The 143,615-nt window shown below is 46.4% G+C and overlaps 2 protein-coding genes and 2 long non-coding RNA genes across 16 annotated transcripts; 2 read left to right on the top strand and 2 right to left on the bottom strand.

Moving 5' to 3' along the window:
- Nucleotides 1-15,404: 15,404 nt before the first annotated feature.
- On the bottom strand, nt 15,405-20,798 carry PIM1 (Pim-1 proto-oncogene, serine/threonine kinase). Its single transcript, XM_086371474.1, has 6 exons — nt 20,317-20,798; nt 20,097-20,203; nt 19,936-19,986; nt 19,471-19,837; nt 17,726-17,902; nt 15,405-16,968 (listed from the first exon to the last, which is right to left on the bottom strand). The coding sequence occupies exons 1-6, from the start codon at nt 20,396-20,398 to the stop codon at nt 16,811-16,813; spliced, it is 942 nt and encodes a 313-aa protein (XP_086227600.1). The 5' UTR covers nt 20,399-20,798; the 3' UTR covers nt 15,405-16,810.
- A 28,278-nt stretch (nt 20,799-49,076) lies between these two features.
- LOC147346708 (uncharacterized) lies at nt 49,077-50,295 on the top strand. Its single transcript, XR_015153138.1, has 2 exons — nt 49,077-49,279; nt 50,186-50,295. It is a non-coding gene; the product is annotated as an uncharacterized LOC147346708 (long non-coding RNA).
- Nucleotides 50,296-64,840: 14,545 nt separating this feature from the next.
- Nucleotides 64,841-66,609, bottom strand: LOC147346707 (uncharacterized). The gene is made up of 2 exons (XR_015153137.1): nt 66,335-66,609; nt 64,841-65,166 (listed from the first exon to the last, which is right to left on the bottom strand). It is a non-coding gene; the product is annotated as an uncharacterized LOC147346707 (long non-coding RNA).
- Nucleotides 66,610-75,703: 9,094 nt separating this feature from the next.
- On the top strand, nt 75,704-143,350 carry LOC147346706 (uncharacterized). 13 transcript variants are annotated; one of them, XM_086371471.1, is made up of 6 exons: nt 75,704-75,795; nt 75,891-75,981; nt 76,251-76,308; nt 122,285-122,393; nt 125,325-125,409; nt 126,431-126,787. In XM_086371471.1, exons 4-6 carry the CDS (start codon nt 122,357-122,359, stop codon nt 126,642-126,644), a joined length of 336 nt encoding a protein of 111 aa, XP_086227597.1. In that variant the 5' UTR covers nt 75,704-75,795; nt 75,891-75,981; nt 76,251-76,308; nt 122,285-122,356; the 3' UTR covers nt 126,645-126,787. The 13 variants fall into 13 exon arrangements, 2 of the variants coding, with proteins under 2 accessions (XP_086227597.1, XP_086227598.1); XR_015153126.1 differs by lacking the exons at nt 75,704-75,795; nt 75,891-75,981; nt 76,251-76,308; nt 126,431-126,787 and adding exons at nt 132,351-132,448; nt 134,625-134,748; nt 136,495-136,687; nt 137,490-138,240 and having other exon boundaries at nt 121,310-122,393; XR_015153131.1 differs by lacking the exons at nt 75,704-75,795; nt 75,891-75,981; nt 126,431-126,787 and adding exons at nt 136,495-136,687; nt 137,490-138,240 and having other exon boundaries at nt 76,203-76,308.
- Nucleotides 143,351-143,615: the final 265 nt, after the last annotated feature.

The following is a 143,615-nucleotide window of genomic DNA, read 5'->3' as shown; positions in this document are numbered from 1 at the left end:
TGCCATTTACCTAATATCATAATAAAAATCCTCCCTCCCCTCTCCCCCCAAAACCATTAATTACAATATGAGATAATAAGGAATTCAGAGATAGTACCAAGGTGGCAATCAGCTCTGCAGGTAACTCATGGATAAGAAAACACTTCTTCAGGGTTTGCTGGTGGTCCAGTGGTTAAGACTCCACACTTCCACTGAAGGGAGCAGGGGTTCAATCCCTGGTCAGGGAATTAAGATCCTGCATGCTTTGTGGTGTAGTCAAAACAAGAGAAAGAAAGGAAAGACTCCCTAGGGGAAGGGACTCACAAGTTAGGCTTTGAACAATGAAGATAGTTTGCTGAGCCAATAGTTTGGGGGGTTGTGGAAGGTGAGGATGGAAGAGGGGCAGAAGGCATCCCAGAAAGAGGGACCAGCAAGTGCAAAGACGAGGAGGTGGGGGACACATGCAGTGGCGTGTCTGAGGAGGTGGGAACTCAGTTGTGTTGCCATGGCACAGGTGGGCACCCACTAAGGGAAGCTGCAGAGTGAGCAGCCACCATACTGTGGCAAGGAGTTTGCACTTTGCTCTGTGGATGTGTTTTTTGAAATAATTTTATTTTGTTTTATTTGGCTGCACTGGGTCTTAGTTGTGGCATGTGAACCTCGAGTTTCGGCTTGTGGGATCTAGTCCCCCGATCAGGGATTGAACCTGAGCCCCCTGCACTGGGAGCAAGGAGTCTTAGCCCCTAGACCACCAGGGAAGTCCCCTGGGGATGTGTTTTTCAAACTGAGGGTTATAACTCATTCAACTATGGTGTCAATGGAAGTCAATTTAGTAGGTCAAGACCACTGTTTTTAAAAATAAAAAAAGAAATAAAATGGAATAGAGTAGAATAAAATGTCCTTTTTGTAATAAGTGAAATAACATTTCACTTTGTGAAAATGTTGCTTGAGTTTTGTATGTTGTGGCAGATACTACAAATTTTCCATCAATCCATTCTCCTCTTTTTCATGGAAATATTCAGATCCCCAAGTGCTGGCATGTGGCCACCAGCAGAAGACTCCATTCTCCAGCCTCTTTTGCAGACAGGCGTGGCCATGTGCCTAAGTTCTGGCCATTTCAGTGTGAGCAGTGGTGGTGTGCCACTTCTGGGTCCTGCTCCTGAAGAAATGGTATACACTCTTTTGTGTCTTTTCCCACTGGCTGGGATACAGACTTGATGGTAGGAACTACAACAGTCACCTTGGGCCCAGAGTTTGAAGCTGTGGTCTGAGTGTTAAAGCCTTGAAAAGCATACCCCCAGACTATAAAAGAGAAGTCAAGTTATACAAAAGATTAATTTCTAACTTAGTTAAGGCATACTCACATTTCTGTTACATTATGTCAAACAGATCCCTAATATACAGGCATGTGTGTATGTATGTATCAATATGTACATATGTATGTGCTCATATATGAACATGTGTTTACACATACACACCCCTCAGGCCACATATAAATTATATAAGGATTGTGATTTAAAAAAACAGAGAAACTGGGGACTTCCCTGATGGTCCAAGAATTAAGAACCCACCTCCCAGTGCAGGGGACATGGGTTTGATCCCACATGCCACAGAGGGTACCACATACCACTGAGCAACTCAGCCCACCAACTAAGTGCCGAAACTACCAAAGCCCACACGCCCTAGAGGCCATGCTCTGCAACAGGAGAAGCCTGCGCACAGCAACCAGAGAGCAGGTCACCCTCACTGCAGCTAGAGAAAGCCGGTAAATAAACAAAACAGAGAAACTGCCTGCTCTTAAAATATGCTTTAAGTAAGTGAGCAAGGTGATCAAATTTGTGTTCCCAAGCTGAAAGGAATCTTATGGCTCACTAAGATCATTCAGTCTTTCTTATAGATGGGAAACTGAGGTCCATAGAGGTTAGGTAACTGATTCAAAGTCCTAAGTAGCAAGAGCTGGCCCTTGACCCTTGACCTCTGATACAGACTGGGCGCCTGCCACGTCACCAGTTGACAAAGATTTGTTTATCTTGCTCTCCTCTTCTAATCTTCAAATGTTCTTCTGCATCACGTTGTTTCCCTAATTTTCTAATTAATTTGATTCAATTCAGCAAACATCGATTGTAAGTAAACCTACTACATGCTAAGTTGTAAAGACATAGGAAAGAGCTTCACAGAAAATTCTGGGAAGGAGGTTCAAAAGGAAGGGGACATACATATATCTATGGCTGATTCGTGTTGATGTATGGCAGAAACCAACACAATATTGCAAAGCAATTATCCTCCAATTAAAAATAAATTTTAACAATTTAAATTAAAAAAAATTTCCTTAGCCCACATGCTCTAGAGCATGTGTGTTGCAATAAGAGAAACCCATGTGCCACAACAGACACTCAGTGCAGCCAAAATAAATAAAAATTAAAAATTAATTAACTTTTTTATTAAAAAGTTTCTTAACTGGTATCATAAATAGATACATAAATAGATCTGTATTTAGGCATGGATGGGTATCTATACATACATACTCTGACCTTAGAGAGGGTAAGAAGCATGACACCCGAGGAGCAATTGTGTACATCTAGAACCCAGATTTGGTCTTTAAGTATAATTCTTAGGGTTCCTTACAGAAGTGGTTGATTCCGGGCGGGGGAGGCAAAACGGAACATGAGCCTGCAGCATCTTGCAGTGACAGGAAGTAAAAAAGTGCTCAGGGAAGGGTGGGAGGGGCGTCCCTCTTGGTCTAGTAAGACCAAGGTGGTTAAGACCAGGTGGTTAAGAATCCACCTGCCAATGCAGGGGACACGGGTTTGATCCCTGGTCCAGGAAGTTCCCACTTGCCACGGAGCAATTAAGCCCTGGAGCCACAACTACTGCGCCCACATGCCCTGGAGTCTGTGGTCCACAAAATGAGAAGCCCGTGCACCGCAGCTAGAGAAAGCCCTTGAGCAGCAACGAAGACCCAGCACAGCAAAAAAGTAATTCATTAAAGCAAAACAAAACAAATTTGTCACCCATGATGCATGACTTGCCTAAGTTGCCAGCTGAGGTGGGGCAAGGTGACACTGCCTTCTTTTTTCAGCAGTCATACTGTAAACAAGTGTCCTTCTGTGGTAAATTTAGGGCCATGTTTTTTGCATTTTTGTGCTTATTGTTGGTGACTTTGCTTTTTGAAACTGCATGCTCCCCCCACCGTGTGTTAGATAAGCTTCTCCCAGGCACGAGCTATAGGAATGTTGGCCATGAGTTTAATGTGAATGAGTCAATTATATATATTAAATAAGATGAAGCACACATGAAATGTTTGTGCCCAGAGGCTCATAAGAACCTAACCTTGTATTTCCCCTCAAAGCAGTTGTTCACTATTCACTAATTCAGTGTTTGCAGCAACTTAACAGAACACAGCTATTATGAATGACAAAATTTGACAGCATTCAGTAACACCTTCTATGTACCTGGCCGACCCTATACTTTCTTTGACATAATCTTAAATATTCCTGACAACATCTAGAAAAAAGTTTTTGTCTTAGGCTTCTACCGGTCATCTAAATGCTGAAGTTGGCTGGCTCCTCTGTCATTTTCTAACCCCTGACAGATGTCTGATTAACTGGGTACTTTGTACTCACATTTTTTTTTTCCAAGTAGATCAATAATATTTCTTTTTTAATTTATTTTTTAAATATTTATTTTTATTTGTTAATTTGGCTGTACCAGGTCTTAGTTGTAGCATGCGGGATCTAGTTCCCTGACCAGGGATCAAACCCAGGCACCCTGCATTGGGAACATGGGATCTTAGCCACTGGACCACCAGAGAAATCCCCCAATAATTTTTCTTGATTACTATATTCAGTTCTTACCAATGTCAGAGAGAAAATATTTACTGAGGTGAGATCCACGAACTTTTTTCTCAAGAATTTCCTGTGACTTATTGGAATAAACTTAAAAAGTTGAAAAAATAGTAAAATGAACATCCATAAACCCTTTGAAGACTTGTCCCGTGGGAGGGTGATCAGTTTCATACAGAGTCAGAGAGTGGAGCTTGGAGTAAGGAAGGAAAGATAGCAGAAGACAAACTTAAAAGCTTGAAACAGGGAAGAATCTTCTCTCTTTGGAGAAAGTATGGACTCAGCTAAGGCAGAATGCCTGCAGACAGGGATGTGGGGGAGTTGATCCCGGCTCTGGGTAGGAAGGAGGTCTAGACAACAGGTCAAGTTGTCCACGGGTCCACAATCCACTGTTTTGTCTGAGCTGTAGAACTGCCACAGAATGGTTTTCACAGCAGTCGTATATTGTTTCAGCCACTTCATGTATTAACTCAGCATTTGCGTGCAAACCTGAGAGCCCAACCTCCATCTGTAATGCGGATTCCCTGGAAAGGTGTGTCGAATTCCAAACCAGTGATACACAAACAAACCTTTGAATCATGACCCTACAGAAGCTGGAGAACTGTCTGTTCTTTTGACTTGTCCTTGAGCTCTTTGAGGCATCCCAACTGCCCTCCTAGTGCTACTCTTCTGGGATTGTGGGACTCTCTGTTTGCCTTATGATGGTTTTCTAAACTTCAGATTCCAACAGGGATTTGATCAGACAGGAACAAAGAGGACCTGAGATCTGGTCCCTCTGAGTTATATTCTCCCAGCTCAGTTCCATGATTTTGTCTGAAGTAAATGCCCAAGGTAGCAGATAATCCTGCTCTACTAGGAACCTGCCAGTGATGTCTTCAGCCAACATTCTCTTCGTAGGCCTCCAGTGGCTATTTGTATCTGCATAAGAAGACTCCTGAAAGTCCCTTGGACAGCAAGGAGATCAAACCAGTCAGTTTTAAGGGAGATCAACCCTGTATATTCACTGGAAGAACTGATGCTGAAGCTGAAGCTCCAGTACTTTGGTCATCTGACGAGAACAGACGACTCATTGGAAAAATCCCAGATGCTGGGAAAGACTGAGGGCAGAAGGAGAAGAGGGTGTCAGAGGATGAGATGGCTGGATGGGATTACCAATGGAATTAACATGAACTTGGGTAATATATGGGAGATGGTGAGGGATAGGGAGGCCTGGCATGCTATATTCCATGGGGTCACAAAGAGTTGGACATGACTGAGAGACTGAACAACAACAAGTAGATGACTTATTTTTGGTGCTTGGTTACAATATATTTTAACAGTTTATTATGTATTTTCTTGTCAGTTCTCCAGCTATTCCATGTGACTCTCACCTTTTCATAAGATTGTAAACCTCAACCTTACATCTGCCCCTAATATATTCATCATTTAGGGCCTCTGTAAAGCCAAGGGCAGTGGCAATGTGGTGTGTAAGAAGGACCATGAACTTGGAGACAGATAAACTTAGGGTTCTACTCATTTACAATTGACCCTCCGAATCCACACCTGCAGATGGAAACCAACCAACTGCAGGTTGAAAATATTCAGAAGGGACTTCCCTGCTAGTCCAGTGGCTAAGATTCCATGCTTCCAAAGCAGGGTTTGATCCCTGGTCAGGGAACTAAGATCCCACATGCCACAACTAAAACCCGGCACAGCCAAATAAATAAATATTAAAAAAAGAAGAAGAAGAAAATATTCCGAAAAAAAGAAATTACATAGATTTCCAAAAAGCAAATCTTGAATCGCCCACACTGGCAACTATTCATATAGCATTCACACTGTATTTGGGCTTCCCAGGTAGCATTAGTGGTAAAAAACCTGCCTGCCAATGCAGGAGCCATAATGAGATGCAGGTTCGATCCCTGCAGGGTCAGGAAGATTCCCTAGAGAAGGGAATGGCAACCCATTCCAGTGTTCTTGTCTGGAGAATTTCATAGACAGAGAAGCCTGGTGGGCTGCAATCCATGGGGTTGCAAAGAGTTGGACACAACTGAGCAACTAACACACGCACACTGTATTTACAACTATTTACACAGAATTTGCATCATATTAAATATTATAAGTACAACAGACTAGTTCCAAATTGGGAACGGAGTATGTCGCCCTGCTTATTTAACTTATATGAAGAGTACATCATGCAAAATGCCAGGCTGGATGAAGGGCAAACTGCAATCAAGATTGCCAGGAGAAATATCAATAACCTCAGATACATAGATGACCACCCTTATGGAAGAAAGTGAAGAGGAACTAAAGAGCCACTTGATGAAAGTCAAAGAGGAGAGTGAAAAAACTGGCTTAAAACTCAACATTCAAAAAACGAAGATCATGGCATCCAGTCCTGTCACCTCATGGCAAATAGATGGGGAAACAATGGAAACAGTGACAGACTTTATTTTCTTGGGCTCCAAAATCACTGCAGATGGTGACTGCAGCCATGAAATTAAAAGACACTTGCTCCTTGGAAGAAAAGTTATGACCAACCTAAACAGCATATTAAAAAGCAGAGACATTACTTTGCTGACAAAGGTCTGTGGAGCCAAAGCTATGGTTTTTCCAGTAGTCATGTATGGATGTGAGAGTTGGACTGTAAAACTGAGTGCCAAAGAATTGATTCTTTTAAACTGTGATGTTAGAGAAGACTCTTGAAAGTCCCTTGGACAGCAAGGAGATCAAACCAGTCAGTCCTAAAAGAAATCAGTCCTGAATATTCTTTGGAAGGACTGATGCTGAAGCTGAAACTCCAATACTGTGGCCACATGATGCGAGGAACTGACTCCTTGGAAGAGACCCTGATGCTGGGAAAGATTGAAGGCAGGAAGAGAAGGGGACAACAGAGGATAAGATAGTAGGACGGCATCACTGACTCGATGGACATGAGTTTGAGCAAGCTTCGGGAGTTGGTGACGGACAGGGAAGCCTGGCGTGCTGCAGTTCATGGGGTCGAAAAGAGTTGGACAGGACTAATCGACTAAACCAACTGACTGAAGTATTATAAGTAATCTAGAGATGATTAAAAGTATATGGGAAAATATGAGTAGGTTAGGTACAAACACTATGCTGTTTTATCTAAGAGACTTGAACATCTGTGAATTTTGGTATCTGAGGGGTGTCCTGGATCTAATCCCCCACCCCCATTCCAAGGGCTAACTATACTAGCCATGGGACCTTATTAAATTATTTAACTTCTAAGTTTTGGTTTTCTTAACTCTAAAAGGGAAATGATTCTATGCTAATAAAATGTCTGTCACATGCTAGGCATCCAATAAATGGTCATTGTCACAAATGATATCTGTATGACACCACTGAAATGAAATTCTAGAACAGGCAAAACTAATCTAGAGTGACAGAAATTAGATCGTGGTTGCCTGGGGCCGGTGAGGGTGGGATGGGTCATCAACTGCAAAAGGCCAAGGAAAGTTTTGGGGGGGTGGAAACATTCTGTCTTGATTGTGGTAGTGGTTACACGGGCATGCACATTTGTCGAAACACATCAAACCATGCACTAAAATAGGTGCTAGTTAGTATATGTAAATGATCCCTCGATACAGTTGGTTTTAAAAATAACATTCATTCCCTTCCTCTCTCCATCAATGAAAATGTGTTAGATTAAGACACACATTTCAGAGCCAAATACGCACTTTACTTTTAATTTTAGACTATTCATATTACCATATAATTTCCCCCATGGATTCATGTAAATAAATGTGACTTGGCTTGGTATCAAATTTCACTTTTCAACTGACTTATAAAAGTGGAGAGATGTGTCATAAGGAGCGTGAGAGGGCAGACTCTCGTCGTGAAAGTACATTTAGAACTTCCCCGGTGGTCCAGTGAGTAAGACTCTGCTCTTCCCATGCAGGGGGCACAGGTGGGGGCACTAAGATTCCACACGCCGCATGGTGTGGCCAAAATACAAACAAACAATAACAAAACTAAACAAACAAAAGCAAGTATACTTAAAGACCAAACAGGTTTTAAACAAATCACTATCTTTGACTTGCCTCGTGGTCCAGTGGCTAAGAATCTGCCTACCAATGCAGGAGACATCTTTTCAGGATGTCCAGGAAGTCCCTGGTCCAGGAAGGTTTTAGATGCCACAAGGCAACTAAGCCTGTGTGCCACAACTACTGAGCCCGTGCTCTGCAACAAGAGAACCCACCGCAGTGAGAAGCCCACACACCACAGCTAGAGACCACTCCCCGCTCGCCGCAACTAGGGAAAGCCTGTGCGCAGCAGTGAAGACCCAGTGTGGCCAAAAATGAATAAATAAACAATTTTTTTCAAATCACTATCTTAAGGAAAATATATTTTTCTGGTGAAATAGTATAAGCTTGCCATAAAATAAATGATAATGAGAGAGCTTGGATGAATGGAGTGACCTGGGGGAGCTTTTTACTTTTACTTACTCAGCATGACCCCACCCCACCACTACCGCCTCTTCTCATAAGGGTACCTCCTTCTTCCTTCCAAAGGGAGAGGGTGCATGCCAGATACCTTTCAAGGAATTTCCTTGGAATCTGCTCCCAGACACTTTTGCTTCCTTTTCACTGGGCATAACTTTGTCATGTGTCCACAGCTAGCTGCAAGAGAACCTGAGAGATTTAGTCTTTATTCTTAAAGACCATCCTGTTGTTGCTAGTTAGTCAGTTAAGTGGTGTCTGACTCTTTTGTGATTCCATGGACTGTAGCCCGCCAGGCTCCTCTGTTCATGGGATTTCCCTTTCCTTCTCCAGGGGATCTTCCCGACCCAGGGATCAAACCCACACCTCCTGCATTGGCAGACAGGTTCTTTACCACTGAGTCACAAGGGAAGCCCCAAAAGAAGGCCAAATGACTAGCTAAAAATCAAAGGTCCTATTACTAAGGAAGAAAAAGTAGATGTTGACATAGGCAACGATTCATCTCTGCCCAAAGCCATATCTAGTAACAGAATATTTCATATATAATGGTGGAAAATTAGAAATTACCAAAATTAATAAAGCACATCCATACTATGGCCATATCAAAATGCTTATGTTTGCCCAGTTCTTGAAATGGAAGCATTTCAATAGTAATTGTTAAGTAGGAGAAAAACAGGTTACCAAAAATATGAGCTCTGTTCTATAAATTTATATATAGATCACATGTGTATATATATAAATATGGATGTGCTAAAAATATTTCTCTCTGGGTGGCAGAATTACATCATAAAACTTTAATTCATTTTATACCATTACTTTTACTAAAAAGAATGCATCATTTTTATAAGCAAAAAAATATCTTTTCACTTCGAAAATACGTGGGCATCTGTGTCTGATGAAGCGAGCAGTGGCAGGGTGGGATTAAGGGCTGGGGAAGCTCTCCATCATTTTCCACACAAGTGGTATTCCGTTGCTGGTTTCCTGGGAGCCCCTGGACAGTGGTGTCCAGGCAGCTATTGATCCCAATGCCTAAACTCAGGAAAAAGGTTTATGCTGAAATGGTGGGTATCACCATGGAGAAGATGGTGTGTAAAGCTGGGTGAGGAGGTACAGTAGAGCAGAAATCACGCTGGGCGTCTTCCCTCGGCCTCCAGAGCCACTCCCTGCCCTTTTCAAGTTTGTTTCATGCCTAGAAAAGTTGACCTATGTGAACTGTATCACATCAGACTCCCTGCCTTCTGGCTTTCAACTGGGTTCAGTCTACGGGAGGCCCTGGTAGGAGATCAGAGGATGGGAAGAGAGAAGCAGGGGTATTTCTTCCTTTGGCTCCCTCCATACAGGGCTAACACAGGCTGACTGTTTCTCCCAAATGGAGGTTCAGCTCTTATCAGGCTGGCTTCTCCTCCAGCCCTCAGGCCCGAGTGAGGAAGTGTGCCCACTGCTGCCAGCCCCAGGGCACAGGACTGCCCTGTGTGGTTTCCCAGCACCTGCCCCACACCTTTGTAAATAGCTCTTTTTTCACACTTGCCCTGCATTACCCAATCTGAGTGTGCCATCTGTTTCCTGCCAGGATCCTGGCCAACACAGAGAGTGCTCCAGGGTGAGGACAGGAAAGAACACCCAAGTTTAAAGGGCAAGGAGAGGGAGAGGACACGGGACCCCAATCGACAGAGGAGTTCAAGGCAAACCAGGGGTTACGAAATCAGGGCAGCGGCCAACAGTTTTACGTAGATTGCAAGGAGGTTAAACAAGGATGAGATCTCAAAGGTATATTGGGATTGGCCATCTGGAGGAGGAGCTGGGAAGAGAATTGGGTGGGTGGTTCTGGGAGGAGGGATCTGAGTTGGAGATGGAGCAGAAGATAAGAGATGAAGAGAGGTGAGAGAAGGGGATGGGAGCAGAGGAGAGAGAGAACCAGGGCAAAGGGAGGAGGAGGAGGCGGCGGCCTGGCCACGGGGTGAAGAAATCTGACTCTGTAGTCCAGATAAGGAAGTAGGTAATAACTCCAAGAACAAGTGTGTAGGTACTGAGGTACAGCACATACCTACAAATACCCAACACCCACACCTCCACACACTATACTGTACACTCACGCCAGCACACACACATGAACATATCTACACCACCATGCTTCACCCCATACACCAAAGACACACACACTAGCACATGCACACACACCTCACCACCTCATTATCCCTACACCACACCACTCCACGAACACAACAGCCACACCAGTAGCTGCCAGATCCATAGATCTCTGGCATCCACGCAACATCAGATCTTTGCTTTGCTGTGACACTTGACTATTAACCGGCATTCACGTTAAACCCTGAGAAAAACCTGCTTCAGTCCACCCATGCATGAAAAAGGAGGAGTTCTCAGTGTTTACAGCACGGTACCAGGGGGACAGTAGGTGCTCTGTGGATAAACCTGGAATGGCCCCATGGTCCCTGGCTCTCCCCTGTGGGAGAACTGGGCAAGGCTATACCTGGCTGTATGTTCTGACCTCCTAAATGATTTAACCCAGGGGGGCCCTAAAGACTGGCCTCCAATGACCACAACCCAAATGCCTGTCCATCTGATGGAATATTCCAGAGTGAAAATGAACCACGCACTACAATATCCATGAATCTTCATAATATTGAGTAAAAAGAGCAAGTGGCAGATCACTACATACATGCCTGATAGTCAACATTCAAGAACAACAGAAACGAAACACTACATAATTTAGGAACATATGCCTATAAAATAAAAACTTTTTTTTAAGGACTTCCCTGGTGGTTCAGTGGTGAAGAATCCACCTGCTGATGCAGGGGACATGAGGTCATTCCCTAGGAAGATTCCACATGCCACGGGGAAACTAAGCCCGTGTGCTCTAGAACCTGTACTTTGCAACAAGAGAAGCCACCACAATGAGAAGCCCACTCACAGCAACTACAGAGTAGCCCCCTGCTCACAGAAACCAGAGAAAGCCCATGCCCCGCAATGACGACCCAGCGCAGCCAAAAATAAAATAAATAAATAAAATGCCTGTTCTTTAAAAAAAAAAAAAAATTTAAGAAATGTAAAAAAATGCTAAACAAAATTCAGGACAGCATGTTACATGTGGCAGAAGAAAGGACGGGACTAAGAAAGGATCATGTAGATAGATGAGTGTCATTGTGAATGTCTGCTTCTTGAACTGCAAGCTGGATTCATCACCCAATATCAGTTCAGATCAGTCGCTCAGTCGTGTCTGACTCTTTGTGACCCCATGGACTGCAGCACTCAATATAATATTAATAACAGGTCATGCTTGGACCAATGATGAGAATATATCATGAACCAAGGATTAAGATTAATCTAATTCTGTACATCGGATGTCCTGTTACAGTAAATAAAAATAAAGACTGTCTTCTCAGCTTGACCCTAGTTCTGCTTATTTTTGTACTTCCTCCCACAGCAATGCTGAGGGGTCACTGCAACCTTGTTCTTGGCAATCGGGGTTACTAGCGCAAGGCTGGGCAGGAAATGAACTGGGGGATGAGGCCATATCTGCTTTAACACTGTTCTCGATGGGTCCTTTGTGGTAAGGGTTTCCAAGAACCAGCAGAGCAGTTGAGGGAGCTGAGTAACATTTACAAGAAATGTGCCCCTGCCCCACCCCCTCACCACCCCGCCCCATCCCCTCTCTCTTCCCTTTACCGCCTCCAACTCTTCCTCCCCACTCAGGCCCAAGTGAAGGGTAACTCACAAGAGCCAATAATGAATATTTCCATAGAACCAGAACTGCTTACCTGACTTTCTGGAGTCTGAGCAAGAACTGCCCTGACCTCCATTCAGATTCTGGGCCCTGAAGGAAACTTGAGAGGACTAATCCACACAAACACTTATTAAGTAGCAGCAGAGTGATAGTGAGCATCAACCACCTGGGTCCAAATTCTAACGTAGCCACTTCTTAGGTATGCAATTTTTGATACTATTCTTAGAAGCCTACACCTCAGTTTTCCCCATCTGCAAAGTGGGGATGAATAATAACATCTCACTCTTGGAAAGTTGTTGTAAGACTAAGACATGCAAAACATGCAAGACAGAGCTGGGGCACTTAGTAGGTACTGAATGAGTGTTAGCTATTGTTGCTAAGTGTTATGAAGGATGCAGATGAATCAATGAGACCATGGTCTAGGGCAGGAGTTTGCAAACTTTCTTCTGTAAAGGGCCAGATAGTAAATATTTTTGGCTTTGCTGGCCATAAGGTCTTTGCCACGACGACTCAGCTTTGCCATGAACGGAGTCATAGACAATTTGTAAATGGATGAGCTTTATTCATTAATGCTAACAATTGAATTTCACATAATCTTTACCTGTTCTGAAGTATTATTCCTCATTCAGTCTTTTTTTAGCCTTTCAGAAATGTAAAACCCAGTCTTAGCTTACAGGCCATATAAAACCAGGTAGTGGGGCAGACTTGCAAGCTGTGGCTCACCACGCCTGGTCTAATGGGGAAAAAACATTAACCCCTCTGGATTTCTTTGTTAACTGTATGTTCTGTGTCTCACTTTACAAGTGAACAAACTGAGGCTCATTCTTCAAAGTCCAGCCAAGGGCAGTAATAATTCCATCTGCTGCCACCTTCGGGGTAAGAACACATTTATTTTATTACTTTTAAAATTTTATTATGAAACATTTAAGGCAAACCAAAAAATTTTAAATATAATGCTGGGACTTCTCTGGTGGCCCAGTGGTCAAGACTCCAAGACTCCTTCAGGGGGCACAGATTAGATTCCTGGTCAGGGAACTAAGATCCTGCAAGCCATGAGGAGTGCAAATACTTTTTCATCATCTGGTTTATGAAATAAAGCATTGCCCAAACAGTTGAAGACCCCCATGCAGATACCCCTCCCCAAGTTACAATCACCCTATCTCTACCCCAGAGAAAAGAACCACCATCTTGACTGGGAATTTATTACCATGTACTTCTTAGTGGGCTTCCCTGGTGGCTCAAACAGTAAAGAATCTGCCTGCAATGTGGGAGACCCGGGTTCGATCCTTGGGTCGGGAAGATCCCCTGGAGAAGGAAATGGTTACCCACTCCAGCATTCTTGCCTGGAGAATTCCATGGACAGTGGAACCTGGTGGGCTCCAGTCCTTGGGGGTCACAAAGAGTCAGACTAGGTGACTAATATTTTCACACTTCCTTAGTACTTTAAATATAGAAGCATTCTTAATCAGGAGGTAATATTTCTTTGCATGTACATACACCCTTTAATTGGATTTTAATAATCCAATCAAAGAATATCTCTACTGTATTCAGAGATTAGTCTCAGAGGGTGTAAAAAGGCCCTGAGGCATCCAGTAAGAAATGGTGGTAGTATCAACATTCAGGGTTGACTTCCAAGTCAGCTTTAACCATTGCTCCCCTCTATATTCCTGGGGCTACACCCGATCCCCTCTCCACACTACATTTTAAACTTCTCTGAAAAGAGACTGATATTTCATCCTTCCTATACAACCCCTAATATCTTGCACCTACTCTCTTGTACTTTTCTTCAAAGAGACACTATCTCCTATCATCATCCCTGGCAGTCTCCATAGAGGATGGGGAAACTGCCAGAAACTTCAAGGGAAAAAAGGGTGGGGCTTTGATTTCGTTAGAAGTTTGGAGTAACTTTTAGGCCAAGTGTCAGCTTTACTGGAAAAGATGAGGTATGCAACCCCCATGCTCCAAGAGATTGGAGTTTCTGCGTGTGTTTGGTGTGGATGGGGGCAGGGGGGGAGCAGGGGGCATAGAGAAAAGGGGACCTGACAAAATTAGCCCCCTAGAACCAAGAAATCCTTCCTTCCTCTCTGATGGCCACATGGGGGCTGAGCCAGGATTTGGGATCCAGTCCAAGCTTAAGGGTAGACATGAGTAGCGGTATTTGCAGCCTGGACCCTCAGCCTGACAAGACAGCATCTGGGCCAGTGGTCAGAGGGTGTGTGTATGCACCGGCGGTAGGGAGCAGGATGACCCAAGGGGAAGTCTGCTACTGATGGCTTCTAAAGAAACGAGAAACCAGTATTTTACAAATACTTGATACGTACACGGACAGTGGTACTGCAGTGTACTTTCAGCGCATCAGATGGGAGTCAGGCCCCGTGCACCAAGTGCATTCGTGGATTCTACCATTTAAACTCTCACATAATGAACACGGGGCTTAAACAGATCCCTGCAAACAAGCCTTGGACTGAAAATGCTAATTATCCCAGCATAAGCAGTAAGAAAATGGCAGAGCTAACATTTCAGCCACTCCCATTATAAGCATTTTTTTTTTTTGGCTGTGCTGGGTCTTCGTTGCAGCACAGGGGTTTTAGAGCACGCAAGCTTAGGTTCCCAGCCCAGGGATCAAACCATCTCATTACAAAACTTTTTGTGAAGCACATTGGAAAGGAATGGGCTTCCCTGGTGGCTCAGATGCTAATCTGCCTGCCAATGCGGGAGACATGAAATATGGGTTTGATCCCTGGGTCAGGAAGATTCCCTGAAGGGAATAGCTACCCACTCCAATATCCCTGCCTGGAGAATTCCATAGGCATTGGAGCCTGGCAGGCTACAGTCCTTGGGGTTGCAGAGTTGGGACACGACTGAGCAACTACTGGAGGAAAACTCTTGTTTACTGATTGTTGTCAATGACTAAACCCCACACCAAAGGTGAAGGGAACTTGAATCAAACTTAGAAATAGCACAAGTATATAGTATTCCAGTAAACTCAACATGTATCAAGGGCACATGCTCAAAATGTTTTACTAGTGGGAGAGATAATCGCAAACAGCCTCAACTGGTAGCTTAGCAAGATTTTGGCATCTCTAGGTCTGCCTTGTCCAGTGGAACTTACCAGCAAATGCTCTACTATTCCATGCCCAAGGAACTTCCAGTGGCCTTTCATGAAATCTGACTAGTGCTGGTTTAGCCCAGCCCTAATATAATTCATATTGGGAACAGAGGTTGGGATTTCACTGGGCCCCTCCAGCCAAATCTCGTCCACACAAGAATTGGCCCATCTACTCTTTGGCCATACAAATCAGATTCAGAGAGACCACTCCCCCTTTCCTTCCCAGGGTAGATTTTGGCACTTACCAAGAGCACATTAGCATGCCTCTGTATGGATAACACTTAAGCCACAACTTAAGACAAAAAGTATTTTATTCAAAAAACGCCAAGTATAAAAAAAAAAAAAAATAAGATCTCTTTATTCCCCTGTACAGTATTTCACTCAGATAAAACCAGCAGGCTACATGCTGCTCAGAACACAGCCCCAGAGAGGATCCGGAAGGCACACCATCCAGAACTGCTTTTCATATATCTATCCTATATACACAAGTCAGCAACGCCCCTCCCCCATCACCCCCCGGACCCCACGCCCACTTGGGGAAGCCGGCGAGGGGGCCCCCCCGCAGCAGTCAGGGAGCTGCGGCAGCTATCCCGCCTGAGTCCCGTCACCCTACAAACCAACAGAGCAAGCATCGCAGCCCTCCCCAAAAGGTCCCAAAGTCAGAGGAGGAAAGGAGAGAAAAGAAACTATGGCAGCAGCCGTGGAAGCTTGGAGCAGGAAGGGAACCAAATAAATAAATAAATAAATACATAACATTGACCTCCAGGTTAGAACGCGCATCATCTTTCCAAGAAAAAAAAAAAACCCAAAACAAAATAGGTAAAATAACTTAAAAGGCAAAATTAAAAAAGAATTAGATCAACTACAATCCTTTTGTACACTACCATGCCAACTGTACACACATTTACAGTTTTTCTGTTGATTTGCATTGTTTGTGCATTTGTGTGTGTGTGTGTGTGTGTGTGTGTGTGTGTATGTGTGTGAGGTCTTGGCTTAGAAACAGTTAAGTAAAAACCAAAAAGGAAGACCAGTTCACTTGGGAGTTTTACTAAAGGTGGAAAAAGGGCAGGTGGCTCAGCGTTTGGCCCTGTAGCCTCTTCCATGGCACCTTTCACATGAAGGATGGGGGGAAAGGGGGAAGGGAGAAAGAGAGGGAACCAAACCCAGGCAGATTTTTGGAGAAGCAGCAGGTAAAAGAGGCAAGTTCAAGTATTTCTCCCAGCACAGCCGGAGTCCCCACAGAAGGCACTCAGAAAGTCGGAAGAGGTGACAGGGACTTAAAATGGTGCTAGTCCTAACCCACCCCAACCCGCGCGCCCCCGCCCCCGCCCGACCCGTCACGGCATTCAGCAGAACTCTTGATGAAGGGAACAGTTCCATGGCAGGATCCTGACCTACTCCCACCCCCCACCGCCGCCCACCCCTGGGATTTTGCAGAGTCCAGCAATGCTGGACATCAGTGAGAAGGAGAGCTTCTATGGGAGGAGTGGAGGCCTAGGACGCCTGGAGTGGAGTCTCTTCCTCCTTTTTGGGAGGCAGCCTCCAGGAGCCTGGGGTCTGGAATGAGTTGTATATGTTGTTCCTGTATCAAGCACTGTCCTGCTTGGAGATTAAGTGTCACTGGTACTTGGGAAGCTGGAGACAAGACACTTCCCCTCCTTTGAGCATCTGACAGGGAGGGAAAAACCTGTGGGAGAAGCTATTTGCTGGGCCCTGGCGACAGGCTGTGGAGATGGATCTCAGCAGTTTCCTGGGGCAGGAGGACGTCTTGCATCCACGGATGGTTCTGGATTTCTTCGAAGGTTGGCCGATCTGATGGTCTCAAGGCCAAGCACCATCTAATGAGATGTTGACACTCTGGAGAAAGAAAGGGGTTAGAATGACTCAACTTGCTTTTGCAATGTAAAGGTCTTCCCACCTTGCTTCCCAGGGGCCCACAGGTCAGGGATCCAACCGAGAGACCGGGCCCTTTCTAGAAGGCTGCTTCTTCAATGAGAAGGTATTAACTAACATCTAGATCCTCCAGATTGCTTTCAGCAAAAAAAGAAAAAAAAAAAAAAAAAAAGCTCCCCTCTTAAACCTGTGGTTTTCAAACTTCAAGACCTTTCCCACGACGCCCACTTACCAAAAATAGGAAGGATGATGACAAGGGATTTTGATGAGCCATCACTAAGCATGATGAGGTGATTCAATTCACCTACCAACTTATGAATATGAACACCACCCACGATGAGGTCACTGGAACCGCAGTATTTAGAGGGCCTGGCCTGCCTTAAGGGAGAAGGCTCAAAGAGCCCTCAACTTTTTACTCCCAGGCAAAACAGCCAGGAGTTAAGGGATCAGGATTTTTGGATATTCAAAAACAAACGAAAAAAATCTTTCAGTGATACTAAATGATCTTTTTCTTCCTAATATTCTCACAGGTGCAAAAACACCCACAAATGCACATCATTTGATTCCTGCAGACTGGCTCTCTAGCATGAATCACTGGCCAAGAATCCTGCTAAACCAAGGGTCACAGCCTCTCCTGGGGAGTAAAGCTCTCCAAGCTCGTCGGGGACTATCAGCCTCGTGATTCCAGCCTCTCCTCAATAAGGGGCTTCCCAGAAGTTACCTGAGGAGACCCGCTGCCTGAAGAAAACTTGGCCCCTGACAATCTCCTCATCGTGCTCAAAGGGAATATCTCCGCACACCATGTCATACAGCAGGATCCCCAGAGACCAGACGGCTGCCGACCTGCCATGGTAGCGATGATAGCGGATCCACTCTGGAGGACTATACACTCGGGTCCCTGTGCGTCAGGGGAATAAGAAGGAAAACATGCTTTTAGCAAAAATAAAACTCAAAGCAACTGAGAGGTATGCTGAGTAACTTAAAAAAAAAAAAAAAAAGGCACCACCCTACTTCTGTCAGCAGCTGAGTGAACTCCAATCCCCCCCCTCCCCAGGGCTAACAGGAGTGGTTGAGCAGCTTATGGCAACTCTCCAACCCAAAGCATTACCGACTTCTCTATCAGCCCAGACCATAAACAAACAGCTCCAAGAAACAAACAGGGCCAGCCACAGACCCAAGCACCAGGCTTGGATGTGGGAGGACCACCCACAACTGGAGGAGATGAACACATACATAATCAAGGAAAGTATCTCCACAGACTATCCTTAAATTGCATTAAAGGTCCTTGCCCAGGAGCGGGTTAGAGTGCCACCTCAGATATGATCCAGGCAAGGACACTTGCACAATATCCTAAGTCAGGGTGCCCTTTCAGAGGCCTCTGAATGCAAGGGCAGACACCCACACCCCTTCCTCCATCCACGGAGAGGTAGCGCTGCTGGGCTGGCTTCAGACCACGTGATTCCTGTTTACAAACTTTGAGTTGTAAAAAAAAAAAAAAAAAAAAAATGTGGGGCCATCCCGCTGGCGCTCACCAGGGGGCAGCAAAGACTGGAAGGAAAAAACAAGGGAGGACCCGGCCAGCCATTAACTGTTAAATACAAAAAAAAATACAGCCCAACCCAGCGTCCTCCAAGGGCAAATAAACACAAACCACAAGCCCCAGTCACAAGTTTTGAAAGGCTGTCGTTTGTTAGGTTAAGCCGCTCAGATGATGACCCACCCTCCTCTGCTTTGATCTCCGAGCTCTCCATTCCATCTTTTCTGAAAGAACCCGCTCCAAGCCCCTCCCTAGGATAGGTTTTCATCCTCTCTGTGGAGACACCCAACTAATTTTCAAACCAGCAAGAGATCCTATTTCACAACATTCATTCCCGACTCCCTCACTCCACATCACCACCAAAGTAAAATAATAATAACAAGAACCAACAAAATGAATTATTTAGTGAAACTACTCTTCTCTTCCTTATTCGTCCCTAGATCAAAGGGGAGGGGAAAAACACACACACACACACACTGCAGCTCTAAAAACTACCTCACCGAAAACTCCCTTATAAATCAAAACAAAAATGACAAAACCGGCAATCAATTTTCATCTCTCCCGCTCTCTCCTCCTCCTGTCCCCCTCCCTCCCATCCTTCTACTGGCGGGGAAACTGGGTCAGACTTCAGAAATCTGGGCTACGGCCGGTTGCCCACAACCTCTTATTCATGGAGAAAGCTTGGAACCCACTGAATTTCACTTAAAAAATAAAATCATGCCAGAGACATTACAGGTTCAGCTGGCTCGAAATTCCCAGCTTTCCTACCCTGGGAAGCCCTCCTTCGCCCCACCCCTGTTAGCATCGAGCCAGGCGGCCCGATGACCTTTACAAAGGGCCGGGGAGGGAAGCCTGCCGAGGCCTCCAGGCCAGACCGAGTCACCTGGGCAGTTCCCCTCCCGGGGAGCTCCCCCTCAGGCCTGACTCACCATCGAAGTCCGTGTAGACGGTGTCCTTGAGCAGCGCCCCCGACCCGAAGTCGATGAGCTTGAGCTCGCCGCGATTGAGGTCGATAAGGATGTTCTCGTCCTTGATGTCGCGGTGAAGCACCCCGCAGTCGTGGCAGTGTCGCACCGCCTCCAGCACCTGCCAGAAGAAGCTGCGGGCCAGCTCCTCCTGCAGAGCCCCCCTTTCCGTGATAAAGTCGAAGAGGTCTTGCACCGGCTCCGGCCTCTCCAGGATCAGGACGAAACTGTCGGGCCTCTCGAACCAGTCCAGGAGCCTAATGACGCCGGAGAAGCCCGAGCTCACCTTCTTCAGCAGAACCACTTCCATGGGCACTCGGGTGCCATTAGGCTGCAGAGGGGCGAGGGGGGCTGCAGTTAGGGCGGGGGCGGGTCACAGGGTGCCCCACTCCACCCATCCCGGGGGGTCGCTCCCTCCAGGATACTCACCAGCTCTCCCCAGTCGGAAATCCGGTCCTTCTCCACGTGCTTGATGGCCACCTGGAAAGCCCCCCCATAGAGTCTCTGTTAGAGATTCCCTCGCCGGGGGGCAAAACACACCGGCGTGCCCCGGCCGGCTCGCCCTCCCCGCAAGCCGGGCACCCACTCACCGGCAAGTTGTCGGCGACACGGATGCCTGAGTACACCGAGCCGAAGCCGCCACTGCCCAGGAGCGGGCCCACCTGGTACTGCGACTCCAGGGGCTCCTTCTCCTTGCCTAGGAAAGGAGTCCCAAGAGACTCAGTGTCGGCCCGCGAGCCCCCCAGCTCCCACCTCGAGGTCCAGCCGCCCCCCACCTCCATCCAGGGTTGGGGGGAGAGAGGCACTTACCCGGCGCCAGCTTGGTGGCGTGCAGGTCGCTGCAGGGCGCGGCGCGCAGGTGGGCAAGCGAGTTGATTTTGGACAAGAGCATCCCCACCTCCAGGGTGTCGGCGAAGAGGCTGTGTCTGGAGGAGCTACTGCAGTAGGGGCTGGGGCTGCGCCGGCGGCTGTGCCTAAGGCCGGGGCTGAGGCTGCGGGTGGCGTTGCGGCTGCGGCTGCGGCTGGCGCGGAAGGCCGAGGGCGAGTCGGAGGACGACTGGGGGCGCTGCCGGGGCTGGCGGCTGACGGACACGCCGGCAGGGTCAGGCAGCGCCGCGGGCGGCAGGGTGGGCGGCTCGAGGGGCTGGTGTGGCAGCGCTGCGGCACAGGGAGTGTATAGCTGTAGCTGCTGCTGCTGCTGCTGTTGCCGGTCCCGCCACCGCCGCCGCCGCCAAGTCCTCTCCGGCCTCCTCCGCCACCGCGGCCGCTGCAGCAGACGCCCGGCTCGCCCTGCCGCCAGGAGTAAAAGGGGCGGAGCGCGCCGGCGGGGAGGGGGCGCGCGGGCGGGCGGGGATGGGGCGGGGCCTCTCCGGGAGGCCTAGGCGGGGGAAGCCGGGCGGCCGGGCCGGCAGGGGGAGGAGAGGGGGTGGGGGAGCGGCGGGACAGGGCGACTCCCCTCCGCACCCCCCCGCCTCCCCGCTAGCGCTCCGTCGCCGCGCCCCGGCCCCGCCCCCGCCGGCGCGCCTTCAGCCAACCAGAGGCCGGCTCATCTGCATAACGAGGCGCGCTCCCCGCCCACGCCCCGCCCCGGCTCTCGCGGTCAGAATGGTCTCTACGCCGCCACGACGTGGCGGGAAGGAAAAGGCGCCAAAATGGAGGGGGAGGGGCGCGGGGCGTGCGGGGAGGCGGGAGCCGGGTGTTGAGCCGCGAGGGAGGAAGGATGGGGAGGGGCGTATCGATTCAAACCCAAACAATAACAAAGCCATCAAAGGCCGCCCGAGGCCGGCTCTGCGGCTCTCCATTTCTCGGGGTTTTTGGGTCAAGGGCTAAGAGCTGGAGCATAACAAGTTGCGCAGAGAAGACAGCCGTTGGTGTGTCAGGCCCCGAGGCCCGGCGGCCGGCGCGCCGGGGTGTGAGCGACTGTGGGGGGGGGGGGGGCAGGGGGAGGGTGCCGACGAGGGTGGTCTTTCTGTGTGACTCAGACGCGAGACCTCCAAGTCGGCTTGGGCGGGTTGACCACGCGCTGTGGGCTCGGGCTGGATTCTCTGGGGTTTGGATGTTGGGGGCGCAGGATCTGCAAGATGTGAGTCACAACGGCGGCTTCACGGAGGTGTCACAGGCCTGGAATAAAACCCGGAGAGCTCCGCTCGCTCGGGGGAGGGGTCCAGATCGCGATTGTCACAGCCAGTGAAAAGATCGGCCCCCAGATCCCCTGGCAGATTTTTATGTTTTAAAAAAAGCAGAAAGGTTCCAGTGAATCCTGATGCCGAAGAAGTCTGATGTGTGTCAGAGTGCCCAGTAAAGAGGAAATCACGAAACAAATGTTAGTATTGTGATGCCAGATGCTGTCTCAGCCCCTTCTGTGAGGGCGGGAGAGAGAAGAAAATGCCTTATCTAAAAGCGAGGGTGGGAAGGCGCGCTAGATGTAATCAGAGTTTTCACGTTGTATTCACCTTCTCATCATCCTGTTATTACCAGTCAGGCAATAATAGCAATTATTGGCTGCCCCCAGTCTTGACTCAAAGGAAATTCCCCCCTCACCCCCGCTCCATGCCCCCTTGGAAATAACACGGAAACTGACCAATTCGACTTTCATCCTTTGTCCTTTTAAACTTCTTGTAGAGTTGATAACGACGTGTGAAATGAGTAAATTAAAATTCTTTGTAATCCTTAAATTGAGTTGTCGGGTCCTCGCAAGTAATTGAAAGCTAACTACATCCTCTGTTTATTTTTTTTCAAGTTTCTGCCACTTAAAAAATGAGGTCTGAGGATCTGTATAGCTGCACTCATTAATGAATTTAAATGTTTCATTAAAAGTTTTCTACAATGCTGTTATATAAAGATGCTCAGATATTTCACAACTTTTATTATCTTATGAAATATTACATATTTTCCTTTTGTGTACTGTGGCCTAACATTCATTTTTGATGACTAGGAAAAAGCCCAAGGGAACAAGAATTATTCCTTTTTTACAGATAGGAAAATGAAACATAAATAAAATGACACAGGGTCATACAACAGCTAAGAGAAGAAAAGAAGAGAACACAAATTCGACTCCTGACTATCCAAAATTTTCCTCTTGTTGGGCTCTAAAACTGTCCTTGGTACTGAGTAAGACATCAAGTATCAATCAATGTATGTGACCCCCACCTCTCATAAGCCCTACTGGACTATTCTCACTTGTTCCCACTTGTCTAGCCTTTGTAGAGCTGGACTTTCTGCCTTTGTAGAGGTAGTCAACTTGTTCTGAGAATGCCCCCTCTACACTTTCATTTAAAGTCTTTCCAGACTTCAGGACACAAAATAGTTCCACCCCAGATTGCTAGGCAAACTGTCTATGCCACTTAATCATGTATTTGTTTCTTGTTTTTTTTTTTTTAATCTATTAACTTTTCAGTTATTTATACCTTGTCTTCCTATTCCTTGAATGAATACTTTATCCAATATTCATTGATGAAGGGAAAAACCAAAATGGGTCCCAACAAAAAGGTCATGATTAAAGTCATTTTATACCAAATTTAAGTGAATTAAGTGGGCTTAGGCAAAGTAAAATAAAGGTTAGGAACAATCTTTAAACTGGGTTAGCCTGCTTTCAGATCTGGGATCTGGCACCTACTAGTTAATGTGACATTCATGAAGTTGCTTAACCTTTCATCAATCAGCTTGATCGTTCCTCAAACTGCTTTAGACTCTGAATGGAAATAATGGCACCTCCCTCATAGGACTGTTGTAAGGAGCAAGTGAAATTCTACACATAAAGCTCGTAGACTGGCACGAAGTAAATTTCCAATAAATATTAGCTATGATGGCAATGATGCTGATTATGATTATAACGATGATGAAAAGGAAGAATTTGGGGATGGTCTTGCACCTTGGAAGTTTCAAGGATAAAACGCTAGCTAGTTAGATTTTAATCATCTTGGGAGAGAATATGATTCAAACTAGTTGTATACATTCAGTCAAATTCACTTTCTCTAGATCTTTGTAGGGTTCAATCTTAAATTAGCGTTAGCTAGAGTGATTAACATCTCATATGTCTGCTTCATATGATGGGTACTTCACAGCTGGAAGTTATAAAACATGGACCTTGCTTGGAAAAGAGCTTTTATTTACTTAAAATCGCTTTTAAAGATGATTATTAAACATTCAAGTATATTTTGCATTAAAAGTTACTCTTCAAAGGTAGGGAATTTGATGTTTTGATTCATCAACCTGTAGTTGTAATAATAAAAACAAGCACACCTGTGATGTCTCAAAGATTCTAACAAAGAATCAGAAAATGAAGGCCGTAATTATGCTAACAATTCTCGGGAAAGGGGAGAATTGTTTTATGTTTATTTGAACAATAGCCAAATTAATCGTTAGGTGGTTTCCATATTCTACCTGATTTGGATTTAATCAAGGTATGGTCAAAAGAATGACTACAGCAATTTCTGTAATCACACTTTAGAAGCGGTTTGAAAGGGAGGCCTATTCACTATCTTTTAAAGTACCGCTGGGTCTACTTTGATACACTTATATAACTAGATCTCTTATCAGTTTTTCTCTATAAATTATTTGCAGTTAATTGAATAGAAATAATTTGGGTCTGCATCTCCTATTTCTCTCCTAAAAAGAAGGATTACTGAATTTTTAAAATTTAAAGTTTAATTTTGAAAAAATTTATCATTATTTTTTATTTTACTACTTGTTTGGCAAAATAAAAACAAAGAGGAAAATTTGGGAGAAAGTCAGCTGCAATACACTTCTTTCTATACCTTAAAATGTCTCCAATTATCTCAACAGTTGTAAGATTATTTAGAAAAATTTAAATTTCACATGTGTGGAATATATGTGAAAACTCCCTACAAATCGTAAGACATGAAATAGTCTAAATTTAAAAAGACTGATGCCTCTGGGAATTCCTTGGCTGTCCAGTGGTTAGGACTGCGGTTCCACTACCAGGAGCCCGGCTTTGATACCTGGTCAGGGAACTAAGATCCTGAAAGCTGTACATGGCATGCCTGCGCCACCCCTGCCCCCCAAAAAAAGACTGAAACCTTGATGGCCAACAGGCACATGCAATGTTGCCCATCGTCTCTAATTATTAGAGAAATGCAAATCAAAACTACAACGAGGACTTCCCAGGTGGCCCAGCGGCTAAGATCTGCCTGCCAGTGCAGGGGACACTGGTTTGATCCCTGGTTTGGGAAGATCCCAGTGCCGTGGAGCAACTAAGCCCATATGCCACAACTACTGAGCCGAGCTTTGGAGCCCTCAAGCTGCAACAATTGAAGCCTGAGAGCCTAGAGCCTGTGCGCTACAACAGAAGTCACTGCAAAGAGAAGCCCACACATTGCAACTAGAGAAAGCACTCACAACAACGAAGACCCAGCCCAGCCAAAAAAAAAAAAACAACTACCATGAGGTATGACCTTACACCAGTCAGAATGGCCATCATTAAGAAGTCTAAAAGTAAAAACTGCTGGAGAGGGTGTGGATAAAAGGGAACCCTCCTACACTGTTGCTGGAAATGTAAGTTGGTGCAGCCACTATGGAGAACAGTATGCTGCTGCTGCTGCTGCTAAGTCGCTTCAGTTGTGGCCGACTCTGTGTGACCTCATAGACAGCAGCCCACCAGGCTCCCCCGTCCCTGGGATTCTCCAGGCAAGAACACTGGAGTGAGTTGCCATTTCCTTCTCCAATGCATGAAAGTGAAAAGTGATAGTGAAGTCGCTCAGTCGTGTCCGATTCTTCGCAATCCATGGACTGCAGCCTACCAGGCTCCTCCGTCCATGGGGTTTTCCAGGCAAGAGTACTGGGGTGGGGTGCCATCGCCTTCTCCAACGGAGAACAGTATAGAGGTTCCTCAAAAAACAAAAAATAGAGTTGCTATATGCTCCAGCAATCCCACTTCAGGACATACATAGGGACAAAACTATACTACAAAAAGATACATGCATCCCTATGTTCATAGCAGCACTATATAAAATAGCCAAGACATGGAAATAGCCTAAATGTCCATTGACAGATGAATAGATAAAGAAGATATGCCATAAAAGAGAATATATTGTAATAGTCATAAAATAGAGTGAAATGACGCCATTTGCAGCAGCAGGGATGGACCTAGAGATTCTCATACCAAGTGAAATAAGTCAGAAAGAGAAAGACAAACACCATATGATATCACTTACATGTGGAATCTACAATATGACACAAATGAATCTATGAACAGAAACAGATTCACAGACAGACTTGTGGTTGTGGGGGGAGTGGATAGATTGCGAGTTTGGGATTAGCATACGCAAACTATTACATATAGAATGGATCAACAACAAGATCCTACTGTATAACACAGGGAACTATATTCGATATCCTGTGGTAAACCATGATGGAAAAGAATATGAGAAAGAATGTATATATATATGTATGTATAACTGAACTGCTCTGCTGTACAACGGAAATTAACACAGCATTGTGAATCAACTACACTTCAATAAAATAAATTTTAAAATAAATAAAAAGACTGAAGATCCCTTTTTAAGTTGTAGTGCTTGTGGTAGTGGTGGATAGCTAGGAAATTCAGAATGTCCCAACAGCAGAACAGTCAGGAAATCTATGAAGTCAAGTTAGAACTGGTTCTTGTCATTGATAAGCTGTGACATTTGTTTCAAGTCTGTAAATCTCCCTTAGTCAGCTTCCAATTTTCTCAGCAAGGTTGGAGAAAGAAAGGGTTTTTGTTATTCAGTAAAGTATATGTAAATTCATTACCCAATTCATTTGTTTTTTTTTAAAGAAATGAAAATAACCTAGATTTATTTTTGATTTTTACACATTTAGTTAGTACTGAGAGTTTGAGTAAAATTAATTGAATGTGCTATACACAAAGATTTTATAGTTCCTGGGTATCACTGGATAGGTAAAAATAAAGAAGAGCAGCTTAGAATGTACAAAGGCTACAGGAAGCCTGGAGACTGTTATAGAAATACCTTATTAGAAGATGAGGAAAATGTATGCTTCAGATCAAAAACAGGCAAAGGCACCAAAACTCTGCATGTTTAACTGATAAAGTAGAGGCGCTGTGTGTGTGAGAGAGAGAGAGACAAAATTCACATGTATGAAAGCTGATGAGGGGACTGTCTGTCATTTTCTAAAAGATAGAATAAAATTATTGATGCACGACTTGGAAAAGCCACAAAGTGCACCTAAGTAAAAGAAAAAAAATTCACTCAAAAAGATTTCATGGAACATTGAAACACTAAAAAGATGGTAATGAAACATTTGTTTATTGTATATCTCATTTATCATTTAATAATATACAGCTTTATTTTTTTGCCTTTGTTTAGTCTCTATAACCAGAGAAGGCAATGGCACCCCACTCCAGTACTCTTGCCAGGAGAATCCCATGGATGGAGGAGCCTGGTAGGCTGCAGTCCATGGGGTTGCTAAGAGTCGGACACGACTGAGCGACTTCACTATCACTTTTCACTTTCATGCATTGGAGAAGGAAAGGGCAACCCACTCCAGTGTTCTTGCTTGGAGAATCCCAGGGACGGGGGAGCCTGGTGGGCTGCCGTCTATGGGGTCGCACAGTCGGCCACGACTGAAGTGACTTAGCAGTAGCAGCAGCAGCAGTCTCTATAATTAGATTATAAATATACTGAGGGCAGAAACCATTCTTCCACTGAGCATAAAAGCTAAGGGCTGACAGTGGGTCAAGTGAGAGGGGCAGAAAAGAGACTGTGATAACAACCAAAATTGAGCATCAAAGATGTGCTGGGGGACTTCCCTGGTGGTCCAGTGGTTAAAACTCCATGCTTCCAATGCAGCAGGCATAGGTTTGACCCCCAGTCAGGGAACTAGGATTCCCGCATGCCCTGTGGTGTCAAAAAAAAAAAAAAAAAGCAATTATAATAAATGATCAAGCCTATTAAGAATGCAAATATTTAAAAAACAAAGCAAAATTCATGTAAAGTGAATCCTTTACTTGAATCCTTATATAAATCCTGTGACATAGGCAATTTTACTATCTTCACTGGCTTATAGGTAAGTAAACAGAAAGAGAGAGAAGTAATTTGCCACAGCTAAGTGGCAGAGCCATCCCCTCCCCATCATTTCAAACTGCTTTTTCAAAGAACACAAGATGAGTTTAAGGGATTTAACAAGGTAAGCTATGATTAAGTTCTAACTGAGGGTATATCATCCACAAGGGCAGGGTTCAGAGGAGGCTAAAGAAGTCAAGGAAGGCTCATGGAGGATATAGAACTTGATGTGAAATCTTGAAGGATGAGTAAGATGCAAATAGATAGGAGAGATAGGGGACTTCCCTGGTGGTCCAGTGGGTTTGTGTGTGTGTGTGTGTGTGTGTGTGTGTGTGTGTGTGCGCTCTCAACGCAAGGGGCATGTGTTCAACTCTTGGTTGGGGAACTAAGATCCTGCATGCTGCACGGCGCAGGCAAAAGATGCTTTGTATGATGTTCTCTGTATTCTCCTATACTTGGAAAGTGAATGAGTAAAAGTTTCTTTAAATAAATGAAAAGCAGAAAGCCAGAGAGAAAAATCAGTCGGACCTCATGACGTCAAGAGGCAAAATGTGAAAGAGATGAAAAAGATGACAGATTTTATTTCAGTCTTTATTGAAGAAGAAACTAGGAAGATTCTCTATTCAAATCATCTCTTGAAGCTTATGGTTTGGGAATAGTAGCTTACACTGTGGTTAACACATAGGGTGTTCAAGATTCAAATGACGAAGAAGACATGCATTAACATGATTGGATGAAATCCACTTGATAATTTGGAGAAACTTGCATTTTCAACATACACTTCCTCTTTTCCAACTCTGTTTTAGTTCTCTTTTTAGGTTAGGTTCTGCTAAAACAAATATGGACAGCTCACCACAGCCAGAACTAGAAAACTATACCGTAAACACAGAACCATCTTTTATGGCCTTGGCCTTCAGTGTATGTCAACATTTCTTTGAATGTCTCGGTTTGATCTTAGGCTCAATTTAGAGAGCAAGTGAGTTGTGCTATCCTCTTTACAGAAATAGTGTTACTTTTCCCCGGATAGGTTAAGCTTGTTTCTGTGTTCAGTGATGCTACATTTAGAGGGACACCCACTCACTAGATGAAAATCAAACTTATCATTGGCACTCATCAGAATTTCTCTGAAGTCACTCTTATGAATGGGAGTTATATTGGCAAAGAGCCCATCTCCTTGTGCAGGGCTGTAAAGACAACACAGATTACATACTTTAGCCCAAATGACATATGTACCCCGAGTTCAGTCTGTCTTTACAAACCAATACAATGCCATTTGGGCTTCTTGCAGCTCTCTGACGGAGAAGGCGATGGCACCCCACTCCAGAACTCTTGCCTAGAAAATCCCATGGACGGAGGAGCCTGATAGGCTGCAGTCCATGGGGTTGAGAAGAGTTGGACACGACTGAGTGACTTCACTTTCACTTTTCACTTTCATGCATTGGAGAGGGAAATGGCAACCCACTCCAGTGTTCTTGCCTGGAGGATCCCAGGGACGGGGGAGCCTGGTGGGCTGCCGTCTATGGGGTCACACAGAGTCGGCCACGACTGAAGCAACTTAGCAGCAGCAGCAGCTCTCTGATCATTGCAGCCAATAATTTTTAAACTCACAGCAATTGATGTACTAGTATTTTGCCACAATCATGCTCTTCTGTTATCTAAGTACTCACTGTCTTCATAGCATCATCTTTAAGAGCAGCAAGCATTACCTGAGTGTTGGCCATGAAAGGATTCATATTTCTCCAATGAGACCATAAGCTCTTCAAATGCAGAGTTTATACTGTAAATTTTTTAAGATCATGTAGCTCCCTTTGGTAGGTATTAAACAGATAGTTTTTTTTTTTTAATGGAATTTAATTAAACCCAAAAGAGAATACATTTAAGATCCTGAGTTTCCCTTGCCTTAATCTTTGCTCCTGCTATTTTTATTGTACATATTACAGCGACAAAACAAGTGGCTATTTGCACTTTCAAAAATTAAGACTTCAGAACAATTTTTTGCCTTTCTCAGAAAAGTACTTACATTTTTTTTATTTTTAGCTGCGCTGGGGCTTCATTGCTGCACTCGGGCTTTCTCTAGTTGTGGCGAGTGGAGGCTACTCTAGTTAAAGTGCTCGGGCTTTTCATTGCAGCGGCTTTACTTGTTGCAAAGCACAGGCTCTAGAGCTCATCCGCTTCAGTAATCGCAGCACACAGGCTCAGTAGTTGTGATGCATGAGCTTAGTTGCTCCCTGGCATCTTCCTGGACCAGAGACTGAACCTGTGTCCCCTGCATTGGCAAGTGTATTCTTAACCACTGGACCACCAGGGAAGCCCAGAAAAGCACCTAAGGCTTAGAGAATTAGGTACAGTCTAATTTTTAGGGATAATACTTAATATTAATTGAGCACTAACTATGTGCTAAGCACTAGTCTAGTTAATTTTATGTGCTGTATATACTCACATACACATTAATATATGATAGATATTCGTATGGCATATACATATTTTTTTCCCTTCAATCCTCTTGATTATTATTATAGCCAGGAAGGTAAATAACTTGCCCAAGGCCCACAGGTGAGAGAGGCACAAGCCCTGATACATAGAACATATGCTGATTAAGAGATAGACAACGTATGGGGTAGCTCTTTGTGTGTTAGAGGTCACACTCAGAGCACAGAAGGCCACAAGCCAGATTAAATAAAATCAGGAAGCAAGGTAATGAATGGAAAGACAATAGAGCCAGTGGATAATTTCCTTCAATATTGTGCCCAAGAGAAATGAACGGGGATTGGAACAATGTTGAAAGTTAACGGTGTGAGTGAGTGGTGACAAAGAGGAATGACAGCTGAAAATGAGAGCTTCTGGTAGTCAAGCATGTGGGATAAGGGTTAGCCTTAGGGTGAGAGAAAGCTATAATCTATGGCTATGAGACAGGTATCTCTTGTTTTTTGCAGGGGTATTGACTGATACAGTCAGTTAATCTATAAATACTTGCTGAACAGCTACTATGTCCAAGGTACTGTGCCACAGAGACAGGTAGAAGCAAAAGACACAGTCCTAGTTTCTTCTTATGAATCTTTTTATCCTGATAAGGCAAGACATATGGAATCATGAAGACTGAGCTTGAAGCATAAAGCTTGAAACATAAAGATGAGCTTGAAGGAAACATAAAGATCTTCTCATCTAATCTTTCTAGTTTTACAGATGACCAAAACCAAATCTCAGAGGCAGGAAGTGACTTGCCGAAGTTCCCATAGCCTTTTTAGAGCAAGGGTAGGAGCCAGACTTGATTACCACTCCAGGCTCTTTATATTTTCTTATATAGATGTAATTAGTAATGAATGGTAGTATTTGCCAAGTAGAAAATGAATGGTATAGGCAATGCATTGTTTCTTACCGTAATATGTTTACAATTAAATGCTAAAATTTTTTCTGGGGAATTTTCAGGTGCAGAGGGACTTTCCCAGTTGTCTCCTCAGCTGCTTTAGCATGAAAACAGAAAAAGGCCCTCCGGCGTGCTCTCGGAGCACCTGTGCCACCTCAGTCATATACGTCACACGTGATCTTGACCCATCTAGTCCAGTAGTTCTGAAAGTGTGTGGTCTCCAGATGAGCAGCACCTGGAAACTTGCTAGAAATGCAAATTCTTGAGCCCACTCCAGATCCACTCAATCAGAAACTCCGGGGGTGGGGCTCAGTGATTTATGGTTTAACAAGCCATCAGCTTGCACTGATACACTTTTTTAAAAACTGTATATATAATTTTTCTTTATTTTTGGCTATGTGGTCTTCATTGCTGCATGGACTTTTTCTCTGGTTGTGGCGAATGGGGGCTACTCTCTAGTTGTGGTGCTCCAGCTTCTCATTGTGGTGGCTTCTCTTGTGGCTTCGGGGCTCAAGAGCACAGGCTCAGTAGCTGTGGCTCACAGGCTTAGGTGCTCAGCAGCATGTGGGATCCTCCTGGATCAAGGATTGAATTCATGTCTCCTGCCTTGCCAGGCAGGTTTTATACCACTGAGCCATCAGGGAAGCCCCACTGATGTGCTTTTGAGCTTGAGAAACTCTGGTCTCTCTAAATGGCTCTTCAGAGAGCTTATGAGATCCTTGAAAGCAGAGACCATGTCTTCCATAGTTTATATTTTCCTAGATTAGTACCAAACCTTGAATGCAGTGGTAAAAGTGAAAGTGTTAGTCTCTCAGTCACGTCCGACTCTTTGTGACCCCATGGACTGTAGCCCACCAGGCTCTGCTGTCCATGGGATCTCCCAGGCAAGAATACTGGAGTGGGTTGCCATTCCCTTATCCAGGAGGTCTTCCCAACCCAGGGATTGAACCTAGGTCTCCTGCATTGCAGGCAGTTTCTTTACTAATTGAGCCACCAGTGAAGATGGGCCTGGTGGATGTTCATATGAACACAGTGGATGTTTATAAATATTTCTGAAACAACTATGGGAGTGCACATGATAAGGCAAAACATGCTATTATCCAACTTTCCTCCTGTAATGATTAGCACCTTTCAATTCACTTTATGTTTTCAGCTGATTAGTGTCTGTCCAACCCCCAAATTTGTATGTTGATGACTTAATTGCCCCCCTTCTGTACCTTGGAATGTATATTTGGAGATAGGACCATTAAAGAGGTAACGAGAGAAATCCCCTAGTGGTCCAGCGGTTAAGATTCTTTGCTTCCAAATCAATCATTGTGATACAGTTCAGTTCAGTCGCACGTTACCAAATTGAAGGATAAAGACAATATGATTATCTCAATAGTTGCAGAGAAAGCCTCTGACAAAATTCAACACCCACTTATGATAAAAACTCTCCAGAAAGCAGGCATAGAAGGCACATACGTCAACATAATAAAAGTCATATATACCCCAATGTTCATCGCAGCACTGTTTATAATAGCCAGGACATGGAAGCAACCTAGATGCCCATTAGCAAATGAATGGATAAGAAAGCTATGGTACATATACACAATGGAGTATTACTCAGCCATTAAAAAGAATACATTTGAATCAGTTCTAATGAGATGGATAAAACTGGAACCTATTATAGAGAGTGAAGTAAGCCAGAAAGAAAAACACCAATACAGTATACTAACATATATATATGGAATTTAGAAAGATGGTAACAATAACCCTGTGTACGAGACAGCAAAAGAGACACCGATGTATAGATCAGTCTTATGGACTCTGTGGGAGAGGGAGAGGGTGGGGAGATTTGGGAGAATAGCATTGAAACATGTATAATATCATGTATGAAATGAGTTGCCAGTCCAGGTTCGATGCATGGTACTGGATGCTTGGGGCTGGTGCACTGGGATGACCCAGAGGGAGGGTAGGGGAGGGAGGAGGGAGGAGGGTTCAGGATGGGGAACGTGGGTATACCGGTGGCGGATTCATTTCGATATTTGGCAAAACTAATACAATATTGTAAAGTTTAAAAAAAAAAAAGTCATATATGATAAACCCACAGCAAACATTATCTTCAATGGCAAAAAATTGAAAGCATTGCCCCCAAAGTCAGGAACAAGACAAGAGTGCCCACTCTCACCACTACTTTTTTTTTTTTTTAAACTTTACAATATTGTATTGGTTTTGTCAAATATCGAAATGAATCCGCCACAGGTATACATGTGTTCCCCATCCTGAACCCTCCTCCCCCCTCCCTCCCCATACCAGCCCTCTGGGTCGTCCCAGTGCACCAGCCCCAAGCATCCAGTATCGTGCATCGACTCTCACCACTACTATTCAACATAGTTTTGGAAGTTTTAGCCACAGCAATCAGAGAAGAAAAAAAAGAATAAAAGGAATCCAGATTGGAAAAGAAGAAGTAAAACTCTCACTGTTTCCAGATGACATGATCCTCCACATAGAAAACCCTAAAGACATCACCAGAAAATTACTAGAGCTAATCAATGAATATGGTAAAGTTGCAGGATATAAAATTAATACACAGAAATTCCTTGCATTCCTATACACTAACAATGAGAAAATGGAGAAATTAAGGAAACAATCCCATTCATCACTGTGATGAAAAGAATAAAATATTTAGGAATAAATCTACCTAAAGAAACCAAAGACCTATATATAGAAAACTATAAAACACTGATGAAAGAAAACAAAGATGACACAAATAGATGGAGAAATATACCATATTCATGGATCGGAAGAATCAATATAGTGAAAATGAGTATATCACCCAAAGCAATCTATAGATTCAATGCAATCCCTATCAAGCTACCAACGGTATTTTTCACAGAACTAGAACAAATAATTTCACAATTTGTATGGAACTACAAAAAACCTCAAATAGCCAAAGCATTCTTGAGAAAGAAGAATGGAACTGGAGGAAACAATCTGCCTGACTTCAGACTATACTGCAAAGCTGCAGTCATCAAGACAGTATGGTACTGGCACAATGACAGAAATATAGATCAATGGAAGAAAATAAAAAGCCCAGAGATAAATCCACACACCTATGGACACCTTATCTTTAACAAAGGAGGGAAAAATATAAGTGGAGAAAGACAATCTCTTTAACAAGTGGTTCTGGGAAAACTGGTCAACCACCTGTAAAAGAATGAAACTGGAACACTTTCTAACACCATCAGTAGAGTTCAGTTCAGTTGCTCAGTCCTGTCCAACTCTTTGCAACCCCATGGACTGCAGCACGCCAGGCCTCCCTGTCCATTGCCAACTTGCAGAGTTTACTCAGACTCATGTCCATTGAGTCAGTGATGCCATCCAGCCATCTCATCCTCTGTCGTCCCCTTCTCCTCCTGCCCCCAATCCCTCCCAGCATCAGAGTCTTTTCCAATGAGTCAACTCTTCACATGAGGTAGCCAAAGTACTGGAGTTTCAGCTTTAGTGTCATTCCTTCCAAAGAAATCCCAGGGCTGATCTCCTTCAGAATGGACTGGTTGGATCTCCCTGCAGTCCAAGGGACTCTCAGAGTCTTCTCCAACACCACAGTTCAAAAGCATCAATTCTTTGGCACTCAGCTTTCTTTACAGTCCAACTCTCACATCCATAAATGACTACTGGAAAAACCACAGCTTTGACTAGATGGACATTTGTTGGCAAAGTAAAGTCTCTGCTTTTTAATATGCTGTCTAGGTTGGTCATAATTTTTCTTCCAAGGAGCAAGCATCTTTTAATTTCATGGCTGCAATCACCATCTGCAGTGATTTTGGAGCCCCAAAAATTAAAGTTTGATACTGTTTCCACTGTTTCTCCATCTCTTTGCCATAAAGTGATGGGACCAGATGCTATGATCTTAGTTTTCTGAATGTTGAGTTTTTTTGTTTTTTTTTTTTTGAATGTTGAGTTTTAAGCCAACTTTTTCACTCTCCTCTTTCACTTTCATCAAGAGGCTCTTTAGTTCTTCTTCATTTTCTGCCATAAGGGTGGTGTCATCTGTATATCTGAGGTTATTGATATTTCTCCCAGCAATCTTGATTCCAGCTTGTGCTTCTTCCAGCCCAGCGTTTCTCATGATGTACTCTGCATAGAAGTTAAATAAGCAGGGTGACAATATACAGCCTTGACATACTCCTTTTCCTATTTGGAACCAGTCTGTTGTTCCATGTCCAGTTCTAACTGTTGCTTCCTGACCTGCATACAGATTTCTCAAGAGGCAGGTCAGGTGTCTGGTATTCCCATCTCTTTCAGAATTTTCCAGAGTTTGTTGTGGTCCACACAGTCAAAGGCTTTGGCATAGTCAATAAAACAGAAGTAGAAGTTTTTCTGGAACTTTCTTGCTTTTTTGATAATCCAGTGGATGTTGGCAATTTGATCTCTGGTTCCTCTGCCTTTTCTAAATCCAGCTTGAACATCTGGAAGTTCATGGTTCACATACTGTTGAAGCCTGGCTTGGAGAATTTTGAGCATTACTTTACTAGTGTATGAGATGAGTGCAATTGTGCAGTAATTTGAGCATTCTTTGGCATTGCCTTTCTTTGGGACTGGAATGAAAACTGACCTTTTCCAGTCCTGTGGCCACTGCTGAGTTTTCCAAGTTTGCTGGCATTCGCGTGGAGCACTTTCACAGCATCATCTTTTAGGATTTGAAATAGCTCAACTGGAATTCCATCACCACCACTAGCTTTGTTCTAACACCATACACAAAAATAAACTCAAAACCATACACAAAAATAAACTCAAAATGGATTAAAGATCTAAATTTAAGACCAGAAATTATAAAACTCCTAGAGGAAAACATAGGCAAAATACTCTCTGACATAAATCACAGCAATATCCTCTATGACCCACCTCCCAGAGTAATGGAAATAAAAGCAAAAATAAACAAATGGGACCTAATTAAGCTTAAAAACTTTTGCACAATGAAGGAAAGTATAAGCAAGGTGAAAAAACAGCCTTCAGAGTGGGAGAAAATAATAGCAAACAAAGCAACTGACAAAGAATTAATCTTAAAAATATACAAACAGCTCATGCAGCTCAATACCAGAAAAATAAAAGACCCAATCAAAAAATGGACCAAAGAACTAAACAGACATTTCTCCAAAGAAGACATACAGATGGCTAACAAACACATGAAAAGATGCTCAATATTACTCATTATCAGAGAAATGCAAATAAAAACCACAGTGAGGTACCATCTCACACCAGTCAGAATGGCTGCCATCAAAAAGTCTACAAACAACAAATGCTGGAGAGAGTGTGGAGAAAAGGGAATCCTCTTATACTGTTGGTGGGAATGCAAACTTGTATAGCCACTATGGAGAACAGTGTGGAGATTCCTTAAAAAAACTGATACCAGAACTGCCATAAGACCCAGCAATCTCACTGCTAGGCATACACACTGAGAAAACTATAATTGAAAGAGACACATGTACCCCAATGTTCATTGCAGCACTGTTTACAATAACCAGGACATGGAAGCAACCTAGATGTCCACCAGCAGATGAATGGATAAGAAAGTTGTGGTACATATATACAATAGAATATCACTCAGCTATTAAAAAGAATGCATTTGAATCAGTTCTAGTGAGGTAGATGAAACTGGAGCTTATTATACAGAGTGAAGTAAGTCAGAAAGAAAAACACCAATACAGTATATTAACGCATATATATGGAATTTAGAAAGATGATAACGATGACCCTGTATGCGAGAAAACAGAAGAGACACAGATGTAAAGAATAGACTTTTGGACTCTGTGGGAGAAAGCAAGGGTGGGATGATTTGAGAGAATAGCACTGAAACATGTATATTACCATATGCAAAATAGATGACCACTCCAAGTTCAATGCATGATACAAGGCATTCAAAGCCGGTCTACTGGGACAACCCAAAGGGATGGGATGGGGAGGGAGGTGGGAGACAGGTTCAGGATGGGGGGCACATGTACACCTGTGGTTGATTCATGTCAGTGTATTGCAAAAACCACCACACACCACAATATTATAAAGTAATTAGCTTCCAATTAAAAAAAAAAAAAAGATTCTTTGCTTCCACTACAGGGGGCACAGGTTCAATCCCTGGTTGGGGAACTAAGATCCCACATGCTGCATGGCCAAAAAAAAAAAAAAAGTAATAAAATAAAGAGGTAATGAAGGTAAAATCAGGTCATATGGGTGGCCTCTAATCCAGTATGAGTGTTCTACTTATAAGAAGAGACGATGAGGACACAGAAGGGATGCACAGAGGAGGGAAGACCACTTGAAGACAAAGAAGACAAGAAGAGGGACTTCAGAAGAAACCAACCCTGTCAACATCTTGATCTCAGACTTCTAGTCTCCAGAATTGTGAGAAAAATTGATTTCCATTGTTTAGGCCACCAGACTATGATATTTTATTATGACAGCCCTAGCGCAGTAAATACAATTTGTTAAAAAGCTTCTACAAAAAACACTGGAATCCAGAACTTCCATCCAAGCCTATGACAAGACAATATTATTTATAGATGACTCTATAACCATCTTTAGATGTTAACCATTAAAGTGTTTGTTTAAGAAATTACTCTTTCATGCTCAATATGAGCATGAGTTTTGGAGTCAGACAGAGGTGAGTTTAAATCCTGACTCAGTCACTTGGAAGTTGTGTAATCTTGACCTCTAAAGACTCAGTTTCCTTGTCTGTAATTTGGACCTAATAATAGCTCCCTCCTAGACATAACTCAATAATTGGCAAGTATATCGTAGGCACTCGGTATCTAGTGACTTAAAAATGATAATTAACCAAATTATTCATGCTGGCCTTTTCTGGAAGATGGAATTATGGCAAAATTTTACTGGAATGCTTGAATCAGTTCAATAAACATAGTACTATGGTGACTTCTTAAAAGTCTGGATGAAATGACAGGTTATTTTTCAGCAGAAATGTATTGAGTCAAGGGGAATAAAAGAATAAAAATGTCACGAATGCAACAGAAAGATAAAATCCAAGAATAGTTGAATTGTCTCAAACTGATTAATAATTAGAATGTATGAAGGTAGGAATTGCTGATTTTTGTCTGGTGTTCCCAGAGCCTAATACGACACCTGGCACTTACCATAAGCTCAAAAACTTATGGTTGAATAAAAGAATAAGTGACCTTCTGCAAGGACAGTTGTACAAATTATATAAAGATAATTCAACCCAAGAACATTTACGCTGAACTGGTGGCTCTGTAACATTTTGGTGTCATGGAATCAAAACTTTATTTTTAATCTGGGAATTCCTCTTTGGGGAAACAACCTAAGAATATAAACCCAAAGGGGAAACAAGTGTTATTTTTTTTTTAATGTCTGCAGTTGTAGTAATATGCAAATTCCTGCTTCCCCTAAACCATTCTGACCGTCTTCACAGTCCCTCTCACCTGAGTGGCCCAATGCCTCTCACTTCTGAGGCTTTGGGATCAGTTTCCCTCATTAAAACCTGTTTGTCTTTTGCCTGCTTATCTTTGGGGCTCTACTCAACCAAGGAATCTGATAAATTGATTTATACTGAGGTGCTAGTGAATGATAATGGCTGAGTGTGAGTCCCCTCCTGGATAACAATTGCATTTCAACAGTACCTTACTCTGAAGAATAAGTAATACATTTCAGGCATGTGTCCTGGCCATTGGAGGAAGATATTTTAAGCAGGGGGATTTCCTCAAACCCCTCAAATTACACCATGTAGACAGCTGCCTATCCCACATGATCTGGCCAACTCCTTGGCATCCAGTTATCAGCACTCAGGGGACACTAGAGGAAACAGGTCCATTCCTCTTCTTAACCAAGCTTGGAAACAGTGGCTGGACTATTTCTGTCACTTAAAGGAAAAGGGCATTTACTCTGGAACCTATCCAGAAGGCATACATTCCCTGGGCTTAGGTTTAGACTCTCCTCTGCCTAATCTCTGGGGATGGCTGAGTAGTACCTAGATTAACCAAAATGAGTGAGCTCAGATGTGGAAACACTGAGAAGGGACTGGTAACGTATCATTAAGCTTCATAGGTGAAAAAGTTCCTAGACATTGATAAGAATTTACATGAGCACACCCATGAGAAAACGTTGAACCTGATAATAAAAAGAGCTACCTTTTATCAGGTGTTAACTATATTAACTGCACTAAAGTAGTTATATATTTTGAAAGATTTAACCTTCTGATATTGAGGAAAATTGGGTTGCTATCCCCATTCCAGATAAAGACACTGAAGCAAAGATAGGTTAGGTGGCTATCTCAGAGTAAATCTGGGATTTGAAGCCAAGTCTTTGAACTCCCAAGTTCTTGGTTGCAGTAGAACCTTAACTGTTGTTCAGTCCCTCAGTCGTGTCTGACTCTTTGCGACCCCATGGACTACAGTACGCCAGGCTTCCCTGTCCTTCACTATCTCCCAGAGTTTGCTCCAACTCATGTCCATTGAGTCGGTGATGCCATCCAACCCTCTCATCCTCTGTCATCCCCTTTTCCTCCTGCCCTCAATCTTTCCCAACTTCAGGGTCTTTTCCAGTGAGTCGCCTCTTCACATCAGGTGACCAAAGTTTGGGACCTTCAGCCTCAGCATCCATCCTTCCAATGAGTATTCAGGGTTGATTTTTTTAGAATTGACTGGTTTGATCTCCTTGATGTCCAAGGGACTCTCAAGAGTCTTCTCCAACACCACAGTTCAAAAGCATCAATTTTTTGGTGCTCAGCCTTCTTTATAGTCCAGCTCTCACATTAATACATGACTACTGGAAAAACCATAGCTTTGACTATATGGACCTTTGTCAGCAAAGTGATGTCTCTACTTTTTAATATGCTGTTGAGATTGGTCATAGCTTTTCTTCCAAGGAGCAAGTGTCTTTTAATTTCCTGGCTGCCGTCACCATCCACAGTGATTTTGGAGCCCAAGAAAATAAAGAAGCTTAAAAGCCTTCCATATTTCAGAATCAAGAATCTTAAAGCTGAGATCCTAGATACATCATTCTTGATTATCTAGACCCTGATTACTGCTACTAAAAAGGAGTTTGCTGCCTCAAGAGCCAGCTGGTTCCATACAACTATACTTATTTGGAAGCTTTTAAATGTTAAATTAAAATCTGCTTCTCTGTAACTTTAATTTGCCTTCTTTTGGTCTTAATCTGCACTCTTGGAGAACTCAAAACAAAGCTACTTCTCTGCAAGAAGCCCTTCTGATATGGAGACAGATCCTGCACTACTTCCCCTCCCCTGTCTCTGGGGTAGTCTCAGTCCCAGGAGATCTCACTTCGTACCGCTCATCTGCTCAACTGTTAGACTCATCAGTAACACAGGAAAGCTCCAAAGTGCCACCTATGTCTTTCAGAGACTTGGGGTCTAAATTTGGATAATAGGTTTGATCCCAGTCATTTACTCAGGTGCCTAGGAAACATCACCTTGGTAAGCCAAATGACACCCCTCCCCCCCGCCCCCAGATAAAAGTGTGGAATTAATCTAATAGAGCAAATAATCGCTAGCCTTCACTTTCTATGCGCCAAGACCAGTGCTAAGTGCCTTATAGACACTTTCCCTGGGAACCCTCCATGAGGCAAGTACTGACATTATCCCAGTTTTAGAGATGAGGAAACTAAGGCTCAGCTATTCTGAGGTCTTCTGCTTATAACTGCATGTCTTTCTGTCCACATTAGTGAGGGGTGGATCAGGGCAGGATAGAACTTGTCCCCAGAACGAGACTTGTATTTTCCCATCTCTCTTTGCTTATACATTACTGGCCTCTTTCTTCACAAGCATTTGATGAGCACCTCACACGGTTCAACACTTGCCCAACAGTGACTGCAGTAAGGACAACATATGCAAACAAAGTGAAGACACCTTCTAAATCTGAACTTCAGGGTCAAGGAAGGCTTTCGAGAAGAGGTAGCAACTGATGAGGGTCTTGAAAGATAAACAGGAAGAAAAGAGTCAACCAGTCAAAGGACAGGATAGGGGAAATTCAAATTTCAGCAAGAAGGAACAGCATATGTCAACACTCAGAGGCACGCATTTGCATGGACAGGAAAAACACATCATATGGTAGTAAGCAGGGTCCAGAAATTTTATAAGCATAAAACTGAGGGAAAGTTTGCATTTCTGTGAGGTTAAAGAAAAATCGTTGCTTTTCAGTTTGATCTGTCCTGCCACAAAAAGCACACAAAGTAAGGACAGTGAAACATTATGTATACAACAGACTGCTCACTGAAGTAAAGTCCAACAGATCATAAGGCAGTCACTTTCCAGCTGCCCCTCACAATACTCCCTTCCAGAGAGATCTGTAGTCTGCCCCTGTTTGAGAAAAGGGAAGGGTGCTCTGTAGAGGATTACAGTCAATTACAGTTACATTTGAAATTCACATGATCACAGACAGACTCTTACCTTGTTGCTGAGTGTGGCCCCTGTGGTGAAAAAGGAATGGAAAGAAATCCAACTGGACAGGTAAACACAGGTGATTATAAAGAGCTGTGCAGGGCTTCCGTGGTGGCTCATAGGTAAAGAACCTGCCTGCCAATGCAGCAGATGCGGGTTCGATCCCTGAACCGGGAAGATCCCACACGCCAGAGAGTAATAACCAGTGCTCCACAACTACTGAGCCTGTGCGCTACAGCCCGAAAGCCGCAAGTACTGAAGCCCGTGCATCCTAGACGCTGTGCTCTGCGACAGCAGAAGGTATCGCAATGAGGAGCCTGGGCACAGCAAAGAAAGTAGCCCCCATTCTCTGCAACTAGAGAAAAGCCCATGTAACAGTGAAGACTTAGTGCAACCAAAAACAAAATAAATAAAATTTTATATACATATAAAATAAAGTTTTATATGTTATATATATATATTTAAAGAGCTGTGTATGCCATTCGGTCGAATATTGATTTTATCAGAAGGATGATAGGAAGTCACGAAAGGATTTTTAACAGATCCAACGAAAGTGCCACTTTCTGTAAAAGCATTGCCTGGCCACCACATTTGGTGGGGCGTTCCTTTAAGTGGCTTGTATTTTTTGGTCTCATCTCTCCTTAGATTCAAGGCCCTGTCTTATATTTATGTGTTTGTGTCTGCATACTACTCATGGATTCAGTGTGTACTGCAAATATGTTTGTTGTCTGAAGAAAAGAAACAAAGGGAAAGGTGTCATTTGGGTTTCTCTTATTTCACAGTTTTTCCTGTCAAAATTGAGTTCACGATGTAGAAGAACTAATGAAGTTGGGTAGAGACAACACAAACTTTTTAATGTGTTTATAAATATGAATGTGAATTATACAAGCATATTTATTCAAACAAAACCTTTACTTCCTTTTTATTTTGGCCGAGCCACACCCGGCTTGTGGAATCTTAGTTCCTGACCAAGGATTGAACCCTTGGCATTGAAAGCAAGGAGTCCTATTTAGTACACTGCCAGGGAATTCCCAGAAATGTTTACTTTTTAATTTGGTTAATTCTACTGAACTCAAAAGTACTTGAGACTGTGAGGGATGCAAAACAAGTGTATGCTCTCTTAACTGTAATGTTAACCATGGAATGGAATTGACTTATCCAGTAAATATGTTTTGTGAAATAAGTGACTGTGCTAAGATTCATTTCTAGGGCTAATCCCACCTTCAGAATCCCAGTCATAGCTCTTAAACCTCTAAATCGCCATACCTCATCCCAAGGGAGGATGCTTAAATTCTACAGAAGTCAAACCAAATTGTAGAAAGACCCCACCCTCCAGGACAGTGGTTCTCCAAGGCTGCTCCCTGAACCAACAACAGCAGCATCTGGGCACTTGTTCAAAATGCAGAAACGCACATCACCAGGCCTCACCCCAGCAAGCCTACACAGTGAGAAATTCTGGGGTTGAGACCTAGCAATTTGGGTTTTAACAAGCCCTCCTGACAATTCAGATGCGGGAAGCTTGGGTTTCAGAACCTCGGCTTCCGGTCACTCTGGTTGGCTGCCCTTTGCCAGGGGAGAGTGGAGATGAGGAGTACAGGAACCTATTCCCAATTCTTCAGGGAACTTTATCATCTATTGGTTTCCTTTGCCATTACCCTAATACAGATGGAACGTAAGGCCCATTAGACAAAACATGAACCAGACCTGTTCCACAGAACTGTGAAGTCAGTTTTCCTTGGCTTTGCCCGTGGTCATTAAAAAAAAAAAAAATTGCTTCACGAGCCACTCTTGTCTCTGAACTTTTCCCTTTTCTAGTAAAAGTACAAATTCCAGCTGGAGCGCTTGACCAACAACATCTTTCTACAGAAGTTGCTGCCTTCGATGCTTTGCTGAGTTCCAGAGATAAGATAAATAATTTACCAAATGTAGGTTTCTGATTACTCACTCTATTAGCATTTAGAGCAGAGAGCTCCGGCCTCTAGGGAGTTTCATTCGTTCAGATGCAGCCCATCTGCTTTTGTTTTCTTGTGGGGAGTTTTTTTTGGGGGTGGGGTTGCCTGGAAAAGCCAGGGAGCTCCCAGCATCCCACACATACTTTAAGGATGAACTGCTTAAATCTTATGGGTTTTACTGGAAATTCTGGGGAATGCTATTTTCTTATTATTTAAAAAAATACACAGCTGCTAAGACTCTTTTTCCCCCCTCCCTCTCCCCTCTATTTTTTTCTAAATGCTGAGTAAAAACTAAACTCCACAATTCATTTTCAAATATTATACAAAATACAATAGCTTCATGAAAGGGTATTTTCAATATTGTGCAATTTATTTATCCTAAACCCATACTGCACACTGCAAGAGTAATTTCAGGGAATTTTATCGAAGGGATTAAGGAGAGTTTCTCCTAAATCAAACAAAACTGGAGAACAAAAAGGAACAGCCTGTTACATCAAAGCATCATTCTTCACTTATATAATTCCTGAAGTATAGTACCAATATCAGTAGAGATACATACAATATGGGAAGGTTGCATCTGTAGTTATTTCATGGGCTCTTTACTTTATGGTAAAGACATGTTATTATTATTTTATACAGGTCTTAAGAGTAAACTGAATAACAGAAGAAATCACAGTAAAAATAGCAGTCTGTGGATGGTCCATTACAGATATAGAGGAAAAGCTTGACAGAAACCCAAGAAGTGATGCGTTGGATATGCTAAAAAAAAAAAAAAAATCCCTTATTAATCCTTTTGAGATAACTTGATCAACAAGTTACTTTATCCCTTTTGAAAAGAAATACTGAACCATGTGTCTGGATGGTATTGTGGGTCTTATTTTGGTAATCTCTGTGAGATAGAAATTGCATTTCATTTCCCAGGTAAGATTTTTGTATTTTCACGGATTTTCTTAATGCAAAATTAAGACTGCACATCTTACTTCCTATGGTGCGCACCCTGTGAGTAAGTCAAACAACAACATGATGACATCTGCGAACAAACCTGTTTGCCTGCCGGTGATTTAGTACTAAAGTGATCGGCTCCCAGTACCAAGTTACACTGAAAGTCCCTTGCGTGAAATGAAAGTTGTTGGTTGGTTTGGGGATGGCACCTTGCTGAAACAAGTTAGCTGGGATACAAAAACAATGTCTTAGAACAGGGGATACCTCTTAAAGGTGAGGTGAGGTAAGGACACAGAAGGAATTCCTTGTGCTTCACAGCTCTGGGTTTGAAGCAATTAAAGAGTGAAAGGTGTAAAAATCCAACTTGCTACCTATTTTGTGTTTCTCTGGGAGATTAACCTACTTTCTTGGCTCATTTTCTTCTTCTTCCTACATCAGTTGGTACAAAAGCTATGGTAGCTGGCAGCCTCAGATGACTCCGTCTGCATCTCTTAGCATAGTTATGGGTCTCTCCAGGATGCAGAGAGTAATTTACCTCTATTTCCTTTGCTTTTTCCCCACAGCAGGTAGAAAGGCTGTCCTGTGACAGCCTGATATATTCTCCCCTCGTCCTAAGAACTTGCAAAGCCAGGGGCAGTAGAGTTAACAGTCAGAGTGTATGCTCCTTCTCACTTTTTCCTGTCTTCTGACAGATTCAAGAAGCTGTAGAGGTAAATCTGAGAAAAGTGGCATGTAAGTGCACACACACACACACACACACACACACGCACGCGCGCGTGCACGCACACACACACACACAATGCAAGAACTCACACCCAGCCACTCACTCTCCTCTCCAGCTTGCCGTATGCTGCATTTTAGAAGGTTTCATGTTGCTCCTGCAACATTTTTTTGGTTGGTTGGATGGCTGAATGAAACACAACCTTCTCCGCAGACATCAAAGCCTGTCTCCAGCATAGCAAACTCCTCATCCAGCCTTTGTCTCTCCGGCTACATTCCAATTTAACCCGGGCTGCCTTGCGTGATAATCAGGCCTAATTACCGCTTCATCCCCGGATTGTTGTGCTGAGTTCGGGGAACTGCAGAGTTCTCGCCTCAGTCTGGTCCTGCCATCCCTCAGTCTCCCTCCTGGTCTTCAGCTCACCTCTTTGAGTTCTCAGCTCTAGCCTTTATAACTAGCAAATAGGTGAAAACAAGGACTCTGCCTTTGGATATGGGCGCTCCATCCACTTAGTAAAACGAATTCCTTTCACAACTGTGGGAAGACCTCCCCCTGTCCAGGATCTTCTGAATACCACAGGAGCTTTAAGAGATTTATTACTAGGTTAAAGAGTAAAATAAAGGCCGTGAGACAATCTCCTCATTCCCCAGAGGTATTTCCCTACTTTCTCTCTTAACACACACACACACACAATCTTTTTTAAAGTGTTGAGACCAGAAGGAAAGTGAGGTGAACCAGGACTTGTGGAAACTTTTTCCTGATTCTTGCAGTCGGTAGGATGCATTTGGATGCCGTCATTTCTCTAACTGAAAAAGGAATCACGGGAGAAGAATTGAAAAAATGAGAGATCAGATAATCTCCAGTTTAAACCATCCAGCTTATGCTTTACTTTAAAATTCTTTTTCATGTATTACTGTAAGCATTACTGAGTGCCTGCATGTACCAGGCCCGGTGTTAGGTACTGGAGATTCAAAGACAATATGACACAAGTCTTGCCCTTAAGAAGAATAAACGGAGCCTTAAAAGACTGGAAGCAGCTAAGCAAAGGGAACGGAGAACAGGGGGGTAATTAGATGCCAAAGTTTTTCAAACATAAACTGAATGAAACAAAATCAACCTGGAGTTGATCTTTGTTGAGGCTGGTATTGAAACTTGCTGGGCATTATTACTATTCAGTCTATCATTCACATGTTTAAAAGTTTCCATAATGAAAATTTTAAATATTTAAATATCCAGATCAGATCAGTCGCTCAATCGTGTCCAACTCTTTGCGACCCCATGAATCGCAGCACGCCAGGCCTCCCTGTCCATCACCAACTCCTGGAGTTCACTCAGACTCACGTCCATCGAGTCAGTGATGCCATCCAGCCATCTCATCCTCTGTCGTCCCCTTCTCTTCTTGCCCCCAATCCCTCCCAGCATCAGAGTCTTTTCCAATGAGTCAACTCTTCGCATGAGGTGGCCAAAGTAATGGAGTTTCAGCTTTAGCATCATTCCTTCCAAAGAAATCCCAGGGCTGATCTCCTTCAGAATGGACTGGTTGGATCTCGTTGCAGTCCAAGGGACTCTCAAGAGTCTTCTCCAACACCACAGTTCAAAAGCATCAATTCTTTGGCGCTCAGCCTTCTTCACAGTCCAACTCTCACATCCATACATGACCACAGGAAAAACCATAGCCTTGACCAGAAGAACCTTTGTCGGCAAAGTAATGTCTCTGCTTTTGAATATGCCATCTAGGTTGGTCATAACTTTTCTTCCAAGGAGTAAGCGTCTTTTAATTTCATGGCTTTTAAATATCCGGGGACTATTAACTGTAGAACTACTGGGAGGAAGCTGGCTGAAATACAGAACTTCTGGCTCCACCGCAGTCCTACTCAGAGCATTTCTTGATTTCACGGGGTTCAGGAATCTGCATTTTAAAAAAGCTCCTCAAGCAAATCTCATGAGTTCGAGCAAATTCCAAGAGATAGTGAAGGACAGGGAGGCCTGGCGTGTTGCATCCATGGGGTCTCAAAGATTCAGACACGACTGAGCCGCTGAACAACAACTGAAACTCGAGTTTCTTGGCAGAGGAGGCAGTAAGTGCCTGGAGGGGAGACGTAAACAAGAAGGGAAATAATTTCTCAGAGAAGAAAATCTTCCTTGGGAACCGCTTGATGGGATCAGACAATTTCAGAACTAGAAAGAGGACCTTAGAGATCCTGAGTCTAGGCCAGAGCATCTCAACTTGTAATGTGCGCAGAGATCACCTGGGGATTCTGTTCAAATGCAGCGGGTTTCAAGGACAGGGCCTGAAATCCTACATTTCTAACTAGCTCCAGGTAAGGACCACACTTTGATCAGCAAGTACTCTTCGCTCAGTCGTGTCCGACTCTGCGACCCCACAGACTGTAGCCCACCAGGCTTCTCTGTCCATAGGATTCTCCAGGCAACAATACTGGAGTGGGTTGTTATTCCCTTCTCCAGGGCATCTTCCCAGCCCAGGAATCAAACCCGGGTCTCCTGCATGGCAGGCAGATTCTTTACTATCTGAGCCACTAGGGAAGCCCTTGATCAGCAAGGATTAGTATTTTATAGACAAGGATTAGTATTTTATAGACAAGGAAACTATCATTGCATCTTTTTGTGTTGCTGTTGTCTTGGAAGGCTGAGCCCATGTAGGAGCCTGCTACCAGTTGGATATGGGGAGCAGGCTGCTTTTACATGCAGACTACCAACGTGAGCCAGTCCTGGAGCTGAACTATGGCACAGATTTCTCCTCAGCACCATAGGGATGGTCTGAGGAGCTACCATGTGGCTGTTCTGCCACAGTCTGTTATTTCTTATCGTCCTCACTGTACCTACCAGGTCTTCTTGGGATTCCAGGAGACTTCCTGGGCAAGCATGAGCTCTATTGAATACATGACTCAGTGTACTCACAATGGACCCAGCCATTAGCATAGTTTTGGTCCAGTGTTAGTGCACTGAGCAAGTTAACTCCTGCGAACTGCAAAGACGGTATGGATTAATAAAGTGTTAAAAATACTCCCTGAGATCAGGACTGGTGAGCACTCCTTGATACAGGAAATCATGTTTCACACATTGATTAGTAAATTTAGGGAACTGATTATCCCAGAGCTGGTACAGATTCAAAAGAGCTTTCACACCCTCCCTAAAGGATGGATAAGAAGCTAGTTTACCATCCTTAATGAAAGGGGATGCTTTCGGGGAATTTCCTAACCTTTGAGGTGGAAGTCAAAGAATCTGCCCCTCCCTCTTTTCCCTATCGGTGATAGAACTCTGGAGGAGTCAACTCAATGACTGACCCAGGGGACATGATTTGTAATTGCTAATTTCCAGGTAGTGAGGAGCTACAATAGGATATTTCAACTCAAGAAATTTATTAGCAAAAATATTACCAGAACCACCTTCCTCCACAGACATACCCACCTACCATTCACCCATTCTTTGCCTATCACCTCAAATAAAGCTTTTTTTTTTTTTTTGATCACACTGCTTGGCAAGCAGATCGAATCGGAGCCCCAGTCCTTTGCAGGGGAAGCAGAGTCCTCAAGTCCTAACCAGTGGACTGCCAGGGAATTCCCCAAATAAAGCATCTTTTCTTCTGGCCTCCGAACGGTTTCTGTCAGAAAGGAATGTCTCTGGGTTAGAACGCTCTGGGATCTTTCCCAAAGACACACACTTGTCTCCTTGAAACATCACATGTTACATATTTATCTTTTCCTCCTGATCCAATGACACATTTTGCCTGAGCCCTCTTATCTAGAAATGCCTAAGAGGGCACAGAATAGTGGCAGACAGAATCTCCTGGCCTTCGCAGCCCCCCTCAGAGAGAAGTCTGAAAGCTTTGCTTAGGGGCAGAGTCCAGGGAAAAGTTAATTTTGGGTTCTGGGCCTGTGGACTTGGGTTTTTGCGCCCGCGAGGAGTTGAGGGCGTGGACTGAGTAAACTGGAGGCCGGGAATGGGGAGCGGGGTAGGGCCTCCCTGGAGCCTCCCGGCCATTAGTAATCTGCTTTGTGAATGGAGTTAAAGGGGGAGGGGGATGCACATACTTGGAATTCCTTTATCTGGGTGGGCTCCTTCTCCACAGACTTTCAGGATGTGGGAAATGGAAGATGAAAGAAGCTGAGTTTTCAGCCTATCAGGTTACGGCGTGTAAAATGGAGAGGGAAAGCGGGGGAGGAGGGGAGAGGGAGACCAGAGAAGGCTGCTCGGGAGAGGGACCAGGGAAACCCAGTTTGGGAACTGGCCGGGGAGAGTGAGAAAGAAAGTGCTGGGCGTGCAGATCATATTTCACATCACATCAGAGCTGTGGAATTTCCTCTCTTCTAGGGGGAGGCCTGTGAAGAGAGAAGTTGGTTTAAGGTTAGTCGATGATGAATAATAGCCGAGAGGCGACGGATTGAGGGTGTTACTAAGGGACTGGTGTTTACAAGCAGAGATTTTTGTGGTGGGGAAAGGGAGGTGGGAGTTGAGGCCATCTTCAGTCTGAGCTGTTAACCAGATTGTGTGACCCCAGAATGGAGTCCATGTATGGATTTTATTTGTGTCTGACCCCTGTGGTATGCAGAGCCTTGAGCTGTGGGCTGAGAAGGGGAGCGAAAGGAATGGGATGATAATTAGAAAAAGCAGGTGAGGGAATCTGGGTACCTGTGGGCACCTTGTGAGTTCTACTCGGTCGGGGAGTCCCTGGGGCGGTCCCAGCAGAACTGTTTCTGTTTGTATCAAGCCACGTGCTCCACACCACTCAGCTGTCGTGGCCCTACTCTCTGAGGACCCTACCTCCCAAGAGAGGAGTCTATTTTTAAAAATTCCACCCAGGCGCTGTCCTTTCTTGTCTGTTGTGAGAGAGCACCCACCTCAGAACCTCCACCCTGAGTATGAAAGTTATGCAAGTGAGGGTAAGTGGTTCCTAAGGCCAGAGACACCTTTCATTTTTTTAGGGAAGAGTAAAAATAGTAGATGACCATTGGGTCAAGTCTGGACCGAAAACAAAATCCTGCTGTGGTAGAGACAGGCATAACGGGTAGGGGGTAGGAACATGGAAAGAAAGTGCGTTTAGAGAACGGAATGCTTCTTAAACCCCGATACCATCAACAGGCAATGTATTGTTCTAGTAAGATGATGGGTAGAAAGTTATTAGATGGCATATAAATCACCGCATACATAGATGACAAAAATATTGCTTGTTTTGGAAAAATTAGAATACAATAAAGTATGCTTGTCACAAACCATACCAAGCTTCATTTAATCTTTTTCTTCTTGTTTCAGAAAGCTGTTTGGGATTTTTCAGTCTATCAGGGTCATCATTTTCAGACATCTATTAGTGCCAATACTGTAGTCGCCTGAGAGGCTCAGTTAATAAAGATTTCTGGTTGATAGCTGGCGTGGACTTTTGCACTCCTCTTTGAATGCGGCTTTGGGTTGGGAGAGGGGGAAGGGAGAGGCCACTGACTCCAGTATTCTGGCCTGGAGAATTCCACTGACCGTATATAGTCCATGGGGTCGCAAAGAGTCGGACACGACTGAGCGACTTTCACTTCAACTATAACTACACTGAATGCACTTTAAAAATATCATTTTACAAACCATACACTCACATTTTTCCCTCTCCTTTCCAAACACCTTCCCCTCAGCTATTTTATAAAAAAAAGAAATATAATACTATTTGCTTTTCTTTGGATTATCTGCTCTCAGCAACCTCTCCAGCATAGCTACAGCCGTGACTGAGCTTCCCTCATCCACGCTGTTCCTTTCTGATGTCCACAGTCATTTTCTAAGTCTAACTTTTTTTTTTATTTTTGCAAGGTGTATTAAATTGGGGATGGGTGCTATTACTTGAACTGGTCCTTCTGGATTTCTTAGTGGTTTCCTAAGAACAGGTAAGGGTAGTCACTCAAGAGATATTTGCCTTTGTGCCCAAGTGCAATAAGCCAGCAGCATGTTTTTCTATTGTTAGTTGAAATGAGAATTAATTTTCGAAAGTACTATAGTCAGCTTAGTCCATCGTAACCTGCTGTTGACCTTAGTGGTGGAGGATCTAAGGGCTTGAATGTTAAAATTAGAACTGACTTTGAGTACTGGCCTTATTTACCATCTGGGCACCTTATTTTTATTTAACAAACACTTATACAGCATTTACTATGTGCCAAGCACTCTTGTAAGCTTTTTATAAACATTTGCTCGGCTAATCCTCATAGTAGTGTTATTATTATATAACGCTATTATAAAGTGTTATTATTATCCTTACTTTACAGATGAGGAATCCGACACACGGAGATATGAAGCAGTCTGCCACTTAATGAGCAGGAGCTGACGCTTGCCTCCGGAGCACGTCCCCTATTAGGTGGGAGCTCTTTTTCTACAACCATCAGCTTGCAACCTAGGACAAGTCCTTCGGCAGTGCTGGGGGCATGTGAAAGGTGTGAGACTGGGCAGCAGGGAAGGCAGGGCCTTCCATGCGTGCAAAGTCAAAGAGCAAAGCCAGAAGGAAGGGAGAGTTCAAGGGCTGCCCCACCCCTCCCATCCCCGTGTAGCGCAACGCAGCAGGTCTCCAGCACCTTCTTACAACTTGATTCACAGTTTCAGCACCCCACCGTTTCCGCTTCCTTGAACTGTATCTAGACACGACTCTGGTCCCCACCAGCTTCTGACCTCATTACTCATTCTGTTTACAGCGTGGCCTCACCCTTCAGGCTGCTCTGATTTCCCAGATAGGAATTTGGCTGCCCTCATTGACTATGATTCAGATTTTCGCCCCAGCCACATTGCACCAGCCCTCCTGTGTACACAGCCCCTCTGGTTAGACTGGTACCCTGACGTCACCCTGCTCCTCCGTCCCTCCCTGAAACCCCTGTCGTGGGTAAGGCAGGGCTCTGGGACTCTTTCCACTCCAGAGAGCGGAGGCAGGGTTAGGAAGCCCTGGAATGAAATGTGGGGGGAAATCACTGACGGGTTTGGAGCTGAGGGGGGTTAAGGTGAGGAGGAGGGCTTCTGAGGAAGGTGAGGAGGCCGTGCAGAACAGAGGGGAAGGCCGGAGGCAGGGGCATCCGCGAACAGATGAGGGACAGACGAGGAAGGCCTGAGGTGCGTGCCCGGTGGATACGGGAGACACATGACCTCACAACACTTGGTCATTGCCTGAATGTGAAGGGCAGGAGGCTGGGGAAGCTCAGGCACTGTGATGCTCCCAGGTTTCTCATCGGAAGCTTCTGGAAAGCTGATGCCTCAACCCACAGTAGTGAGGTAGTTGTGAAGCAGAAGAACCCAGAATAGTGCCTGGTGATTTTTCTTTTTTGTGCGTGGGGGAGGGGTGGGTTGTGCTGCATGGCACGCAGGATCTCATTTCCTGGACCGGGGATCGAACCTGTGCCCCCTGCGATGGAAGTATACCAAGTCCTAACCACTGGTCTGCCAGGGAACTCGCAGTGCCTGGTAATCGATTATAGTTTCAAGAAGTGTTTACAAGGACTTCCCTGGAGGTCCAGAGGTTAAGAATCTGCCAGTGCAGGTGTCATGAGTTCCATTCCTGGTGGTCCAGTGGTTTATGAATCCGCCAGTGCAGGGGACATGAGTTCCATCCCTAATCCAAAAATATCCCGCATACTGCTGAGCAACTAAGCCCATGAGCCACAACTGCTGAAGCTCGTGGCAGTGACCTAGAGCCCAGGGTCTGCTCGCTGTAACTAGAGAAAGTTCACAGGCAGCAAAGAAGCCCCAGCAAGTGCAGCCAAAAAATAAATAATTTTTTTAAAAAAAGAAAGGATTAAAGCTTTGCTATAAAATGAAGGGAAAAAAATGTTGACAGAATATATTTATGCTGGATCTCCAGATACTGTCATTTAAATATTAATGTCCCATGGAGAGAGAAAACCAAGAGCCTTGAACACATCTGTCTTAAGGGAAAGAGGAAAAACTGGTGGGAAGAGGCTGAAGAGGGGTAAAAGCGGGGAAGGAGGTGTTTCCTGTTTGAGTGCACCTGTTTGGGACACTGAGAGAGGAACCCAGAAGCAAAGCCCATGTTTACCTTTAGTGCAGTTCATCTAGAACTTCCCTGTGTCAGGAGAGGTGAGGATGGGGGGTACCAAGGCAGAGGGAGAGGCAGGGTCGACAGCCGACTGATCTAGGGGACAGCCTTCAGTCAATCACTGATGCAGGAGTCTGGGGGGCGCTGAGGGTGCCCCAGAGGGAGACCCACAGAGAGCACCGGGTGGGACCAGGGAGGGACAGTGAGCCTCGCTGAGCAGGCCATGGCAGTGGTTGCCATTGTCTTTCCAGATCCGTTCCTTACAGTTGAAGTAGACAGCTAGCCTGTGGTCCCTCCCAACTCTAGAGAAATCCACTGCTATCTGATTACTCAGTTATTTCAGCCTCCTCCTCCTGCGTCACTTCATTTTCCGTCGGCTGTCTCCTTGCCGTCACCCAGTTAATCCCTCTCTCTTACCCATGGTAATTTTTCCTTTTCATCTCTCTCTTCTCCCTAGAAACTTTGGCTGGAATTAAAAACGGTCCTCCAGAGAGGGAAAAACTCATTTTTTAAAAAATGTTTTGTCCATGTTTGATCACATACATGTTTATCATATGTCTCATCTTTTAACCCTGAAGTATCAATTGTTGGGAACCCAAGGACTGTGTCAGGCTCTGAGAAGGTGTTGTATTAATGAGTACACTGAGCCTTACCTATACATCACAGTTTGATTGATGGAGACGATAGTCCCAGCAGTCACCGTTTATTTGTCCCGTGCTAGGTGCTGTGTTAATTGCTTTCTATTCGTTCTCACTGAATCCTCACAGCGACCCTGTCAATCACACATCAGCCTATCCCCACTGGACAAATGAGGAAATTATGTGTCCAGTTAAAGCTGTGAGTGTTGGTTCCAAGCTGACATTTATTGAGCACTCACTACACTCCAGAGTCTGTACCCATGCTTCATACTGAATCCTCAAATACCATGAGGTAATTATTCTTACGATCCTCATCTTCCAGGTCAGGAACCTGGCTCCAGGAGGTTAAATAACTTGCAAATATCACACTGCCAGGAAGCAGTGGAACCAAGGTTGTCACCATGGGACTCCTAGTCTCTGCTCTTTGACCACCGAATTTAGTTGCTGGAATACCAAAAGAACCTCTGTGCAATTTGGTTTTACCCCTGCAGTGATGCTGGGGAAAGATCCTCCAGACAGCCTTGTATTGAGGTTATGAGGTAAACTGTCTACAGAGAACCCTGGTGGCAGGAGAGGGCTGGGAGGACGAAGTGGTTAATGTCTGAGAAAGGAAGTGCAGAAGCAGCGAGTGGAGTCAGCACTGCCTCTGTGTGTGTCCTGGAAATGCAAACAGCCCTCGGCTTGGCTTCCCCAGGGCTGGCCCCGGGTGGCTGGCGGGAAGCCTGCTGGAAGGGAAGCCCCGGCCTGCCGAGGGAGCAGCCGAGGGACCCTGGAGCCGTGGCTTCCCTCTCTCTGACCTTTAGCTTGCACTGATGAATTGGCAGCAACTGTGTGACATCAGGGAGACATTTTCTTCTCCGTGAGCTCAGAGCTTCCATTTAAAAATTCCTCGGTCACAAGACGGAGGTTGCAGAAGCCGGGGCACACTTGTGGGGGCGGCAGGTGATTGTGCACTTGCTCCAAATCTTCCACAAGTCTGCGTAATCCCAGGGATTCCAGGCAGCCTTGGGGACGGCCATGTAAGGTGCGATCGCTGGCCTGATTTATCCTGTCGCGCTGCCAGCTCCTAGGGGCCCTACAGGGACTGGCCACACCAGGCAGGCGCCTGGGAGCTACCGGCCTCCTCTGGCAGTTTCTTCCGTGTGCCCAATCTCTTGTCCTTACCCCTGCCGAAAACGAGCACTGGGTTAAAATTAAGTGAGTTCAAGTGTTCTCCAAGCATGTTTTTGCTTGACTCATGTGTGTGAGATGGGGTATGTACGTGTGGGTGTATTTGGTGGGGGATGGGTGGGGGCAGTGAGTAATCTGACCTCTAAAATTTCAGAGTGATAGAGGGGAATCGTTATTTTAATACAGCAAAGATCGGAGTTGAAGGGAACTTAGAAATCTAAATATGGCAAGCCCCCATTTTACAGAAGAGGAAACTAAGCTCAGAGAGGGAAAGCAACTGGCCCACAGCTTCACATCTCGTTAGTGGCAGGGGCAGGACTAAGAACCGTGTCCTTGGGCAGATTAATCTTTCTCTGGGCCTCAGTGATGAAACGACACAGTGGGATTTGATGATGTTCAAGATTTCCTCCAGATCTGAAAATGCAAAACCATAACTGGGTGACTGTCCCAGGCTCCCTGGGGGATCCTAGCGGAGCAGGGTCCTAAACAAGGCAGGATGCATGCTAGGAAGGTGGGAATGGTTAAATGACTTTGGGCCAGGTGATTTCATCACCTCTAATACCACCTCTCCCTTCAGTCCCTCCCCTTGCCCTTGCCTGGAGACCAGCATTCATCCTCCAACAGCCACGCTCCCTTTTCAACCCACAGACATACATATTCTCTGCTGCTGCTGCTAAGTCACTTCAGTTGTGTCCGACTCTGTGCAACCCCATAGATGGCAGCCCACCAGGCTCCCCCGTCCCTGGGATTCTCCAGGCAAGAACACTGGAGTGGGTTGCCATTTCCTCCTCCAATGCATGAAAGTGAAAAGTGAAAGTGAAATCGCTCAGTCGTGTCCGACTCCTAGAGACCCCATGGACTGCAGCCCACCAGGCTCCTCCGTCCATGGGATTTTCCAGGCAAGAGTACTGGAGTGGGGTGCCATTGCCTTCTCCAACATATTCTCTGATTTCTGCTAATTTACTAGACCACTGTTATTCCAGCTTATGTGTCTGTAGCTTTTCTACTGCCTTTCATTGAGGCATCACTCACTGAGCAAAGGACTCCATACTTCACATTATCACATTTAATCCCCTTCCCTCCATCCTCTGATTTAGGTTATCTCATTATGTTGATGATAAAATCAAGGTTCATAGATTTCGCTACTTGCACATTCTAGTAACTAGTAAGTGGTGAATCTCTAAAGTGACTCAAGTCTGACTAGAGACTTAAGCTTCATTTCTTATATTACCCCTCCTGCGTGGCCCACCCCACACCCCCTAACATTGCCTCTCTGGCTGCCCTGAGGCTCTGACTGTGGCCTCTAAGTTCATCTGGATATGATAGGTGCTAAACTTCAAGATGTTCAAGCTGGTTTTAGAAAAGGCAGAGGAATCAGAGATCAAATTGCCAACATCCGCTGGATCATCGAAAAAGCAAGAGAGTTCCAGAAAAACATCTATTTCTGCTTTATTGACTATGCCAAAGCCTTTGACTGTGTGGATCACAATAAACTGTGGAAAATTCTGAAAGAGATGGGAATACTAGACCACCTGACCTGCCTCCTGAGAAACCTGTATGCAGGTCAGGAAGCAACAGTTAGAACTGGACATGGAACTACAGACTGGTTCCAAAGAGGAAAAAGAGTACATCAAGGTTGTATATTGTCACCCTGCTTATTTAACTTCTATGCAGAGTACATCATGAGAAACGCTGGGCTGGAAGAAGCACAAGCTGGAATCAAGATTGCCGGGAGACATATCAATAACCTCAGATATGCAGATGACACCACCCTTATGGCAGAAAGTGAAGAGGAACTAAAGAGCTTCTTGATGAAAGTGAAAGTGGAGAGTGAAAAAGTTGGCTTAAAGCTCAACATTCAGAAAACAAACATCATGGCATCTGGTCCCATCACTTCATGGGAAATAGATGGGGAAACAGTGTCAGACTTTATTTTCTGGGGCTCCAAAATCACTGCAGATGGTGACTGCAGCCATGAAATTAAAAGATGCTTACTCCTTGGAAGAAAAATTATGACCAACCTAGATAGCATATTGAAAAGCAGAGACATTACTTTGTCGACAAAGGTCTGTCTAGTCAAGGCTGTGGTTTTTTCCAGTGGTCATGTATGGATGTGAGAGTTGGACTGTGAAGAAAGCTGAGCGCCGAAGAATTGATGCTTTTGAACTGTGGTGTTGGAGAAGACTCTTGAGAGTCCCTTGGACTGCAAGGAGATCCAACCAGTCCATTCTGAAGGAGATTAGCCCTGGGATTTCTTTGGAGGGAATGATGCTGAAGCTGAAACTCCAGTACTTTGGCCACCTCATACGAAGAGTTGACTCATTGGAAAAGACTCTGATGCTGGGAGGGATTGGGGGCAGGAGGAGAAGGGGACGACAGAGGATGAGATGGCTGGATGGCATCACTGACTCGATGGACGTGAGTCTGAGTGAACTCCAAGAGTTGGTGATGGACAGGAAGGCCTGGCGTGCTGCGATTCATGGGGTCGTGAAGAGTCGGACACGACTGAGCGACTGAACTGAACAAGACTAAGGTCATTGGTGGGACCTCCCTGGTGGTTCAGTGGCTAAGACTGCTCTCAATGAAGGGGCCAGGGTTTGACTCCTGGTCAGGGAAATAGATCCCACATGCCCCAGCTAAAGATCCTGCTTGCTGAAACTTAAGACCCGGCACAGTCAAATTAATTAATTAAAGAGATTAAAGTTATTGGCTTTATTCTTGTAAAGACCTAATCTTTGTCCTATATCAAAAACACAGACTGTATGTACCCTTGAATTTGACCCGTTGTCTCACAATGAATAGTTGGGATTGGGACTCAGTGTAGAGAAGAGTGAGGATCCTTCATATCTTTTTATTGGACAAAAATGTGAGTAAACAGTTATCATTTTGTTCCTCTGATCTTTCTATGAGCTAAAGAGAATATAAGCCCACCAAGTCATTATCATTGATAAATTACGTCACAAGAGTTGATTTTGTAAAAGTTTCCTAGAGTGGCAGTTGGGGCACTCATATATAACTGAATTCTGTAGTTTGGGTATTAAAACTCTCTTCTGACCTCGATGAGTCATGTTCCTGTGGCATCTCCAGCTGACCAGCAGGTCACATGAGGTGGCGTGGACTCAGCAGCTGAAAATGCAATAATACCCTGTTAGGCTCCAGGGATCCTCCAGGAGTGGTGATTCTTCTCAAACAAGTGTTGGCAAGAGTCTGAGGGTTGAGAAGCTCAATGGGTAGGTTTGGGTGTGAACTATGCTGGTACCCTCAGGGACAAGCCATTCCATTGCACATTCTTTGTTCATTCCTTCCCTAAACACCTACTAAGCACCCTTATGGGCAGGTTAGATCTGGGGCTGCATTGACCACTGAGAATTCCAAAACTGATAATCAAGAAGTTAACATTCTAACTGGAGGCCACCATGTACACAAGCAGTATTATACAATGTGAGAAATGCCATCAAAGCACTGTGGTCTCTTAATGGAGGAATAGTTTTGTTGGGCTGGGGGGTGCGGGGGTGGGAGTGGGGGTGGGGACTGCTCAAGGAAGCTGTCCTCTGAGCCAAATCCTTAGATATGAGGAGAGGACAGTACATTCCAGACCCAGAGAGGAGCTGGAGCAAAGTGCAAAGGCTGGCGTGAGCACACCTGGATCAGGGGCTTGGAGCAGGTTCCACAGAGAGCCACGTAGTCTTTTTATGCAAAGAACAGCTTTTGCAGGTGTCAGCCTATCTCATAACCATCAGCAAAGCTAACATGTATAGAACTGACTGTGTGCCGGGCAGTCTGCGTAGTGCCTTCCTCAATTCTTTTCTTTTTTTTTAAAAAATTAATTTATTTTTAAACTGGAGGCTAATTCTTCTTTTTTAATACAAGAACTCTAAGAAGTAGGGATTATTCACACTATTATTACAGGTCAGGTTTAGAGTTCTCTCTACAAGGGAACTAACCCTGGTTAGGAAGCATCTGTGATCTTAAACACTGCACTCCATTCCCACCTTTTTTTTTTTTTTTTGGAGGGGGACACTTTTTTCTTACCCCTGGTGGCTCAATTGGTAAAGAAACTGCCTGCAATGCAGGAGACCATGATTCAATCCCTGGGTTGGGAAGATCCCCAAGAGAAGGGAATGGCAACCCACTCCAGTATTCTTGCCTGGAGAATTCCGTGGACAGAGGAGCCCGGTGGGCTACAGTCCATGGGGTCGCAAAGAGTCAGACATGACTGAGCAACTAACACTTTTTTCTTAAGTGTACATGCACATCCAGGCCACCACCTGTCCAAGGGGGCATTCTTGGTGTGTGCCCAACACACAGCAAGCCCAAACAAGCCAAAATGGAGTTTGGAGCAGAGAAAGTTTATTGCAGGGAGTATGGCCAAGCCCTACGAAGCTCATAGTTCCCTGAAGGATTTTGGCAAGCATTTTTAAAAGCCAAGTGAGCCGGAAGTGGGTCGAAGGATATGTGATCAGCTTGTGCACAGTTCTCTGATTGGCTGATGATGAAGTAACAGGGTGGTATCACAGGGGTTAACACTAGCAGTCCTTAGGCTCCAGGAGGCCTGGGGCTATGTATATGCTTCTGGTTATCAAGAACTTAACATGTTCCATTTGGTGGGGGGTTTTCACGTCTGTAAAACAACTCAGGGAATGTGCATCAACTACTGTTATCTAGGTACTTCAGAGAGGAGATTGAAGGCAGGAGGAGAAGGGGACAGCAGAGGATGAGATGGTTGGATGACATCACCAACTCAATGGACATGAGTTTGAGCAAGCTTTGGGAGTTGGTGATGGACAAGGAAGCCTGACTTGCTGCAGTCCATGGGGTCCCAAAGAGTGGGACAGGAGAGAGTGACTAAACTGAAAGCAGAGGAGTGGGGTAGGCCTCTCCTGGGAAGGCCGGGTTCAGTCCTCCTCTGTTACACTGGGAGGTCACCCATTTGGCCTAGACCTATCTCTCCACAGTGTTCCAGCAAGTCATTTCTGCATAAACCAAAACAAGCCTGAAGTTTCATTTGTTACTTTTCTCCATGAGAAATTGAAACTTAAAGAAGAACCAAAACATACCCATAAGAGTCTTATTGTGCCCCTGCTACTGCTCTAGGCATATGCCTTGAGACCATGTTAGCAAAGCTGTGGTTATAGGAAAGTGGTCTTTTAAATATGTATGTGGGGGGAGGGTTCAATGCGGGGCGGCGGGGGGCGGGGGGGGGTGCGGAGGGGGGCTACAGATGGATGTTAAGTAGGTTCAGATTTTGGAGAGCTTTAAATGCCATTTAGGTAGTTGGAATTTCATCTTGCGGTGATGTGAAGAAAAAGGGGAGGGAGAGGGTGCCTGCTGTGCCCAGGCACTCAGCTAGCATACACCTCTTCACAGCCCAACTTGGTGAGCAGTGAAAGTTTTTGAGTGGAGCTTGGACACACTCAGTTTAAGAAGATAAACCTGTATTGGATGTCTGATAAATTGGAAGGGAAACGGTTTAGGAGTGGAGATTCCACTGGAGAAGGGATAGTAAAATCTGGGGGTGAGGGATGGGAAATTAGTGCCTGAATTATGGTGATGGTGATAATGAACTGAAACGGGACATTGATTTATAAAGATGCTAACACATGAGAAACAATTTTATAAATAAATTCTGATTCTGAAACATTTAAAAAATAAAATCAATTTTCCAATTTGGTTCTTAGATATTTGTTGTTTTCTTTCTTTTTTTAAAATTTTGCCGTGGGCCCCATTTGCATGGCTACAATATAGTCTCTTGCAAATCTTTTCTTTGAGTGCACTTGTGGCCTGCACCTGAAAGAAACTCACAAGCTTGCATCTGAGTCTAAACTTAGCCCCCTACCGACTTGGAGAAGAATCTAAACTTGGCAAAATGCCTCCATCTCCCTTCCAGCAGCAGTCTTAAAAAGTAGTTCTCTTCCTCCACACCCCCCCCCCCCGCGGCACCCCCCAACTAATGAACTATATCTAATAGCCTCTCTTTAGAGAGTCCTTTGAGAAAGAGATGGCGTTTGTTTTTGACCTCATTATCCATTTCAGCCTGTCCTTGATGAAAATAATCGCCCCTTAGGCAGGTACATTCCTTACATGCCGCTCTCGGCTGGCGGCTGAGACGTTGTTAACCCCGGCGACCATGGGAAAATGCTGCTGTCGGCCTCGGAGAGTCTAAAGGGAGTTGGCACAAGATAACAAGGGGTGAAGAGGTCAGAGTGGAAGCCCCTTTCATCTTTTCAGGCTGTTTCCAACCCAGACAAAGGTTGCCGTCCAGGGGTGCAAGGCCCACGCGGCTTTATTTTACGGTCTGGCTCTGGAAGGGGGTTGGGAGGGCTTTGCGGTATCTGGATATTGTTTTGGAGGCGAATGCCTGGGTCCCGGGAAGTCCTCGACTCCTGGGGGAATGCTAAGTGGAAGGAAGGGCAGGCAGCCCCCGCGTCGGCGGAAGAGACCACCCAGCTCCTCAAAGCAAGAGTGTGAAGGGTTTGAATGGAATGAGCTGTCCTGCAGGATTTATCATTCAGAGACAGTGAGATTAAGGGTGTGAGGTCGCATTGCGGTGGCTCCTGGATTTGCAGCAGGAGAGGAAAGGGCGGGGGGTGGGAGGTGGTGGGGGTGAGGATAGGGAGGTGGGAGATGGGGGGGGGTGAGGAAAGGGGGGTGGGAGGGGCGTGGTGGGAGCAGGGGGCGAAGGGGTTGGATGGAGAGGTGAAGGGAGGATCCAGATTTCCTCCAAGCTTGTTCACTCACTTGCTTTGTGACTTTGAACAAGTCACTTGTCCATTTTGTGAAATGAAGCGACTGGAAGGATACCAGAAGTGCCTCAAGAGACTGCATTGGAATAACAGGGGTTCCGCTGCCCCACCTCCTGCCCCATAGGCTTTTTCAGCTTGCTTCATTGACTGATTGTGTTTTCAGTAATTGAAAGTCAACTACTCTCAGTCCCACCAAAATCCCCCCTCCCCGCTCCCCAAAACCCCATACAATAATGATTGGGGTGGATTTCCCTTTAAACTTATTTCTAATATATATACTGTGTGTGTGTGTGTGTGTGTGTCTGTGTGTGTCTGTGTGTGTCTGTGTGTGTTAGTTGCTCAGCTGTGTCCAACTCTTTGCAACCCGCCAGGCTCCTCTGTCCATGGAATTCTCCATGGCAAGAATACTGGAGTGGGTAGCTGCTGTTCCCTTCTCCAGGGGATCTCCTCAACCCAGGGATCAAATGCAGGTCTCTGTATTCCAAGCAGATTCTTTACCGTCTGAGCCACTGGGGAAGCCCATATATACTATATATAATATATACTTACCTCTCCATAGTACGCCTGCAATTTTGCATCGTGGTTTTCTTCCCCCAGTAAATTCACAGTGCTGGATATCTTTTGTTTGCCCCTGCAGATTTTCTCCCAGTAGCCTGCACCCTGCTCTGTGTCCCTAGAAGGCTGTTGTGTGCTCCTTTGCCCTCCTCTGGCTTTGACTGCGTTGGAGGGATGTTTCCTCTCTGCCTCACTCCCTTCCAGATCCCTGCTGTCTAGCTGAGTCCCTCTATCAAACGCACAGGTCCTGTCTGTGAACGTTCTCCATGTTCCAGTGGGCCCCACTTACCCCTTTAGGTCAAGCCTGGAAGTAGACACAGCTCCCTCTGCTTTTCCAGTGCTGCCCAAACTTTTGTAAATACCCCTTCATTCAACTCTCTTCAAATTTTCCAGTTTTGGGTGTGTCAGTTTTCCTGCTGAGACTGTCAGGGAATATATATTATTTGTACTTTCCAGATTCCTACACATAATCTATGTGGACTAAAGCTGCATAGCAGTATGTTGAATAGATATATATCGCTGTGTTGTTCAGTTGCTAAGTTGTGTCTGACTCTGCGACTTCATCAACAGGAGCACGCCAGGCTCCTCTGTCCTCCAGGAGTCTGCTCAGATTCTTGTCCATGAGTCAGTAATGCTATCTACTCATCTTATCCTCTGCTGCCCCTTTCTTCTTTGGTCTTCAGTCTTTCCCAACATCAGAGTCTTTTCCAAAGAGCTCTTGGCATCAGGTAGCCAAAGTTTTGGAGCTTCAGCTTCAGCAGCAGTCCTTCCAATGAATATTCAGGGTTGATTTCCTTTAGGATAAACCTGTTTGATCTCCTTGCAGTCCAAAGGACTCTCTCAAGAGTCCTCCAGCACTGCAATTTGAAAGCATCAATTCTTTTGAAAGTATCATTCAGCCTTCTTTATGGTCCAACTCACACCCATCTGTAACTACTGGAAAAATCATAGCTTTAGACTATACGAACCTTTGTTGGCAAAGTGATCTCTCTCCTTTTTAATACGCTGTTTAGGTATGTCATAGCTTTCCTTGAAGGAGCAAGTGTCTTTTAATTTCATGGCTGCAGTCACCATCCACAGTGATTTTGGAGCCCATATATGGTATATATACATATACCATAATTCATTTAAACTGTGGTGTTGGAGAAGACTCTTGAGAGTCCCTTGGACTGCAAGGAGATCCAACCAGTCCATTCTGAAGGAGATCAGTCCTGGGTGTTCTTTGGAAGGACTGATGCTAAAGCTGAAACTCCAATACTTTGGCCACCTCATGCAAAGAGTTGACTCATTGGAAAAGACTCTGATGCTGGGAGGGATTGGGGGCAGGAGGAGAAGGGGACGACAGAGGATGAGATGGCTGGATGGCATCACTGACTCGATGGACGTGAGTTTGGGTGAACTCTGGGAGTTGGTGATGGACAGGGAGGCCTGGCGTGCTGCAATTCACGGAGTAACAAAGAGTCAGACACGACTGATCGACTGAACTAAACTGAACTGATTCCCTTATTTAATATGCTTCCTGTTTCTTCAGTATCAAAATCTCAGTGAACTACTCCCCAGACAAGAAACCATTGTTTCTTTTATTTAAAAAAAAAAAATTATTTATTTGTATTTGCTTGCACTGGGTCTTCTCGGGCTTCCTCTAGTTGCAGGGAGCAGGGCTACTCTTCCTTTCGATGCATGGAGAGAGAAGCGCTGCGTTGGCTTCTCTTGTTGCAGCACACAAGCTCTAGGGTGTGCGGGCTTCAGTACTTGTGGTACAGGGGCTTTAGTTGCAAATTACTAAGTAATACAGCTAGAAATTCAAAGATAGAGGAGGGATGGAGATGAGGGATGGTTAGTTCGAAGAGGCCTGCTGGCAGGCAGGTCCCAGGATCAGGCTGTCTAATTGTCACCCTGGTTGATTTATCATCGTCAGAAGTGGGCCTCATCTGATTTTGTTTGATTAGTATATAAAATAAGAATGCCAGTTTAGCTTACAAAGAGAAAAATGCCTATCAGCTACATCTGAACCTTTGCATCAGTATGTCCGGCATGTTATGTCCAAGCAGAAGCCAGGTGGTAAATGGAGTAATATTTGGGGAGCACCAATTTTTCTGCAAGGAATGATCAGATGACTTGCAAGCTTAAGGGGACCAGGCTGGCTATCCAAACTCACTCATCCACAGTAGGGATGACCTTGCCTGTGGGCCTTAATATTCCAAGTCTGTTGGCCAAGACTCCCTTTCTTATGCCCTGATAGAGCTCAGGTGTACACTGTCAACCTAAACCTTTGTTAAGCTGCCTTTCCTTGCCCTTGCCCTTTCCTTTAAGGGATGATTTACAATCAACAACCTGAGCAAAAATCCTGTTAAATTGTTAAATCTTGTTAAATGCAGATTTGGATTTAGTAGGTCTGGGGTGGGGCCTGGGTGTTTGCAGTTTTAATGGATGCCAAAATACCTTCAACCTAGTCCTCTAAGCCACTGAGTCCTTCAAAAGAATGTCTCTCTTATCTCTAATCCCCATTTCTTGGTAATTTATAATTTAATATTCAGATGGGCAATGTTTCAGACCTTGGATGAGGAGCTGGCACTTTGTGGTAACTCCCTAAAGCAGCAGGGGGAGAGCTCTGAGCAGGTGGGACCCCCCACCTGGGGGTGGAAGGACTGAAGGTTGACTGGCTCCAGCTTTGTGGTTTCTTGCTACTTCTCCTCACCCAGAAGCTGCAGACCAGCAACTCACCCTTCACTTTCATTTAAAGCAGGAAAATCTAATTTCCCCTTTTTACAGAGAAAGCAAAACAAAACTTATGTTTTTGTGAAATGACTTATATTGAGCCTTCAAAGTCAATCCCCTCATAATTTTTAATGAAGAGTTGAATCAGTTCAGTTCAGTCGCTCAGTCCAACTCTTTGCGACCCCATGGACTGCAGCACGCCAGGCTTCCCTGTCCATCACCAGCTTCCAGAGCTCGCTCAAACTCATGTCCATCAAGTCCGTGATGCCATCCAACTATCTTATTCTCTGTCGTACCCTTTTCCTCCTGCCTTCAATCTTTCCCAGCATCAGGGTGTTTTCTAAGGAGCCAGTCCTTCACATCAGATGGCCAAAGTATTGGAGCTTCAGCTTCAGCATCAGCCTTTCCAATGAAAAGTTGAATACCATCAAGAAATTAATCACAAGTATATTATTAACACTTCTTCACCTTTTAAAAATATATGCTGCTGCTGCTAAGTTGCTTCAGTTGTGTCTGACTCTGTGCGACCCCAGAGACGGCAGCCCACCAGGCTCCCCCGTCCCTGGGATTCTCCAGGCAAGAACACTGGAGTGGGTTGCCATTTCCTTCTCCAATGCATGAAAGTGAAAAGTGAAAGTGAAGTTGCTCAGTCCGACTCTTAGCGACCCCATGGACTGCAGCCTACCAGGCTCCTCCATCCATGGGATTTTCCAGGCAAGAGTACTAGAGTAGGGTGCCATTGCCTTCTCCAAATTATTTGAATACCCACAAGCTGATCCTTTCAACAACATTGGAAGGTAGAGTAGGCATTAGCATCTCTTTTCCAAAAAAATTAATTTTGATATTTATATATCTTCAGCTGCTTTGGGTCTTAGTCATGGCACATGGGCTTAGTTGCCCTGTGGCCTTTGGGATCTTGGTTCCCAGGCCAGGGATGAAACCCACATTCCCTGCATTGCAATTAACCGCTGGACCACCAGGGAAGTTCCTATTATCTCTTTTTAAGTCTCCAGTTTCTAGATAAAACAGCTTCAGAGAGGTCAAGTGACATATCCAGGTTCAACCAGCTACTCAGTGAGAAAGCCTAGGTTCAGAGCTTTATTTTTCCCCTCTGTACAACATAGTGATTCAATATTTTTATACATTAAAAAATGATCACCACGAAAGGTCTAGATACCATCTGTCGTCATTCAAAGTTATTACAGTATTACTGACTATATTCCCTATGCTGTCCATTACATTCCTGTGACTTACTTATTTTATAACTGGAAGTTTGTACCTCTTAATCTCTTCCACCTATTTAACTCAGCCTTCCATCCACCTCCCCTCTGGCAACCAACTACCAGTTTATTCTCTGTTTCTTAGAGTCTGGATTCAAAGGTTTTAGATGCTCAGCAGGCATTCAACAACTGTTACGTTGTGTACTATCTGCCCCCATCCCTGACATGCATACCACATTTGCCCGCAAAATGGTTAAAAATTACCCGAGGACCCGGAGCTGGGAGCAGACTTGGGACTCAGACCCGTATTGTCCCTCTTCGCCTGGGTCATTTGTCTTCTTGACTTTTACCTTAAAAGAACTGCAGCAGTTGCTGCTTCTCCCTCCAGGTTCAAGTGGTGTGACTCGGCAAATCCTCACTGCCTCTGTGCCCACCTGGACTTTTCCCACCACACATTTGAATTAGCGCCAGAGCATCTCTCCAGGGTCTTCCGACTAGAACGTGATGGAGCCCTACTATGTGCCAGGCCTTGTGCCAAGTTTTGAGGGTAGGGAGGACGTGCCCTCAAGGCCCTTTAGGGTGACAGGAGAGCAGATACAGGCCTCTGCAGCGGTTCGAGGAAACCGCGGTGACGCGCAGGGACTGAGGGGGAGGTGGCAGGCTGCTCCTTCCCATTGGTCTGCTGGCTGTCGATTCTCTCCCTTCACAGGCACTTAGCGTTCTCTGTGTTCCCTGGTCAAGGTCCTTTACTAATTTCAGCTTGGCGATGATTTTTATTTTTTTTATTGAGATATAGTTGATTTACAGTATTGTGTTAGTCTCAGCCTGGCATTTATTGTCCTCTGTTATCCGGCCCCTGCATTTTGCTGTTCCCCAAGACCACCCTCTGTACCCTTGCAGCTTCCTGCTGACTGGCCCAGGCATCTGCCTATGACCTAGTCAAAGAATCATAGCAATGACCTTAGCCCTACTTACTGCTTGACTGCATCACCCCCTTCAAGCACTTTTTCATGATATCTTTTAAAATTTACTTATTTTGTTGATATGTTTTCTTTTTATTTTTATTCAGTATAAGTTTTACTTATTTATTTTTTTGGCCAAGAGGCATGCAGGATCTTAGTTCCCCGACCAGGAATCGAACCTGTGCCCCCTGCAGTGGAAGCCCAGAGTTTTAACCACTGGACTGCCAGGAAGTCCCTCATTTCTTTCATATAATCCTCATAACTCATTGTGGTATGTATCATCGTCCTCATTTTGTAGATAAGAAAACTAAGGTTCAGACAGCCTAAATAACTTGCCCAAGTCACACAGCTAGAGCATGACTAAATAGAATTCACCACCCCCCACTTCAGGTCAAACCCAAAGTCATCCCACTCTCACTGTCTTCTCTACAGAGATAAGGAGTGGGAAAATGGCATATGTAAGCGGTTAGTAATCTTCCCTCACTCTTGCTGCTCCCACATCTGAAATACTCACTTTCTCCTTCAGGGATCTCAGTGTCACACTTCCTCGGAACAGCCCAGAGACCCTCCGTCACCTCGAGTTCCCTCACTTGCTGCTTGCTCCCTGTATACCATGTGATCATAAACGGCTTAATCTTCCATTGCCTCGGAATCGTTCTCTAGTGATTTCATGGAGGTGCGTCTGAGCCTGACTACAAACTACTATGCCGACTTGATAGAGGCCAACATCCATAATGATAATTAACAATGAGTGTGGCTGAGAATGGAGACGATCTTTCGGAACAGCAGCAGAGGCATTCAGAAGGCCTGACAGTGTCATCAGTACAGTCATAACTCTGGGCTACGGTTTCCTCATCTGTCAAGTGCAGGGCCTCCATCTAGATGTTCTTCAGTCGAGAAATAATTATTGGGCTCCCCCCACACACCAGGCAGGCCTCTAGGCACCAGGGGTAATAACAAAATCTTTGCTTTCATTCTAGCAGACGGAGACAACAGACATAAATATGTGAAGGGTATATGATGTCAGATGGTGGTTAAGTGTGGTGGAGAAATAGAAAGCAGGGAAGGGGGAAAGGAAATGCCAAGGAGTGACATTATCTGACTTGCATTTTAAAAGGCTCACTAGCTGTTGGTGGAGAATTGACTGTAATAAGATAAGTGAATGAGCAGGAGACCAATGGGGAGGTAATTGCAGGAATCCAGATTGGGCGGGGGTGGGGAGGCTGCAGCTTGGTGAGGAGCTGTGGTCAGAAGTGGTTAGATTTTGGATATATTTTGAAAGTAAAGCCCGCATCATTCACTGGAGGTTTATATGTGTTGCCCATTCAAGGAGGTCTGCAAGGTCTTTGTCTTGGGAGGAAGGAACACCTGAAGGATGGAGTGGCCGTTAAAGGCAAGGGGGGAGACTATGAGAGAGGCAGGTTTTGAGGAGACCCCCCAAGAGGAAATATGGAGTGAGCAGTGGCTATGTGAGTCTGGAGTTTAAGGAGGAGGCGCTGGCTGGAGATATAAATATGCGGTAGTCATCAAGGTACAGAGGACGTATCGGACACCTCTTAGTGAGCACGTGCTTAGTTGTGTCCGACTCTTTGTGGCCTCATGGACTGTATGTAGCCCGCCAGGCTCCTCTGTCCACGGGGTTTTCCAGGCAAGAATACTGGAGTGGGTTGCCATTTCCTCCTCTGGGTATCTTCCCAACCAGGGATCAAACCCGCGTCTCTTGTGTCTCCTGCATTGGCAGGCAGGCTCTTTACCACTGGTGCCACCTTAGGCATGCCTTTAAATCCTGTTGGTCCCACCTCTCCCTCCAGCCGATGTCGTGCAGCTGATGTTGGCCAGATTTGCAATGGGTATGAACTCTTGCCTGCTCTGTGTACCTCTAGCTTCCTGCCCAAGGCTGGCTGTAGGACAACAGTGGGAATTCACTCAGCACTGCCACATGTCCAACCAGAATTATGGGAAAGGCGATGATCCTCGGGCTACCCTTAACCAGTGGTGCATGGAAGCTGGTGGATAAATGAAGATCCCTCTTCATCCTTGATAGACGGTTCTGAATCTCCTTAAGAGGGTTCTGTAGAGTCATGCATCAGTCTCCCACAGTGACGCTCAGCTCAGTAATGCATCCTTGAATTTGTTTCTGTTTCTCTTACTCTGTCCCTCATTTCTGCTCTCTAGAATTTCATTCCCATATAAACTACATGCATGCAAACCTTTTATTAAGGTTCTGCTCCTAGGAGATCCTGGGATAAGGCAAGCGGCATTTAACACCATGAGACTGAATGAGATCACCAATGGATTAATGAAGACTGGGAACAGATCCAGGGACTGAGCTCCAGGACCCTTCAACATTTCTAGATGAAGGAGATAAGCAGGTCCTAGCAAAGGAGACCCTGAGGAATAATCAAGAGAATGTAGTGTCATGGAAGCCAAAAGAAGAAAAGTGTTTCAAGGAAGAATGAAGGGTCAGCTGATTCTTGCTGAGTGGTAGAGATGAAGGAGTCATGATCATTCAGTTTAACCACAGTGGAGGGAACTGGTGACTTTAACAGACAACAGTTTAGGTGGAGTTGTGGAGTGATCAAAATGGTTTTGAGAGAGGAGCTGGAAGGAAAGTAGGGTCAAGAGAGACTTCTTTTTTTCTTTGGATGGGAGAGACTATAGAATATTAATGTATATGTATATGCTGATGGCAAATGATTCAGCAAAGAGGGAAAAACAGATGATGCAGGAGAGAGGAGGAAGCCTTGCTGGAGAGGGGAGGGGACGGGATCAGCAGCCAATGCAGGTGTTTGCCTTAGATAGGAGCAAACGACAGCTTATCCCCAAACTGCAGGAGAGAAAGCTGGGGTTGTGGGCAAATGCTCACAACCCACAGCTCACCGATTGCTTGAATTGCAAAAGGTCATTAAGACTGTGAGTCTGTACTCCTACCATCCCCTTTCACAGAGGAGACCCAGAAGAGAGACCCGCCACGGACACACCACTGAGTCGAAGCCAAGGCTCCTCTGCCCCACCCAGCCCCTTAGGGCTCTCCCCTCGGGCGGAATCCTGACCATACTCTGTCACTCACCCCGTTAGTCTGGTAGATCCCAGGAAGGATGCTGAGGGGGAAACAGAGAAACAGGCAAGCTTCCAATAGGACCAACAGGCCACAGGGGTGAAATAATCTGAAGATCTATTGAGTTCATGGGACTTCCCTACATGTATGTTGGAGTCAGTGGTAATCACTGCCAGGAAGGAAGCTATAAGCTGGCAAACTGGATTGAGAAAAATCTGCCCAAATGCAGGCAGATATGGGACTTCCCTTGCAGCCCAGTGGCTAAGACTCCGAGCTCCCAGTGCAGGGGGTCTGGGTTCGATCCTTGGTCAGGGAACTAGATCCCACGTGCTGCAACTAAGACTTGGTACAGCCATATATATATATGTGTGTGTGTGTGTGTGTATATATATATTTAAATGCAGGCAAATATCATCAATCCCAGGGCAAACAGAAGGGCATATATCCTTCTGGAATATAGATTTCTGGTTTCAAATAATCCTTCAAGCCTTGTTTCCTAATTTGGGGTTTGGAAATTATGGTCCCTCTCAGCTTAGAGAGCCTGAGGAGGGGGCAGTGAAGTTATGGGCCAGGCAGGGCTGGGGAGGCACAAGACTGCTGGTCACTTGGAAGGGCCACACCAGCCTTGCCTTGACTTCCAGGAAACTTTTTTTTTCCTTGACTTCCAGGAAACTTGTAAAACCACTATATTCTCTTTCCCCTAATTCCATTCATTTCACAAACACTCTCTGTGCTTTTTGAGCTAAGTGCTCCAGGTATGTGGGGGGATGGTGGGGCGGGGATATATAGAACAGATTCATTGAAAGAGAGATCCTACCTACAGATGTTTACAGGCTTATAAAAATAAGCTCTCTACACATTTAGCTGTGACTTGATTCTGGACAGTCTCTGTTTTCCTGTTATTTCCTTCTTGGACAGAAGGGGTGTACAGTATGGGATGACTATGTCTCTAGCCATTAAAAGATAGCTCCCTGGCTGTGGACTCAAAAATATAAATTATGAACTGCTCTCGGGTACAAATTACTCCCATGTGAGCTTGCTGAGCGTGATCCACTTATCTCTAGGGTTGATTGCTAGTTAAATCCTGCCCAAGTAGCTGAAAGCCTGTTTGTTTTACGACAAACAGGAGAAAGGAACCCTGCTGCAATTCGGGCCTAGGGGAGAACCCTAAGCCAACGCTACCCTCTAACGTGTTTGTTCAGGAAATCCTTAAACTGGCACAGTCTGACGCCTCTCATCCCCCTTCCCACCAAAGCCATATCCGAGGAGACACCCCGGCCCCGGCTCAGACTTCTGCCTCTCGGGCGTGGAGGGCAAGCGGAGGGGACAAGGAGGTGGATGTCAGCAGGGCCAGGGCTGCTCTCCGCAGAGACGATCAGGAACTCTTCGTTTCGGGCTCCCTTTGCAGCTGTTTCCAAGCACCTGCAGTATCAGTGACTTCACAGAATCCTCACGTGTTCCCCGTGAGGGAGGTGGGGCAGGCTTTATTATCACTGTGCTGCTGCTGAAGAGACCGAGGCTCCAAGAGGCCACAGGACTCGGCCCAGGTCACACGGTTAATAAGCAGCTGAGCTGAGACTTGAGTCCAGGTCTCCTGATGGTGACTCGGACACCCTTGTGCCAGGGAGTCTCCGCAGTCCCACCCCTCCCCCAGAGGGAGGGGTGGCCTTCCCTCCCAGGACAGGACGACCTCTTTGAGCCCCAGCTTCAGCAGTTGTATGATCTTGGGCAAGTTGTTTGAGAATCTCTGGGTCTCTTTTCTCCATGTGCAAAATGGGCAGAACAATAATACCAGAGTCAAAGGAAGAAATGAGACGTTACAGCAAGAGCAGAACACACTGCCTGCCACAGGGCAAACAGCCAGAAGTGTTAGAGGACTTTCCTGGTGGTGGGGTGGTTAAGAATCCGCCTGCCAATGCAGGGGCTGTGGGTTCAATTCCAGGTCCGGGAAGATTTCACATGCTATGGAGAAACTAAGTGTGTGCGCCACAGCTACTGAGCCAGGGCTCTAGGGCCCTCAAACCTCAACTTCTGAGCCCGCCTGCCCTAGAGCCTGTGCTCAGCAAGAAGAGAAGCCGCCGCGATGAGAAGTCCGCACCCCGCAACAGAGAGTAGCTAGCTCTGGCAAAGCCACGAAGACCCAGCGCAGCCAAAAATAAATAAAATTATTTTTTAATGGAAAAGAGAAGGCTATAGCACCTCTTTTTCCCCTCTCCCCCAAAAGTCTTTTCCCCTAAGGCACAACCTAAAGGCAGTTAAGAACCTTGGAGAAGCCTCTGTGCTTCCCTGCCTCCTCTTCTGTGTGCTCTCTCTTTGATAATGCTCCCTCCCATTTGTACAGCTCTTTTAACTTTTCAAAGTGCTTTCACTACCAGCACCTCTTGAGATCCTCCCTACAACCCTGTAAGATAACAGAACCCGAAATCTTCTTACAGATAAAGGGCAACCAAGGTAGGAGAGGAGGATGGGCTGCCCTGAGACAACAGCTCTGTTAGCTCCGGTATTACTCTGGGTTACTGGGAATCCTTAATCGTGTGGGTTTCCCTTGTTGCATTTGGAAGTGGCAGAAAGGGACCTAATTGAATCTCTGTGAGCTCAGGATTACCCACAGAAGGAAAACAGTGCAGGAGAAAGTGGTTGGAAGCCTGGAATCCCCCCAGGCCACTCAGCCTCCCTGCCCTTCAAGACTTGGGACTGCAGGTTGGAAAGGCAATCCAAGCTAATGAGTAAATTCCAGCTGACTCCCTACCAGTGGGTGAGAGTTGAAAAGGTCAAAGGGCACTGCTCCTGCCTGAGATTCCAGCCTCAGCTCTGCTCCGGGCTATCTGAGAATCTGATATCTGACTGTATCTGACTTGTTCAAGGCGCACCTCAATTTCCTCATATATAACAGAAAGACTAGATTCATTAGACTGGACTTATAATAGGTAATGTCTCAACTACTTTTCTGAGAATCTGAAAGGGACTTGCTTGAGGACAGCAGTGAACAATTTTTTAAAAACTTTTATCATGAAAGTTCCTAAAACAATTTCAACATCAACAGGACAGTATTGTGAACCCACAGGTACCCTTTGCCCCGCTTAGATGATCATCTTTCTTGTTGCCTCTCTACCTTCACGTTCTGCCCACTTGACGATTATTTTGTAGAGTTCTTTTTTCCAGGTGAAACTTATAAACATGGACATGCAGAAATCTTAACTGTGTAACACTGAGAAATCGATCTGCCTGTGCAAGCTACACCTCTATCATGACATAGAACCTTTACACTTTGCGAGAACATTCTCTCGTGTTCATCCCGGGCAAATGTGAGTTTAACACAAAGGGTTAGCAAATGCTCTCTTTTGGGGGCTGGCCTGGTCAGAGTCAGATCTGTTGTCTTAAACTGTTATTCTGCTTCCTGCTTCTGTTCATTCCTGTCAGCTGTGTGTCCCTGGAGGTCATGGGCTTCTCCTGCACGCACTCTGTGTACAGTTCTGTTACGAGGACTCTACTACCCTGGCTTCAAATGCTTGGAAGCAGTTCTCTTTTCTTTTTCCTATATACTTACTCTTCTCTGGGTGTTCCCTTGTGTTCTCCTCCATTTTCATTCCTATGACTGCTTTCTTATACTATTCTTATGCTATTTCTTATGCTATTTCTCTCCTTTGGAATAGTCTCACCTTTCTGTGTTCCGTCCATCGTCTCTGGGCTCACTGTCCTTTGTCCTTTTGGTCAAGTCCTGGACACTTGATACTGAGCCGCAATTTCAGGGTCCAGCTCAAGGCACTTAGTCAACAGTGAGTGAGTGAATATACAAAGGGCCGCATGGACTGAGTCACTAAGGACCCCAACCTGTCAGCCTTGCCATTTTTGGATCACATCTCTCTCTCTATATCAAGCATACCACTATTTATCTGCCCCTTTGGAAGCTCCAGCATCTGAAAGGAAGGAGGCTGACTTCCTGGCAAAATGTGACCCAAAGGACCATTCTCCTCCCACCGCCCCGCCCCCCCCCATTCATTAAAATAAATAAAAAAAAACAACAGAGCAAGCTGGGCTATCAGGGATACTTCCTGTTTTCCTCTCTTGAAAGCATCCTGGATAGATGAAACTGAGGGATCAAAGGGACTGTCTGCCTCTGGGGCTTGGGGACTGGCAGGATGGCTTTTAACCCTCTGCTGTCTCCTACTGTGAGTAGCATAGGCAGTTTATGTCTTCTATTTCCTGGGAAGATTCAACTTCTTGGGGGCAAGGGCCCTGTTAGTCATTCATTCATCAAGCATTACTGTACCTACCAAATGTCAAGCTTTGTTTGAGGATCTGGATATTCAGCGATGAATATGACACAGTCCCTGGTTTCTTTCATCTCATAGCAAGGACGGCGAGTGCTAACATGATTAAGCACTTTCTCCATGTCAGGCACTCACTACATGCTTTTCATACATAAACTCACAAGTTTATAGGGTATTATTATGACCATTTTACAGATAAGGAAAGCAAGGCTTGTGGAGGTTAAATAACTTGGTATGGGCGCATGACTAGCAGATGTCGGGACTCATGTCAGAGTCCGGTGATCTGACAGCTGAACCCATCTTCTTAGCAGCTACACTATGTCTCACCCAGAGAACCTACCTCCTCTCTGAAACCTGGTAGTTAAGCATGGCTAGTAATTTCTGTCAATGCAGTTTATCTCTAGGCTTGGTCAGGTGGCTTCTGATGACCAGGATTCTTTGCATTCCACTTACTGTACTGAACTAGAATGAATGGAAGTCAGCCTACAGCCCCTGAAGCCTGGAAACAAGGCTGAGAAACCAAGAGGCCATGTTTGACTCTGTTTGGGGGGCAAAGAGCATGTCAGGCTCTTGCTTGCTCCCCTTCTCAAGTTTCTGGAACAGATCAATTCCCCTAGGGTTTGTTTGTTTGTTTGTTTTTTGGCATGGTGGGTGGTGATGGTGATGTATTTTCTCCAAAGCCTTGAAAGAAACTAGAGGTGATGTTAGTAATAATAGTGACCAAGCGAACATATACAGAGCAATTATTCTAGGTCTTTTGCATTCTTGCAACAATAGACAGTAGTATTTTACTTATTTATTACCATTTTCTATTTCTGGGGCGGATCAGAGGCTCAGAGTGATTAGTTAACACATCCAAAATCACACAGCTAGGCAGAGCCAGGATTTGATCCTGGGTTTGACTAACTCTAAAACCTACACTTTAATCATTGTGTCCCTGATGCTGAAACTTGGCAGAGGGAGGAAGGAACTCCCTGCTGAGGTCCCTGACAAACCATAAGAGGCAGGTGAGGATACAGAGTAACCTTGAGATCCACTGGGCAGGGATGCCTGGCACAAAAGGATCTTAAAGTGCTTCCGACTCTGCAATTCTATCTCTTTAAGACCCAGAGCTCCCATGCCAAGCCTACACCATGATCCTCAGAGATTTCAGGGGTGGGGAAACTGGATTGAACATGCTGACATACAATAAGCAAAAAAAGACCTCAGCATTTTTGCCTCGCCTGGGTGGCTCCAGCCTTTTTTTTTTTTCCTCCTCTCTCTCTCATTTATTTATTACTATGCTATTCCCTGGCCCCGCTGCTGTGTCAATACTGATAAAAGCAAATCGCCCCACAAACAGGTGCAGCTGAAGCTGCCCCTTGGACAGCTGCCAGGGAATGTGATCGCTCAGCTGGGGTGACCTGCCCCTACCCAACCCCCTTCTCAGGTTCCAGTCCAGGGCATGTGTCCTTGGGCAGTTAATGTCAGTCTGTGTGTTCAGAGCCTGGCATTTCAGTTGGCATCATGGACTCAAGCTGGTGGGTGTGGTGGGGTGGGGTGGGCCTATGCAGGATAGGGCGCCTCCAAGAGTTATCAGCCAATCTATTTATTTCCTCTTTCTGTTTCTTCCAAGAAATTCATCATCTGATAATCCTATGTCACCAAGTCCCTCTTGCAACTATTTGAAAATATTTTCGAAGAATATCACTGCCTGATTGTTCTAGGTAAGAAATATTTTTTTTCAGACCTACCCACTTCCAAATTCACTCATACACTTGGAATTTAATGATCTAAAAGACATCTTCTGAGTACCTCCTAGGGCTGAGCTGAGAGGTCATCTAAACAAATATCTTGTGAGCCAACCTTGTTATCCAGAATGCGTTTTGATGCTTCCAAACCATGTGACTTGGACTCGTTTGAAAAAGATTATATTTCATTCCCCCTCCCCCATTCCCGTGTTTTGTCCCTAAGCATCCTTTCCCCACTTCCCTAGGGCACTCGCCTTTCCGGAAATGCCCTCGCCCAGCGGGCAGCCTCCACATCCCGAGGAGGTAGGACTGGGACAATAAGGCGGTGGCCGGCGGGCCTGGGGCCGGGGGCTGGCTGGGTGCAGGGCAGGGGCTGGAGCCGCCAGGCCGCCGGACAGCCGCAGAGCAGCGCAGCTCCGGCCGGGAGGTGGTTGCCATGCAAATAAGGCGGCGCCGTGGTGGGGGGGTGGGGGTGGGGAGCTCCCCTTACCCAGGGGCCCTCCGGTTGCCAAAACAGACCATTCCCCAGAACAGTCGCCTAGAAACGGGCGCTGTCATAGCAGCCTGTCTAGAGGCCAGCCAGCCGCGCTGCTGGGAGGAGCTGGGTCAGGTTGTTCAGACCTCCGCGGCACCCCCTCCCCACTGAGTCTCTACCTCAGGGAAGGGAGTGGTGGCTTGGGCCTCTCCTTGGAGCTAGGGGAGGGCGCTAATTGGATTGGAACACTCCAGAAACACATCAGCTGCTCCTCCCTGGGGGAAACGGGTGGGGGTTGCGGGGTGGGGGGCGGGGGGAGGCTGCAGGCTGTCTTTGTGATGACAGGTCTCAGCCTCACCCTCCCAGCTGCCACGCCCTGACCTGGTCCTCACCAGCTTCTGCCCACCCAGAGCCTTTCTGGGGCACAATGGCAAGCTCTTCATGGAGTGGAGGATGTAGGCGTGGATCAGAGAATCGCCAAAGTGTGATCCAGCCATGATAAAGAGGTGCCTGATGCTCTCGAAATTGAAGATGGTGATCTGACCTGCTGTGAAGCAGTCAGGGAGGATACAGGTTCGCTGCTGCTGCAAGGCCGGTACCTTAGCTACTTGGTCCTTCAACACACCCTTTCTCAGCAGGCTTCCCTCATCTGACCCGTCCTATGCTGATATGCCATTCTGAACCTGCGAGCCATGACTTTCCTATCTCATTTGTCACTAAGAAACCTTCTTGTCACTTAAGTGTGCTTCTTGCCTCTTATCAATTAAACTATGGTATAAATTTCTAAGGGGGCTTCCCTGGTGGCTCAGATAGGAAAGAATTCACCTGCAGTGTGGGAGACCTGGGATCAATCCCTGGGTTGCGAAGATTCCCTGGAGGAGGGCATCACAACCCACTCCAGTATCCTTGCCTGGAGAATCCCATGGACAGAGGAGTCTGGCGGGTTACAGTCCAGTCCATGGGGTCGCAAAGAGTTGGACAGGACTGAGCGACTAAGCACAGCACTGCACATAAGCTTCTAAAAGGCAGAATCCGTGTAATTCTGCAATGCCGCACCTTGAAGAACAAGATAGATTTTAACAAATCCCTTTAAATTTAAGTGCCAGTGATCTTTATCATCCTGAGAAGCCTCTAAGGTTACCTTTGCAGTAACTGTTTTAGATTGCTCTCAGAGAATACTTGAGATTGTTGATTAATCACTCAGTTCTGTCTGACTCTTTGCAACCCCATGGACTGTGGCCCACCAGGCTCCTCTGTCCATGGGATTTCCTAGGCAGGAATACTGGAGTGGATTGCCATTTCTTTCTCCAGGGGATCTTCCTGACCCAGGGATCAAACCCATGTCTCCTGCAAGTATCCTACATTGCAGGCAGATTTTTTACTGCTGAGCCACCAGGGAAGCCCATTTTTTCTGTTTGTTGGTTTTCCCCAGATCATAAATCCTACTTCTCAAAGTAAAGGCCAGAAATGTGCTTTCTTAGACTCCCTTGCAGCTAAGATATAGGTGTGTGACCTACATTCCACCAATCAGATACAACAATATGAGACTGATTTGGAAGAGAGCAACTGAGGAAGCAGGGACCCAGAAAAGGGGGTGGGGGAGGCACCTCAACTTTAGAATAACAGAGGAGATGCTTGGGGATCCACCCAGTTGAAGGGAGTGAGGTGAGGCAAGTTATAGAATTCATGCTGATTGACAGCTGCTATGGTAGCTTTGCTGGAAGAGTACCTCTGGGGGGTCTGGCTGTCATCTCTGAATACTGGACCTTTGTAGCAATCATCCCTTCTGGATTCTGTAAGCCTCTTAATCTTTTTAAGTAAGTTCCTTTTCTGTTAAAGTGGATTCTGTGGTTTGCAACTAAGATCTCTGATACAGATGGTTGGACTGATGGATGAGTAGGTGGGTGGAAGTGTGGGTGAAGGGTGGGTGGGCACCAAAATATTGAGTGATTTTTCTGGGGGAGAAGAGATTATAGGCTATTTTTTCTCTCTGGTTGTCTTCTTAGTTTCTTCCTCTTCTTCTTTTTTTTAAACAATGGAATGATGTTACTAATATAATAATGAAAAGCTATCAGGAACCCAGACCTAGGAAAGCTCAAAGTCCAGTGCAGTGCAGATCAGCACGGTGAACGTGCAAGCCAAGTCTGAACACTGGGTGTTCCAAGCCAGGATGAACTCTGGAGATGCCATGACTTTGGACTCAGATCCCGCTGTCTCAGCCAGCCTGCCCTACCACCAGCAAAAAGCCTGCTGGCTTTCTTCTCCCCTCTGAACCCCACACCAAAGGCTGTGCCCACCACTCAGAGGCATGCACTTGGCTCATCCTGCCTTGTGACATTGTTCCTGTTGTTACCCAACAATCCCATTTTACCATGAGCAAGGATGACAAGCACATTTGTGACTCATCCCATATTGTTCTGCCCTCTCCCTGCTCTGGACTCCCAGCGGCACTGCCTGTCCCTTGGCTGGCAAGTACCACAACCTTGCTCTGCAGCTCTTTTTCACATGGGCACATCCCGTTGCCCAGCACAGACTCAGCTCCGTGGAGGCTGAGACTGCAATTAATGTGATTTTTGCACAGGTTTGCAGGATGAAGGATTTTATGATATGTCTATAGAAGGTGAGAATCATATGGTTTCTTTTCACTTTGATGACTTCACCATAGCAAAATTATAAGCTTTTGCAGACAGAGGCCTTTTCCTTCCTTCCTTCCTTCCTTCATTTGTTCATTCATTCAGCACATAGTGAGTAACTATGATGTGCCAAGCACTGTGCTGTGTGCTGGAAATTTAATAAGGCATCAATCCTCTTCTTAAGGTGTTCACAATTTAATAGTAAGAAACAGATATATTGGCAAATAAACAGGAAAAAAAGTGATAGAAGAGTTCAGATAGGCAAGTGTGCAAGGTAGAGAAGAGAGTGACTGGTTGAGGACAGAGCTTTTCCATAGGAATAATATCAAGGGCTCTCTCCAGGACAGCTCTGTCCTCAGTACAGTGCTTGACCTATGCTCATTCACTTAATCCTTACAATCCAAGGCAAGTGCTATTATTACCCCCATTTTGCAGGTGAGGAAACTAAAGCCTGCTGCTGCTGCTGCTGCTAAGTCACTTCAGTCGTGTCCAACTCTGTGCGACCCCATAGATGGCAGCCCACCAGGCTCCCCCGTCCCTGGGATTCTCCAGGCAAGAACACTGGAGTGGGTTGCCATTTCCTTCTCCAATGCATGAAAGTGAAAAGTGAAAGTGAAGTCGCTCAGTCATGTCCGACTCTTCGCCACCCCATGGACTGCAGCCCACCAGGCCCTTCCATCCATGGGATTTTGCAGGCAAGAGTACTGGAGTGGGTGCCATTGCCTTCTCCAAACTAAAGCCTAGAGAGGTTTAATGTCTTAGAAGTTTGCGTGCTGGTGAGCTGCAGGGCTGATTTGTGCACATACAGCTCTCTGCTCTAACAGTGAGTGTAACTGTTGTGCCGTACTGCCCTGAATGAATTCTGGAAAGGGGAGTAAGTGATCACTAAGCATGGTGGCCTGCTGCACAGGACGGGGCACAGAGTGGCTCGTGCCTGTTCTGTTCTGCTCAGGTGGGACACAGATGCATAGGAGAATGGTGTAATGCAGGGATGGCCACTCAGCGACAGGTGAGAACTCACTGCCACAGTCTTGGACTTTGGTTGTTTCCTTTGTTCTTGGTGGTTAATTGCAGTGCTGAAGAGTGGCGACCTAAACAGAATTGTGAGGTTGGCAGAATGGGCTTCTCCTCCTCAGGACTGGATCAGGGGTACCCCTGGCTTTGGAGTCACAGGGACTTGGGATCCTGTCCCAGCCCTGCAGCTGACTGGCTGAGTGACTTTGAGTAAGTCACTCACCATCTCTGAACCTCACAATTCTTGACTGTTAACTGATGATAATGACCTCAGTGCTGACGTAAGATTAAATGAGATAATGCATGTAGATCAGTTTAGAACTACTGCCTAGCATGTACTAAGCTGGCCCAAAATGGGATCTAAGTTCCAGTCCCTTGTCTACAGCTCCAAAACCTAAAAAGCTCTGAAAAGGAAACACATTTGGCAACAAAACCTGTCCTGAACCAGTGCAAAGTTAAGTCTTTCTTTAGTTGCACCTAGCACTTTTCACTTTCATGCCTTGGAGAAGGCAATGGCACCCCGTGTCAGTGTTCTTGCCTGGAGAATCCCAGGGACAGGGGAGCCTGGTGGGCTGCCGTCTATGGGGTCACACAGAGTCGGACACGACTGAAGTGACTTAGCAGCAGCAGCAGCAGTATCATTTGCATTTTCAGAAAGGGAAGCGCAGTTCCACCTAGTATAATGACCCATTATCCATACACTTTATTACAGAAATATCAATGCATTTGAATATAAAATGCAGCCCACATCCTACTAGAGGCATTACAAAGTATATACTACAGACACCGTGTTGCTTTTCTAAAATTAAAACCAAAAGCCCTGAATTACAAAGCACACCTGACCCCAAAAACACCAGATAGGGGGTTCGGATTGGCATCAGCTTCCCTCTGGACCACTCTCTCTACTTCTGATCTACTTCTTAATCCCAATTGCTCAAATGGTCCTTGGCATCTGGAACCAACCATTGGTTCCAACAGAAATACATGTCCATCCACACACCCTTTGGGCTTCCCACAGGCTTGCCTCCTGCAACCAAGTTCCTTTGCTCCCAATGACTCCTCCACTCTACTCTCTGCCAAGCCCATACAATTTGGGGGCTCTTTTCCCATACCCTGGTAGAGAAGATGGACTTTGGAAATGTGTCCTCCTCTGACCTGCTGTGGCAGTATGGTCTCAGCAAGTTATTACCTGCCCATGAGCTGCAGGATTATTGCTGGAAGTCCCTATCTGTGCTCCAATATTGTCTGCTGACTGTATAAGCAATGTCTGGGATATAAATGTTGTGCTGCTCCTTTTCAAGTTTGTATTGAAGCTTTGGTCGTTTTCCTTCTATGAGTTTCCCCCAGTTGACTAAAGCCCAAAATAACAACTCCCTTCATGTGCAGGATCACAATAATTTCTGATGGGAAAAAGGAGTCCTTGTGTTGGAGCAAGTTGGAAACCCCTGAGCTGGGCTATCCAGACCGCATGTCATTTCCCCTTTAACAGACTGGGAGTCATGAGACCTGAGGTCAGGTTCCAGCCCCTCCCCTGGCTGGCTGGCTGATCTTGGGGGCAGCCCATGTGACTTGCAGAGCTTTGGTTTCCTCATCCTGGGGCAGAGATCATAGAAATTATTTGGCAGGATTGACAAGAAGATTAAATGAGATAATGAAAGGGCTTCGAAAGCTGATGTGTTGCACAAACACATCTTAAGGACTGTTGTCATCTTCTCACACATACTGTCAGCTTCTTAAGGGCAGGGGCAGTGTCTTCTGTTTTTACCTTCAGTTCCCTCAGTGACACCCCCCCAACCCCCGCCCCAGCCTCTATCTCCTGCCCTCAACACAGTTCTATGGAGATGACCTCGTAAGAACACTGAAGTGACTAGCACTGTGGCTTAGCACTTAGAAGTTGCTGGATACATGGCAACTGATCCCTACGCGTGCACTGTCATACAGACAGGCAGTAGAGGGCAGAGGTTCAGTGCATGGACCCTGGTTCGAGTCCTCTCTCTGCCATGTGCTGAGTTTGGGCAAGGTTGGCACTTACCTGCCCTGCCGTCCTCATCCCTCACAGGTGCCTGATGAGAACAGCAGCTAGTTCTTGAGGTGGTTGTGAGAACTGAAGGAGTTGAGACTATGCCAAGCCAGGCGCAAATCAAGCCCTCATAGGCATCAGCTGTTGTTATTATTTTACTAATTGTATCCCAAGGTGGTGCAAGAAGATCATGAGAAGAAATCTAGCTCTTGGGTTTTGTTTAGAGTTGAAAAGGTCTTCAAAGGTGGTCAGAAGCTCAGGGCAGGCTCTTATGGTCAGCACAAATAGTGTAGCTGTGAATACACTTGAGCATCATTCCCCCCAGGTGTGGGCTAGATCCCTAGACCAGACATTGTTGGGTAAAAAGTGTGCATCTTTAGCTTTTGGATAAATATCACAACTGTGCAACACACACATGTTTCTGTTCGTGATCCTTCCCACCAGAATAAGAGAGCCTGTTTCCTCATACCCCAATGCACCCACATTTTTAAGTGTAAATCTTATTAATTTCTGACTTGTGAATATTTGCAAGATGCACAGAATTCAAAGAGGTACAAAGGGCATACAGGAGCACACAGGGGATTTCCTGTCCAGTGGTTAGGATTTCATGCTTTCACTGTCACGGGTGACGGTTCGATCCCTGGTCTGGAAAGTAAGATCCCTCAAGTCGTGGGTTGAGGCCAACAAACAAACAAACAAACAAAAAACAACCACCTGAGTCCACTCCCCAGAAACACAAACTTTGATCTCAGCCTGTCTGGTAAGTGGAAAGTGGTGTCTCATTAATACATCTCACTATTGTATTTATGTGAAAACAAACTGGAATGTATTGGAGTAGAATGTTGTATTTGAATGAACTTGAAGATAAAACTGGAGACTTCAAAGACATGCTCAAGGGTGGGGCGGGGTGGGGAGCTGCTTCCGGCTGTGCCCCCACCTGTTCTAGGGGAGAAACTTGGTACAAGTCTGAGTTAGCCTATAAGATGAAAGCCTGAGGATGCCCCCTGCTCCCTTTGATTGTACTGGGGCTTTCCGCATCACCCCAGTCACCTGCTTGCAATCCTTCCCCCTCGGCCACCACCTTGCTGTCTGACCCTGAGGCAGTCGCCTCTGCTCTGGGCTTCAGTTTTCCTTGAGGGTGGAATGATTTGAGAGAATAGCATTGAAACAAGTATATTGGTGGTTTAGTCGCTAAGTCGCGTCCAACTCTTGCGACCCCATGGAGTATAGGCTCCTCTGTCCATAGGATTCTCCAGGCAAGAATACTGGAGTCCGTTGCCATTTCCTTCTCCAAACATATATATTATCATATGTAAAAGAGATGACCAGTCCAAGTCTGATGCATGAAGTAGGGCACTCAAAGCCGGTGCACTGGGACAACCCAGAGGGATGTGATGGGAGGGAGGTGGCGGGGGGGGGTTCAGGACGGGGGAGGAAACATGTACGCCCGTGGCTGATTCATGTCGATGTATGGCAAAAACCAGCACAATATTGTAATTAGCCTCCAATTAAAATAAATAATTTTTTTTTTAAAAAGAAGGGTTGGTCTAGGCCCCCATTTCAGGTGTAATATTCCAGGACTGTTCAACTAATTCATACTGAGGTGTAGATGACTGATAACAGCTTAATTTATTACCTCTCCTGTGGGTGGGATCATTTTAAGAGATGTAATTTCTCATCCCCAAAGAATGAATGTGCCTGTTGCAATTTCAGGCACGGTCACAGGTGAGCGGGGGAAGCTGTAGGGGAGGGGCACCTCACCTGGCATTCCTCCAGTGGTCACTGGTTTTGGGCAGGGCCTGCTCCGGCCGGGGTGAGGGTGTCGGCCCTGAAGGGATGGACGTGCCCTTTGGTTTCCCTGCAGAACTCACATCACACTTGTTTCTGTTTGGCACTGGCCAAGAGTAGGGTTTTGTCATACAGAAAAACGCTTCATCAGGGAAACCCTCGTGTGTGGCCTGGAAAGCTACCCTATCCCCTGGGGCAGGGGGTGCAGCGGGCAGCGGGGGGCGGGGATGGGGGGCGTTTAGCAGCTTGACTTCCAGGTTCGCAGGTCAGTTCCCATCCTGGGCAGAGTGGGCCGTCCGCATTCTGCCAGAGCAGGTGGTCCCTCCACACCTGGATCCAAGATGGCTTTTCGCCCAGGGAGAAAGAAGGTGCCAAACGCTGTCTGGTTTCATTTTCTGTAAGGAGGTTTGGTTTGGCTTCTGAATTTTCAGGGAGGGTGTGAGAGAGTGGGTGGCTCGTAGCCACCGCAAGCCCATCAGAAATAAGAGAACCGTTTCTCTGAAGTCAAGGCCAGCTGGTCTCGTACGGCGTACAGTGACGTAGCCCAGCGCATCTGCCTTCCAGTCCGCTCAGGGGGGCCACTTTGTCCCCACCCGCTGTCTGGGGCTCCCTGCAGTGGAAACAGCTGAGGGAGTCAGTCTGTGCTCCAGCCAAGGCTGCGGTAGGTGGGGATGGAAACCAGGGACTCTGGTCAGCAGCTCCACTCTCTTGGCAGTGCTGAGAGGTCTGGGCCAAGTCCCCGGGGAGGACGTCCCTCACTCTCTGTCAGAATCCTCACCTCCACATCCCTTCCTCTTTTCTGAGCGGGGCAGTTTCTCAAGCCCTGTTAATGCTTAACCCATGAGCCTCACCGTGGACAACAGAGCTCCAGGCCCTCCCTACTTAACTTGGGGTCTGTGACTAGCAGTCCTGGCCTCACTTAGGAGCTGGTTGGAAAGGTAGCATTTCAGGACCCGCCCTAGGGTGCTGAATCCAAATGTGGAGTGTTACAAGATACCAAGTTGGCATGTGAGTGTTAGGGATGCTGCGTGTCCTGAGGAGGCAGGAAGGAAAGAAGGAAGTAGTAGAAGGTCCCTGGAGAGATCTCCTCTGAGAGGCAGATACCCCCTCAGATCTGTGCAATGGCGGGGGGCGCGGTGGACACAGGAAAAGGCTAAGGAAGACCCTCTAGGAAAACACACTGAAATAGGTAGTTGCCTTGAATGATTTTGGTTTTAACTTCATTTTTACTAGGCAATTCATTACACAGTTAAAATTCTAAGGTGCAAAAGGGTATGGCAGACACAGTTTCTTTCCCACACTTATGTCCCAGCCACTTCCCCTCAAAGGTAACCTCTGTTACTAGTCTAGAGATATGAGATATTATGCAATAAAAGCACATGTGCACGCTTGTGCGTGTTTATGTGTGTTGTTGTTAATCATCAGATCCTTTTTTTAAAAATTCAAATGGTAGGTGACGATAGTGCCTAGACCTTGCTTTCTAAACTTATCTTTAAAAAATTATGTATTTATTTTTATTTTTTGGCCTCACCACGTAGCGTGAGGGATCTTAGTTCCCCTACCAGGTATCTAGCCCTTGTGCCCTGCCTTGGAAGCATGGAGTCTTAACCAATGGACTGCCAAGGAAGTACCAGTATATCTTAAAAAAATTTTTTTAATCTTTTAAAAGAATTTTGGCCGCTCCATCTGGCTTGCAGGATCTCAGTTCCCCAACCAGGGATTGAATCTGGGCCAAGGCATTGAAAATGCTGAATCCTAACCACTAGACCACCAGTGAATTCCCGTCCTTAATATATTTTGGAGCTCATTCTATATCAATATGTAAAGAACATCCTAGATTATATTTCAGCTGAATATTATTCTACTCTAAGGATACGTGCTAAGTTGCTTCAGTTGTGTCCAACTCTTTGCGACCCTATGAACTGTAAGCCCACCAGCTCCTCTGTCCATGGGGATTCTCCAGGCAAGAATACTGGAATGGGTTGCCATACCCTTCTCCAGGGGATCTTCCCGATCCAGGGATCAAACATGTCTCTTACTTTTCCTATATTGGCAGGCAGGTTCTTTTATCACTTGAACCTTAGTTTATATTGCCATGCCCCACTGATGTACTTTGAACACTTTTGTTTTAATGTAGCTTAATCTTAATCTTAGAACCTGGGAGGTTATTCAGTTCTAGCTTAGAAATTCTTTCATAGAATCCTACTCCACTTCCGAGACTCAGGTCAGTGTTGCCTCCTCTGGGGAGCTCTACCTCCTTCTCCCATCATCCTGACAGGTACCTTTGCCAGAACTCTAATCACGTGATATTATCAAGGGAAAGGCATGATAACATTTCCTTTTGTATTCTCTCACCCTGTGTTCCAACAGAGTAGGTGCTCAATGGATGTGAATGAAATTGAACTGATCATCCCTAATAGGGAAACCCTCCACATTCTGCTGCTTGAATACCTCTAGTGACAGAGATCTCACTTCCTGAAAAGTACATTCTGCCTTTGAGAGACTGTATCAGAAGCAAAGTACATTTCTTCTATTAATAATACAACAGGGGATAATAATACTCCAGGGGATCTTCCTGACCCAGGGATCAAACCCAGTTCTCCTGCATTGCAGGCAGATGCTTTACCCTCTGAGCCACCAGGGAAGCCCCAGTAATACAACACAGAAATTTAATTCTTCTTCCAGATATATTTAAGATATATATATATTTCTCCAAACCACTCACTTTCTCTGTGGGTCCTGCTTCCAGACCCTTCTCCTTCCAGTAATTTCGTCCATACATTTTTTGGCTTATAATGTAACCCTTAAAAAAAATGATGTGTGATCACTACACACTTATTAGAATTTAGAATTTGTTGTTGTTAGTCACTACGTGTGTCTAACTCTTTTGGGACCCCATGGACTATAGCCCTCCAGGCTCCTCTGTCCATGGGATTTCCCAGGCAAGAAGAGTGGAATGGGTAGCCATTTCCTTCTTCAGGAGATCTTCCGACCCAGGGATCAAACCTGAGTCTCTTGCTTTGGCAGGCAGATTCTTTACCACTGAGCCACCAGGGAAGCCTATGATGGAGTGTGTGCTTAGTTGCCTAGTGGTGTCTAACTTTTTGTGAGCCTTGGGCTGCCATCTATGGGGTCGCACAGAGTCGGACACAACTGAAGCGACTTAGCAGCAGCAGCAGCATCAGGACTGTAGCCCACCAGGCTCCTCTGTCTATGGGATAGAATACTACTCAGCAAAAAGACTAAATTAAAAAGCAAACAGATTGACATACTTAACAACATTGATGAATCTCAGAATAATTATACTGAGTAAAATAAGCTGGATGAAAAATAACAAGAATTAGTGCTAGGTGATTTCATTTATTTAGAATTCTAAAAAATGCAAACTGATAGTGACAGAAAGCACCTTAGTGGTTGCTCAGGGATGTGGAGGTGGGGAGGAGCGAGAGGAGGGATTATGAAGGGCACAAGGAAACTCTGTGTAGTGATGGTTATGTTTACTTGATTCTAGTGATGGCTTATACACCCGTCAAAATGATCAGATTGTATATTTTAAACGTGCAGTTTATTGTAATTCAATGATACCTCGAGAACGCTGTTTTTTAAAAAAAAAAAAAGCCTAAGGAATCCCCCGGTGGTCCAGTGGTTTGGACTTGATGCTTTCACTGCAGTGACCTGGTTCAGTCCCTGGCTGAGAAACTAAGATCCCATGAGCCTTGTAGTGCAACCAAAAATCAATGTCTGGAATTGGCTACATCCCCTCTTGACACTGATTGATGTGGTGCACAGTAGGGCAGCTAGCTCCTTTGATTTTGTTACTATATTCTGTTGATGAAACCCAAGTTTATGTGAGGTTTTTTTTTCTCTCCCAAATTTTATTTATTTATGGCTGCATTAGGTCTTCATTGCTGGGTGTGGGCTCTGGTTTTGGCGCTTAGTTTTTTCATTGCAGAGGGCTTCTCGTTGCAGAGCATGGGCTCTGGGCTCGCAGGCTTCAGCAGTTGCAGCACTCGGCTCAGTGGCTGTGGCTCTCGGGCTGTAGAGCACGGGCTCAGTAGCTGTGCTCCACAGCCTTTGTTGTCCCTCGGCATGCGGAATCTTCCGGGACCAGGGATCGAACCTGTGTTCCCTGCATTGACGGGCGGATTAACCACTCGTTATTCCATTAACCCGTGGTCCAGTTAATCCAGTGGTCCACTAACCACTGGACCACCAGGGAAGTCCATATGTGAGTTTTAGGAGTGCTACCACTGTCCTTTAAGTTCAGCAAAACTTATAGGACATTGACATCATCAATGCTCACCTGCCAACCCGCCTCCAATTTTTTTTTAATTAATTTATTTTTTACTGAAGGACAATTGCTTTACAGAATTTTGCTGTTTCTGTCAAACCTCAACATGAATCAGCCATATATATATCCCCTCCCTTTGGAAACTCCCTCCCATCTCTCTCCCCATCCCACCCCTCTAGGTTGATACAGAGCCCCTGTTTGAGTTTCCTGAGCCATACAGCAAATTCCCATTGGCTGTCTATTTTATATATGGTCTCCTCCAATTTTAATGTGAATTGTGTCAATTACCCCATTCGATGTTCATTTCATTTTTTTTCCTAATGGAACAAGGGATGGCATGGAACAGTGGAAAGTATAATATGAACTTTAGGGGTCAGATTCCTTTGACTAGATACTCAGGGTGGATATGTTACTGAGCTTCTCTGAGACTTAGTGTCCTTATTTGTAAAGTGAGTCAGTATTTGTGATCTCATAGAGGTGTGACAATCAAATGACACCTCTAAAGGAAATGAACTTAGTACTTGGCCCATTAGGGCACTCAGTGAAGAGAAGCTAATTTTATAGCTTTGAGATAGAAGGGAAGGGGGCAGAGCACAACCTTTAAAAGAATGAAAACAGTCATTGAGGATAGGGCAAAAACTGGCTAGAACAGACTAGGTTCAAGATGGCAGAAGATTCGACTTTCAGTAGACCTTGAGCATCGTACACCCATTGTAATACGTTAGCTAAGTCACACACCCCCAGGTGCCAGGACAGTTCCCAGGTGGGCCATAGAAGACCAGAAAATGAGCAGTGGTCCATTCCTAGAAATACCTGCCCCTCCCCCAAAATAGTTGGAATAACCCTTCTACTCATTATCCTATATTACCCAGCCCATAAAAATGAACCGCCCCATATTTCAGGGCTTCTCACCTTCTGAGATGGCTCACGCTCTCTCTGTAGAGTGTGCATCTCCAAGAGCCACCCTCGCCTTTTGAGACAGACTGTGTTCTGGCTGTGGAATGTGTAGCTCTCTAAATAAATCTACTTCTTATGTATCACTTTGACTTTCACTGAATTCCTTCTGCACTGAGACATAAAGAACCTGAGCTTCATTAAGTCCTGAGGCCAGGTGAACAGTTTTAGCTGGCAGACTGTGGGTTCGAGGCCCAGCTGGGGTGTTCAGTTATAGCTCCATCACCCTGCCCATCGCAGTATTTTAAAATCTTCATCCTGTGTATGTCCGACATCTCACCTTTGTAACATCTCTGTATCTAATTAGCTGACCTACACACCTGTAAGGGTTTTCCAGGAGGCACGAGTGATAAAGAACCCACCTGCCAATGCAGGAGACATAAGAGATGTGGGTTCAATCCCTGGCTCGGGAAGATCCCCTGGAGGAGGACATGGCAACCCACTCCAGTATTCTTGCCTGGAGAATTCCATGGACAGAGGAACCTGGCGGGCTACAGTCCGTAAGGTCACAAAGAGTTGGACACGACTGAAGCAACTTAGCACATACACACCTTTATCAGACTTTCTAATATGAACATTGAAATGGGCCAGGTCAAAACCAGCCTCATGACATACCACCACTGAGTTTCTCCAGACTGATCTGCACTCCTTGGGTTGGAAGTGATGAGGGTAGCCCTACGTTTTTAAGTGGGGTGGCTAATATGCTGACTAATGTAGGAGCTGTTAGGGGAGCCTGGCATGAGAGTAAAAGAGCGGCATAAAATAGAATGGTGGCTACTCAAAAATCGAATGTAGAATTATAAAATCTAACAACCCCACCTTGGGGCATATACCTGAACTAATTGAAAGCAGGGAGTCTAACAGATGTGTGTACATCCAAGTTCGTAGCCAAAAATCACCCACCAAAAGGGTGAATCAGTAGCCAAAAGGTGGGAGGAGCCCAAGTGTCTACTGACAGATGAATGGATAAGGAAAAGATGACCTAAACCTATAGTGGAATATTATTAAGTCATAAAAAGAAAGTTCTGCATGCTGCAACATGGATGAACCTTAAAGACATGCTAAGTGACGTAAGCCAGACACAAGAGGAAGACGTTGTATGGTTCTGCTTATATGGGGTCTGTAGAGCAGTCAAATTCATAGAGATAGAAAGTAAAATGGTTGGTTGGTAGGGGCTGAGGAGAGAGGAATAAGGAGTTATTGTTTAATGGGTACCGTTCAAGTTGAGAAAATGAAAGAGATTGATGGTTGCACAAAAATATGAATGTACTTAATGCTACAGAACTGTATATCTGGAAGTGGTTAAAATAGTAAATTTTATGTTACATTTATTTTTCTACCTTCTTGTTATTTGTTTTCTTTCTCCTTTTTGGCCATGCAGTGAGGCATGTGGGATCTTAGTTCCCCCAACCAGGGACCAAACCAATACTCTGTGCAGTGGAAGCTCAAAGTCTTAACAACTGGATCACCAGGGAAGTCCTTATTTTACCACGATTTAAAAATAAAGTGGAGTAGCAGGCTGTTCAGTGGTGGGGAAAGCCTGGCCCATGAGCTGGAGAGACAGCAGAGTTAGGATGAGCTGGAGTGGGGGTTGGCCTGGTCAGAACTGGGATGAGACAGGAGAGGAGGTCAGCATGCCCTAGTGAGCCCTGAAGTCCAGCTGAGAAACTGGGACTTGAGTTTCTCACTGAGTCACTGAGTCACTCTTTGGAGTCAAACCTTTGCCTCCTGGTTAAAATAAACACTTCTCTGGGGTGAGTTAACCCAGGGACTCTACAGCTGGCACATCAAGTTAATGCAGATGGGTTTGCAAGCCAGCCACTCGTAACTGTTCTGTGCCTCAGTTTCCTCATCTGTAAACTGGGGACAATGTAACCTTGTGGGTCAGGGAGAAAAAGAAAAAAGGTCCATGTGAAGAGTCTGCCACTTTTGTCTTCTCCTTCCAAGGAAGAAGGCTGGCCTGTTGGCATGCCATTTCAGAGGAAGTGAAACAGGGCAAAGCCCAGAGTGGGTCAAATTTCTTTAAATAAGTAAGAATGGGGCTTCCCTGGTGGCTCAGATGGTAAAGAATCTGACTGCAATGAAGGAGACCTGGGTTCGATCCCTGGTTTGGTAAGATCCCCCCGATGAGGCAATGGCTACCCACTCCAGTATTCTTGCCTGGACAGAGGAACCTGGCGGACTACAGTCCATGGGGTCGCAAAGAGTCCGACATGACTAAGCCGTTTATCACTAAGAAAGAATGAACGGGGAGGGAGGAAGAAGAGACTCACAGAACCATTCCTGGTTTGGGGCTGTGAGAAGAGAGAGGCAGAGGAGATGGGCTGAGGAGTGGCACTTGGGGAGATCAGAAGTCCCCCTGTTTTGTAGACAGACTTTCCCCATGGCTCGTGTGCTTCCTTGGGAGGTTTTCAGAAAAGACCTATTGTGTTAATTTTCAAGCTGTCTTGGAATTCTGAGCTTCTTTTAAAACAAATTTTATTTTTTTAATTTAATTTAAAAAATGTGAGGGGGTCACACTGTATAGCATGCAGGATCTTAGTTCGCTGACCAGGGATAGAACCCGGGCCCCCTACATTGGGAGCGCAGAGTCTTAACCCCTGAACCACCGAGGAAGCCCCTCTGAGCTTCTTTTGAACATTGTTCTAGGACTTGCGGTGACTCATTATATCTGGTTTACATTTGCAAAACACCCAGTGCATTGTAGGGGTTCCACAAATGCTCCCAGTTATTTTGGGAGAAGACAGACCTGAGAGTTGGGGAGACAAGGGCTGGGTGTTTTCAAAGAGCAGAACACTTTCTGAGATTCCAGGCTACTAGGTGAGGTCACAGGAATGGTAGGCCCTCAAACCCTCCCTTCTTTTTAGAGCTGCACTGACCAGTAGGGTAGCTACCTGTCACATGTTGTATTTAAAGTTCAAAAAAAAGTTTAAAAAACTCAGTTCCTGAGTCAAACTTCCTAAGTCAAGCACAAGAGGCATTCAATAGCCACACGCAGCTAGTGGCTACCACTCTGGCCCACGCAGCAGAGAATACTTCCATCAGCACGGACTCTTCTATTGAGCCGCCTGCTCTAGAAAGATGAGGGAAAAGCCCAAGTAGGTTGATGTGTTTGTTTATACCCTGACTGGTTCCCAAAAGGATCTGAAGCAGCTGAGGACGGCCCGTGGCCCTGAGCCCAGTGCCCTCTGGCTAGAGGTGGGAAGGCTGGCGTGTGGGCTGAACTGGGTCACGAGTGGAGTAGCAAAGAGAAGAGGCCCCCGTGGGTTGAGCTCCGGGGCCCAGATAGGAAGTGGGAGGGAAGGCGGAGGTGGGGATGTTGTGGGAGTGAATGTCAAAGGACAAGGCCGTGAGCAGTCAGATGTTGAGCAATGCGAGAGCGAGGGGAAAGATCTCTGTTCCTCTTAGCAATGTATGGTTATCTCACTTGTTTAATCAAGGAGTCCCCGATGCCCTTCTGTTCGTAGATACAAATTCCAAATTCCAGCTAATCAGCGGCAATTACAGGATATGCTGGCTGGGTGCAAGTTCTGACTGGCAGTACGCTGGGTAGGATGCCCACTTTCGTGCTCACCGCCCGGCTGGTGTGTTTGTCCCAGAGGCAGCAGGGCCGGGAGACATCCTTCTCGGGGTGATGCAAGTGGAAGGTTCTAGTGGAAGGCGGCCAGGTCCTGAGTGTTTTCCTGTGGCACTTTCAAAGCAAAGATACCCTTTAGGAGGATGGATTCTTTTTGAGGGCAAATCAAGAGCTCAAAAAAAAAAAAAAATGTTCACTCGATTTGACTTTTGTGTTAAACTCATTTCTTGGGATTAAGACAAGCCAAACATATATTAAGATGATTTTAATTTAAGCTTTGTTGGAAAGTTCAAAGACATCACAGGGCGAGATGGGGTGCCAAGGCAAGCAGCTTCTTATTGCTTAATTTGAGATAATATATTCCCATAGATTTAAGTTTTACTTTTATTTTGAGGTGTAACAGACTTACAGCAAAAAGCGCTCATCTTTAATGTAGAGCTTGGTGAATTTCTGCATATGTATGTACCTGTATAGCCTCCACCCAGAACAAAATTCAGAACATTTCCAATACCGTAGAGAGTTCTCTCACGCTTCCTCCTGGTCAATTCCCCTTCCCAGAGGTAATTTCTATTCTGATTTCTACAGCTGTCAGTTTAGCCTGTTCTTTCTTTCTTTATTATTTTGGGCTGCACTGGGGCTTCGTTGCTGCGCTTGGGCTTTCTTTGGTTGCAGCAAGCAGGGGATACTCTTGGTTTCAGAGCACGGGCTCTAAGCACACGGGCTTCAGTAGCTGCAGCACGCAGGCTCTGTCGTTGTGGCTCTCAGGCTTGGTTGCTCCTTGGCATGTGGAATCTTCCCAGACCAGGGATGGAGACTCATGTTTCCCCTGTTGGCAGGCAGATTCTTATCTACTGCACCACCAGGGAAGTCCTAGTCTGTTCCTGAACTTCATACACATGGGATCATTTAGTACATATGGTCCACGTCTGGCTCCTTTCACTCATAAGTCCATGAACTTTTTAAGGAAAGTTTTATGAATACGGACCACAATCCTTTGCCTAAGACCACTGGGGCCTAATAGGTTTCGGAAATGCAGGATTTTTCATAGTTTAGAAAGGTGGCTTGATGAGATCACTTACACTGTATATATTATAAAATGCCCCCAGCAGGGTCTAGGGCAGCACTGGGTAAACATACAAACATTTCTGAGCAAAGTCTATGAATATTCACACACTAAGTAGTGTAAATAAAGGCTGTAAATAGCCCCTCCCCCCCTCAGTTAAGGTTGGTTTTGCAGCCAAAGAAGTTCACATCGGGTCAGGCTTTGCAGTCAAATGCCTTAAGATAAAACGTTTTCAGAGATTTGGGGTTTTTGAACAGAAAAAAAGCATAGAGAACCTGTTAGTTCCCGAGGAGCCATCAGCTCTGTGGGAGGCAAGCACCCGCCCAGATCCAGGGCTGATAGAAGGCTACAGAAAGCAGCCTCCCCCAACCCCCTGGAAGTGTGCACCAAGCCAGATCCATCAGGAGCAGACTTTCTTGGTTAGGGCTGTTGGGGGGTCCACACATGAGCTTCTGACGCTGCAGAAGCATGTGTCTTGGGCATTTTTCTGAGATCTCTGTCTTTGCTTAGATTTTCAAAAGAAATCTACATAAATAAGCCTCAGAGCTCAGTTAGAGGGTGCCCTTGAGGGTCAAAGTGGTGCTTAGTTAGAGCTCCTCTGCTTGGACCTGGCTGTCTAACAAACTGTGTCTCTGATGACAGACACTCAGTGCCAATCAGGTGAGGTGGTGAGAGGCGGCAAACATACACAGAGAGGCTGAGGTGTGGAGAAGGAGGGGGAAGGAGGAGAATTTAAGGTTGGAGTTAGGGATGAGTGTGAGGGAGCCAAGAAGAAAATACACCCAGGATCGCTCCCGCCCCCTGTGTATATTGTGTGTGTCTGAGCCCAGGAGAGCTTCTCCCTGGGGTTGGGGGTTATGACTTGAGTTTAGGAGCCTACATGGAACATTTACTTTCTGTCCAGGGCTGAGGATGCAAAGACCAGTAAGAACTTCTCCTGTCTGTAAGCCTGTGGGAGCTACACTGTATCTCTCTGACCAGTTCCCATTCCTCCCCTCTCCACCACTAAAGGAAACACACACACACACACACACACACACACACACAACACCCAGGAGTGACCTCACAATACAGGCCTCAGGCTCTAAACCTTTTGGGCTTTCCCCTACCCTACCCTCCTAGGTCCCATGTTGATAAAGACCAATCGAAAGGAAGGAAGGCTTTCTTTGCTGACAGCAACGTGCAGCCACTAAGGTGATGTGTTTCTCAGAGGTGTAGAGTGGTGTTGCTGGCGTTTTAGTTCCTTTCCAATATCCCCCCTTTTTTTTTTGCCATGCCACATGGCATGGGGGATCTTAGCTCCCTGGCTAGGGACTGAACCTGTGCCCTCTACAGTGGACGCTCAGAGTTGTAACCACTGAACCACCAGGGAAGTCCCATTTTCCCCACCACTTAGTTGTCCGAGCTTGGAACAGTGCTCTGCCCTGAGTCTCAGTTTCCTCACTTGTAGAATGACTCACTAGGCCTACTACTCCCTACTTTACAGGATGTTGTGGGGATCAAAGGGAATAGTATGAGGAAGACGTCAATGGCAAGGCTCACACAGGTCTGAACTATGCTCACAATTGTGTACTGTGTTCCCAATCTCACAGGCAACCCGCACTCAGCACCTTCAGTAGCAGCATGTTAGGGGTTGTCATTCTACCTGCTAGGCACCCAGGGGTGCTATGGGGCTGTATGGTCTCATGGGTGACTCACTAACAGGTTCTCTGCACCCCTCAATGTGGTTTTACTCTCTGGTTGTAATAGTTCTTTGGAAAATAGTTGCTTGTCAACAGATGTTGATAATAGCCCAAGAAAAGTTATTTTTCACTATAGCCCCCAAGGCTCAATGCCTACAGGTGCTTAAGAACTGCTTAAGCTAAAGATTTGCAGGGACTTCCCTGGTGGTCTGGTGGCTAAGACTCTGTGCTGCCAATGCAGGGGGCCTGGGTTCAATCCCTGGTGAGGAAACTAGATCCTGCATGTCACAATTAAGATCCAGGGCAGCCAAATAAATAAATATTTTAAACAAATATAAATAAAGATTTGCAGATCCCACCCTCATCCTCTCAGATGCCCGCTGTTGTGGGAGTGGGGTAAAACCCTTCCCCACCATACAAGGGCTGGATGAGGGGCTGGGGCAAGAGCCACCAGTGCCCCAGAACCTGAGAGTTAGAAATGGTCTTTCCCATGGCCAATAGTCCTGCTTCTTGGAATGTTTCTGTACAACAAAGTGGAAAAGTACGAAGATGGTCATCACGGAGTTATTTGTAATAGCAGTTAAGTTGACAGCAACCACAGTGATGCTGGGATAAATGATGGAATCCACGCAAAGCTGGCTCCAAATGTCACAGAACAGCACTTCCTACCTGAGGCTCCACAGACCCAAGCCCCAGGAGGATCCCTCAAGGGACTTCACAGTGAAATATGTCTAGGAATCGCCAGTCTCCTCCTGATGATTCAGAATACACATTAGTAAATTAAAGACTCTGAGAAGTCCTCCAGGAAAGAAGCCCATTTAAGCTGGTGTGAGCCAGTGCGTCCCAAACAGTCAGGGAAAGACACACCTCTGAAAAGCAAAATGGCCCTGGTGCCCTGTGGGGCCAGTTTGGGGAACGCTGGTTACATGAGACTCAAATGGGAAGAGCTGGCTGAAAAATGCAGGTTCTGAGAGTTTCTGCAGGACAATTCAAACTCACAAACCAACCGATGGTCTGTCTGCATTTGGAAAAAGTCTAGCAGGACACATCCCAGAAAGGCAAGGGTGGTTGGGTTGGCGAGATTATCGCTGATTTCAATCTTCATCTGTTCATTGATTTGGGTTTTCTAAACTGCCTTTCTTTGCTGTGTATAGTTTTTGTAATGAGTTACAAAAGGAAAAAAAAAAAAAGATTGTTAAGAAGACGGAGTGATGGCTGAAGGCCCGTGCAGGGCGCTGCCCCACCTGGAGGAGCTGAGCGTCCAGCTTGGCTGGCGGCTGGCGGCGAGGCCAGGTCCTTATTTAGGCAGAGCCACCCGAGCTCGCATTCCAGCGGGGATTCTTCCCGGCGCATTCCTCCTCCAGCACCGCGCGTCCAGCTGCAGCCCGGCTCCTCCCTCCCAGGGCCTCCCTCGCCTTTGGTAGCCGCCGCCGCCGCCGGCCCAGGCCAGGCCAAACATCTGGACCTCATTAGGAGCCGCCAGCACCAAAGCCCGCACATCTGGCCGCCGCGCGGCGGAGTACGCGTCAGGGCAGCAGAGGGGAAGGGGCACGTCAGGACAGGGCCGCCCGGAGCGCATCTGGACGTGGGAAGGTGGTGGGCGGCTGGCCGCAGACAGTGCAGTACACTGCGGGCTGGGGTGGCCCGCGCCCCGCTCCGCCCCCGCCCGGCAGAGCAGCTCCCTTCCTGGTGGTAGAGCCAGGGGGGCCCCTGGGACCTCCCAGACTGCGGGGCAGGCCTGGGGGAGAGGCGGGGGCTCTAATCTAGGCCGGGTGCTCTTGCCCTTGGGCGCTTGGGGCTGGGTTCCCCGGGGAGCTTGCCAGGGCAGCTTCAGACCCCATTGCAAAGCAGAAATGGATAGGAATGGGGACTGCCTAAGCTCTGGGTGGCTGAGCCCTGGGGTTGCAGGTCGGAGGCAGGGTCTACATCAGGACCATATGAGAAAGGAGGGAGGTGCAAGGAGACAAGATGGAAACAGCATCCCCACTGCCTTGTCCAGGACACACCCAGACCTGGCTCTGCTCCTGTGGGCCATTATTTGCCCCTTTGGGGTCTGCTCAGCCAAGTCTTGAGCAACCTTGCCGGTTCTTTCCTTGAGACAGAGGTAGATACTCCTGATGTCCTTTCCAAAACGAGGCAGAGATAAAAAAAAAACCGCCAGTCAATGAAACAGAAGGTCTATCACCTCAGTTGTCACTCCTCCCCTTTGTCCTAGGGCCCCAGACCTTGGCTCCCACCTGGACAACCCCTTCTCCCCAGTAACCCCCAAATTCTCCTGCTTCTGCTCTCCCTCTGCCGTCTCTCACCCACCAGCCCCTGCCCACCGCAGAGAGTAGCTTACCCATGGGTCCACATGCCCGCACGAGTACCCTCAGAGGAATCCTCAGAAAGCCCTAGTGGGTGCCAGTTGTAGGAGTGGAAGCCAAGGAGTACAGTAGAAAGTTCAAGGGCTTCAAACCCAACAGACACAGTCCCAGATCCTGCTGACTAACCCCTCTGAGCACTGGTGTTTTTCAGCCGCAAGATGGTATCTTTTAGAGAACTGTTTGTTTGTCTTAAATTTTATTTATTTATTTATTTTTGGCTGTGCTGGGTTTTCTTTGCAGCTCAGGCTTTTCTCTAGTTGCCGTACGTGGGCTTCTCACTGTGGTTGCTTCTCTCGTTGCGGAGCTCAGGCTCTAGGGCTCGGGCGCTCAGTAGTCGCAGCTCCCGGGCTCCAGAGCACAGGCTCAATAGCTGTGGTGCATGGGCTCAGTTGCTCCACAGCATGTGGGATCTTCCCAGATCAGGGGTTGAACCCATGTCTTCCACATTTGCAGGTGGATTCTTTACCACTGAGTCACCAGAGAAGCCCTGAGAAATGTTTTAAGCTCTGTGATAGAAATATAATTCTATTTATTTATCCAATAGAAATATAACGTCAACACACATGTAATGGGAGAGGGTATTTTACACTTTCATTTTGGAAGCATTTTTAGATTTATAGAAAAGTTGCAAAAATTATACAGGGAGTTCCAGTAAACTCTTCACCCAGCTTCTCCTAAGGTCAACATCTTGCATAACCATGGTACATTTGCCAAAACTAAGAAATTAACAATGGCACATCAACTTTATTCAGATTGTACTAGTTTTCTCAATCAAATGTAATTTTACACTTTCTTCTAGCTACATTAAAAAAAAAAGAAAAACAGGTAAGGGAATTCTCTGGTGGTACAGTGGTTAGGGCGCCTCGCCTCCACTGCAGGGGATCTGTGGATTCAGTCACTGGCTGGAGAACTAAGATCCCACAAGCCTCACGTCAAGACCAAAAATCAATCAATAAAAATTCAAATGAAAAATTAAAAAGACAGGTAAAGTTAATTTTAATAATGTGTTTTAAGCCAGCATATCCAAAATATTGTCATAGCATTAATCGATATAAAAGACATTATGAATGAGATAGTTGACATTTTAAAAATACTAAATCTTTGAAATCAGTGTGGATCTTACAGCACATTTCAATTTAGAGACAATTTTTTTTGCTTGCTGTGTAGTAAGATTTCCACAAAACATATAGTTGAAACAGTACATTCATATACCAAAGTTGCTCCAAACATACTTGAAAGTTTTCTGATAACTGAATTAAAACTGAGTTAAATTAAACGTTTAGTTCCTTAATTGCACCAGCCACTTTTCAAGTGCTCAATAGCCATGTATGGCTAGTGACTTCAATGCTGGACAGCTCAGATTTAAATAAATAAAATGATAATGTATGAAGACTGGTGTCTAGCACATAGTAGGTATTTAGTAAATAGTGTCTTTGTTATTATACTGGATTTTACCTAGAGTGTCTAAAGGTAAAATCCAATTTTTTTAAAGATTTATTTGCTTTATTTATTTTTTGACTGCGGTGGGTCTTTGTTGCTGCACTTGGGCTTTCTCTAGTTGCAGACAGCAGGGGCTGCTCTTTACTGTGGTCTTAGGGCTTCTCACTGTGGTGGTTTCTAGAGCTCAGGCTTAGCAGTTGTGGCCCACGAGCTTCATTGCTCGACAGCATGTGGGATCTTCCCAGACCAGGGATTGAACCGGTGTCCCTTGCATTGCAAGGCAGATTCTTAACCACTGGACCACCAGGGAAGCCACTAAAATCCAATTTCTAATCATGTCATCAAGACTATGTGTCCATCTCCAAGTGTAATTCAAGGAAGCAGAGAGAGAGAGGGACCAGGTAGAGGGACCCCATACTCTCGCCCCTCAGTTTTCTGGGTTCTTGTGCAGGTTGAATCAAGAGAGGAGCCCTGAGTTCCCACTCAGCTCCCCCTCCTCTTATTTCCAGATCTGGGTGCTCATTTTCCTCTCTGGGCCTCAGTTTCCCCAAATGGATTAAGTAAATGAGAGGGAGGTTGGTTTGGGTTACTGGATCCACCTAGAACATTTTAGAATTATTTCAGGGAATTCCCTGGTGTTCTAGTGCTTAGGACTCTCTGCTCCCACTGCCTAAGGCCTGGGTTCAACGCCTGGTTGGGGAACTAAGATTCCACAAGCCATGCGGTACTGCCAAAAAAAACAACAAAAAAGAATTATTTGTGCAGGCGACATTTGGTCACCCTCACTTCTCAAAATTCACCCAGTGCTAACTGGTCAATAAGGAAATAGATACGATAGAAAAAGAGGACTTATTTTTCGATTCACAGTGTGGGCAGGGGACCCGCCATTGTAGTTCTTAATATTTGTGTCCACAGATTGAGACACCCTCTCCCAGTCTCAAGATGCCTAGGAAACCTAATTAATTATGGAATTATGGAGCGACACTTGTGCTAATATAGAATAGGGCCGAGGGAGTTAGGTGTCTCGGGGGATATTTATAACAAGCCGTGGCAGTCTGGTGAGTCATGGCTTTGCTTTCCGAGAGGACACACCTGCCTCCCAGGAGGGGAAGCTGCTGCTTGAGGGTCAGCCCCCCCACTTCCCTGGCCGGATTAGAGACACACACAGTGTTGGGGAGCCCCCCTCCATTCCGTGGGCTCCCCTGGGACACTGATCAGTGCAACCCGTCCCCCTCCCTGTTTCAGCAGAATTTCCCAACAGCCTCCCACTTCCCAGACTGAGGTTGTGCTGTCCACTGATGAGGCTGCAGACTGGCTGCACCCTGGGAACATCTTATTCCAGAGGGATTCCTTCCGGGAAGGCTTTCTACGGTCAAGCCCAGCTGTGCAACCAGGCTCTTGAGCAGCCTCCATCCAGGGCCAGTCCTTCCGGGATGTGGAGAGGCAAAGTCCAGAGTGGAGAGCAGAACACCGAGCCCTTTCTCTGTGCCAAGCCCTGGGAAGGGCACTTGGCACCCCTCAGCTCACTGAGGTGACACAATAAGCTGAACGATGAGTTCCGTCAACCCGTATTTCACAAACTGAGATTTACAGAAAAGCAGCTGGAAAGGAGCACACAGTTAAAAAGTTCTAAAGCCAGGCTTCTAACCCAGGCCTGTCTAAGTCCTGTCTTGTTTTTATAAGATCATCTCAAGCTATTGGACTAACGGTACAAAATATGCATATATCACGTAACCCTTGAAATATTGAAAGGAGGGCCAAACTGAGAAAGTGGAATAACTTCCAAAATAATAGAAGGAAGCATTCAGTGGCAATATATATAAGAGGGAAAAAAGAATACAGGACTGATGGAACCAATAGAAAATATATTTAATCCTAAATATATTCACAACTGGGTCTTGCCAGGTGGCACAGTGGTAAAGAATCCACCTGGCAATGCTGGAGACACAGGACATGTGTGTTTGATCCCTGGGTTGGAAAGATCCCCTGGAGGAGGAAATGGCAACCCTCTCCAGTATTCTTGCCTGGAGAATCCCATGGACAGGGGACTGTCCTATGGACTGGTGGGCTACGGTCCATAGGGTTGAAAAGAGTCCGATAGGACTGAATGACTGAGCACACACATTCGAACACACATTTACAATTACATTAAACACAAATGGATGAAATGTTCCTGTTAGAGGACAGAGCCTGACTCTCTGGGGTTTACAAGAGATACATCCAAGGCATAAATAAGGATTCAGAAAGGTGGAGGGCAGAGCCCAAGTCTACATCAAAGACCTCTGAGACTGTAGGAACTGCCCTCTCTCCCAGATTTCAGCCTCCCAGCTGGTCCCTTTCTTGCCTTGGCTCAGTCATCCTGTGAGCATGTGGTGTAGTAGAAGGCACTCAGGCACTGGTGTTAGATGAACCAACCATGTGACCCTGGACTTTCTAGGGCTACCTGGGCCTCAGTGTTCTTCTCTGTAAAATGGAACAATAACTAATACCTTAGAGAGCTACTGTAAGAGCTGGGAGACAATAGGTTCGTGGCCAACGAGACACTGGAGCTCTTATTATCTTTACTTTTTGTTCATATGGTGATCATTTTACTTGTGCCTGTGTAATCGATAAGACCCTACAGGCTGCCCTGACAGTGTGATGGAATTATGAAAACCTCTCCTCTGTGTTTTTGGGTGGTTGGGAGAGCGTGGTGGATGGGGAGTAGGGGTGAGCCCACTCTTCCTTCTGTGCTGGGAGGTTCCCCGGAGCCAAGATGCCCTGTTCCTATCTGCTTGTAAGCCTGACCAACTTGTTGCTCTGTCTTTGATTAAGTCACACTCCTGCTCAGGCCCTAACCTTGGCAACTTCGTACCATCCATGTGTCAGAGTCCCTCTTGTCTTCAAGACTTTTGAAGTCTTGCTTTTTGCCCTCTCCTGCTGCCTGTGGGCTCACCGCGGCATTAACCAGCCACTCAGCCCTTCTCCTACATGCCCCTCCGAGCCTGGCCCAGGGCTGCCCGCCTCCTGGTCATTCCGGCTCACACTCCCTTGTCTACAATTCTGGAATACAAAAGCTCTGAAAATCAGACCTTAAAAAATAAATAGGTTTGATATAAACTGATATGGCTACGAAGCTGGTCTGCCCTGGTGTGAGGCTATTTAAAGTCTTTATTATGTCTCTTACCGTTCATAGATCTTGTCGCAAAAGCTTTGCTGTGTTTAATTGAGGGTGCCATCCAGACCCTGCTGGGTGCTCTGTAGCGTCAGCACCCGCGTCATGTGAACTTTCTGAAATCCGGAAAGCTCCGAAAACCCACAGGCGTCTGGCCCCAGGGCTTCGGGTGAGGAGCCGTGAGCCTGCAGTAATGACAACCCGCTGTGCGCAGGCGCTTCACCTCTGTATCCGTCTCTCATCCTGGTCAGAGCCCTGTGAGGCGGGCGGTCCTCCATCTCCCGCATGAGGGTACTGAGACCCAGGGTCATCCACCTGGGAGAGTGGCTGCCCACGCTTTCTCCTTTGAGTCTAGTTCCTCGGTTTCCTCAGGAGCTAGTCCCCCACCCCCACACCCCCGCCTCCGCTCCCTGTTTCTGTCTTTCTGACGCTCCTGGGATTTCAGTATATACTAATGCCTAGTTTCACTCATCTGACAGTATTCATCCAGGGCTTCTCATACTCTGACGTGCACACGAAATCTTAAGTTGCTGACTCTGAATAGGTCTGCATGTGATAGTCTACATTCCTATCCAGCTCCCAGTTGCTGTCGGATCCCACTTTGAAGAGTAAGGGGCTAAGGGAGAGGTGGGGACACAGAGTTGAATAATATGCAATCCCAGCAGGACTTCCCTGGTTGTCCAGTGCTTAAGGATCTGCCTTGCAAAGCAGGGGGCTCAAGTTTGATCCCTGGTCGGGGAACTAAGATTCCACATGCCACAGAGCACCTAAGCCCACGAGCTGCGACTAGAGAGCCCACGTGCCACAACGAAAAATCCGCATGACGCAACAAAGATCCCGCGTGCTGCAGCTGAGATCCGACGCGGCCAAATAAATAAGAAATGAATTGATTTTTAAAAAAGAGATTCAATTGCTGCTGTTACTGCTCCCATTGTAGAGGAGTTCTCTATGTACCTGATCTAGAGGTGGGTGCTATAATTATCCTCATTTGACGGATGAGGAAACAAGCAGGGAGAGATTAGGTAACTTGCCTAAGGCCACACAGATCATAAGTTGCAGAGTCAGAATTTGAACCCAGTGAGCCTGTCTCCAGAGTTCACGCTGTTGACTACTAAACAACATACAACTTGGAGAGCTGGTCCCTGTCAGTGCAGTGTGATGAGACAGTCACTACAGGCAGGATTGGCAATAGGAGAGGGGAGGCTTAGGCTCCTTTCTGGCACATGGTCAGTTTTCAGGGTAACTGAAACCCAACCCTTTAAACATCAAAACTGATTCTCTTTAGAAGATCTTTCTAAAATGGATTGTACATCTTCCTGATGTATGTAAGTTGACCTTTTCTTGATCACTCATGACCACTATTAGAATTACTGATGTTTGCCACAGCTTTGTTTCCCACAGCTATTTCTGTGCATGCTTCCAATAAACCGTGGGCTGAGAAACCAAGTGACCAACCTTGTTAGAAGAACGTGTAAAGTAAGGGTCTCGAGGTGCAGAGTGAGGCTAGAGCAGGTTTTTGAAAGATAAGTATGTTTCACCTTTTGTGCATAACATTTATGAGATTCAGTTTGGTTGCTCACTTACATATTTGCTTATTGCCTGGATTTATGGTTGTTTTTCTGAGAGTTGAGGGGGCTGATTAAACATCCTCTCTACCTGATTTTCAACCTGGAATATGATCAGACTTCCAGGGGAATTTTTAGAGTTGCCCAGAGTCCTGTTTTATACTCTGAGGTGGGATGTGGGCCTCTGCATTTTGAAAAACTGCATTTGGAACCGTCAGCACTTATTGAGCACCTACTGTATCCTCGCAAGTACTGAGCACTATGGACAAGAAAACCTGCAAACCCAGTCCTCATGCATTACAATGAGCTGGATAGACAAGTTGAAACACACGAAATCAACTCGGGCTAGTTCACCTTCAGAGAGAGGACTTGTGACCGAGGCCATCCCTGGGGAGGGAACAGGAGGCCACTTGATGTGGTGAGAACAGCGTGGGCTCCCTAACCTGCCAGCAGACTCAGGTCCTCTCTGAATATCAGTTTCCTCATCTATAAAATGGGAATAAGCTGCTGTCCCTCCCACAGTTGTGACAAGAGAAAGCCTAGGGAAGCATCCTGTAAGCTGCAGAATACCACCCATATGTGTGGGGTAAGACTCCTGCAGCCTGCAGGGGACACAGACCGACTCTGGTTACTTCCAGCCCTGATGGTCAGGCTGCGTGGTAGCCCAGGAGGGGTCTCACCAGACAAAGAGCAGCACTCGGGGACAGCTGAGCCCTCGTCCTGGAGTCCTTGGATGCGTGTGCCAAACCCGACTATGAACTCTCTCTGCCTCATGTCCTCTGCTGCCTCCTCGTTTCTGTGTCCTGGTCCCTGCCCACTCCCTTCTCCCCACAGAACCCTCATCTTCTGACCACTTAATCCTGGGCTGGTTTCCAAGCATCCTGGTGAGCAAGCTGGCTTGGTGAGCCACTGGCCAATAGAGACGGTCCCCACTGGGCAGTTTTAATGCTGGGAGGGCCCTCTGATCTGGCCCTCCTGCACATCCAGCCTGTGAAGGGCTGCCTTTGTGTCAGGCCGAAACTTGGCCTGGGCTGCTGTGGCTGGGGTGTGGGCTCCTATACCCCAAAGGTGCCAGGTAGCGCCTGTGGGGGCTGCGGGTGCAGCTTGCCCTCAGAGAGAGTAGCCCGGACTGTCCATCGCAGAATGCGAGCTATTTTTATGGCGAGAGCATAGCACTGAGGCTATTAATCCGGCCAGCAAACAGGACCTTCCTGCCCACATCTTGTGGGCCCCTCGGGGAGGGCCAGCCTCAGGACAGGCCGTGCAGCCTGTGAAAGGTTGTGGTGTCCTCGGTCTCCGCCTTCTCCAGGTTTTCAGTGGATGACACTCTCTTCTCAATGGCTTCTTGCCCCCAGATACGGGCATGTCTGTGTGCTCCCTAATCCCATGATTAAAAACTGCCTGCAGCATTTCTATGCAAGAATGGTCACTGCAGTGTTGGATAGCATAGAGAAAAAATTAGCCCCAGTTTATTGTCTAGCAGTAGGGGAACTAGTTCCCTATTTGGGTATATTTATATGACAGTGTGCCTGTATATGTTAAATTACAGTATCGAAGAAAATTTAACGACGTGGTGTAATATTAGAAGAAAGTGCCCATCTGGCGTTATTTGTATGTGTGTGTGGGAATGTGTTTGTCTACGTTTATCTACACATGTATAAATCACATAGAAAAAAGACCCTGGCAGTCCAGTGGTTAGGACTCCGTGCTTCCACTGCAAGGGGAGTGGGTTCGATCCCTGGTTGGGGAACTAAACCCCACAAGCCATGCAGTGTGGCCAAAAATGAAATAAAATTTTAAAAGAGCAGATTTTTATATAAAAATGTTAGCTTTGTTATCTCTGTGTGATATTCCAGAGCAAATTTTGTTTTGTTTTCTCATTTATGCTTTTTGCACATTTTCTACAACAAATGTATTACTTTTATTATCAAGGGGAGGGGGGAAGAAATGTTAATATCTTTAAAACTAAAAACAAAAACAAAACTCTGTCCTCAGGAAAGAAATTTAAAACTCATTTTGTATTCCATACTCTTAAAGGATTCGCAGTTCTCATGAGGGAGTTGTATTTTCAGGGAAAATGAAGCTTTCTGTTAAAGGTGTAACGTCCTAATGGTGGAATTTCGAGCATCAGTGACTTGATAGAGAAATGTTTGGAGGCAGCAAGACTCCTACTTGCCTTGAAATCCACCCCCAGAGGCCTTCTTTCCTGGTTTTCCTCACAGGGAGGTGGCAGAGGCGGCCAGAGGTGAGCAGGGGGTGCAGGTGTTCAGGGTGGACAGAGCCAGGACACTTCCCAGAAAGAGGTCCTTATCACCAACATATTTCAAAGGAATTAGAATCAAGTGTTTATGTTGTCAGTCAAAACAGTGACTAAGTTTTTGTTTCACTTCTTGGGAAAATCACTACCCGCTTCTCTCCAAAAGACAGAGAAGAGAGGGAGCCTTAACAAACATTATCAGCCTGCCATCAGTGATGACCCCTGGGTGTGTTGGGGAGGGGACAGTGAGGAGCAGGGAGATGAGGGCATTTACTTTTTACCTTTTGTCCTTTATACAGTTAAAAAAAGAGAGAGCATTATGGGTGCTTTTTATTTTGTGCTTATTTGGGTTTGGTTTTTTTTTGGTAGCCTTCAACTTTTTTTTTATTGTGAACAGAAGATACTTTAGTGATCAGAGGAAAAAATGTCATAATGAAAGGACCGAACAGATGTGGTTGGCCACTGGGTGGGCATCCTGCTGCTCCCACCTGTAGGCTGCGACCACCCTCACTCACTCTAGGGCCAGCATCCTCAGGCTTGCAGCTGCCCACCCTTGGCAGGGGTGGGGCAGGGTTGGGGGGTGGGAGATAGGTCAGATAGCAAGCAGCCTTGTTTTCCTCCCCTCCGCCCACTCTGGCCCCTCTGAGCAAGGCTCTGACCCCTGGGCAGCAGACCAGGTCAGCTCATATCAACGTCACGGCCTTAGCTACAGCCCCAAGCCTGACCCCGTCTGTGCCTCCCTGCCCTGTGCCAGCTGCCAGGCCTCCCTGCTTAGCTGGACTCCAGCCCAGCCCCTTCTGACCAGCCCTTTCCTGGGCCTGGGAATGCCCCAGCGTTTCACTCACTGGCACATGGTTACAATACTTGGCTGGGTATTCGATGCTAAAACTGCAGTCTCAAGAAAGGCATCTCCGGCCTTCGTGAGGACTGTCTGCAATTTATTTGGCCTTGGAGATCAAGGCTCACCCTCTCGGTCAGCAGGTGAGCATAGCATAAGACCGACAGAGAAGGCTGAGCGAGACGGGGAGCCTGGCTGTAATTCATGAGGCCACCTGCAAAAGCATTGCAGGATGTGGGGGCCTGAGACACATGTCCAGTCGTGCCTCCAATGACTGTAATCCCAGCTGGGGGACTTTGAACACATCTCTCTGAGTTGTGCTTCCCTGCCTGAAATGCAAATGATAATGATCTCTTTTATCCAGGGATTCCATCAGGAGCAAATACCTTAATGTATGTGAAAACGCTTTGTGAGCCGAAAGTGCTTAAATGGTATTAAAAAAAAAAGACTTTATTTTTATATTTTTACTATTTATTTATTTTTGGCTGTGCTGGGTCTTCACTGCTGTGCGCAGGCTTTCTCCAGCTGCGGCGAGTAGAGGCTACTGTCTTGTGGAGCACAGGCTGTAGGGCCCATGGGCTCAGCAGTCGTGGTGCACGGGCTCAGCGACCCCGACGAGCATGTGGAGTCTTCCTGGACCAGGGATTGAACGTGTGTGGCCTGGATTGGCAGACAGATTCTTAACCCCGGACCACCAGGGAAGTCCTTAAATGGTACTTTCTATGAAGATGTTACCTCACCTCATTCTCTGCTGTGAGCACCACTGTAAGGCTGCCTGTTGCTGCAGTGGGACCTCTAACCACCTCGCTGACAGTCTCACGCTAAAGCTCTTGCGCTAACGGCCCCGTGCCAGCAGTCATGCACCTGCCCCGCCCCTATTACAATTCCCCCTTTTTCTTTGATATTCCTCAATCTTGAGGAGAACACATGAGTATAATGTTTTGGATAGAGAGGTTAATCATAAACTTAGAAGAGGAACCTGGTTTTAGGGAGACTCAGTTTCAACCTCCAATCCTGTTTCATCCCTCCGCAAGTCTTTCTAGAAATGGGGTGTTGACCGCTCTGGCTACTTCCTACTGAAATGGGGTGCTGTCTTACCTTGATTTGGGGAATGGATACCTAGTTGGAAATATTCCTAAGTTCTAAGTCCTGGTCCGAGCCTTGTATAATACTTTTATCTAAGGAGGTTTTAAACCTCTTGTTGTTGTTTAGTCACTAAGTCGTATTCAACTCTTTGCAACCCCATGGACTGCAGCATGCCAGGCTTCCTTGTATTTCTCTATTTCCCAGAGCTTGCTCAAACTCATGTCCATTGAGTTGGTGATGCTATCTAACCATTTCATTCTCTGTTGCCTCCTCCTCCTTCTGCCCTCGATCTTTCCCAGCATCAGGGTATCTTCCCATGAGTTGACTCTTTACATCAGGTGCCCAAAGTATTGGAGCTTTGGCTTCAACATCAGTCCTTCCAATGAATATTCAGGCTTGATTTCCTCTAGAATGGACTGGTTTGATGTCCTTGCAGTCCAGGGGGCTCTCAAGAGTCTTCTACAGCATTCCAATTTGAAAGCATCAATTCTTCAGAGCTCAACCTTCTCTATGGTCCAACTTGGCACATCCCTACATGACTACTGGAAAAACCATAGGTTTGACTACACAGACCTTTGTTGGCAAAGTAATGTCTCTGCTTTTTAACATACTGTCTAGGTTTGTTAATTGCTTTTCTTTTAAGGAACAAGCGTCTTTTAATTTCGTGGCTGCAGTAACCATCCGTGGTGATTTTGGAGTGATTTTAGCCTCCCACGTGGTATTAAGGTGTACCTAAAAGGAGCTATTGGCCACTACACATATCTCCTTTTTCTGCTAATGTTACCAGAGGAGACCTTGAGGTCATAAGGTTGCACCTCCCATCTGCCAGCAGATACTGCTTTGAGAATAGTTGGTAGCATCCCAAGCATGACATAACTCGGGAAATTCAAGTTCTCAGCAATATGGGCATGAGTCTAAAATCACATCCACTATGGCTCCGCAGTTGTACCTTGGATGTTTGAACCACAGCTATTCCATTTTTGACTTTCAAATGTACTCCCCTCCTCGATGGCCAAGGCAGATGTACAATGCATGTCTGAAAGACCATAAACAGGCTGCTCTGGTCAGTAAAGTTCAAGTTAGATCATGTATCAGCCAGAATGACTTTCCATACCTCAAAATACATGCAGATTTCTCCATCATTTCCCTATATCTTTTTTTTTTTTTTGGCCATGCCACATGGCTTGTGGGACTTTAGTTCTCCCACTAGGGATTAAATCTGGACCCTGGCAAAGAAAGGGTCAAGTCCTAACCACTGGACTACCAGGAAATTCCCTGTCATCTCCATTTTTAATTGCAAATTCTTCAATAGACCAAAACATGTCCCTTGATGTTGGGGTGACTTAGCTGCTTGCCCAGCTAAGGGTCTAGATCGTGTCCCCTGGTGCTAGGCCTCCTTTATATTGATATTTGCCTAGATATTCACATTGGGGAAAACTGATCAGATATTGTGAACAGGCTCAGAGCTATGCTAATGGGGAAACATTTGTATGTCATACATTTTGTCACTTATTCCCAACTGTAACACAAGCATGTGCTTTTAGCAAGAGAGTTAAAGCAGGACATATTTTCCACATATCGGAGAAGGCAATGGCACCCCACTCCAGTACTCTTGCCTAGAAAATCCCATAGACGGAGGAGCCTGGTGGGCTGCAGTCCATGGGGTCGCAAAGAATAGGACAGGACTGAGCGACTTCACTCTCACTTTTCACTTTCATGCATTGGAGAAGGAAATGGCAACCCACTCCAGTGTTCTTGCCTGGAGAATGCCAGGGACGGGGGAGCCTGGTGGGCTATCATCTATGGGGTCACACAGAGTCGAACACGACTGAAGTGACTTAGAAGCAGCAGTTCTCCACATATACGCCAAATAAAGACTGATTTGCTTGTAAAGTAAGCCTGGTCAATTGATTGCTAGACCCCTCCAAAGTGGTTTCAGTGGAACACCTCAGGAGTCTCAGATAATTCCCCAAAGGCCTCTTAAGGCCAGGAAATCCATGCCAAAGGCCTGCCGTCAGATTCTGTCTTAGTGGAATTCTTGCTCCCCAAAAATCAAGATTCCTGCACATGCTAGGAAACGATCTCTCCAATTCCCCTGATAAACCTGCTCAGAACCCAGGAGTCTCCAGTTTCTGGAGGGGCCAGCAGAGAGAAAAGAAAAATATCTTCATTTTACTCACAAAGGTATAATTTACCAAATTGTTGTAAGTCATGGGTAACTTGAGGGGAAGGGCTTTCCTATATCTGGAGAACATAGATCAAAATCAGTGACACACCAGACAAAACCCATAAACATTATAACCATATTCAACAGTTTACTCAGCAACCAATTCTTTCGTCAACATTTTATTGAAGCCATTAGGTTTTCCATTAGGAATTTAAATTTCTTACCCAGTTCAATGGTATAGTCTGCAATTTATTAGAGACCTGTACTTGACAAAAAGTCCTTCCTATGAAACTTCTTAAAGATGAAGTATTTTTGCAAAGCATCAGACTAACTGTCTATTAAAGACTTAAAAGGGCTTCCCAGGTGGTAAAGAAACCACCTGCCAACGCAGGAGACTAACAGACATGGGTTCCATCCGTGGGTTGGGAAGAAACCCTGGAGAAGGGAATGGCAACCCTCTGCAGTAATTCTTGCCTGGAGAATCCCATGGACAGAGGAGCCTGGCAGGCTACAGTCCATAGGTTTGCAGAGTCGGATACGACTAAAGCAACTTAGCATGCACGCACGCACAAAGACTTCAAAAGGCAAATTAAAGATCACAATGTTGACAAAGAAGCTTAATCAAGAACCTGTGATTTAACCAGAATTATGGCTGACAGATTATACCATGACATATCCGTATTTCAGAAACTTTATGTAATTTCTAGAATATCTATAGTAGAATTTATCCATGGCATATAATCTGAGATTTATCATTCATTTGACAATGTTTCCCTATGTAATTCACCATGCCAAATAATACAAGTTAAATATTCCTCTCTGAGATGCCTCAGGGGTCCTCTAAAGCATCCCAAAGTCAGCTGGAAGTTAAAAGAAATACAATTAAACTTTGATATTTGGAACAGTTGTCCAAAAGTTTCAAAATACTTGGTCAAATAAGATCATCAGTTCAGTTCAGTCGCTCAGTCGTGTCTGACTCTTTGGGACCCCGTGAATTGCAACACTCCAGGCCTCCCTGTCCATCACCAACTCCTGGAGTTCACGCAAACTCACATCCATCGAGTCGGTGATGCCATCCAGCCATCTCACCCTCTGTCGTCCCCTTATCCTCCTGCCCCCAATCCCTCCCAGCATCAGAGTCTTTTCCAATGAGTCAACTCTTCGAATGAGGTGGCCAAAGTATTGGAGTTTCAGTTTTAGCATCATTCCTTCCAAAGAACACCCAGGACTGATCTTTAGAATGGATTGGTTGGATCTCCTTGCAGTCCAAGGGACTCTCAAGAGTCTTCTCCAACACCACAGTTCAAAAGCATCAATTCTTCAGCGCTCATAGGTCACTGTAAGACAATATTTATTTCTTATCCAAAGTGAGAAGAGATCTCAAAAGCAAATACAGATTACTTAAAGGTAAGGAAGTTCATATAATCTGTTATCAAATGTAGCATTCTAAGTAAACTTGTTCTTTTAGCAGAGAGGAACCAAATCTAGCCTTGTGCTACCTAGTTTTAATAACAAAATCCATTTACCTAAATTTAATCTAATCTCAGCCTGAGCATATATAAAACTCCTTTTTTAACTGAAAACATAAATAACTGTTTGTCATACCAGCATTTTCTGCTTGGAAACTTATGCTTTAGTTTTTCTTTCCTCAAAATGCAAAGGTAGGTAAACTTAGATTTGCCTAGCAACCAATGTTCCAATATTTTATCCTATTTGATTTTTTTTTTGGCTGTGCCATGCAACATGAAGGATCATAGTTTTTTGAGCAGAGATCAAACTTGTGCTCCCTGCCCTGGAAGAGCAGAGTCCTAACCACTGGACTGTCAGGGAATTCCCTTATTCTATTTGAAATGACCCAGATAGTCACTGAATTCCTGCCATTTAACTTAGTTCAGTTTCAAGTTACCAAAATCTGGACAGGCTATTTTAAGTAGATATAAAGTTTTATCATATCAAGTTATTTTTCCTTGCTGACTAATTTGCAACACAAATAAAGTCTGAGTTGATCTCTAATATACAAGACTGCTGGGAGAAATATCAATACCCTCAGATATGCAAATGACGCCACCCTTATGACAGAAAGCAAAGAGGAACTAAAGAGCCTCTTGATGAAGGTGAAAGAGGAGAGTGAAAAAACTGGCTTAAAACTCATCATTCAAAAAACTAAGATCATGGCATCCAGTCCCATCACTTCACGGCAAATAGATGAGGAAACAATGGAAACAGTGACAGACTCTATTTTCTTGAGCTTTAAAATCATTGCAGATGGTGACTGCAGCTATGAAATTAAAAGACGCTTGCTTCTTGGAAGAAAATCTATGACCACCCTAGATAGCATATTAAAAAGCAGAGACATTACTTTGCTGACAAAAGTCCGTCTAGTCGAAACTATGGTTTTTCCAGTAGTCACATATGGATGTGAGAATTGAACTATAAAGAAAGCTGAGTGCCAAAGAATTGATGCTTTTGAACTGTGGTGTTGGAGAAGACTCTTGAAAGTCCCTTGGACAGCAAGGAAATCCAACCAGTCAATCCTAAAGGAAATCAGTCCTGAATATTCTTTGGAAGGACTGATGCTGAAGCTGAAACTCCAATACTTTGGCCACCTGATGGGAAGAGCTGACTCATTTGAAAAGACCCTGATACTGGGAAAGATTGAAGGGAGGAGGAAAAGGCAGCGACAGAGGATGAGATGGTTGGATGGCATCACCTACTCGATGGACATGAGTCTGAGTAAGCTCCGGGAGTTGGTGATGGACAGGGAGGCCTGACGTGTTGCAGACCATGGGGTCACAAAGAGTCAGACACGACTGAGCGACTGAACTGATACCTAGGTACAGCAGAAGTATGACACTTAACAAACCAACAAGCTTAAGCTACCTCCGAAAGCAGATATCAATTCAGTACTGAATAGTTCCAGAATCATGAGGGCCTGAAATTCATTTTGGCCCATTTTGTAAATATTAGGAAGCCTTTAATTTGTACGCGCGTACTGTTAAGTCAATCAAATAGAGCTCATTGACAAGTTAACTCAACGATATTGCAACTGAAAGTGGTCCAGTTTGAAGAAAGGACCTCAAGGGGCTGCACTCAGGAAACAAATGTGAGTTTCCCATAGCCAGCACACTTGCAGATAAGACAAATGCAGGTCAGATCAGGTCAGTCGCTCAGTCGTGTCCGACTCTTTGCAACCCCATGAATCGCAGCATGCCAGGCCTCCCTGTCCATCACCAACTCCTGGAGTTCACTGAGACGCACGTGCATCGAGTCAGCGATGCCATCCAGCCATCTCATCCTCTGTCATCCCCTTCTCTTCCTGCCCCCAATCCCTCCCAGCATCAGAGTCTTTTCCAATGAGTCAACTCTTCGCATGAGGTGGCCAAAGTACTGGAGTTTCAGCTTTAGCATCATTCCTTCCAAAGAAATCCCAGGGCTGATCTCCTTCAGAATGGACTGGTTGGATCTCCTTGCAGTCCAAGGGACTCTCAAGAGTCTTCTCCAACACCACAGTTCAAAAGCATCAATTCTTCGGTGCTCAGCCTTCTTCACAGTCCAACTCTCACATCCATACATGACCACTGTAAAAACCATAGCCTTGACTAGATGAACCTTTTTTGGCAAAGTAATGTCTCTGCTTTTGAATATGCTATCTAGGTTGGTCATAACTTTCCTTCCAAGGAGTAAGCGTCTTTTAATTTTATGGCTGCAGTCACCATCTGTAGTGATTTTAGAGCCCAGAAAAATAAAGTCTGACACTGTTTCCACTGTTTCCCCATCTATTTCCCATGAAGTGGTGGGATCGGATGCCATGATCTTTGTTTTCTGAATGTTGAGCTTTAAGCCAACTTTTTCACTCTCCACTTTCACTTTCATCAAGAGGTTTTTTAGTTCCTCTTCACTTTCTGCCATAATGGTGGTGTCATCTGCATATCTGAGGTTATTGATATTTCTCCTGGCAATCTTGATTCCAGCTTGTGTTTCTTCCAGTCCAGCGTTTCTCATGATGTTCTCTGCATATAAGTTAAATAAGCACGGTGACAATATACAGCCTTGACGAACTCCTTTTCCTATTTGGAACCAGTGTGTTGTTCCATGTCCAGTTCTAACTGTTGCTTCCTGACCTGCATACAAATTTCTCAAGAGGCAGAACAGGTGGTCTGGTATTCCCATCTCTTTCAGAATTTTCCACTGTTTATTGTGATCCACACAGTCAAAGGCTTTGGCATAGTCAATAAAGCAGAAATAGATGTTTTTCTGGAACTCTCTTGCTTTTTCTATGATCCAGCGGATGTTGGCAATTTGATCTCTGGTTCCTCTGCCTTTTCTAAAACCAGCTTGAAATTGAAGAAAGTAGGGAAAACCACTAGACCATTCAGGTATGACCTAAATCAAATCCCTTATGATTATACAGTGGAAGTGAGAAATAGATTTAAGGGCCTAGATCTGATAGATAGAGTGCCTGATGAACTATGGAATGAGGTTCGTGACATTGTACAGGAGACAGGGATCAAGACCATCCCGGTGGAAAAGAAATGCCAAAAAGCAAAATGGCTGTCTGGGGAGGCCTTACAAATAGCTGTGAAACGAAGAGAAGCAAAAAGCAAAGGAGAAAAGGAAAGATCTAAGCATCTGAATGCAGAGTTCCAAAGAACAGCAAGAAGAGATAAGAAAGCCTTCTTCAGAGATCAATGCAAAGAAATAGAGGAAAACAACAGAGTGGGAAAGACTAGAGATCTCTTCAAGAAAATTAGAGATACCAAGGGAACATTTCATGCAAAGATGGGCTTGATAAACGACAGAAATGGTATGGACCTAACAGAAGCAGAAGATATTAAGAAGAGATGGCAAGAATACACAGAAGAACTGTACAAAAAAGTCTTCACGACCCAGATAATCACGATGGTGTGATCACTGACCTAGAGCCAGACATCCTGGAATGTGAAGTCAAGTGGGCCTTAGAAAGCATCACTATGAACAAAGCTAGTGGAGGTGATGGAATTCCAGTTGAACTATTCCAAATCCTGAAAGATGATGCTGTGAAAGTGCTGCCCTCAATATGCCAGCAAATTTGGAAAACTCAGCAGTGGCCACAGGACTGGAAAAGGTCAGTTTTCATTCCAATCCCAAAGAAAGGCAATTCCAAAGAATGCTCAAACTACTGCACAATTGCACTCATCTCACACACTAGTAAAGTAATGCTCAAAATTCTCCAAGCCGTGCTTCAGCAATATGTGAACCGTGAACTTCCTGATGTTCAAGACAAATGCAGACCTACCCACAAAGAACAGAGTCTAATTCCTGCAGGACAAAAAAGAAAAAGGTGAAGTCTAACAACTTTGTCAACTTTTTCAGACAAGTATCCTTCCTTTTAAACAACAAACGAGACGCAAATGGAAAGATAGGGAATCATGACCGCATGTGTCATGGCCATTCACCTGGCAAATGCAAAACCAAAAATAACAGTTGAAATAAGTTAAATTTACTTAGCTAACTTCAAGATTTCTCCTAGAAATATTTCTAGTTTCTCAGGGTCAGAATTCTGAAAAAAGTATTCCGTCAAGCCAGCTTTCTCTAACTGTGTATGCGAAAAGAACCAGTTTTGGAATTTCGAAGGAGTTTCATCTTAACTAATTTTCCTCCAGAGTCTAAAGAATATAGGAACCAGGCAGTATTTCAACAAATTTTCCCGGGGACTCCCCTGGTGGTCCAGTGGTTGGGACATCACCTTCCGGAGCAGAGGGTATGAGTTCAATCCCTGGTTGGGGAGCTGAGATCCCACAGGCCTCACTGCTGAAAAACCAAAACATAAAATGGAAGCAATATTGTAACAAATTCAGTAAAGACCTTAAAAAAAAAAAATGATCCACATTAAACACACACACACACACCTTCTTTCTCTCTCCATTAAAAAAAAAAAAAACAACCTTTCTCTCTCTAGGATCATACTAAAGATCTAGTTTTGCAAAATACACACTAGAAGAACTATCAGATGGAAAGAGGTCTGATTATCACGGCAGGTGTCATCAAATATCAACCAAGCAAATGCACAAAAAGTGTCTCGAAGGATTACATTTCCTTAGCACCAAAAAGGGAGCTTTGCAAAGGGAACCATTGCAAAGGGAAAATCCCAACCAGTGCTCCACCACATGTGAAAACTGACACAGATAGGGAAGGTGTCATTACACGCGAGCTCAAGCTCCATTTTTCACCAAAGATGTCTCAGCTAGCCAATACAAGTACTGATCCACACACATACAACATACAGATAACTAGCATAGTCCCACAGACAGAAGCACAAACCTGTGGGGTCACAAGCTCACCCCAGGGACTTCCCTGATGGTCCCATGGTTAAGAATCCACCTTTCAATGCAGGGGATGTGGATTTGATCCTTGGTTAGGGAACCAGGATCCCACATGGTGCGGGGCACCTAAGCCTGCAACTACTGAGCCCAAGAGCTGGTGGAGAGATCCTTCATGCTCCAAGGAAGACCCTGCATGCTGCAACTAAGACCCAACACAGTCAAATAAATAAACATTTTTTAAAAATTTATTTAAAAAAGCTTACCCCCAAATGATGCACTCAAAAACACAGATACTACAGGCCGCACTGACAGACAATCAGGAAGTATAGTCTGCAATTCGACTTTCACTCGAAGACAGAGACCTCCACGCCGAGTGGCCCAGCTTTCAGAAGAGAACGGGCCCAAAGTGGGCTACTGCCCACAAGGGAAGCAAGTGGAGAGAATTCCCAGCCCAAGCAAGCTAGAGTGACTCACCCCGAGTGACACCGGATGTGGCCACAGCTCTGGACGTTTCTCTGCTCCACACAGCCTCGTACTGTGGGTGAGAAGAAAGGCTCACTGCTGCTTCAGGGCCTAGGCCGGGCCAGCGGACGGCCATGGCGAGGGCCCCGGAGCTCAGCAGGACGCAGCCTGCAGCCCGTGCCCAGGCCCCTGGCTCGCCAGCCAGCCTGAGGACGGCGCGCCTGGAGGGCCCTGGGGAGAAGGTCACCGTCCACCTTTTACTGCACTCTATGTCCAGAGGACCACCTTGAGGCTGACCACCGACCGAGCAGGACCCCTAACAGCCATGCTAATGGTCACGAACTAATGTTCACTTGTGCTAACAGTCGTCCGCTAAGTTTCGCGCTAACGGTCTCTCACTAACGGCTCCGCTTGTTTCTTGTCCCTTTATCTAGCCCTTGGAGAAGTTTAACAAAATCCACTAGTTCTCAAGTGTTTTTTTTCCCCCACTAACTACATGTGCCTAGCACTTGGCTTAATCTACCTGGCAAGTCAAGAAGTAGAAGATGCGTCGGGCTCCTCACCAAGGACCTTGTGCTCAGTTTGGGGCAATGGAATGCTGAATGTTAGAAGTTTGCTTTCTTTCTGTCAATGACTGGGAGCTTGAATAAGGAGAACAGCCAGGGAGATGAGGGCAAGGGCAAGACCCCCAGTTTGGGGGAAGATGAGTCTGACTGCAGACGGGGGCTCCTGCCCTCCCTGAGCTCCCTGAGACTGTGGGTGAGTCAATTTCTTTCACTGGGCATCAATTTCCCAGTCTGTAAACAAGGAATAGTGATGTCTACCCCAGTTAAGTTGTGATAAGAGCGAGAGAAGACGATATGCATAAAGCGCTTATCTTGATCAATGTTACAAATCCCTCCAAAGTGAGGAAATCAACAAGGTCCCCCCTCCTTTTATTTGTTTATTTGACTGCGCTGTGAAGTTTGTGGAATCTCAGTTCCCCGACCAGGGACTGAACCGTGAAAGCATGGAGTCCTAACCACTGGACTGCTGAGGAATTCCACCCCTTCCTTTTAAAATTTGTTTTTAATTATTGTAAAAAGGCACATATCATCTTAACCATTTTTAATCCTACAGTTCAATAGGGATAAGTATATTCACATTGCCGTGTGTGCAAGTTTGAGAACTTTTTAACCTTGCAAAACTGAAACTCCAAACCTATTAAACAACAATTCCTCATTTCCCCCTTTGCCTTGTGCCTGGTAATCACCCTTCTACTTTCTGTTTCTGTAAACTTGACCACTTTAAATGCCTCCCATAAGTGGAATAACGGACTTTTTGTCCTTTTGTGTCTGGTTCGTTTTATTTCCCATAATGTCTTTGAGTGTCATCTTTGTGGCATGTGACAGGAGTTCCTACCTTTTGAAAGCTGAGTAATATTCCGTGGTAAGTATATACCACGTTTTGTTTATCCATTTATTCTCAAGGGACATTGGGTTGCTTCCACCCCTTGGTGGGATCGTGGACAACACTACAATGAACAAGCGTGTGCAAATATCTCTTTGAGACCCTGCATTCAATTCTTTTGGATGTGTATACACCCAAAGTGGGATTGCTGGATCATAAGGTAATTTTATTTTTTGAGAAGTTACATACTCCTTTCCATAGCAGATGTATTATTTAAAAATCCCAACAATGGTATACAATGCTTCCAATTTCTCCACATCCTTGCCAACACCTGTTGTTAAATATATATATATATATATATATATTTTTTTTTTTAAGTAGCCATCCTAATGGGTCTGAAGTAAACAGGGTCTCTCTTTGCAAAATTATCATTTCTTCTCATCAGTCCAGCAATTCTGCAAATGAGTCTGATTGCAGGATTGACCCAGCGCTTGGTGAAAGGAGTGTGGTTTCTCTTGGAGAAGCAAGCCAGGTGGGGCAGGAATGCCAGAACTTTCAACCTACCGAGAGCTGTCCACCATAGCCTGTGACTGGGGCGGTGGGGTTGGGGTGTGTGTGCACACACACGCTGCAAAGGCTGGCTGAGTCTACTACTGTGTTTGTTTTGGCTCCAAAGATGCCATCAAGGAAACAAGTGACCCTCCCGGGGGGCCATCCCTTTGTGCGGCCCTTGTCATCCTTCTCAGTGACCTCTCACCACTGTTAATCTTGCTCCTGACATGTCTCCCGAGATTCCCTTTAGTGGAGAAATTCTTGTTGAGAAGTTCAAAGCCAGGGCTTTCTGGCTCTATCTGATGAGCTTCGGGGGCAGGGCCTTGAGTTACTTACAGAGACAAGTAGAGAGGTGGCTTACGTAGGGAGCTGCACAGATCAAAGAGGTGCCCACACTTGGGAAGCTTCATCAGAAGCCCAGGTGATGCCCAGGAGAGGGAGATGACCAAGAGGAGATTCCAGCCACGGTTCCCTGCAGAGAGAGAACCTCAGTCTATGAGGGGCGCAGCTAAGCAAGGATGCTCGTCCTCCCCCAAGAGACAGTGAGTGCACTGGCTAGACCGTGGCTTGTGAAGTCAGAGGAGCCTGGGGTTCAAACTCAACCTGGCTCCACCACATTCTGTGTGGTCTTGAACAAGTTATGAAGCCTCTCTGAGCCTCAGATTCATCTGTAAAATGGGAAAAGAAAGGATCTCAGTGAGTTACTATGAGATCAGTATTATTTGTCACAGTAGCTACTGTTTATGAAGCCCCCCACCCCAACACCACCCTTTGTGCCAGGGGCTTTGTCAAGCACCTTCTAAGCATGTAGTGTGATACAGAGGTCAAGGGTGAAGGCTCTTGGGAACTGATAGAGCTTGGTTAAAAGCCCAGACCTGCTACTTGCTAACTGCGGGAACCCAGGCAAGACTGTTAACCTCCCAGGGCCTCAACCTGCTTATCTTTAAAATGGGGATGATAAATAGGAATGACAACGCCTGTCTCCCCAGGTATCACACAGTGCCTTTATTCAACAACATGCCTTTGTCAGTTCCATCCTCCCCGTGCAAATGGGAGGGGTGGGATGGGGTGTCCTGAGGCTTTGAAACCATCCTGGTGTTTACTCCAGCCCAGAGAAGAGACTCGGTGGAACTCGTGATTGGAAAGATCTGCAGGAGATTGCATGTTCTGGAATGAAATGCCATCAGACTGTGACACTGGAAGAATGCTGACCTGATGTCCGGGGGCCAGGAGCAAGGACAGTTGTCTTGTTTAAAGGGGCGGGTCTCCCAACGGACCCACAGCTGACTGCTCAGTCCCTCATTCCCCCTGGTAGAGCGTCCCGGCCACCTTTGTCCTCGCCCGCCTACCGGCTGAGAGCTGGCCCCGGCTGTGGGCTGCAGAGCTTCCTCCACCCAGCACCCCCTCGCCGTCTAGCGCGTGCACACCGCCTTCCTGTGGTCAGATTCCTGAGTTTTCATGCCCACTGCTTCCCAACCCCAGGTGCAAACCAGTCCCTGTCCCTGGGGACTTTTGACTGAGCCTCACACGGGGGAAGGGGGCTGAGATGGTCTCTTGCCCTTACAGACAGAGCAGGAGAGGATAAGAGCTCGGGTGGGTGGGGGCCCTGGCTGAGCCCGAGGGGGCGCGGGACCGTCCCTGGGAACGCTGCTGACCTGAGCAGCTGGGCCTCAGGGCGCCGGCCTGGGCCAACTCTTCTGCCCGCTTTCCCCGCCTCATCGAGGGGGAGGCTCCGCAAACCCGCCGCCCAGTGTCTCCTCCTCCTCCTCCGGGCCTGTCACCATTTCCACACACAGCAGGGTCTGTGGGGGCGGAGGCTTTTTCCAGACATGTATTTAAGTGAGGAGAGAAAACAAGGCGAGTCGCCCAGGATTTGCCAAGTCAGTAGGCAGGAACACAACTCGAGAGGCCAAAAATAAGACGGCGGCGAGGGTCACCCTGCTCTTCTGAGCCGGGCGCGGGTGACGGCCCGTGCTGAGCATTCCACAATCACACTTCTGTCTGAGGGTGCCCCTTCATCCCGGGGCATCGGCCTCCTGGTCAGAAGGTGGCAGAGCCCTGACTGTGGGCAGTGAGCAACGGTGACTCAGGAAAATTCGAAAGGACACAGGGAACACCCCCAAAGTCATCTGGGGACAGGCCCTGGTTCCCCCTGCCGGTCAGGGAGCCAGGAGTTCTGGTCTTCCATTGTAAAGGAGGAATTTCTGAAGTTCTCTCTGGAACTTTGGCAGAATTCTGTGGGATCTTTCAGAGGAAGCATTACGCTTTGGGTGTTTTTCTGGAGGGGAAATTACTAAGATTTCTTTCACCTTTATAGCTATTTGTGAATTAGCTCCTTTTCCCTTTTAGCTCCAGATTATATTTGTCTCTTTATTCTGATGCAGCATCTGTTACCTTGTATGACGAACAGTACTCCCGAAAGCAAGTAATGACAGTGATAATAGCTAACATTTATTCAGCCCTTATGGCACACCAGGTACTGGTCTCTCTGTGTAATTTTTGTGGTTCATCAAATCTGAGGCTCCATCAGTCTTCAGATATGCCATGTATGGTGTACCACTAAAGAATACTGCCAATTAATCCACATGCCATTGATTTTAAGATTCACTTGACGCTCAGAAATGTTAAAACGGGAACGTTAGAATCAATGAAATGCAGTAACCGATTCTCAGTTGTCATCCTTGCCTTACAGCCTTACCGAGGAACAGAGAAGTTGGGTAAACCTGCCTGATGCCACAGAGCGACTATGTGGTGGAAATGGGATATGAACCCAGGTTCAGGCTTCAAAACCTGGGCTCCTAACTGCCACGCTGTATTGTGGCTGAGAAGTGGTTTCTGTCTATCCACCCGCGGGACAGAAGGTGGGACACAAAACACAAGAGGGGGAGCTGGACCCCACCCTCTGCTCCCTCTTCCTCATTGCCCCCAGGGCCAGTGTTGATGCCCCGTCTAAAAACTGCTCCTCCTCTCACTCCCAGCAGCTGGCACCCTGGTTCTGTCCTTCCTTGCCTCCCTCTTGCCCCTGCTTGGACTGCTGCAGTAGCCTCTTAGCTGTCACCCTCCTCCGATCTTTCCCCCACACCTCCACACACACAGACACACACACTGAGACAGTCATCTTCTTAAAATGTGAATCTGGTCTTGTCGCTGTTCCAAAACCTTGAAGAGATCCAAATCCTAGCAAGTGATTTCTCACTCGTTTAGCTGTTTCAGCACCTACTCTGTGCCCAGCTCAGAGGATGAAAAGGTGAGCAACCCCCAGCGTGGTCCGCAGCCATGGTCTCACGGAGAAGCGAGACTCCTCAGTGGGCAGGTATGACTCAGTGTGAAAATGCTTCCAGGGGTGGGAGTGAAGTGCTGGGCTGGTGGGAGGAGCACCTGCTCTGGGGGCTCAGCGACCCCTTCGTGGAGGTTGAGTGGGAGTTCACCAGGCAAAGAACAGCGAGGATTCCCAAGCAGAGGGAACAGCAGGTACAGCGGGCCAGAGCTGACAGAGAGGTTGGAGCAGAGTATCAGTGGGGTGTGTCCCAGGTGAGTCTAGAGGGTTAGGCTTGGAGTGGCTGGGCAAGGCTGTCTCTAACTGCCGACACCTTTCCTCTTCAGCCTCTGCTCCCTTCGCCTCCTCTCCCCACGGTGTCTCTCTGCAGTAGGTACTTGATTATCAGACAGGCATCTTCCTCTTCCCCCATCCTCCACAGGCAGTGACATTCTCATCAGCAAACTTGTCCTTCCAGACCCTCCCTGGTGAAAATAACCCTGACCCTTGACTTAGCTCTCTGGCCTCTTGAGCCAGGCAAAAGCCTGGAAAACTTGTCTTGGGCTCAAAATAGGGGGGGAAGGGGGGGATTTTGGAGAATTTTTAACAGAATTCAGCTGAGTAAAAGCCAAAGTTCTTACAAAGGCCTGTGAGACCCTGCACAGACTGGGTGACCTGCCCCCGCAGCCTTGACCCCCATCTTCCACTGTCTTCTCTTTGCCAGCTCTGTTTCGGCTACCCCCGTCTCCTTGCCGGTCCTCAAACACGGCCCCCACCCTGCATCCCTGCCCCACGTCCTTTGCACTTGCTGTTTCTAGTACACCTCTCCCCTTCCTTATTTGTACATCTTCATCAGATTTTGTTCAGATATCACCTCTCAGAGCGGTACATCCTAATACACTATTTAAAATTGCAACTCGTATCATGCTCTTCCCTCCTTTTTCTCCGCAGCACTCACCATCTTCAAGAGCTTGTATGATTCACTTATTTGTTTACTGTCTGTCTTTTCCCCTGAGAGCTGAGCTCCAGGAGGGCAAGGATTTGGATCTGCCTGGTTCACTCAGTGTCCTCAGCACTAGCAGTAGCGCCTGGCATACAGTAGGTGTGCAAATAAGTAAATATTTGTTGGTTGAACAAATGAATTCTGAGTAGTGACTATGTGCCAGGGAGGCTTGGCCCCGGCTGCCGTGGAGGCTGGACTGCCGCAGGAACGGGGTCTGGGTTTCTCCAAGGGTGCCGGCCAGGCTGGTTCTGGCGGGCAGTGGGACAGGTCCCTGACAGCAGGTGAGTCCTGGGTGAATCACGGCTAATGAGATGGTGAGGGCCACGCCAAGCTGCTTCCCACACGGGCAGCCGACAGGTCACTACCTGTCGCCAGGAAACTCCTCAATAAGGATTGAACAAGACCCTGGGCTGGGGCGGGAGGAAGTGCCTGCCCAGCCCCGCCCCCCCCACCTCGAGACCCCACCCATTCCTGAGGACTGAGTCGGCTCACCTGGGCTCTCCGCCGCCACCCCCCCAGGCCTTGGCGAGACACTGGTTTCTCAACTTTGGCTTTGAGATTTCCTTCCTAAATGGAGTTTCGCTCACTGCATCCCACGCCCCTCCCGGGTAGGGCCTGTTTGTCAGCTAAGTCTGTCTGGGTCATCCAGTCTGCAGAGGGAAGGCGGCAGGGCCTGGAAAACCCCAGGACCCTCCCTGGGCAGCCCTAGGGAGAGTCATTTGGCCAGAGTTTATTGAGTAGGGGCATAGGATCACTGGGGCTTTTAAAACCCGACTGAATAGTGTGGCGTGGTCTCCCTGACCAAATTCCACCAGGGTGCCTGCCTGAACCCAGGTGAGATGACTCCCTGTCTCAGGTCGGGGCACTGAGTTCCATGAGCTCAGAGTGGGGCAAAGCCTTCTAGCCTGTGGGTGGCCCGCAAGGCCAGCATGAGATCCTCGGTACACAGAGCAAGGAATGCAGGTGGGTAGCCAGGCCTCTGCCCCAAAGCCCAGAAGATGCTCTCCATGTGGCGGATCTCTGGGGAAGATGCTGGCCAGGCCGTATCCCAGTGTCACTGAGTCTGGTTCCCTCCCACGTTTCCTCTTCAGTCGGGGCACTTGGTCTCCCTGCGGGCCCTCTGCCCAGAACCCAGACAGCCCCTAGCTGGGTGGCCTCACCCCAGCCCTCTGTCTGGGTCTGAAATCCCCACCCTTATTTATTCATATCGCAGTAACTTGTCTATCACGTTCAATGAATATATTTGTTGGCCAGTCATCAGATGTCCAAGGGGCACTGCCCAGCTGCCAGGCACTGTGCTCTGCCGATGGATGCAGAGATGGTGAGGCCTGGCCCTGTCTCAAGGGTGCACAGTCTTAGTAAATACACCAGCACGGCTCTCAGACACCCACATACCTATGCAGGGCTCCACAGGCACTCAGAACAGGGAGTGGCTGCTGGGGTGAGCGGTGTTGGGCAGAGCCTCAGAGAGGAGCTGCAGCTTGAGCAGGACTGTCCTTGGGCTTTGCTGACCTACATTTGTCATTTAATCCTCACCACAGCCCTGTGATGCTGGCAGCACAGGTATCATCATACCCATTTTATGGATGACAAAACCAAGGTTCAAAGAGGTGAGGGGACTTGCCCAAGGCCTGTGTGATTAAGAGTGGCAGGGGCTCATCTCGAGTCCCAGTTTTCCAGTCTCCATGCAGCCGTCTCCTGTGCCCCACCTCAAGTTCTCCACATAAACACTACTTGGGTGCTTGGTATGGACCGGCTGCTGTCCACAAGCTGGCGACTTAGAAGTGGCAAGGTACGATCAAGGGGAGAAACCACACGCGTACCCAGCTGCTGAAATCTTTCGGTCAGTTGTCCATTCAGGATTTCTCTGGTGGTCTAGTGCTTAAGATTCCACGCTTCCATTGCAGAGAGCACAGGTTCAATCCCTGGTTGGGGGAGTTTCCCATGCCTTCTCACTTAAAAAAAAAAAGTTGTCTGTTCAACAGGTTCACAGAAAACCAGACAGAACAAAATGGGCAAAGAGGACCGTCCTCACAGAGGCCTCGCTTCGGCAGGAAGGCAGACGGTCAGGTGAGTGAGCAATGCCCTGAGGAGTGTCACACAGGGTGAGGGAACCAACACGGTGGCCAGGGAGGGGCTTTCCAGAATAGGGCATATTTGCCTGTGGTTGTCTCTGAAATGACGTTTGAGCAGAGGAGGCCTGTGGATGGCTGAGGAAGTGTGGCTAGCTGAGGCAGAGGGAACGGCAGTGCAAAGGCCCTGTGGCAGGACTATGCCGGGTTGTTCTGAGGAGCATTGAGCGGCTGAGCAGGTAAGGGAGGGGGTGGTGGGAAGCAAGGTCAGAGAGCTAATGGCAGTAGGGGAGGCACGGATCCTAAAGACCTTGGAGGTCACAGTGAGGTCTTTGCTTTTAACCCTGAGTGAGATGGGAGCCATTGGAGGGTTTTGAGCTGAAGAGTGGCCCAACTTGACTTAGGTTTGAAAAGGATCTCTCTGGCTGCTACGGAGACAGACTAACGTGGCAAGGGACGGATGGGGACAGGGAGACAATGAAGGGCTACCGAGACCATCCTGGTGGAGATGGGTCAGGTTGGTGGTGGTGAAGTGGGAAGAAGTGGTCATTTGTTTTTAGGTCAAGCTGTGCGGCATGTGGGATCTAGTTCCCTGACCAGTGATTGAACCTGGACCCCATGCACTCGGAGCACAGAGTCTTAACTACCGGACCGCCAAGGAAGTCCCAGAAGTGGTCATTTCTGATGTTCTGACACTAGTCCCACACTGGCTCCAGGACAGGAGGGCATCTCTGCCCCGGTCAGGTCCCATCAGAGGTGCCACACCCTCCACCGGAAGCATGGCATGGGGCATGGCACTGCCCAAGCAGCTGTGGAGGCTGGACAGTGCCAGGCCCTTCTTCCATCCCACCGTGTGGCCGCATAGGCCTCCTCATTTCATTTCAAACATTGTGAATTTGGCCCAGCAGCTATCATTCCCCTCCCACCCTGGGCCGGGCCACCAACCTGCACAATGTTTCTGGGAAGCACGTGGTTCATATGTATTAAGAGTCTTAAAATTTTCATGCCTTTCGCCCCAGCGAGTCCCTTTCTGGGAGGTTCCCCTGGAGAAGTCACCTGACAGTTCTGGTCAGGTGGTCACGGTTTCTACATCAAGAGCGGCACCTGTGCACTTGTGCCGCCCTTAAGGATGTTCACGTCAAAGGGCAACACTCACGCTACAATACCAAGCGGATAGAATATTGTGCAGGAGACACCTGTACAAGGAAGGAAGTAGACGATGATTACCTCTGAGTGACTGGAACTTCCACTGAAGAAGAAACTTTGCTTTCTCCATTACACTTTTCTGCTTTGTATGGATGTTCTAAGATGGACATGCTTTGCCTTCATGATAATTGGATTTGAAAGCAGTATTAAAAAAAGAAACAGAAAGGAAATGCGAGTTCCCAGAAGCTGAGGAAGCACAGCAGAGGCCAGGCCCGGAGCAGAGAACTGACCCATCCCTTTCGGGGAAAGGCAGCAGCCACGTGGAGTGGAGCAAGCCTGGTGCCCCGCCAACCGGACAGCCGGCCGCTGGGCTCACTTCCTCCAGTGCGACTGCCCAGGGGCAGAGCTGAGAACGGTGGTGGGAGTGAGCACAGCCGGGTCCACTCCCCTTCCTACTGCCCAGGCCACAGGGGTCTGTCCCCTCTCCTTGGCCCTGCAGCGCCTGGAGTTTGCCCCTCCGTCACCTCTGCTTCCATCACATCTCACCAGAAGCCTGCTGCATTTATAACCTTGTGTCTCCCCTAAGTATGTACCCAGGGGTTCTCAAAATGTGGTCCCCATACCAGCAGCATCAGCACCCGCTCAGGAACTTGTTAGAAATACAGATTCACAGGCCCCACCCCAGACCCTCTGAATCTGAGACTCTGGCAGGTGAAGCCCAGGAATCCATGTTTTAACAAGCCCTCCAGGGCTATAGTTTGAGAGTGATACAGCCCCCCCATGGTCCTTGGTTTACCTCAATTATATCATCTTACACATTGCCATGATTTCCACTTAAGAGCTGGGACTCTGAGACCATACTTTATTATTTTTTTTTGAGCTCATACTTTTATTTCAAGCTTTGTGCTCCACAGCTGCCTGGACTTCAGGCTGTCCTGTGGAGGTCCGGGTTGGCGCTCGGTGTTCATCGTGCCACGGACATGGGTTGAACCGGAGTTCGCACACTGTGGCATCAGAGCCCTGGCTGCTCTATTGGAAGACCAAGACTGATTCCCCAGGAGACCCTGCGGGCCTGGCCCCCTGTAGGATGAGGGAGGCAGGCTCCCTCCGGTGATGACAGCCAGTGGCAGTCAGGATGGACACACGCTGCCGTGGAGGGGCGCAGCGCCACCTGCTGACCAGAAGGACGCCAGCAGCGATGCTGGCTGATTAATGCAGGGACCCACACACACGCACGCACACACACACTCAGCAGGAACACCATGACAAGCAAGCACGTGTCCCCTCCCACTGCATGGGGGCGAACGCATCCACACGTGGATGTCTGGGCCCGTGGGCATGTGGGGCTCTCTGCCACACGGCCTGGCAGATAGCACTGAATTCACTCACGTACTCATTTCTTCCTTTACCGAACGTTCTTTCAGATACGCCAAGCCCACAGTTGCTATCCCTGGCTGGGTGATGATCAAGAGACCAGGCAGTAACCAGGCGATGTAGCTAAGGGTCCCAGGAGAGATGCGCCTGGTGAGCTTGCAGAGGCAGCCCCTAACCCATCTAGACTGGAGTTGGGGGCAGGGACAAGTTGCCCAAGAGATCCAGCCCCTGCTGGGTCAAAGCCTGTGAGCGGGAGATGGCTGGGTGAAGGAGGCAGAGGTCAAATAGAGCGAAGCACAGAGGAGGAGCTGGAGGGGAGAGTTGAGACCCTGGGCAGAGGGCCTTACACACGGGCTACAGAGTCTGGACTTTGTCCCCGCAGGCAGTGGGGAGCCATGGAAAGCCTCCAGCCGGGAAACAGCCCGGCCAGATTCCGGTGCCATAGCTAGTGACACGTCTGTACCAAAGCATAGGCCCTGAGGGTCTCTCAGCCCCTCCTAGGGCTGGGGGCCTTGCACGTGGTTTGTCCCTGGGTACTGCCTCTTCTTTCTGCAGCAGCAGTCCTCGGACGTGTCTGCGAAGGCGAGAGGTGCACACCCGCCCCAGTCTCCAGAGAGAAGCCTGTGTCCACTCTAGAAATGAAGCAAACAGCAGCCACTGTTAAGGCAGGCAGCCCTATGTGCCCAGAAGATGCCCATTTTCCACTCACCAGGCTGCCCAGACAGCTCAGAGGGTGAGAGGTCTTCTACAACATAGCTCCCTGTGCCCCCCCAGCTCCCCCTACTAGAGGGTCGGTGCCTCTCTGCACAGATGGTAACTGGATGGCTGCATCGTGCCGGGTGGAAACGCATTTACAGTATGGGACGCTGGTGCTCTGACACAAGCAGGGCTCTAGGGTAGAGAGCCGGAGGGCAGCCGGAAGGGGACCCCGGGGCGGCTGAGGGGAGGGGAGCAACGTGAGGACTCCCCAGAGAGGAGGTGGCAGGTGGAGCTGAAGAGAAAAGCTTGGCGGCTTCCCAATTCAGCTGGGCCACAGCTTTGTCAATGGCCAGCTCTCTACCCGCCGGGCCCCTGGCCTGGCCCCGGGCCTGCGGTTTTCCTCAGTAGAACAGCGGGCGGCAGCTTCCGAGAAACCCCACCAAGACTTTCCTGTCAGGGCAACTCCAAGTTCCTCTTCAGGAAGGGGAAGTGGGGGAGTTTCTCCTAAGGGCTTTCAGTTTCTTTCTAAGAAGCCGGAGTGTCCCAACCCCGCAGTGCAGAGCCAGGTGTTAAGGGAAGAGACGTCCCACGGCAGGGGCTTTCCTATCTCGGGTTCACAGGTGGACATTCCAAAAGAGGAAAACTGGACCCGAGTTTTGCAAGCCCTTTCCCATGCCCCTCTCCTTTCTTACCCCTCCGGTCACACGTCCCCTGCGCCCCTCCCTGCCCCCACCAACACGTGCAGTGCATGCACAGAATGTGGCCTGCCCTCCCTCGGGGACCTGCCAGGTGGAAATTTATTTCCTCAGCCCTCCCAGCCGTCGTCCTGGGAGCTCAGCTTCCTCGGGGCTCTGCTGGGCGACTCAACATCTGACCCAGACCAAGACCCAACAGGTGACTCCAGCTTCTTGCCGATGCTGGGCCACGGAAGACCTCCAAACTTCTTTGAGGACACACTGTGGGAGCCCCAAGAACTGAGAGCCTGCCTTTTTTTTAAGAAGGCTTGGCTTGGTGGCAAAGCAGAAGTCCTGATGTGATTATAAACAAGAGCCACCATGGAGGCTAAGCACTTACCGTGTGCTAGCATTTTACATGAATATCCTCCTGTAACCCACCCCCCCAACCAAGGGGGCAATCCCATGACAAAGACACCATTGTTACTCCTGAAGTCAAGCAACCTGCCCATTCACCCAGCCCGCAAGCCTGTTCTTCCCAGTAGACTGCTTCTCAGAAAGGCGGGGAAGAAAGACTATCAGGCCCTCAAAGGAGCTGGCTGGGAAGGTGTGATCTCCAATATCGCCGATCCTCAAAGCAAGCTCTGAGTGGTGAAGAGCCAGCGATCTAGTTACCACCGGCTTTGCAGCACGGCCACGGCTGGGGGTCTCCCCAGGACATCCACACTCCTGTCGCCTCTTCTGTTCTCCTCTTACAGGCATCGTGTTAGGGTTTCTGCTTTGCCAACACATGCGTTATGGGGACAGTGTGGGGATTCCCCCAAACCATGATGCTGTTCTGCTCAAAAGCATTTGCCTAGAAGTCCACAACTGTGTGACTCACGCTGTTGAGGTGTCAAGAAAACTCACAGCTGCAGGGTGGAGGGGCCGGACCCACACGGAAGGGGGCACTCGGAGGGTGAGCAGTTCGGTACATAAAAATACAGGACACCCAGTTACATTTGAGTTTCAGATCAACTACAACATTTGGGATACCCTGATACTAAAAAAAAAAAAAGTATTTATCTGAAGTGAAAGTGTGTGTTAGTTGCTCAGTTGAGTCTGACTGTTTGCGACCCCATGGATTGTAACCCAAATCAGGGACTGAACCAGTGTCTCTTACATCTCCTGCATTGGCACACGGGTTTTTTTGTTTGTTTGTTTATTTTTTTTTTTAACACTGGCACCACCTTGGAAACCCCAAGGACCTCCTAGCCCTTGGTTTCTGGCCTCGTTGAAAATCTGCTAGAAGCAAGAAGAGGTGGGAAGTAGCCAAAGAGCAGGTTTAGGGACAAGCAAGACAGCTCTGCTGGGAAAAGTGCTGTCCCTCCTATGCTCCAGCACCCAAGGAGATTGGGGCCTGGGTGCCTGGAGGGATCCTCTGGGGTCAGCCCACCCAGCTTTTCAAACACTCATGGCAACACCTGAGCCACAGCTGGGATCATTGCTAGCTCCCAAATTAGAAAAGTATGTTGTAAGGATGAAATGGCTAAATGGTCTACAAAATGTTAACTACGCAATTGTAACTCAGCTCCTGCACTTTATGTAAATTATATGCGCTGTGGCACATGGGTCCATTTGAATACATTTAGGGATGTTGTTTTTTTTCCAGTCGCTCAGTCGGAGTCGACTCCGTGGACTGCAGCACTCCAGGCTCCTCTGCCCTTCACTATCTCCCAGAATTTGCTCAAATTCATATGCATTCAGCCAGTAGAGCTATCTAACCATCTCATCCTCTGTCGCCCCCTTCTCCTCCTGCCCTTAATCCTTCCCAGCATCGGGGTCTTTTCCAATGAGTCAGTTCTTCGTATCAGGTGGCCAAAGGATTGGAGTTTCAGCTTCCGCATCAGTCCTTCCAATGAGTATTCAGGGCTGATTTCCTTTAGGGTGGATTGGTTGGATCTCCTTGCAGTCCAAGGGACTCTCAAGAGTCTGCCAGGGATGTAGCCTCTGAGAGTAAGATGCCCAGGGCTTGGAAGCTCCACATAGAGCTGTTCCAGAGATGTGGAGACAGCGAATTCCTCCAGACCACCAGCTGTATTCCAGGGTCTGATGGCAGTGTAAAGGTGAATCTCTGGAGACAGAGATGAGGGAAGAGCAGGTCTGGGAGTTGGTGAAGCCCCTTCAGAGAGGGTCCCACTGGTCCCTGATAGGGGACCGCTGAGACCCAGCAGGGGCCTCGGGGCCAGACTGGAGCTCCTAGTAGGGCTACAGTCTTGACAGAGAACTGGAGGTCACATCTTGGGGCAAGCCCTGGGTGCTTCCCAGTGGGGATGAGCGCTGCGATTACTTCCTGACCTTTGTCTTCCTGAAAGGCCAGGGATGCTCACATGTAGCCAGCAGGGGCGACACCTAAGGGCTGGGGTTACCCAAGGTCCCCTGGTCACCATCAGCTCCATCTCTCAGAGCCACCACCAGAAGGTAATAGTCTTTGCTGTGGACAATGCATGTTTTCTCAGTCTTGCGTAAAAGTATATCTTTAGGAAAATTGGTGAATTATAGTTTGTTCAGGCTGCTGAAGCACAGGACTCCTGCTGCGGAGACTTCAACAACAGAAATTAATTTTCTCACAATCCTGGAGGTTAGACATCTGAAATCAAAGTGTCAGCAGGGTTGATTTGTTTTAAGGTCCCTCTTTTCCTCTTTGTCTTCTGTGGCCTTCCCCCTGCCTAGGTCCTAATCTCCTCTTCTTTCTTTCTTTTGGCTTTTTATTTTTTTGACCACAGCTTTTGGGATCTTAGTTCCCCAACCAGGAATTGAACCTGCGCCCTCAGCAGTGAAAGCATGGAGTTCTAACCACTGGACTGCCAGGGAATTCCTTAGACAAGGGGCTTTCTCTCTCTTTCTAATCTCTTCTTCTGATAAGGACACCAATCATATAAAAGTAGGGCTCACCTGTTGACTTCATTTTATCTTGTGTTTTGCTGAGTTGCTCAGTCGTGTCCGATTCTTTGAGGCCCCCCTGGACTGTAGCCCACCAGGCTCCTCTGCCCGTGGAATTTTCCAGGCAAGAATGCTGGAGTGGATCGCCATTTCCTCCTCTGGGGATCTTCCCAAACCAGGAGTCGAACTCCCATCCATCTCTTGTGTCTCCTTCATTGGCAGGTGGGTTCTTTACCACTAGCGCCACCTGGGAAGTCCCCATTTTACACTAATTATCCCTTTACAGACCCAATGTCCAAATACAGTCAATCTGAGGAACTGGAGATTAGAACTTAAACATACAAGTTTGGGGGAGGACACAATTCAACCAACAACACTTGCTGATTTTTAACTATAATTGAAAGTGAAGACAGTGTGCTGGCTTTGGAAATGCAGGTTGGAGATTGGTCCCAAGACCACTCCTCAGAGATGACCAGCTTTCCTTAGACATTCTGGAGCCTCCCCTGCCTACCCAGTTGTTTTGTTGTTGTTGTTTTTTACAAGCCTACCCAGTTATGATCCTGGTAGTTTGGGGACGCAGCTTCTGGATGTGGCCCCCACTGGCCAGTGGACTGGGAGGGGTCAGTGTTGCAACCAAAAAGCTGGGACTTAGAATAGGGTGAGCAGCTCCCTACTCTATGATAAAGGTCTGGTAATCATTGTGCTTGAACAGATGTGGTCTTTAAAAACAAAGTTTCAAACTCTCTACCCTGAGCTGCTATTTATAGGATCATTCAAGAGTCTCTTTAAAAAAGAGATGAACACTTAGTGCTTGTGTTTTCACAAAAGTTGTTTTTTAATGGCTAAGTCATATCTGAGCCTTTGTGACCCCATGGACTGTAGCCGGCCAGGCTCCTCTGTTCGTGGGATTTCCCAGGCAAGAATACAGGAGTAGGTTGCCATTTCTTTCTCCAGGGAAGGAATGAACCCAAGTCTCCTGCTTGGCAGGTGGATTCTTTACCACGGAGCCACCTGGGAAGCCCTTTTAATAAGTAGTATATGTTTATCATTAAAAACAGACAAAAAAGAAGGAAAAATTAACGATAATCAGTAATCGGGCCTTCCAGAGATAATCACCGTTAACATTTGGGTTTCTATATCTATCTGTATCTATTGATGTGTCTTATTAATCTCCATCTTTATCTACATTTATATAGCTGAGTTTACTTTAAAGATAAGAGTAAGCTGTGTCATTTCATAATTTCTTATCCATTACTGTATCATGATCACCTCACTAGGCACTGAATTGTTTTCTAAAATGCTATTTTCTATGGTGGCAGATACACGCCATAGCTACTGAACAAATTTCCTATTATTGAATAATTGGGTTATTTTACCATTTTTATGATATTGAATGAAGCTGCAACAACATCTTCATAGTTAAATATTTGCCATGATTATCTACTATGAATAAATTCCAACAGGTGAAATTTTTGAGTCAAAGAGAAAGCACTGTTTAAAATTTTCAACTTTATTTTTTAATAGATAGTATACTCACAAGGATGCAGTATTATATCCAAATTCAAAAGGTATATCCCCATCTCTGTTCCAAAGTCAACCAGTTCCCCTACTCAGAGGCAATTGCTGTTACCGATGTCTTATGTTCTTTCCAGAGATATTTTACATACATATATATATATATACACACATATACACATGTAGGTAGTATGTGTTTATGTGTATACACACATAAAATAATATGCATATGTATCAAACCCAGGTCTCCTGCATTGCAGGCAGACCTCTTTACTGTCTGAGCCACCAGGGAAGCCCTCTCTACATATACATATATGTCTATGTGTAATTTTTTTCACAAATGGCAGTGGCAACCCATTCCAGTACTCTTGCCTGGAAAATCCCATGGACGAAGGAGCCTGGTAGGCTGCAGTCCATGGGGTCACTAAGAGTCGGACACGACTGAGCAACTTCACTTTCACTTTTCACTTTCATGCATTAGAGAAGGAAATGGCAACCCACTCCAGTATTCTTGCCTGGAGAATCCCAGGGACGGGGGAGCCTGATGGGTTGCCATCTATGGGGTCGCACAGAGTGGGACGCGACTGACGCAACTTAGCAGCAGCAGCAGCAGTGTCCTCTATATACTATTTTGCACTTTGCATTTCTCACTTGAATCATCTTGGAGGGCTGTCCCATATCAGAACATAAACAACTTCCTCATTGTTTTGAGCAGCTGCATGGTTGCCGTTATATGTATGTACTGTAATATATTTAAATAATTCCCTATTGATGGCCATATAGATTGTTTACTAATTATATATGACTATATAACAAATTACCCCCAAAATATATTAACATAAAACTACAACAAAAATTTATTTTCTCTTATGGTTTCTTTCAGTCAGAAATTTGTGAAGGACTCAGTTGGGCACTTCGCACTTGGGGTCTCCCACGAGGCTTTAGTCAGGTGTTGACTGAGGCCGAAGTCATCAGATGACAGCTGGGACTGGAGGATCATTGCTAAGGTTACTCACTTGTACAGCTGGCCAGTTAGTGCCACCTGTAGGCGGGGTGCCTCGGTGCCTCTCCACATGGACATCTCCACAAAGATATCAGAACATCACTGCTGCTGTGTCTTGTTGGTTGAAGCAAGTCACCAGGTCAACCTAGATTCAAGAGGAGGTGAAATTGGAAATTCCATCCAGTGATTAGGACTCTACATGTTCATTGTAAGGGGCACAGGTTCAATCCCTGGTTGGGGAATTAAATCCTGAAAGCCAAAAAAAAAAAGAGAGAGAAAGAAGAGGTGAAATAGATTCCATCTTGTGGTAGCAGAAGCAGCAAAGTCCAGTTGCAAAGAGGCATGAACAAAGAGGTGGGGGTAATTCTCTGGGGGGCCATTATTGTAACAATACTCCCTAGGGATGGTGCACAAAGTTCATTCACTGGGTCAGCACGCCCCACGCATGCACCCAGAGATCTGTGAACTTTGGTCTCACTCTTGGAACAACCTGCTGCCGCCCAGCTTGCTCCTCACTCCCTTCTCAGCCAGTCCAGCTCAGAAGATCTGCCTGGACATAGGCCATGTCTCTGGTCTGGGGCCCCGTTTATGCCCTTTGGCCTTGCTGATGTATGTGCGGACTTTGATTCAGGTTACCTGCCAGCCTTCCCGCTCAGCCTGGCCTCCACTCTGCTTCCTGGAACTCACAGCCCCACCCCGTCAGCTGTCCTCTGGCAGGGTCTGGTCTGCCTCCCCACTGGGAAAGTTCATACACCTCCAGTGGATTCTTCTTGACCAATTTCCCGAGAAAACTGCTTAATACATCTGAAAGTACAGTATGTGTCTTTCATTCACCCTTTCATTCGCCCCAGCCGAATAAACTCCAGTAATTCAGACCATTGAGAAATTCCATGGTTTATGCTCCAAATTTTAGTCTTTTTTTTGTACTTTAGAACTCATGAGTTACTGAGAATACAAACCCATGATGTTATTTGATAACAGCTATAAAAGGAAAAGATAATACTAATAAGATAGACTCTCACAAAATGGTTTATTGGTTGGATCAAGAAGTTAACATGAATCACATTTTCCTAATTGAATCATACTTTTTGATGTAGTAGCTGGACTTGTTGCCTAAGGATCCTCAGAGGGCTGTAAGACAGAGAATAGAATTATTTAGTAGTCAAAGTTTAGATTTTTTATAAGGGGAAGCCTTTTGGTAAAGATATTAATTTGCTGGTTGTTAAAATGGTTTTAGTGTTTCAAAGAAACAAGGTGTACAACAATTTCAACTTTAGTGAAAAAAGATACATTTATTGTAAAAAGGAGGAAAATCTATACAACAAAACATAAAACATAATATAATGTGTGTGTATCTCCTTTCTTTGGAAATATCTATAGTTTCTTATAGAAACTGGTTTCTCAGTAATATCGACTCTTAGGAGAAAAAAAATGTGTGTGTGACAGCAGGGCGGGAGGAAGATGTTTAGATTTATCCTTGTTCCTTTTGAATTTTGTACCAAAATTAAACCAAAACTGTGGGAGCAGATATCACCTGAGAGGGGACATAAGGGAGTTCTCCAGGGTGCTGGAAATATTCTGGTTCTTGATGTGAGTGGTGGCTATGTGGATGAACACACACGAAAAGTTGTCAATCTGTACACTTAAAATCAATGCACTTTATTATGTTATACTTTCAAGAAAGCAATGTCTATCAATGAAAAAAATATATATATTACAAATAATTTTTTACTTTGTGTTTTATCGGCAGGGCACACGACATGGCATGTAGGATCTTAGTTCTCCAACCAAGGGTCAAACCCACGCCCCCGGCAATGGAGGCACAGAGTCTTAACCACTGGACCACCAGGGAAGTCTCCAAAATAATTTTTTAAGAAGAAAAATAAAGCCAGACCAGGCAGGCTGCCAAAAAATAAAGTCAGACCTTGCCTTGCTCCACAAAAGTAAGTATGTTTCTGAAAATTTACTTAAGCCAGTTTCTATGAAGTGCAGCATAAATTCCAATTGGCTTCCGTGATAATGTCTGAGATGCATTTGTGAACTTACTCTGGTGCTGGTCTTGATCTGAACATTGCAATCCTGCCATGATAAACTCCCCACCCTCTGAGTCTGGGCTTGATGATTTTGAGAGAGGGAAAGGTGATGAGTCTCCCTGAAAGGCCTGAGAAACAGGAGCCCAGCAGAGAACAGAGGAAAAGGTTATTAACCAAGCGCCTCTGGTTCTGGGCCCTGCACGCACTGGCACAACCAAAGCAGACAAAGACCTCTTCTGAGAGGCAGGAGAGAAAATAAAAACTGGAAAACAAAACCACATATGAAAAATCCACTCATACGCTCAGCATGTCAACTTTTTAAAAGTCCTTTGACACTCATTATTTCATTTGACCCCGAAACAGCTCTATGAATGGACAGAGCACATGTTGGTCACCCTGTTTTATGAAGGAGGAAGGAAGCCAAGGCACAGAGAGTGAAGTCACATGGAGGCAGCAGAGTCAGAACTCAAACCCGTGTTTTACAATTCTAAGTCCAATGTGATAACTGCCGCTTCCCAGAAAGGTCACAGAGCATCCGGAGTCAGTTCCGGCTTCCCCCACTTACGGGCAGTGTGATTTGGGGTGAACTGCTGAATCTGCACCTCCCTATTCCCATCTGTACAATGGAGCAGGTTTGCAGATTAAATGCACTGGCACCCTGAAAGCATATAATAAGTGTTCATTAAAATTTATCCCTTGTTTTTGTTTCCAGAGATAAAGAGAGACACAATTAAAGTGCAAAAATGGCAAATAAGAGAATCACGGAGAGAAGAGGGTGAGGAGAAAAAAATCAGAGGCAGAAATGGCTTCAGAATGACAGTGACAAATGGCTCCAGCGTGTCAGTGACTCAGGCAGTAAGAACAGGAAGGGCGAGACCAGGTGGAGGCCGGGGTCAGGCCAGGAGCACCAGTAGCTAGGTGCCCTCACCTCTGCCTTGGCCTTCGACTTGCAGAAGCTCATTGTTTGCATAGGCTAAGGCCCGCTAGCAACTGGCCCAGGACAGAGCGTGAGGCCAGAGGAGAGAAGAGATGCCACCTTGAGGCTTGGGCAGGTGAGCAAGGTGGCTTCGTTCAGCTACTTCAGGATGCCAGACCCTGTGGACAGTGGTGTGCTGGCAAAAAGCAGCAACCAAATCTTTGTTGAGAGGTGAGGAGTAAGAGAGGGACTGATTTGCCAATTTCCATGGTGGGAACCCTCCCACCATGGCCGACTGCATGAAGAAGTGGGCCTTGGGGTCCGGTCACGGGGGAGGGACAGGCAGCCAGGAAGAAAAGGCAAAGGTGGGAGGCCACGGTCAGGGTGAGGGGACCTTGTCCTGGGCCCTAGGAGAGTCAGTGGAAGTGCCGCACAACCTTGCACATACCCATTACACCTCTCTGACCTCCACTCACCTCAGTGGAAGCGGAATCACACCTCTAAATGGCTAAATAAACCATGTTGGTGACCTGACAGCGCTGGTGAATCCAGGCCAGAAGGTATTTCTTGGGCACTTACTATGTGCTAAGTTCTGGGATACAGAGATGCATAAACGAGCTCTGAGAGGTAGCCAGGGCCCAGATCACAAAAGGCCTGGTGGACTGTAGGAGGGAGGCATCACATGGACTTCTAACCGTGATGCCACCTCTGGAGGGTCGGGACCAGGACCCTGGATTGGAGTTTCAGGTGGGAAAGAATTCATATGTCTGATGTTTGGAGCACGACCCCCAAGGCACTTCCCAGCTGGCACTAGTGATAAAGAATCCGCCTGCCAATGCTGGAGACGGAACAGACGCAGGTTCGACCCCTGGGTTGGGACGATCCCCTGGGGGAGGAAACAGCAACCCACTCCAGTATTCTTGCTGGGGAAATCCCAGGGACAGAGGAGCGTGGTGGGCTACAGTCCATGGGGTCGAAAAGAGTTGGACACAACTGAGTGACTAATACTAACACTGAAGGCAGAAGTAACTAGACTCGCTAATGGAACAAATTCTCCCAGGAATGTAGCTACTGAGCAGGCATGTTTACTGAGCTGTGTCTGACTCTTTTCGACCCCATGAACTGCAGGCCAGTAGGCTCCTCTGTCCATGGGATTTTCCCAGCAAAAATACTGGAGTGGGTTGCCATTTCTTCCTCTAGGGGATCTTCCCGGCCCAGGAATCAAACCCATGTCTTGTGCATTGGCAGGTGGATTCTTTGCCGCCCTGCTACCTGGGAAGGCTCCGCAAAGAGCATAGTTAATCACAACTCCCAGCTGTTGAGCTCCTTCTGTGGACCAGGAGCTTTGCCTGCACCATCTTTGGTTTTCACACTAAACCTGCAAGGCAACCTATTCACATAAATAATGGAGGCTCAGAGAGTGATGTGCCCAAAGTCCCACAGCAAACCCACCGCAGAGCTGAGATCTGAGCCTTTTAGACCGTCATGGCGCCCTTCCCAACATACCAGCTGCCCCTAGGGCTTTGGAAGGATTAGGATTCTGTCTGGCACATAATAGACACTTAAAATTATTATGTTTACAAAATATTAATTATTACAGTCCCTTATTTCATTACATTTATAAACTTCCGCCAGCTTTATTGAAGTATAACTGACAACAAATTGTATAGATTAAGGATGTACAACATGATGTTTTTGATACATTTGTAAACTTAAAAAAAGAGTTGTAAATACTACACACTCACCAGAATGATTAAAATTATAAACAAGCAAAAACAAAAACCCTGACTGTGCCAAGAACTGGTGAAGATGTGAGCAATGGAATCGTTGTTGATGACGGGAGTGCAAAATGGTACAGCCACCCTGGAGGACAGCTTGGCAGTTTCTTTTTTCTTCTTTTTAATACTCCTTTTAAAAAATATATTTTTAAAACTAATTCATTTTTTGGCCTTGCTGGATCTTTGCTGCTATGTGGGGGCTTTCTCTAGCTGCAGCGTTTGGAGGCTCTTCTTCATTGCAGCGCATGGGCTTCTTACTGCGGTGGCATCTCTTGTTGCCGTGCACAGGCCCCAGGCACCCAGGCTTTAGTAGTTGCTGCTTAGCTGCTCTGCAGCATATGGAATCTTCCCAGAGCAGGGCTCGAACCTGGGTCCCCTGCCTTGGCAGGTGGATTCTTAATCGCTGGACCACAAGGGGAGTCCCAGCTTGGCAGTTTCTGAGAGTTAATCATACACTTACCGTATGACCCCGTGATCCAATTCTAGGTATTTACCCTAGAGAAATGAAAATGTATGGTCACAAAAAAAGAACATGAATGTTCATAGTTCATAGCAACACTATTCATAATTGCCCCAAATTGAAAATAACCCAACTTCCTTCAGCTGGTAAAGGTAAACAAACCATATATATCCACACGGGGGATTCTACTCAGCAGTGGAAGGGAACAAAGTCCTGGTCCATGAACATCGTGGGTGAGTCTCAGATGCCTGAGGCTGAGCAAAAGAAGCCAGACTCAAACGTCTCCATACTGCGTGACTCCATCTAGATGACTTTCTGGAAAAGACAAAACCATAGGTCAGGGGAAGGAGCAGGGGTTGCCAGGGGCCAGGGGGTGAGGGGAGGGGCGCAGCCAGGGAACCTTCTCAGGGGGACAGAGTTGTTCTATGCCATTGTTTTAAAGGCCATGTCGTGTGGCAAGAGTGATCTTAGTTCCCCGACCAGGGATCGAACCCACACTCCCTGCACTGGAAGTGTGGCATCTTAACCACTGAACTGTCAGGAAAGTCCCTACCCTATTAATAAGTCTTGATTGTGGTAATGGTTTTGTGACTGTACCTTTTGCCAAAACTCATAGAACTATTTTATACAGGGTGGGTTTTACTGTATGTAAATTACAGTTCAATATATCCTAACTCACATAGTGCCCTAGTAAGGCCACTTTCCACACACCCCACTCAGATTCACCATTGCTGGGAACACTTGGGGACCAGAATCAGGGCTCCCGAGCTCAGGAACCGGCCCTGCCCTTCCTGAAGGGACTCTTCATCAGAACCACTGATGAACTTTAAAATCTGATGTCACAGCCCATTCTGAATCAGGGGAGTCTCATTTAACAGCCTTGGGGTGCAGCCTGGGCACTGGGAGTTTTTCAAAAGCTTCCCAAGTGATTTAAATGACCTAGACACTGAGCTCCCTAAGAGTAGGGATTACAAGTTATTCAACTTTGTATTCCCAGATTCTCCATGAATATGTGCATTGCAGCACATAGAAGCAGACAGCGCAGTGTGACACGGTGAAAGCCTGTAATAAGCACGTGTGGCCACCACTGCTCTGAGTGTTGGATACATAGTCATTCAGCTGACTTCCCCGAGCTCCCCAGGGAGGTAGGATTATGGTCACCTCGCTTTACCCAGCCCAGAGTAATGAAGTCTCACCCAAGACAACACAGCCAATAAGCGGCAGAGCTGTGTGGAGGCCTGGGCCCACTAACCACGGGGCATACTGCCCCCCAGTGTTGGCTAGGAGGAGACTTTGAGTCTGAGTTCATTACTTACAGGCTGGGTGACCATGGACAAGTTACTGAGCCTTGACTGGTTTCCCTGTCCTCATCTGTAAAATGTGGACAGCTGAACTGATGCCAAAAGGCTGTTCCTGAATGAATGAAATGACGTGTGCCAAGGGCTCACTGTAGTGTAAATACTCAGCAAGCTGAGCAATAATGATTGTGAGAAGCAATGAGTGAATGAATGAGTGGATGCCGTTCCCAGGGCCCTGGAGTCAGCCCTGGGTACTGGAGGAAGGAGGGTTCCCCAGGAGGGAAGGCAGGGAGAGACAACATCTTCCATTGACTTGGGGCCCCCGAGGCCCCCCAGAGATGCCTCCGTCCTGGCCTCTGCCAGCCTTCCCTCCCCTTCCACCCTAGATCCTCTTCCACGATCAGGGCACATGGGTACTTTGAGCCAGCAGACTGCTAGGCAAGCCTCCAGCCTTTTAGAAGCAGGGAGCTTCAAGGTGAAAATCGGAATCCCTTAGAGTCATCCCTACCTGACGCAGCCCGTGAGCCTGGGACAAATAGGGTCGACGGGTGAGGGAAGCCAGAGTGAGGTCAGCCTGGGAAGGTCAGGGGCTCCCCCTGCATCATAAGGGCCTCTCTGAGCTCTCAGGAGATGAGCCATGGTGTTCCTGGCTTTCTGGTGGGACCCAGCTCTCTTCTACTCCCTGGTCACTGCACATTTTCACATCTTCACACTCATTCATGGAATGATAAGCGACTCCATTCCAGCCGGGTACTTCCAGCTTGCACTTCCTAGTGGCTGCGGGGGCCAGTGGAGCACACAGCAGGGCACACAGCCTCTGGGTTCTGGCATTTCTGCCAAGTAACCCCAAGTGGTGGCAGATCAGGTACCCTCCCAGCGAGGAGGGCAGGGTGGGTGAGTCTTCTTTTGGGCCTTCCTTTATTTTCCCCTTAACACAGGAAAGTCACTTTTGTTCTTGTGATCATGGAATAATATCTCATGTTGAAAAAAAAAATTCAAACACCACAGATGCAGCTAAAGAAGACAGCAGAACGATCACCTGTAAAGGGCGTTGTGTACCCTTCAGTCGGGGCAGATGTAAAATATCTTCACCCAAGCAGGACCGGAACATTCCACAGCCAGTGATTTGGAAGTTGCCGCTTCCCCACTGTTATGTGACCACAAGCAAGTTCTACTCAACCACTGACGCTTCAGTTTCCTCATCTGTAAAATGAGGATTTGGATATAGTATCTACTTCTAATGTTATTAAGTGGGACTTCCCTAGTGGTACACTGGATAAGAATCTGCCTGCCATTGCATGGACCTTGGTTTGATCCCTGACCCAGGAAGATCCCACACCTGAGGAACAACTAAACCCGTGCACCACAACTCCTGAGCCTGTGCTCTAGAGCCCGAGCCTCAGCTCCGAGCCCGTGTACCCTGGAGCCTTGCTCAGCGCCAAGAGAAGCCACCTCACGCAATGAGAATCCCGAGCACCGGGACGAAGAATAGTCCTCACTTGCCAAAACTGGAGAAAGAACGCACACAGCAATGAAGACCCAGCAGAGCCAAAAAATAGCAATGATAATTTTTTAATTGGAGAAGGAAATGGCAACCCACTCCAGTATTCTTGCCTGGGAAATCCCATGGATAGAGGAACCTAGTGGGCTACAGTCCATGGGGTCACAAAGAGTCGGACACGACTGAGCGATTGACACCTTAACTTTCCTTTCACTTAATAAACTACTATTACCTTTGACATTTTTACAGCAAATATCTTCAAAGGCCTTTTATATACACATAAAACTACCTTCACAATAGAAGCTGCAGGACTTCCCTGGTGGCACAATGGACAGGAATCCGCCTGACAATGCAGGGGACACGGGTTTGATCCCTGGTCCGGGAAGATCCCTTATGCCGCGTGGCAACAAAGCCTGTGGGCTACAGGTACTGAGCCCACACCTAGAGCCCGTGCTCTGCAGGAGAAGCCACCGCAGTGAGAAGCCCGCACATCACAACTCAAGAGTACACCCCACCCTCTGCAACTAGAGAAACTGCGTGCAGTGAAGACCCAGTGAAAGCAAGAAATAAATTTATTTTAAAAATCCAGATAAAAAATAAATAAATAATTTTAAAAAAAAGAATTAAGAGCAATAATCTCCACCAAGGCCTTAACTCAGTGCCTGACATACAGTGAGTGTTTTAAAATGTTAGAGCCTTCTGTAGCTATTGTCCACTTAACACCTCGCGGGCATCTTCCCAGGTGAGCTTGTTAAGATGGAAGCTTCTCACTGCAGAGCCTCACGGTTCTCCACTGTGTGGACACAGCACTTTGCCAGGAGTTCCCTCTCCATGGGCATGAGTTTATTTGCTGAGTCTCCTTTGGGTGGATATTTACATAGTTTC

The sequence above is a fragment of the Bos grunniens genome, chromosome 23 (genome assembly GCF_055505025.1).
Source record: "Bos grunniens cultivar Pamir isolate PY7600 chromosome 23, Bosgru_T2T1.0, whole genome shotgun sequence".
Lineage (NCBI taxonomy): Eukaryota > Metazoa > Chordata > Mammalia > Artiodactyla > Bovidae > Bos > Bos grunniens.
This window is presented reverse-complemented; position numbering and strand designations above follow the sequence as displayed.

Bases quoted from the DNA above. Each gene is read 5' to 3' on its own strand.
- PIM1 (XM_086371474.1), bottom strand. From the start codon at position 20,398: ATGCTCTTGTCCAAAATCAACTCGCTTGCCCACCTGCGCGCCGCGCCC. The intron at 20,204-20,316 runs GTAAGTGCCTCT...CTCCTTTCCTAG, and splicing joins CGCCACCAAGCTGGCGCCGG to GCAAGGAGAAGGAGCCCCTG. The intron at 16,969-17,725 runs GTAACTTCTGGG...TTCTTTCTCCAG, and splicing joins CAGGCAGCGGGTCTCCTCAG to AGTGTCAACATCTCATTAGA.
- LOC147346706 (XM_086371471.1), top strand. From the start codon at position 122,357: ATGGTCTCACGGAGAAGCGAGACTCCTCAGTGGGCAG. The intron at 122,394-125,324 runs GTATGACTCAGT...TCTGTTCAACAG, and splicing joins CGAGACTCCTCAGTGGGCAG to GTTCACAGAAAACCAGACAG. The intron at 125,410-126,430 runs GTGAGTGAGCAA...CTTTCGCCCCAG, and splicing joins GCAGGAAGGCAGACGGTCAG to CGAGTCCCTTTCTGGGAGGT.